The sequence below is a fragment of the Hyaena hyaena genome, unplaced genomic scaffold (genome assembly GCF_003009895.1).
Source record: "Hyaena hyaena isolate Hyena2069 unplaced genomic scaffold, ASM300989v1 scaffold_538, whole genome shotgun sequence".
NCBI lineage: Eukaryota > Metazoa > Chordata > Mammalia > Carnivora > Hyaenidae > Hyaena > Hyaena hyaena.
In genome coordinates, this window is record NW_024081172.1 from 514,618 (window position 1) to 652,131 (window position 137,514).

Below are 137,514 nucleotides of genomic sequence, written 5' to 3' on the forward strand. Positions count from 1 at the left end.
TGCGTTTTGAGTCAAGCACAGGTCTTTCTGGCACTAAAAACAAGTAGGAAATGAGAAAAAAATTAAAACCAGAAGACTTCAGGAAGGTGACAAATTGGAAAGCATTCTAGGAGATTCATAGGACTATTTTATGTGAAAGAAGCACTCTAAGAGCTTAAAGAGATTATGGCCAGTTTTATTAGAAGGATCTTAGGCTCAAAAGATTGGGGGTGAGGTAGGCAGAAAAGACGAATCTGTTTAAATGACAGTACCACATACCCAAAATAGTGGTATTTTCTGTGTCTGTGTCTCCTTGCTTCACTTCTCTCCCGTCCCAGTTTCCCCCCCTCCTCCTCTTTTATACTTTCCTCTTCCCTTCTCTCCCTCTTTCTTTTCTGCCCACCTCCCTCCCCCAGGTATGTAAATGTATTTGACTTAAACTCTTTGTGAATGAATGTTAGAGGATTTCTCCAAGTTCCCAGTTGGAAAAAGCCTTCTACACAACTTGAAAGGCTGATGTCCCTCTCAGGAAATGAATGAGTCGATAACCTCTGACACCAGTGACCAGTCCAGTGAACCCTACCTTAATTCCACTAATACTGGAGGCCCCCAATCAGGCAAGACTGAATCTCATAACCATACCATTCAATGTACTTCAGTTATGGTATTTCACACCTTTAATATATATATTTATATATTTATAGGTTTGAATTACATCAAGTTTAACCATACACAAAAAAATCAGAATCTTTCTACGTGTTGTTTTTTATTTTGTGATTACACTATTTTCTAATTAAAAATAAACTTAACAGATCAATATTGTTTACCATAAATGTGTGTGAGTGACAAAACCAAACTATACTGTTCTGTGAATTTTGTGATTACTTTCATATAAATAATAACACTTCCCTTCAATTTACATGAGTTCTTTTCAGATTATTTTCCTCTGTTACCAGATGTTGATTTTTAAAAGTAATTCTTTCGTTCAAAATATAATAAAACAGAACTTATTTTAAATTTTTTCTATTTCATGTTATGTGAAATGTTTCCTCTGAAATGCCATCATTAAAGTTACTTCATTATAGGTCAGTGCAATCAGTTGATTTCTACTATCAAAATAATGCCTAAAAATGTTTTGTTAGCAAATAATTTTTTTGAGAGCTTGGAGCTTTTGTTACTCTTGCAAAATCATTTGGATTTTTACACTTTTGCTTTCTTCCCCACCAACTGGAACATGGTTATTCTATCCAAAGTAAATAAAATGAGAAAATGAGAAAGCTTTGCCTCCTTTCCTGAGAAACAACAAAAGAAATAAACACGAAAAACCTTTCCAAATTGATCAATCTTGATTGATGCCTTTTGCCACAAACAGCTGAAAACATATTTACACATACCCATTTATTTGTTCTGTACTAATTAGTAAGAATTTATATTAGTTGTTTAATATGGGGACGGCGTGTAAATAGGTGCATTCTGTGAGTTTTCAAAGCTTTTAGGTTCAGAATCCCCCACATTTTAGTTTGTGTGAAACAGTATTAGAGTTAGAGGAGTGTGGGCATGTTTGGAGATCCGGGGAGGGGGGGGATTGCGGGTAAGGTGGGGGAGGGTCAACTCGGGTAGCTTTGCCGAAGGGAAGTGGTATCTGTACAGTTTCTCCGTAAACTGCTTGTTTAAGAAAATGGGGGGTGGGGTGGGGTGGGGGAAAGAGTGGTGGTACGTTGTAATGTTTCAAAGACGGGTTACATTTTGTATTTTAAAGGAAGTAAGGCGTTGCTAGTAATATTTACCGTAGTATTCGATGAGGGCGGTAATATTGGCGTCAGCATCTAGTAATCAACAATCGTTTGAATCAATTTGAAAGGTAAAGGGTAAGCATTTTGAAACTGGGGCAGGGCCAGAGCGGGGATGGTAGGAGCCTAATCCGTTATTACATTTTCGTTTATTCGACTCTTCTATCCATTGGTAGTGGACTTTTTAAATGTCAGGGTCTAATCAATATAATATGAATTTACCTTTTTTACCCCACTTGTCCTCTTTCTTCTCCCCTCCCCCCGCCCGTGCCCGCTTTTTTTTGCCCCCCCCCCCCTTCTCTGGCTCTGCCGCCGCCTGTGCTGGCGGCTCCTCTTCACCTCCCCTGCCTGGCGCTCCCCTCCCCCTCCCTGCCCTACGTCGTCTTGCTCTTGGGGAACAATCGCCACTGATTGAGGTTCACTCTATGTTAGGCTGGAAAACTGGGCTGTTATTTAGGAAGTCATTAATCACATCTCCTCCCCCGGAAAGAGATGGCGGAGAAACCTGTGAAGTACAATTCCCCCTTCAAAATGTTCCGAAATGATAAAACTAAACATAATTTGAGTACGTGAAAGTGCTAGCGATTTTTCCAGTAGGGTATTATTTTAAATCTGAAAAAAATTCGGGGCACGATCATGTAAATGTGTGCTTTTGTCTGATTGTAGGTGTATGTTACTATTATCTAAAGTTTCATGGAGATATAATTAGGTTTAATTAGATCCTTTGGAAATTATACATTTTCCTCTAAGAATTGAATTAAATACGAATTTTTTTTTTCCCCCGAGCAGGTTTACTACTATGGAGCAGCTGACTTCTTAGGGGGGGAAAAAGCGTAACATTGGTTGCTTTATTTAAACGGCTTTTTCCCCCTAAATGAGATTATTTAGACAGGCTTGTGTGTAAGGCACGCGTGTGCACATATATGACTGTGCCGTTTTTCTAAATTGACGATTCACAAGGACCCTCCATTGTGTCTAAGTTAAAGCACGAAATCAGCATTCTGATTTATCGCAAAGAAGCGTCCCAAATTGTCTTTAAGATAACATGTTTGAGTTTTTCATGTTCATTCATAAATTATTTTGATGTCAGCATAGATGAAATGGCGATTGGTTATCTCTTCCTCTTGCCAGCCCCTTAAGGATCCGAGGTGAAATTAGTAGCAAGAAAGCATGTAATTGACAAAGTCACGTGGCTCAGGGGGCCAGAAACTGGAGAGAGAAGAGGAAAAAAAAATCAAAAGAGGGAAAGCACATTAGACCATGCGAGCTAAATTTGTGATCGCACAAAATCAAGATGTTAGATTGATGCAGAAGATCACTCCGTTCCAAAGGGAAAGTTTTCATCTCACGAGTTTGGAGCAGAGGGCCCGAGGGGCAACATGGCCGAAGGTTAATTTTCTTTTCTATTGTTTTACTGTGATTTTCTCTCTTCCTTTCTCTCCCCCCTCCCTCTCCCACCCTTCTTTGCCCGTCCCCCCTTCCCCTTTTACCCCAATACTGGGCATTACCCCCACTCCCTATCGCGCAGTGGGGCTTTCTGCAACCTATTGTTATAGATCTCCAAAAATGTTTTGTACCGCCCACACTGATTCACAACTTGAAAAGCTTTCAGGGGGCTATTGTTTGAATTGTTTGAGTGTGATTAAGTGCAGTTTCAGTTAGTGAGCCCGAGAAAACTTTTATACACCTGCCCCCTCCCCCACTCCACCCCAACTTTAATTGAAAGTTATTGGGGGGAGGGGAATGCACATTGAAAATAACCCTGGATTCACTGCCGCTGCATGTGTATTAACTAGCTCTAACCATCTTCACGATTTCTCTTCCCTCCTCGTGCCCGCCTGAGAGAATAGTTACGCTGGAAATTTCTTTTTGTAAATGGGATCAGTGTTAAATCAGCAATGTGCAAGTAAAGTATTGCATGTTGTACTCTAGTATATGGCCGAAAAAAAAATGGAGTTAAATGAAAAAGTACACGTATGTACAGAAAAGTGGAAGTTGATGTGATCGATAGAATAGTGTGGCTCCCTCCTCCCCCGCTTCCCCTTTTAACCCTTTCATTTTAAATATTTTCTGTAGAAGAAAAGAATCCACCATTTATTGGAGTTTCTTTCTGTTTCCTTCCCCCACCCCCCACCCCAAGCAGTTTTCTTCTCTTTCAATGAACAGTTTGGGAATACAGACTAACTGACTTTTTTTGTCCTGTTCTACTCAGGCGGGGCAGGCAAAGGTGGTGGAGAAGGGCCCGGAAAGCTGCCCGAGCCGGCAGAGGAGGAATCCCAAGTTTTGCACGGAACTGGCCACTGTAAGTGGTTCAATGTGCGAATGGGATTTGGATTCATCTCCATGATAAACCGAGAGGGAAGCCCCTTGGATATTCCAGTCGATGTGTTTGTGCACCAAGTAAGCCACACTTTTTCCCCCCTCTTCTTTTACCATGTGCAGAATTTAGTGAATAGTTTTGTCACTGGACATACACTGTAAGACAAAATTTTCCTTACGTTCAGGAGTTAATCCTGTATGGGTATGGTCCCCTTACTGGGTTCTTTTCCTAAACAGAAAATGAAATCTTTGAAATTTCACTGCTTGGCTGCTGGTTGACTTTATTAGCCAAGTTCTCCTCTTCATTCGACAGCGAAATTGCTATAGTGTAGCTTCCGGTGTTATTGGTTACAATATACTTTGTTGCCTATGCCTAGTGAATGAATGGGGAAATGAATGAAGAAACAGGGATCATTTAAGTTACAAAACAAGAACAACAACAACAAACGTTTGCTATTGTTGGACACCCTTTAGACACCTTAGTCACACCGGCTTCTTCTGTTCTTATATTTCTGTCATCTGGTAGTTGTTTTTAGATTTAAATAAAAATAATTTGATTTCAAAGTAAAATAAGATAGACGACTATTGGTCTACCATGGATTTGATGAAATGCCCAAGAATAGGTTGTTTGTTAGCCGAACATTTTAGAAATGTGCTCCCTTTTAGGGCATAAGTCCAAGGATACTGTCTCTTTAAGAAACTGAACTCAAAAAAACATGTGGCCAGCTGTGGCTCTAGTTTGTGTGTCTAAAACGTGCTAGTCTGCCACTTTGAGTAAATTTCCACCATTGTTTATATTGTGTTGTAATTTTTTAAGATGCTTAAATACCCAACAGAATGTCATTGCTTACCATTTTTAAAATTTTACCCAGAAGCAAGTAAATTAATACCTCTTCCATTTTTACTTCACTCTATTGCTTAATTTCGTCGTAGTAAAAAAAAAAATATATGGTTTGCAGGTTTGATTATCACATTAAAAGAAGTTAATTCTCTGTAATGAATTCTTGGGAGTAAAAGGATTTAAAACCCAAGAGGTTTGTTTTGGCTTGACATTTAAGTTTTAAAAACTGAATGAATGGCTATCAATAGTACTGTTGACTGACAGATACATGCAGAAAAGACTTAGTATTCTTGCATGAAAATTCTATATTTTATTTGATATTGTGTTGCACCTTCTTGGTAATATTTACAAACTCCTTTACCCCCAAGGAATATCATTTTGAAATTAAGTATATAAACAATAGACACATATGAAACCATTCTGTTTTGATTTGTTGTCCTATAGTGGTTGGTAGCTTCCTGACCTTGCTGTGTGGTGTATGTTTTCCTTTCCTAAAGGCCTGGCCATCATTATTGGCTGTTTACATGTGGAAGGATCAGCATAATCTGTGAATTGAAACAAGGTTTAAATACTTAAATAGAAGTCTATAGACAGGCTACTGGATTTTATGCCTCCTACTTTATATTGTAAAATGAACCTACATTTTCAGCTTTTTTTCCTCCCTAGACTGAATGACTTAAAAACATTGACAAATTCATTTTCTCTCAGGCTCTGGCTTTCCCCACTTTGAACCTTCTTTAGGTTGTTAAATTGTTCTTTACGATCTCATAAATTTGTTTTATAGATGAATAAAAAAAATAACCCTTTTCTTTTTTGATCACACCTTGTTATAATTTAGTTTTCTATGTTTTCCTTTTAATACTTTAAAATATTAGACAATTTATTAACCAATATTAATGTTTAGAACCACAAGACATCCAAATTTACAATATTTAATGATTATATGTTGGTAAACATATGTATATCCACTGAATTATAAAATACCATATTGCTGGAAAAGTTTTATTTATAGATAGTAAACAGTTTTTAGAGTACAAATACAGATCATTAATATTAAATTGCTTTAATCCTCTGTAACAAGTCACACATTTACTTAAAAAAATATTAAGATGGTGAGATAAAATTTCTGAAAATATATATTGTATTCTTTAGAAGAATGTAGATACATTCTTGGGAAGAAGTATGTAAAAGCGTTGATAAAACTTAAGTATCAGCAGTTTTGTGATGTAAAGAAAGGGCAGTGATACTCCTTAAATTTGAAATTAGAAAGTGATACTTTAGGGAATTTTTTTGATGGCTACAGTATTCGTTTTTTGAAATAAGTCTCACTTTTTTCCTAGGGAAAATTAACTTTATGGCTTTATTTTTTCCTTCTTGATTTTGATGCATTGGTAGCAGTTTCTGTCTTATATTGGGACTTACGCAAATTGTATATAAATCATATTGAATAATTGTTTTGAACAAGGCAGGAATCCTATAGCTTTTAGCCAACCAATTGCAAATAACAGTTGGATGGTCATAAATGATCTGTGCAGGTATCTTGTAAGCATCATTTACACCATCAGGTTGCAATTCAGGACCATTTTACAAAAGTTTTTAAAATACTTTTTATTCTTTTATTGCCATTTTTACTGTATGAGAATTTTTGAAAGCATGCTACTTTCATGTATAAAACAAATTAGTTTTTTTCCTAATATGTCAATGTTAATATGTCAATGTACTATTTTATTATGAAAGAATAAGCATTGTAGATAATTAGGAACTTTAAATGTTCAACTGGACAACGTCATTATTTTAAATACATGCAGTAGGTTTTTTTTTTGAGTATTCAAAAGTACACGTATCATTGGATTTTAAGTATTATGAAACATTTTAAATAATATGTATTTGGGGAAATAAAAAATAATTTTAGTTTAACATAATATTTAAAAATTCATGCCAAGGCTCCCAAGATATTTTGTCTTGAAAAGATCTTAACTACATACATTTCAATAATAAATAAATATATAAAGTACATATATACTTTATAAATATATAAAGTACAGTTAAATAGGAATAGCACAAAAATCCTGACTACAAAGAACTGCATATCAAAAACAGTTCAGTTGCTATGAAATGAAAAGAAGGTATGCATGTGTATTATTCAGTTGCTGTGAAATGAAGAGAAGATATGCATGTGTATTTTTAAAATAGAGCTGTACATTCATAGTTACATAATTTTATTTAAAATATGTTGGCAAGAATACAGTCAAACTTTCTTTTAGTCTCTGTAATGTCACCAACTTCTCAAAAATAAACATGTGACTTAGGTAATGTACCTTTCCTGTCCTTAATTGTTGATAAATGTAGTGAGACTCTCCTCACAATCTGAAGATGGTGTGTGACTATTGGTGGTTTAAAGTGACAGTCTTCATTTGACTTCCTAATATTAACGTGTCATTTAAATGATCATATGATTATACATTGGTAATAATTTTATGTATTCTGACACATTAATATGGAAACTTGGTAGTGTTTAATATTTTTAAAAACATACAGGAATGTATAAATATCATATTTGTGAATTTTGTTATAGCTTATTGAGTTGTTCCTTAAAATATTTAATATTTAAAATTGGAAAATTATGCTGATTATTTTATTTCTAATTATAATATATTTGTAGGAATTTCTTACTTTAGGATCCAGTGCAAAACACTGAGATTTATCTCTCAATCGAAGTAAGACTATGCATACATGGTTAATACAGATTTGTAAGTATAGGTTACTACTAAGGAGATTCCATTAATGTACAGTTTTTGTGTAAGTGTTAATAATTAATAACTTCTATTAGTTTATTATTAACAGTTAAAAAATTGCATCCACGGTTAGATTATGGGATACCATGTTTAAATTACTTGGAAAGTTCTCTTGTAACTTTTTGAAATGTTACAAATTTTGATAGGACTTAAATATTTGATAATATTTTAGCTGAGTCACATGGTAATTAAAATTAGATCCTTTTGGAGAGGGAAAATGTTACCCAATAACTACTTGTTGATGTTTATTATCATTTAGGTTTTCCTTACGTAAGTGTTGATATTTATTTCCAAATAAATATTATCTCAATGAGATAAACTATTTTGTTCAGTGGAGGAATAGAATGCATTCTCCTACTTCCTTCTCTTCAGCTCACTTGCATAATAATATTTTCTTTGTATGTTAGGTTATATATTTGGAATTCTATGCCATCAATTATGGTATAAAGATTTTGAACATAAATATATTTGATTTATTTCACTACTTATGTAAGAATTTCTTCCCAAAGAGAGTAATTTCAAAATGACTGTAATTTAGCTACCATTACCTGATACGCTTAAATACTTATTAATAATTTGGTTTGAATTCTTAATTTACCTTTCAAGTATTGATGTTTTCATTTTATGCTCTTTATTTCTGGTTTATAGTTTGAACTTAATGGAAAACACAAGTGTCCATATTACGGCAGTTTTATATATTTTATGCTCCTTTTGTTAAATTGCTCAGAAAACAACTCAAAGTAATGGAAACAGAAGAAATAAGAATAATTGCTATAACAGATAAAGTTAAAGCATTTTTATTAGTAGATTAGGATATGAAAATATTTGGAGATGAATAGTTTTTAAATATATGAACATTTGAAATATTATACGCAATTCAATTGATGTAGCATTAGAGTTCATATCTCAGTGATTAATTAATTATACAGTTTATGAAAACAGATTTACTCCAGTTTGTTCATGTTCAAGGATTTTTTGTAGTATTTCATCACCCACTTATTAACCATCTTTATTTTTATCATAATGGCATGGAAACATTTTTCACATGCAGAATAGATGTGATTATTATTATTGGACTCTTGAAAATGTCAGTTTCAAAAATTGTTTAGACAGAAATATCTTGGAAATTAAAAAATATATGATCATATTACAGTTACAGCTTGTTAGTGAGTTATATAATTTCATATTTTGATTTTTTTTAATGTTTTATTTCTGAGAGATGGAGAGAGAGAGAGACAGTGGGAGCAGGGATAGGTCAGAATCTGAAACAGGCTCCAGGCTCTGAGCTAGCTGTCAGCACAGAGCCTGACTTGGAGCTCAAACCCACCAACCGTGAGATCATGATCTGAGCCGAAGTTGGACGCTTAACCGACTGAGCCACCCAGGCGCCCCTATAATTTCATATTTTGAAAATGGTTCCTAATGCTACCAGGTTTTCAAGATGAATTGCACATTTTCCAGTTTGGAAGAATCCCAAATGAAATAAAGCTATTTAATGCAAAAATCACATTTGAAGGATTTAAATCCAAATTTTATGACTTTTATTGTCTTTAAAGTTACTGGATACTTTCCTTCACATTTTCAAATGCTAGTCCATTTTCAACACCCTTCTTTTGTTTACTTCTAAAAAGACACTTTTATCCTAATTCAGTTTAAACATGAAGTATGAAACTGGGCACATTTACGACAATCTTCCTTCCTCATGTTAAATATTATTGATGAACATAGACTGTACTTCAATAAAAATGAATAAAGATCATTGTTGTAAGTCTTAAATATTTTCCTCTTATTTTTGATTCTTCTTTTTTAAAAGAATTCACAAAAACCGAAGGCAATAAATCAAAGAATTGTTTTTTAAACAAATATATAAGTGAGAAACGACTTACAAGTATTTGGCATGACAGCTTTAACCTACCTGTAACTGATCTTAGAGAGCTTAGGTTTTGTAAGAAGTTAAAAACTTCATTTTTTTTTGCCTGCATTCAACATGGTAGATAAAAAGTGAGTTTATTGTTGTAAATTTTGTTTTGGGGCAGCAAGGAACCCTTATTATTTACATTTGCCAGAATTCTTTCTGTTCAGAAATTACAGAGATATTGCAGATAGTTTTATCTTGAATGAGTAGTGTTTTGGTATTGTGATTAACCTGTAAGTTATTAGTTAAAAATATGGTGTGCTCTGTTTTTATTTCTAATCCAAGTATAACCTAAGCAAATAAAGTGAGGATATTTCTGAATAATTAAACTGGAAATGTATTACTTTAACGTGTAATATTCTTTTGACTTGATTTGGAACTATATATGAAATAAAATAGTTATTTTATCATTATCAATTTTTTATATCTTGAGATATTCTCACTGAATTTTAAGTAATAAGAAATTTAGCTTGTTCAATATATAGTTATTATAGGTTATGGCATTGTAACATAAACAGTCCATAAGAAGAAACATAAATGGTTTATGGTTTTCTCTAAAATGATTTGATTATAACATCTAATATTGAAAAGTTCACAGTAATATATTCTAGAAAATACATTGCAGATCAGTGAGATACACTTAGAAATTGTTTTTTAATTAATATTTCTATAAAAAGAGTAACAAAAGCATTTGTTATATTGCACTTGGATACATCAAAATAAGATTAATCTTATTTTCGATCTAGCAACAAATTGGAAAATTATCTGAAGATTACAGCTTCCTGACCAGTATCTAAATATTTGAGTATTTGGAAATGCTGTCTAACGTAAGACCCATTGATTTAGTTTTATCTTTCTCTCTGCAGTCAATGGCAAATTGGAGCAATTGATACCTAACTTTTCAGGATGTTGTGAAGAATAGAGATACTGTTATATAAATTCCCTAGCAAATGTGTTTAATAAATAAACTAAAATATAAACAAATCCCTGCCACAATAAAATCACAGGTTATTTTTGGTGGCATATATACATAGTAGAAAATTAAATTGGTACCTTCTTTTATGTGCTCTCTTTTTTTTTTTTAAGTTTATTAATGTTTATTTATTTTGATAGAGAGAAGGAGAGAGAGGGAGCAGGGGAGGGACAGAGAGAGAGACACAGAATTCAAAGCAGGCTCGAGTCTCTGAACTGTCAGTGCAGAGCTCGATGCAGGACTCGAACCCACAAACTGTTGAGGTCATGACCTGAGCCAGAGCAAGACATTCAACCGAGCCACCCAGGCGCCCCATGAGCTCTCTTTAAAATTAGGCACAATGTGTTGTATAATGGTAATAGTTTAATTTTCACTGCAGTGAACTATGAAATATTTTATTATAATATTATGGCATATAATATTGCATAATATTGTTGAAAATACCAGGATATAAATTGAGACATAGGAACGATTTGGTTATACAGATGGTTTTAATAGTGAGTTTTATCATGAGATTTTACCTGAGCATTTAGTTGTACATACCCAGTTGTATATTCTTCAGTGTAAGCTAAGGAAAAAAATAGTTTTAAATAGACTTTCTGTGATAATTTAATACCTTTTGCTCTAATGCTAATTATTTAATCGTTGTGAGGTACTATACAGTGGCATAGCTTCTAATCAAAAAGATCAATACTGAAATCCCAGTTTTTTATTTGTCTGTAGGGAAAATGAGTAACCTTGTCAGTGTCTCAGGGTCCTATAAAGGGAAAAAACAAAACTTTAGTATAGGGTTATTATGAGGATTAAATGTTATTACACATGTAAAGCATTAACACTGAGCCTGGCAGAGAGTAAAGGCTCAGTGATGTTTGTTGTACATAGTTAACATTACAAAGAAATAGTAGTGTGGTAGAGTAAGGGATAAAGCATCAGAAATGAAGGTTTAGATCTGTCTCTAGCACTTGGTGGTTTTCTTACTTCTGGCTAGTCAGTTCTTCTGAGCTTCACTGTTCCCATGGGTGAAATGTGTTAAAAATCTTTTTCTTCCCTATTTTTCAGGGTTAGGGTAAGGGATCATTGAGATATAGTATATAGGAAATTAATTTAATAATTATAACAATACCAGGTTTTATTTTTAATCTTTATTTTGAGCACTGCATTTTACTAATACTCTTTCCACATAAATCGTCAGAATTTTTAGAAGATAATAAACTCCTGTCATTTATATTATTTTTGCCTTGTCTGCTTTATTGAAGTATAATATATACAATAAAATTCACCAAATTTTAGTTGTGTTTTGACAAATTATGTAACCACCACCACAGTCATTTCATCACCCCAAAACTTGTGTCCATTTATAGTCACCCTTGAAGACAAGAGGTTCAGTTGTTCTATATGATCGTTGATATGTCACAGTAACTGGTTAACTCACATAGCTCTTTTTAGCTTTGTTACCTTAGACATAAGCTACAATTCAGTATTACCAATACAGTCCAAACTTATCTTAATTATGCACATTATCTTTTTACTAGTAGTTCTGTGTTTGTAAAAGTAAGATTAATTAGTATGCATTTCACTGATCTTCAGTCTTAATTTCATTTATCCTTATGGTACTTTTTCATGCAATATAAACTCATTGTTTACCTAAAGGGTATAATTAGGCTAATTGATACTCATATTTCTTCATATTTCTTCTCATAAGCTTAATGAATTTCTATCACAACTGAGTAAACATTTTTAGAGGTGTAAATTGACAAGATGGTTTATTGTATAGAAGTACTGAGTTGTAAGGAAATGGTTACTCTAGAAAAATTTCTGGTTCAATACCTATTCAACTATTTTGTTAATGATCACATAGTAGGCATAAAGCACTGTGGGATGATAGATTTAAGAGTTCTGTTCTCCAGGGGCACCTGAGTGGCTCAGACAGTTAAGCTTCCAACTCTTTTAATGTTGGAAAGAGAGAGAGAGAGGCAGCATGAGTAGGGGAGGGTCAGAGAGAGAGGGAGATACAGAATCCAAAGCAGGCTCCAGGCTCTGAGCTGGCTGTCAGCACAGAGCCCGACGCGGGGCTTGAACCCACAAACCATGAGATCATGACCTGAGTTGAAGTCAGACGCTTAACTGACTGACCCACCCAAGGCAAGCTTCCAACTTTTGATTTCAGCTCAGGTCATGATCTCAGTTTCACTAGTTCAAGCCCCATGTTGTGGCTCTGTGCCGATGGTGCAGATTTTACTTGGGATTCTCTCTCCTTCACTGCCGTTTCCATGCTCATGCTGGTTCTCTCTCTCAAAATGAATAAATAAACTTAAAAAAAAAAAAGAGTTCTGCTTTCCAGTTTGCTATATATTCTTTTTATCTTATTTTTAGGAAAATTTTAAAAAAGAATTCTCATTCTTTTTATAGAAGTATGCAAGTAGTTGATCATTTTTTTCCATTAACTATTTACTTTCTTTTTATAAATCTAGTTATGCAGTTGTATCCATTTAATTTGGTGGCAAACTGATAAAACAGTAAATGTTAGTTTTCAGATTTTGAGCTAAATACAGTGATTTTACATCAGTCTTAAAATACATAGTTTTCAGAATCATATGTACAAATTATCTTTACCAGTGCTTAGCATCATTTTATTGTGCTTTTAATAATACACTTAACTTTTATCTGCTGATCTAACCTTTTGTTATGAGTTTATTTTTTTTTAAAAAGTCCACCTGTATTTATTACTTTTTTAATCTTAAAGTTGTCCTTTATTTCAAAATCTTTTAATTTGCTAATTACCGTAAGATTTTTGTTCAGTTTTATTTGTGCTATATTATCTAAAGACTGTATGTAAAATTCAAATTAATTTTACTATGGCCATGATTTCTTCATGACCATTTATTTTTTTAAGCTTTGTAAACAGTTGTCTAGGCCATCACTGATAGTAGCTAGAATATTCCCAGATACGTTATGCCTAAATTCTATTATCTTAACATTTTCTTCATTCAGTTGAATTCTTTATTCTTAGTTCAGTCTGTAACAGAAGTCTGACCACACAGGTTATATCTATTGCTTTAAATACTTAGTGGATCAGTGATATATTGTGGAGCTTAGAATGAATTCTATCAACTGTTTTCTCCAAAGTGTGATTTTAGTAATACATCAGTTTGCTTATAGTATGGAAACACTGGTACTTGGAGACTAATTCCACCTTCAACAACTTCCTTAAATAGATTAAATGATATTAGAGATACATACATAACACAGTTCCATATAAGCCATACGTTTATGAAGATAAATGGATAAATTTTTTTCAACTTTAGCAACTGAGAAAAGCTTATCTTTTTAGGACTGGTTAAACTATGAGTCAGAAATGTAATCACAGTATTGAGCTCATTTATTTCATCCTCTAATTAAAATTTTTAGTTGAATACTAAATCTAAGGACAGTTGGACTTGCACATTTGCCCCTTTCACTGTTTCCTCCCCCATGCCATTGAAGAATTTTGAATGGTGAGGAATTTGCACCCTTTGGCTCAGGTTGCAGACCCACTTGATCAAGCCAGAGAAGCTGGGGTCAGAACTATTCATTGCTTATCTTTTCCTTGGGCCACTTGTAAATCCTGCCTTTCTGCTCTGTACAAAATCTCTTTCTATCAGACTTATAATAAAGACTGGAGGATAAAAATGGGCATAATAGTTGATGCTTGATTGTGACTCTTCGTGGGCTGATTTCACTAATTTAGAAGTTTTTCATTGCATTACAGCTTATTTGGTGTATATAATGCTATTTAAATACATGTTATTTCGTAAGATATTATAAAAGCATGCTGTTGGGTGTGAAAGTGTGATGATACAATATTCTGTCAGGTTGAGATTTTACGCCTTTGAAATGTATTGATTACCTTAAAGTAAGTTGAATTAGTTAATTTCAATCAGACCTATAAAAAAGTCCCAAAATCATTATTTTGTTTTCATGTGCCTGATTTCTGGCATTTATACTGACATTTAAAATTTCCCCGAATTAATTATAGTACAAGTTTATTAACTCTGTCAATAATAGTGTGAAGACTTTAAATACAGAGCCAGGTTTAAACAAACACAAAACACTTTGTTCTTATCTCAGCATCCCTTAAAAGTATACAGCTCTAGTTCAGGACCTCAGGACCACCCATCACCCTGGACATTGGATACTCCTATTTATTCAAGAAGCTTGTGAAGTATCTGTGTGCCAGTGGGGGATGGTTGTGTGTATCTGTGTAGGGAATCACAGTTAGGTGATTTTACCCGGACAAAAGCAGCAACATTGTTTATAAACTGTATTATGTCCCTGTAGAATTTTCTAGTTGTGGAAACTAAGTTACATTAAGTGCCTGTTATTTTCTGTAAGCTTTGGTTGCAGTTTTCACATTTTTAATGCTTTCAGAAGGTTAAAGTGGGCCCCCATTAAGATTAACCTCAGTCCATTACAGCTTTTTGGCTTGCAGGCCCCACCCATTGGCCTTGGATAGCTAATACCAAGCTTTTGTTTCTTCCTGTAGAAAGGAAAGGAAAGAAAACTGTTCTTTCTCTTTCATTGTGTAAGTCATGTGACTTCCCTTTTGGTTAGTTACAGATAGGATGAAAGTGAATCTCAAAATGAATAAGATATCAGTTTTACGTTTCTATGAAATATTTATCGAAATATTATTGAATTCATGTGTCTTATGCATTAAAATATTTGTTTTTGAACAGCTATACCTATTTACATTGACGCTGTTGTTTTTTCAGGAAGCCAAAAAGAGGACTAAATAGATTTTTATTTTTTTTTCTAAATAGATTTTTAAAATGATACTCATCATTTTACCTACATTGTGGTAGTTTCTTAGTATACTTATTTTTATGTTATCTTTTAGCATCATTTGGGGTTTCTGAATTGTAGCTTATTTCTCAGAACAAAGTGTAAAGAAAACAGGGGTGGTATTTGGGATGATTTATCAAGGAAAAATTGCTGGTAGGAAACGAAGAAAGAAACATGTTACAGGACTGGTTGTAAAAATCAGAAATGAATTGGATATATTTTCCCTTGTTCCTCTTCCGTTTAATCTCTCATTAATAATATGCAGTATAGCTGGCTGGGAGAAAATCCTATATAGTTCCTAGGCTATTAAAATCAATAGACAAATATTTTCCTATGAAGTTAGATAATGTGAGGATAAATGTTGATATTTAGTTCTAATTTGGTGATTTAGTCATGATGTTATGATTTTGTATGAAACATTATATATTTAAACTTTAAAGTTATTTTAGTTTGTCCTTAAGCTATCTTTTCAAATATTTAAATTATCTTTTAGTAAATAGTATAGCTGCCACTAATTAATAAGTAAAATATTAGAGACAATGGTAGTTTAAGAGTGTCTTATCAAAGATTTTTAAAATATAGCATTCTTTGGCACATATTTCCAAGCATGAAAATACTTTTAAAAGACTTTTGAGAAGAATACTATTTTAAAATCTAGGATGCATTTTTATTTGAAATATTTTATTTCCATAAAATGTTCCAGATTCTCGTTCCATAAAAAAGCCTTGTTTCTTACATTTTTATGGTGTTGTAGATCTTAAAGGATAATGATAACTTAATCCTTTGATTTTGTTATCAATCCAGGATGACTTGGTTAATTAGATTTCAAAATATGAAAAATTTGTTGAGATATATAGAAAAACTTCTTAAGTTTCTATTAATAACAGTAGGTTATCAGCTCTTTAATACCTGTGATCTGGTATGAAGTCTGTAATTAATGTGCTGGTCCATGCTTTATTGACATTAAAATTTATAGCAAGTGATTTATTTTGCATGTGCTTTGCAATTGAATATTTCAGTTTCTGTTTAATTAAGTCATGTAAACATTTATTGACATTTTATTTAATGTTTAAATTGTCACTACAGTTTTGCTTTGGGGAAAGGTTTAGGATACCTTTCAATTCTGTGATCTTCCTCATTTACATTTGTGTAGCAAGCTATTCATTAAACACCAAGGCTATTATTAAGTATTTAAATCTAGTGTTGATATTTATTGTTGAAATAATCCATTTAGTATCTTAGTGTCACTGTAAATTTAAATTAAAAAATAAACAAAAGCCTACTTTTAAAAAATTGCTACTGGTTTTGTGTGTGTGTGTGTGTGTATACTACATGCTTCTCCCCTCCCCAAACAAAATTAGGTATTAGAAGGTGAAAATTTGGGCGTTTTCACTTTATAACTTTCTGGGGTTTTTCTGCAATATTTTTTTAAAAAATGTGCAGAGAAAAGTAACTTTTAAAATGAATTTATATGGCTTTAAGTGACTTAATGTTTGTTCAAAATAAAGCTCATTTGTGAGAGTAATATCATTTGGGGTATTGTTACTTGTTTTCATGTGGGTTACTGTGACTATATGGTTTTGGATTTTCTTTCTTCAAAAATAGACTTCATAGGGCCAAGTAAATACGGGCATTTGTTTCAGCACATATTCTTTATCTTAGTATTTGGGTTATTTATTTTTGGAAAGACATTCTAATTTTTTTTAATTTTTTTAAATGTTTTATTTATTTCTGAGAAAGAGGCAGCGTGAGCAGAGGAGGGTCAGAGAGAGAGGGAGACACAGAATCTGAGGCAGGCTCTGGGCTCTGAGCTAGCTGTCAGCACAGAGCTCGACACGGGGCTTGAACCCACGAAACATGAGATCATGACCTGGGCTGAAGTCGGATGCTTAACCAACTGAGCCGCCCAGGCTCCCCGACATTCTAATTATTTTTTAATGTTAACAAATAATGTTTGGGAAATTGCCTTGGTAGGTATTGACCACTTTTCCATCCATTCCGCCTTCACTTTTAAAAGTACCTGATCACGATTAAACCATTAATCTGTCTAAAAGTAGTCCAGAATTTCCAGTGAGATTTAGTATTTGATATATATTTAATTACCCAAATTTACAAAATCGAAATGATTTTTGGAAAATCTCATGAAACAGGAATGTTTTCAGAGTGAGATTTTAATACAATAGAGTTCATTATTTTGACTTATTTCTTTTTTTAATTTAAGCTGTAAATTGAGAAAAGAAATTACTGAAATTATTAAAGCACTGTGTTGTTCCCAAATTATTCTCTGCCTTAATATCGTCATTTGATCTGCCAGTAGGAATTATGAAGGCCTTAAGTGGACTCTCTTTAGCCTCTTTCTTCCCTTGTTTTTCCCCCTCCCCCTCTTCTAGCCTCTTCGGGAAGGAAGCCTGAGGCCCTAGCTCTTAGAGATACCAGGAAAAAGCAATCACTCAGCACAAAGTGTCTGTCTTTAGCAGAAGTATCATCCCTTGGAGAGGAGAATGGTTGAGAAAAGGTTAATAATAGATAATAAGAGGTTTTCAAATTTATTCCAACTAAATTTGGTTTTGGTACAGCTGGATATTATTCTTGTTATTCAAAATGAAGTCTACTTTGTCTGTTTAGGCATTAGCAAAGTCTAACCTAGTCCTTCACTTTTCAATCTACTTAGCTTTGGTTAAATCTTTTATACCTTATACAAAGGCCATTGCCAGTGATTTTCCTAACTGAGGAGAAGGATGAGTTATAAACAATAACAATGGATGGTTAGGTAATATTAACATTTCTAAACAGTTAATGGTATCTGTGGTATTTTTGTAAATTTACAAAGAAAGTGTACATGAAATGTTTTACTCTAACTCACTTGTCATCTAAAGATAATATTTTTGTGTGTAACATGCTTTTGCCTAGAGGAAGACTTTTGAATCCACAAACTGAATCATAAAATAAACTAACAGTGAAAATAAATTGATATTGATAGATCTAGAAATGTAATTATTTCCTTAGAGAAATTGTTCACAAAACTCTTTTTTTTCCCCAAGAAAAGTAAAATATGCAGAGTCACTGGGGTAACACTATAAACTGAAAGATTGCAGAAGGGCCCAAGTTTCTTCCCTTGTACTATAGGTATTTCTGCTAGGATTTCTTCATCTTAGAGAGTAATCCCTTATGTAGCTCCACATGCATTTAAGTCTCTTCTACTTGATCCTGGTTTGAAAAACTTAAGCAGAATGGTCATGGAATCTCACAATTAACTTAATGAAGATTTTAGAAGTCATAATTTAGGCTAATGCCTGGCTGGCTCAGTCAGAGGAGCTTGCAACTCTGAATCTCGGGACCATGAGTTTGAGCCCCACATTGGGTGTAGACATTGCTTAAATAAATAAGTACTTAAAAAAACCTCATAATTGATATCAATAAACACTGAAGTAAATATTATGTAATACATAGATTTTAAGGAATGAACCAAAGATAGTTCAAATTTTTTAAATATTATGTACTTAAGGTGCAAATACAAAAATATAATAGCAAGTTATTTAAGGTAATATAAAAATGGTAAGTATAAGCAAACTTTTGATAGAATAACTTTAAGAATACAGTTAGAGGGGCGCCTGGGTGGCTTAGTCGGTTAAGCGTCCGACGTTCGCTTAGGTCATGATCTCACGGTTCGTGGGTTCGAGCCCCGCGTCGGGCTCTGTGCTGACTGCCAGCTCAGAGCCTGGNCGGGCTCTGTGCTGACTGCCAGCTCAGAGCCTGGAGCCTGTTTCAGTCTGTGATTCCCTCTCTCTCTGACCCTCGCCTGCTCATGCTGTCTCTCTCTCTCTCTCCTAGAAATAAATAAAACATTAAAAAAAAAAAAAGAATACAGTTAGAATGCAATCATATATTTCTTTCTACTGGTCCAACCCTTCTCCAGATAAACATTTATGTTTGTTTTGTTTTGTTTTTTAGCTGCTAGCTATTACTAATGAATTCCCACTTATGTATGCCTGGAGATAGACTACACTTTGCCACCATTTGATCCTGTGCCCTAGGCATCCAAAGCCACTGGTGCAACTCCCCTCAACCAATGCTTCTGTTCTGTCAACACAAGAGAGCCCTTGGGCTACAGCCAGTACTCTAGCAATGATAGTAATCATACATGACACAGAATGATAACAGTAGTTCTCATGTAACTTTTATAGAGTGCTTGCATGTGCCAGGTACTGTACTAAGCATTTATATCCCCATTAAATTTTGACTCTGAAAAAAGTTACTATTATTGTCTCGTTTTTACAGATGAAGGAGTGATCTTAGAATGGCTAATAGCCTAATTTCATGCCGTTGAACCAGCAGTAGGATTCCTAGAGCAGTGCTCTTAAATCTCTGGGTTCCAACAACATTTTGTGTCTGTTTAAATTTTATATTAATGTGCTTTTTTTGAGTATATTATTTTTTTTGAAAGATAGCAAACAGGAGAGGAGTAGAGAGAGGGAGACAGGAAATCAGCACAGAGCCCGATGTAGGGCTCAAAGTAAGGAACTGTGAGGTCATGACCTCAGCCAATATCATGAGTCAGGACGCCCAATAAAGTGAGCCACCCAAGCGTCCAGTTAATGTGCTTATCTATGCTAATTGCTAGAGATTCAATTGTGAGCAAAAAGCAGAGATTCTTTTCTGGTTGCTTAAAGAATAGTAGGGGAGACTACCCAAATGAAAATAAATGAAAATAAAATAAAAACCACTGTGAGTGCTATAACGAAACGGTTTGTGGGTTTTTAAGTCTTTAACTGTGAGGATCCTGACCTAACGTGGGGGTCAGGAAGGCTTCTTTGGGGCAGGAAATTTGTAATGAGGGATGAAGAATGAGTTGATGAAGAATAAGGAAAAGAATATTCTAATAGAGGAAGGGGGTTGTACACAGGCAGTAGGAAAAATGGAACTTTATGGAACATTATAAAGATCAGTAATGAGTGTCTTTAAGACGCTTGTAATTGTGTGGAGTGTGTGTGTTCATGCGTGTGTATGAGTGTGACCAACAGCTACAAGAGAGTGATAAATGTGAAGGTAAGAGCATTAAGGTAGGAACTGTCCATGCTTTTATCAGCAGGGAAGACTACAAAGGTAGAGACTATTTGAGATTGTCCTTGGAAATACCTAGAAACTTGCTAGGTTTTTTAAAGGCGTTTTTTAAAAACGCCTTGAGGGCGTTCCATATTGTAAATGTGCAAAGATGTGGAGAGGTGAAAGAGCTTCTTGGAAAGGCCATTGTGTAGCTGTGCTACCCACTGTGGCTATTTGATTAGTAGAAGGGGCAAGGAAGAAGTGGAAGATGAAAATGAAGCCCAGGCTGGGCCAGTGTGTGATCAGGCAGTTGTACTTCCCCCATCATAGCTGTTTGTGAATTTCTTTAAAGTACTCATTACCCCCAAAGCTTCATTGGCTGTTTGTTTTCTGAATACAGTTTACTTTATAGCCAGGCCTCCAAGCTCTTCATGATCTGATTGATTTTACTTATTCAATTTTTCTTGTCATACTTCTTACTTAAATTGTTTGATTTGCCAGTTAGAATCTGTCACTGTACACATACCCTACACTTCTTTCTCTTTTCCCCTTTGCACACAATACTATCTTTCCCCTAAATTCCTCCTTCTGTCCTGAGGCCTTTCCTTATTCTAAGGAATAAGTAATAAATAACTAAGTATTGCTTAGTTCCTTATAAACTCCAAAACTCTTTATAAATAATGGGTCACTTACATTGATTATCTTCTGTTATCTCCTACTAAATTGTGAATTCTAAGTGGAATTGTTTAGCCCAATTTTGTATTCCTTACAATACATAGGTGCATGCTTTTCATATAATTATTACTCAAAAAAATTCCTTGAATAATGAAAACACATTACCTTAGGGGCATTCCCCCCCCCCCATCTTCCATTGGATAAGAAGGTACAGTTTATAAAAGAAAGGGTATGGCTTATAGGAGCTAGCTGAGTTCATATTGTCCAAACGAGCAAATGCAAACTCACCTTGTTTAAAAGAAAACCTAATGTTCAATTGAGTGTCAATTCCATTTTTATGTCGCTCTTACATGTTTGTTCTACATTGAGTTACATATGGTAAATGCTGCACTGTGGGCCAGATCACTTGGATTTCTCCACTCCAGCCTTTAGCAGAAAAGATGGTGGCTTCTGTCTGTGCTATGTTTATTACCATAGTTCATTGCTATGTGTCACTGCTAAGTGTCTGCAGTTTCTTGGAGGGGAAGGGTTTATCTAATTCTCTTAAGTCCAGAGAGCACTGACATGGATGTTCATTAAATGTTTTAAGTGGCAATATCATTAGGGAGATGAAATGATATTAAATGTAAATCTTGAAGACCTTGGAGTGAGATAGACCTGGGTTTGAATCCCAGCTCCAGTGCTAACTAGCTGTTTGAATTTTGTCACATTACCTTACCTCGGATTTCCTATCTATAAAAATCAGGTAGCAATACTAATTTATAGGGTTGTGAGGATCTGAGTTAATGTATTTTAAGTGTCTACCCTCATGCCTGAAAGGGGAATAAGGGGCATCCTGACTGTTCTCTTTTTGTTGCTTTGTTTTTTAGCTTTTTGTTTGTTTGTTTTTTAACTTTTAAAATAGCATAGATATGCTACAGCTGATACAATGCAGAAAAGGATATCTGGTGTAAAGAGATGGCAGGGCCCAAACTTAGCAGATAAAGGAGACTATAACCACACATTATGAAACTTAATGGAGAAAAATATAGTTACCTATATCTTAGTTAATAACAGAAGTAAAAAGTATAATGAATACAAGTCAGTTGCTCAAGTGCAGGATGGGGCTAGTGTCTCTTGCTACCTTCTTGTGTGAAAAAGGTCTGTGGTTTTTGTTGTAGAAACTGTTGGTTGCATCAACTCCTTCCTTCCTTCTGATCAGAACCCCAAATCTTTTGATCATGTATTCATCTCTGTCTTTCTGTGTCCCTGGGAAAGATGACAAAGATGACTCCATCTCTAAGGTAAGGGGTAGCTCTTATCAGTCTAAGCACATGGCATTCTCCTCTGAACTATTTTAAGTCCATGGTTTATTCAGTCATTAGAGGACCAGTTATTTACTTTTTACTATTAAAAGACATACTGTTCTTTTATTTCTATGACTCTTACCTTCTCTCTGCCTCTACTCTTTTCCCTTGGGTGGAATTTGCACTGGTAACAATTCCTTTCATAGGTACTGAGTTCCATTCTGGAGGACATGCCTCACAACCTTTACTATCTCAGGCTTTCCACCACATTGGGATACTCAGATACGAGAATTTGGTGTCATTTCCTTTAAAAAATTTTTTTTTAACATTTATTTATTTTTGAGACAGAGAGACAGAGCATGAGTGGGGGAGGGGTGGAGAGAAAGGGAGACAGAATCCAAAGCAAGCTCCACGCTCTGGGCTGTCAGCACAGAGCCCAACGTGGGGATCAAACTCACAGACCATGAGATCATGACCTGAGCCAAAGTCGGACTCTTAACTGACTGGCCACCCAGGTGCCCTGGTACTTTTTAAAATAATCTTAAAATGCCACACAACTTCCTATCATCTGTATTTGAGATCTCAATCAGAGCAGAGTCTTGATAAGGCTGCTCTTGCGTTAGTACCTAGAAGAACATGCACCTGAACATTAGGCAAATCAGATAAAGAAGCTTTGGCATTTAAGGCAGGCATTTGATGATGACTTTATGTTAGGGTCTTCTACTGGTGAGCTTCTGCAAGTAGATCAGTTCTCAAAGGGAATCTAGTGGTAAGCAATCTAATTAAGACTTAGCTCCATCAGTTTATTCAACAAAAATTATTGAACACCTAGTATGTGAGCTACAGCAATGAGCAAAATACAATGAAAATACCTGCCCTCACACCAGCTCCCACTCTCCCATCTCTTTTCTATCTTCTATTTCCACTGTAAAAAATAGGAACACAAACTAACCACATTAGGTACAAAATACAGCATCTTCAGGTTTTTAAAAATCTCACAGTAATATTTGGACTCTGGAAATCAATTTCAGGAAAATTGGAACATAAGGAAAAAAGTAAAAGAAAGTGTTTTATTTGGGGAAAAAGAGAAAAAAATACCAATGAGATAACTCTGAGTGTGAATTTTAGAGCATTCTAAAAATTATGCTCTGGAGTATACATATAGTGGTATTTTTGAGGAGAAACAGAGGTTAATGAACCATAGGAGAATTTCTTAACTTTAGCACGTTGGGTCAGTTTGGACCTTCTGGGCCAGATAATTCTTTGCTGTGAGGGGCTATGCTTTGCTCTATAGGACAGGTAGCAATATCCTTGACCTCAACCCACTAGATGCCAGCAGTACACTTCCCCAGTAGTGACAACCAGAAATGTGTACAACATTACTGCATGTCCCCTGGAGGGCAAAATTGCCCCCTATTTAAGAGCCTCTAATTTAACGACTTTGGTAAGTGCTTTATCAAATATATAGTGCTTCATAATTAATATCTTATATTTTCTTAGACAGAAATATGGTACAGAATGATTTTAGAAAGCCTGGACATTTGGGATAAAAAATTACCACCAAGTTCATATTTAAGTAACATAATGGACTGAAAGCTAAATATGAAACATTTTAATCTTTTAAGTTTTAGAATGTTATATATGGCATTGTTCTGATTATAGATGAGTGCATGTTGAGTATAGGAAATTTAGAAAAAGAATATAAAGACGATAATAAAGTCACTCATTATCCCATCACCCAGAAAAAATTACTGATTATCTTTTAGTGTAGTTTTTAAAATCTTTTTCTCCTTTTTGTTACTTAAATTCTAGTTTTGAATCATTTAATTTTTTATGCTCTTTATCTAAAAGTTTTTTTAAAAATAGGGAAAATAATTTTTAGTTCCCTTTGTCAAATTTTTGACAGTTGTAAATTAGAAGAGTTTAAAACTAATAGGAAAAAATAGGGATTTACAAATTACTTTGGAAGTTGCAAAAGGAAAGTATAGAGAAACACATACACTATGCATTTGAGTGACAGATTCTAAGTAATATTTGTTGATGAAGTGTAAATTTTTGGAAATAAGAGTAAACCTAACAACTTACATTATTTCTTACTTTAATCCACTTGTAATTTCACAAATCTGAATAAGTGAGACATTTATTTTTTTTAAATTTAAATCCCTTGGGAAATTTTGTCATTTGGGAAAATTTAGGAAAAATAATAACAAAATTATATTAATAGGTTTTCTTTTCTTTTTTTTTTTCATTTTTAAAAATATTGATTTATTTTTGAGAGCAAGAGAAAGAGACAGAGGGCAAGCAGAGGAGGGGCAGAGAGAGACGGAGACACAGAATCTGAAGCCGGCTCCAGGCTCTGAGCTGTCAGGAAGGAGCCCAACATGGGGATTGAACTCACAAACCATGAGATCATGACCTGAGCTGAAATTGGATGCCTAACTGATTGAGCCATCCAGGCACCCCTGTTTTTATTTTCATGTGCAAAATATAGAAAGGATTGGTATGTGTTTTTATTTTGTTTAACAGTTTAGGTCATCATTAAATCTTCAGCTAGTTTTTCCATTTTATAGTCAAGTTAATAGTTTTTTTTCCTGATATGGAATTTAGTTCTGCTGACTATATTTAGAGATCATCTTTACTTCTAAAATACATTACTTAAAATTCTGTAATGTAGTTGCCTTAAATTTAATAAAATGCGATGAAATAATTGTTATTGTTATTTATAGATGTGTGCAAGTTTTGGTGAATCTGTACATATAAGCAGAGCATGGTAAGTGTCTTGTCTGTGTCATCAGCAGTTAAGCGAAGGTGAAGTTTTATTTCTTTCAAAAAGGAAGATGTTTGGCCACAGAGCAAGGAGGCAAAGCATTCTGGGCAGGAAAAATGATGCAGGTGTTAAATGGGAGAAACAGTCCTTTGAGTTTAAAATTTTTATATGGCAGGGAGTTCCCAGGAGCCCCTCTTAACTTTAAATTCCCAAATTGGTTTCAGAGCTGCACAAATATATGTATTCCTCTTTATGCATAGGTGATACGCTGACCTAAATTTAAGTGGCAAGTATGCTTCATGTTCTTTCATTATAGAAAATAAAAACCTTTCTTGAAGGAAAAATTTTCATTTAATACGAAAAACAGCTTTTATACCTCCTTTAAATGTTGTTTTCTCAAGAGTGATTGACTCATTATCTGCTCACCCACGTTTTCTAGTTGTCACCTATGTGTGTTCTCTACACACTGAGATTTCCCCTCTGTACTCAGACTACACTAACCTTTTCATATCACATCCACTTAAACTGTTGACCATCCTACGCATTTTATCAACACAACCGTGACAAACAGACATCCCTAATCTAATGTTATTCACTGTAGTCCTGCCATATATTAAAAGGTATAATTGTTGCTATCATTTTCTGTTATATATTCCATGCTATAAATTTTCTCTTGTCTCCTTGGGTGCTTAGCCCATTCTTAAGATAATGCTAATTAGAATTGAGGTTGGATACCACAAGAGGTTCTGAAACATCTTATTTTAGCTAGCAAAAATATAGCATCACAAAGGATGCAGACATATCCTTCCACACTATAAATTCACCTTAGCCTGTTTCCTTTGTGTTATTATTTCCTATCTTTTCTAAAACACTGCTGTTTTTAAGATCCTGTATTCATTTTGCTCTTCTTTCCACTGTGTATGTGTATATGTTTTTTGTTTTTTCTTTTTCGACTTCCACCCCCACTCTTCCTGGTGTAAAGAGCTTCTGTAGGAAATTGAAAATCGGTGTCTTTCTGCTTCAGAGTCTTTAACAAGTGGAGCTGGCTGTAAAGAGAAATTGACCAGGTTCCTGTGATCCTTGTCTGTTTCTCTGATTAATCAATTTTTCTTTACTGGAGTAGCTGCTTTTAACAAAAGAAAACTAGCTTGAAATTTCAATCGTTTGCCTATTGTCGCCTAGCTTATATCTGCTTTTCTTTCTCTATCACTTTGTTTTTATTGTAAACTTTTAATTCTTGGCTTTCAGTTACCTCATTTGTAATGGACAATGAAAAGCTAATTTCATGTAATTCATATAGCCTCAACTATTCCTACTAATTCCAACATTTGCACAATTTAATTTATAAAGCTGGTTCCTATTCAAAAGACAATAACTACACATCAGAATAGGTGCATTTCTTACATACTTCTTGTTGACTTTCCTACAAAAACCAAGGCCAAACAATTCCAAAGTACTTAAAAGGAAATCATGCTATCATAGAATGAAATACAGTGAATCCAGAAAAACCAGGGAGAGGGACTATATTGCTCTTTTAACAGGGATATTTCTTTAAGCATGTCAAGTACTATTATATTTAGAAACAGAATTAAAAGAATGTGTCTTTAAGCCATGGAGAAGTTTGAGCAGCCAAGGTAGCCTGAAAATAAGGTTATAAGATCTATAGAGGAAATTAACAAAGTAGACAAAATGTACTTGGAATATATCCCTTAGGTATTACCTAAAGGTGTTTGCACATAGCGATATTAGATAATAGGATAATCATAGGGAGGAGTTATTATGAATGGCCTTAGGTTCAGTGGTGAGATTGATGCTCCAAAACATATTTGGCAAGTAAGTTGTTTGATGGTATATTAGTTAAGTGTTCCTTGAACAGAAAAAAAAAGAGGCCTTCTTCAGTAAGTTTGGAACATTCTTGATTATACAAATATAGCCTGTTTCTTCATTTAAGATATAGTTTTTCAGTGCCTTATTATACAGTAGTGTGCTGTCTGTCTCATGGGACGTTGTTTCATGGGGACAAGCACTGAGAAGCTCTCGGCCGACGGCCAGCAATCTGTGTATTAATCCATATTAACATCTTTACTCTTTAGCTCATAATTTATTATTAGGTTAAAAGAGATTAAAGATCTTTTAAACATCTGCAAAACATTAGTAATATATTTTTATTTTACAAAAGCAAAGACAAATTATATTGAAGATGCCTAGAAAAGCAGGAGGTGAGTAGTGGTTCATCATCATATAAATTACCCCAATTACCCTGCAGGACAGTGTTGAGTGTAATTCTCTGGCAAATGTTGGTGTCCTAGAGTGGTGGTGGTTCCAAGCTTTTTTTTTTTTTTTTTTTTTAATTTTTAAAATTTCGGATCTGCTGTAGATCAGATACATTTGCATAGATATTTTCCTCAGGTTACATACTTGTGGTCCAGTAATGAATAGCTTATGGACAATACTGCTCTTTTGACAACACAAACACTGTTACTAGATTATCACCACTTCTACACTGCTCTTAACTTGAGAATGTGTCACCGCTTACTACTGCCTAAAATTTTTCCTACAAGTAGAGAAAACATTATTTAAAAGTGTAAGTGTTGTTTCTGTATCAGTGATTGTAATTTTAGTAATTTGTGGACCAGCAAGCATTTCAAAAAATGTGGATGATTTGGTAAATGTTTAGTGATTAGCTTTCCAAAAAATGATCTTGTGTGTGTTATGCATTTTACTGACATAAAGGATTTAGAAAACAATTTACAAATGATAATACATACACAATATTCTTTATTATAAATTCCATGCAGTCACTTGTGTCTCACAGAATGCTTTTATTGATTATTTTTAGGTCTCTTATGTCTGTAGCCAAAGTCTCATCGCAATTGATGAACAAGTGTAAGTTTTATGTAAATGTTCAATGAATAACAACACAGAAGTTAAACGACAAAGGCAAAGGTGTATGTCAAAACTATTATAAATGACTTCCTTGCTGAGTTGTAGTAGTTTTTGAACACTGTAAGAGAGCTCCTCAATTTTTATGATATTTACAATGAAAGAGCTATAGACCTGATACAGTTATATTTCATATGCATTTATTAACAGCTTCTTCATCAATTTCTTAAGGATCTAGACAGTCAACAAAATAAAAAATAAAGCCGTGGTTTGTAGCATTTGCCAATTTCCATGGTGTAATTACTTATGCCATGACTAGTTTCAAGCTATCAGTGTGATGTGAGTGAGTGTGAAGCTGGGAAGAAGTGCATAGTGACACACCGTTACACAGCAACGTAGCAATTCCACTGTACAGATTAAATAAATGTAAATAACCTCAGGGTAATATAAAATGTAGCAAAATATTTAGGAAGTAATGAGTTTTAAGTTTTTTATTATTTTCATATTATTGTATATTTTTATAATTTAATTTTTTTTAATGTTTATGTTTGAGACAGTGCAAGTAGGGAGGGGCAGATGTGGTGGGGGAGAGGATCTCAAGTGGGCTCCATGCTGGCAGCAGCCAGCCTGACACAGGGCTTGAACTCACAGTACGATCACAACCCGAGCAGAAGTCAGATGCTCAACCAACCGATCCACCCAGGTGCCCCTACAATGTATATTTTAATATTGGCTGTTTTTTTAACAGCTATCTCTTGGAATTCTTAAAAATTTAACAATCTGTTCTCTTGAGCTGGTATAATCCAGCCTCAGCACACTGCTGCATTGTCTGTTTTGCCATGGAAGGATATTTATTTGTAGTTACTAATCATCTATGTTATCTACCTGTCTGTTTAAAGAACAAACTTTTTTTTTTTTTTTTTTTTTGAGAGAGAAAGGAGAAAGAGGGGTAGAGGGAGGAGCAGAGGGACAGAGAGAGAGAATCCCAATAGGCTTGTGCTGTCAGTGCAGAACCCGACATAGAGCTCCATTTCTTGAACCATGAGATCATGACCTGAGCTGAAATCAAGAGTCAGATGCTTAACCGACTGAGCCATGCAGGTGCCCCAATGGGATGTCATCTCTGAATAAAAGAAAACCCCTAAGGAAGACAACTTACAAGCATAACCATTGTTCTTATTTTTTGCATTTCTGTAGTATAGTGTTTTTATAAAATGCCATTTGAGTTCCTACACATCTGTTTGGACACCACTGTCCTCTGAGTAGTATAGTAATATGCAGATAAAGCTAATTTTCATTTAGTGAATAAATACCAGTGATCACTCAGATACTTTTCTGTTTTGTGGAGATCGTAGGTTACTGTTAGTCTTGAGGACTTTATAATCTGAAGGGGTGTAGAATGGCACTCATGGATAAGAAAGACTTAACATTTTGTATAGGCCTTTTAAGTCTTCTACACTGCACTGGATGCTATATAAGAGATACTACTACCCTAGAACCATTATCTTTCCGTTGTTGAATAGGCTTGAGCTCTCCTTTGTGCACTACCACCTGCAATTTATGATGTGTTTACGTTTTTTTAAACACTCCTCTTCCCTCTCTTTTCCTTCCTCCCACTTTGATACAGAATCATGTTTCCTATTACCACAAACTTAGTGGCTTAAAACAACACATATTTATTAGCTCAGAGTCCACAGATCAGTAGTCCAGCACAGTGCAGATTAGATCTCTGCTCCGAATATCACAAGGCTGAAATCCAGGTGTCGGCCAGCTGTGTTCTCATCTCTCTTTCAGGACTCTAACTCATTCCCGGTGTTGGTACCAATCAGTTCCTTGTGGTTATAGGACTGATCTTCCATGTTTTTGTCAGATATCAGCCAGGTACAACTCCCAGCTCCCAGAGGTCGCATCCTTGCCTCCCATCTGTCTTCTAGTCAGCTGCGGTGGGTGAAATCTTTCTCCTGCTTTCAAATCCCTCTGACTTTCCCTTTTTTCACCACCTAGAGAAAAATGTCTTTTTTTTTAAATGTTTTATTTATTTCCGAGAGAGAGAGACAGACAGCATGAACAGGGGAGGGTTAGAGAGAGAGGGAGATACAGAATCTGAAAGAGGCTCCAGGCTCTGAGCTAGCTGTCATCACAGAGCCAGACGTGGACTCGAACCCACAAACCGTGAGATCATGACCTGAGCTGAAGTCAGACGCTTAACCACCTGAATTGCTGGACTCCTGATCTGTGGACTCTGAGCTAATAAATGTGTGTTGTTTTAAACCACTAAGTTTGTGTCCCCAGTATTCTCATTTTAAAATAAGTCCAAGTTGTAATTAGTAAAATAAAGAGACTGAACATTACCTAAATGTTGGCTAAGAAAATAAGTGTAAAGATATATAAACATTACCTAAAAATGAAATACCTAGTACAAATGTATAAAATATAAAGCCTTGTGCCAGAACAGTCTAATGTTTACTCAAGAAGAGGAAGTTTAATAAAGGTAGAGGGAAAAGCTTGAAACTCATTGTAAATAAAAAGTCTTTATTGAAAAACCTGGTTTATTAAAGAAATAGGCAAAACTTTATTGCATTCTTGATAATGCAAATATTGACATGAACAAAAATGTATGAAAATTGACCTCTGGTTGAATTATGGTATGGCCATACAATGGAACCATTCATCTAATACTTATTGAACATCTACTGTGTACCAGACATTTTGCTTAGCTCTAAATAGAATAATAACCATCAAATACTCACTTGAAGCGTAACTAATGACTTCATTATGGGAATAATAAGTGCTATAAAATTTAATATATTAAACTTGATACTAGTTTTGTTACTGATATGGATAGGAAAAATTGAAGAAACGAAAAGCATTTAAAGAAAATAAGTTTTGATTTGTTGTTTTTTTCTTAATCATGAGTATAAAGAGGTTGAACACCTTCCTTTCTTAGTTAATGCCCAGTATTTACCCTATAGTGATCTATAAAACATTGCTGAGTTAATATCACAGGGTGTTATATTTCTGTTAAGACTTTTTACATGTATTTACAAATTGTATTGATAAAATATTTATTTTTATTTTTTTACAAATAGTTTATTGTCAAATTGGTTTCCACATAACACCCAGTGTTCATCCCCACAAGTGCCCTCCTCCATGCCCACCCCCCCAATCCATCAGTCCTCAGTTTTTGTCAGCATTCAAGAGTCTCTCATGGTTTGCCTCTCTCCCTTTCCCCCACCATTTCCGCCCTTCTTCTCCCCCTTGTTCCTCCGTCAGGTTCCTCCTAATCCTCCTATACGTGCAAACATATGATATTTGTCCTTCTCTGCCTGACTTATTTCGCTCAGCATAACACCCTCAAGGTCCATCCATGTTGCTACACATGGCCAGATTTCATTGTTTCTCATTGCCATGTAGTATTCCATGGTATAGATAAACCACATCTTCTTGATCCATTCGTCCGTTGATGGACACTTAGGCTCTTTCCATGTTTTGGCTGTTGTGGAGAGTGCTGCTATGAACATTGGGGTACATGTGCTCCTATGCATCAGCACAAAATATTTTTAAATATGTTAAACTGCTATAGTTTATAATGGTGTAATGTGTAGCATGGAATATTTTTCTGATATTCAGGTTACATAATATGTTTTTTCTAAGTTATTCAGAGAACAACTCTTTGAATTAAAAAAATGAAGAAAAGAGGAAAATATCCTTTTACTCAGAAGTAAGAGCAAAATTACACAGTGTGGTTATTTTGGAGAGAGCAAAGTCCTGTTACTTAGGTCGAAGAAGGGGAGGGAGTAGGAAAGGCATATCACATTTAGCAAGTGTCTAATAAAGATCAGATACTGTATAGTGCAACTTTGTTATTCTATTTCAGTTAATATTTGTATTCATCTGAGTTAGATATTATTTTAAAATGAGAACATTGGGGAAACCTGGGTGGCTCAGTCATTGGATGTCCGACTTCAGCTCAGGTGATAATCGCACTGTTCATGAGTTCGAGCCCCACTTTGGGCTCTGTGCTGACAGCTCAGAGCCTGGAGCCTGCTTTGGATTCTGTGTCTCCCTCTCTCTCTGCTTCTCCCCTGCACTTGCTTTCTCTCTCTCTCTCTCTCTCTCTCTCACTCTCTCTCACCCACCCTCTTCCTCACCCGTTTTATTTTTAAAGCTTTAAAATATTCTCTTCCAGTTTAAATCCCTGATTTTATGTGTTTACTTAGCATTATGAAGACTACTTTTACTGTTGAGTAAGTAGCCATTGTTTAATTTGTTTATATCAGGATTTAAAAGGTAGGATATTAAATCTTATTTCTTGTGAGCATTAGCATAAGTAGCAATTCTGAAAGCAATAAACTGATCATTTTGTAAAGTGACTCTTTCTTGTAGGATTTTACAAAGAAGCTTTTGTCATTAAAAACTACACCAATGCTTGGGGCGCCTGGGTGGCTTAGTCGGTTAAGCGTCCGACTTTCGCTTAGGTCATGATCTCGCGGTTCGTGGGTTCGGGCCCCGCGTCAGGCTCTGTGCTGACTGCCAGCTCAGAGCCTGGAGCCTGTTTCAGTCTGTGACTCCCTCTCTCTCTGACCCTCCCCTGCTCACGCTGTCTCTCTCTCTCCTAGAAATAAATAAAACATTAAAAAAAAAAAATTAAAAAAAAAAAAACCTACACCAATGCTTAATAGAGCATTCTTTGTTTTTAATCTTATTCTTAGGTGAAGATTCATGACAAAATGTTTTTTTTTTTAATTTTTTTGGCTGTGAATTAACAAATCAGTTACTTAACTTGTTTGCTTAGTTCTGTTTTGTGCCAGGCATAGTATTAGTTACTTTGGATACAAAGTCATATTAAGTAATGGGCTCTGTCTTCAAGGACTTTGCAGTTCAGGATAGGAGAAAAAAATTAAATACAGAAGTATATCAAAGTGAGGTAGATGCTGTCAGGAAAGCTTGCACATTGGAATCAGAAAGGAGAATATGCTTGACTTGTCAAAGTGTTGAAAATATTTTATAGGAGGTGAGTATTAGCTGAGCCTAATGAGAGAAGAATATTTTGTCAGACACCTAGAGGAAGTGAATCTCAACAGAGGGAGCATTATACCCAAAGCCTGGCCTTTTTTAGGACACTTCAAATCATAGAGTATGACTGAAGAGGGGGAAAGGTGGAAGGTTTGGCCTTGAATTTGTTGATGCTGGGGAGCCATTGAAGGATTTTAATGGATTATAAGTCATTGAAGAATTTAAAGCAGGGAAATAACTTGAGCAGATTTTTACTCTAAATGGTTCCTACTGCAGTGTTATATTGAGGATAGATTTGAGAGAGGTAAGACAACAGCAGTTCTGGAGAGGTGAGGAGAGTCTTCACTAAGGTAATGATATTAGATATAAACTGGTAGATGAGAGATGTTAAGAAAAACATCAAAAATATTCAAAATTTGGTAAACTGTTAGTTGTGGAAGGTGAGAGGGGGGAAAGTATGTGAATTACTACTAGATTTCTGATGTGGGTGCTTGAGTGGTTTGGATAGAAACAAGGATGGAAGCTATAGTAGGAGAAAGACTGTTGAGTTTTGTTTTATGAGGGGGGAGCGTGAGGGCCCTGTGACCATCCAGTAGGGTGGATGTGAGTTTTAGAAGTCTGGATTATAGTTATAGATTTAGATACAAGTCATCAGATGTACATGGTTGTGAAAGAAAAGTTGGAGAGCATCATAAAGAAGGAAATAACGGAATGCCTGGGTGGCTCAGTGGGTTAAGCGTCCTACTTCAGCTTAGGTCATGATTTCACAGATCTCATCTCACGGTTCCTGGGTTCAAGCCCCACGTTGGGCTCTGTGCTGACAACTCAGAGCCTAGAGCCTGCTTTGGATTCTGTCTCTCCCTCTCTGTCTGCCCCACCCTTGCTTATGCTTTCACTCTCTCTGTCTTTCAAAAATGAATAAATGTTTAAATTTTTTTTAATTAAATTAAAAAAGAAATAAGGGGGTGCCTGGATGACTCAGTCGGTTAAGTGTCCAACTTCAGCTCAGGTCATGATCTCATGGTTTGTGGCTTCAAGTCCTGTGTTGGGCTCTGTGCTGACAGCTCAGAGCCTGGAACCTGCTTCAGATTCTGTGTCTCCTTTCTCTGCCCTTCCCCTGCTCACAGTCTGTCTCTGTCTCTCTTTCAAAAATAAATAAACATTAAAAAATATTTTAGAAAAAGGACGGAAATAAGAGTTGAAGAAAAAGATCCAGGAACAGAATTTGGGAAGTACTAGTAAATAAAAGGAATTAATAACAGTCTGCAGCCTTCTTTGTAGTGATAAAAAGATATAAATATTTGGATCCATGAAGAGCTCATCATTTTTTTATTATTGAGGTAGATTTAACAAACAATGTTATATTTCAGTTGTACAATTAAGTGATTTCAACAATTTTATACATTATTCAGTGCTCATCACAATGACTGTACTCTTAAGGAACTTATCTTTTTATGAAATTAAGGAGCAAATGTATATGTGCTTATGATAGAAAAATTACTTAACATGCAAGTGAAATGCATGAAACATAATATGAACTGTAAAAGTATATACTGAAACTAAAAACAGCTTGGAGTTAGATCATAAAAGAGTCTTTTTAGGTTTTGTTTTGCAGGACACTTGGGTGGCTCAGTCGGTTAAGCATCCAACTCTTGATCTCATTTCAGGTCATGATCTTGCTGTTTGTTGGTTTGAGACCTGTGTTGGGTTCTGGACTGGTAGCACCAAGCCTGCTTGAGATCCTGTCTCTCCCTTTCTCTGCCCCTCCCTCTCTCTCATTCTTTCTCAAAATAAATAAACCTTAAAAGAAGATATATGTTTTGAATAAGGTTAAAGTAAAAATGAAACCATTATAAGAACTAATAGTATTGTTAATAATAAACATGTAAAAAATGGCATCAGGAACACACCTGCATCAAACAAAATTGGATTTATTAACTTTTGGCACTGAGGGACATGGAACATGTGGAACCTTTAAGCATCTCAGGGAGAAGGCGTTAGAAAGGACTTACAGGATTTGGGTTTATGTTAAGTGATTTGGGGGAGGTCAAGAAAGTAGGGGTCTGTGCCGTCGAAAAGCAAGACTAATTCTGTGATTCAGTATCTTAATAATTCTTATCTAGGAGGCAGGAAGAACATGGTGGGGCTAAAACTGGAATTGGTAAGGAAGCAGATATATTAGCCAGAGAAAGGGAGTGTCTGACCATTTCTTGGTTTCGGCAGTGCTGTTTTTGTCTCTGTTCAGATAAAGTCAGAGTGGCCTTGTCTGATGTTAGGTGTTATCTGAAATTGTTTATCTTTCAAATAAAAGTTATGTTACAAGCATACTGATATAGCTCTGAGTGCCAAGTCAACTCCCAGCAACACAAGACCTGACTGATAGTGACAAACCAGCCCCTGGCTGTCAGGAGCTACTTTTGTCTTTCTTAGACTCCAGCAGCAGGGAGAGAATGCAGCAAAGGCTTCTTGGCAGAGAGAAATGTTGGCTGTTGTTAGGTAGTGATCTAGTAAGTTTGTAGTTGGGATAGAGTAAGGAAGGAATTAAGGGAGCTTTGGAAGGGCAGAAAGGTAAGGAGGGACAAACTGGAGAATGGTTTCTAAGTGATCAACTTTGCGTATAGTTTAGGGTAGATTCCTGACCCATATTATGGTATGATTAAATTAATGTTTGTGGACAATACAGTTGCCTTTTAAAATTATTAAGTATCTAAAAATGATTTTTTTAACTCTTATTTTTTTTAAATTGTAATTAGGCTCAGTGCCCAACATGGGGCTCAAACTCCTGAACATAAGATTAAAATTCATTTGTTTACCACCTGAGCCAGCCAACCACCTTTCTAAAATAATGCTTTTATTGTATTTTATTTTTAATGACTATTTATTTTGAGAGAGAGAAAGAGCTCACGCAGGGGAGGGGTAAAGGGAGAGGGAGAAAGAGAATCCCAAGTAGGCTCTTCACTGTCAGCATGGAGCCCAATGAGGGGCTCAAACCCATGAACCATAAGATCATGACCTGAGCTGAAACCACAGTCACATGTTTAACCGACTGAACTACTCAGGCACCCTGAAAAATGATTTTAATGAACATTTTAACTGACTGATAACTCAGAATAACTATTTTCCTTAAAAATATTTGTCCATATACTTTTTTTTTTACATTGTCACAATTACTTTTCTTTATATTCTGAACTTAAAAAATAATATTTTCTTAATATACCATCATACACTTTAGTCTGTGTTTTTACCTTGTTTGAAGAGGATCATTTCAATAGTTGTCTGTGAGGTTATCCATTTTCTCAGAAAGGGAAAAGCAGTAATATAAAGCAAATAACAGAATTTGGGCGGAAAAATTAACAAGCATCTATCACTGATGAAATGGAATAAAGGAAGAGAAGAATAAAAAATTTTGAATTCCTGAAACTGACAAATTTAAATTATATCTATATGCATAGTTTCTCAATTGGATCATGTATTATAATAAAATAACAAAAGTTGGTAACACTCACCAAAACTATTTCTACAAGATATCCTGAAGGTTGTAAAATATATCTGATTTTTTTGTTAGGTTGAAAGTTTTGACATTTGTTGACAGTGGTAGAAAATGATGAGGGGTGCCTGGCTGGCTCAGTCAGTAGAGCATGCAGCTCTTGGTCTTGATGGTGTAAGTTTGAGCCCCATGTTGAGTGTAGAGATTACTTAAAAAGAAAATCTTAAAAGAATTAAAAAATAAAGAAAATAATGAGGGTAGAATTTGCTAGTGGTAAGATGTTCATGTTCATATTGAAATCAGAATTTATAATCTGCATGTGGCTGGGCTCACATCCTATAAAAATTAGTCTGAATTAGAGAAGGCTGATACTTCTGGGTTTAAGATGCCTGGCATCCCCATTAGTGTTGGCCACTAGCCTTTCATCCTTAGTTTATTCTCTTGTGCCTATTTGATAAGGTTGTCTTCTTAAATGCTTTTGAAAAGTCTTATTTCTACACCATAATAAACTAAGAAGAGAAAGGCTCTATCATTGGAGAAGACTGATTGTTGAAAGAATTTTTTAAACCTTTTATACTATAAAATTTAAGTACTTTTATTATCCACTGAATTTGTTTTGACCATATACAGAATAATTTTAGGTATAATTTATAACATAAGTCAAATCATACTGTAGCAAAATATTAAAATTAATATATCTAATTCATAGCCTATAATTTTAAGAAGTGTTTCACGTTATAAAACTCCATAAGAAAAAACATTTAGAAATGCTTGAAGTTCATTGCAGTGACTTTAAACTAGCATATAATTGAAATCCCGAGAATATGTTTCATTCTTAAAGCATAAAGTACAGCTAAAACAGAGATGTAAAATTCATTTACATTTTATCATTTTATTTAGATTTTTCAATGTTAAATTTTAACAGAGAACATAATTAACAATGAACATAGACCCAAATAATTTAGATTTAGATGCTTTACTTTATCCATATTATTTGAGCATAATGGCTTAATAAACTATTAAAATACAGATAATAGTAAAGTTATTAATTTGATCTAAAATTTTTTTGACCCTCACCATTTATATTTAACTGCTTTTTTCTTCCAGACTTACCAGCTGTGTCATGTTACAACTGAATGTATAAAAAATTAATTTGTTCTTGCTTGTTCATTTCCTCTTAGAATCTAATGTCATTAATCATTACTGATGTTGACACTTAAAGTCAATTTTATATATAGATTACCTATTATTTATAAAAGTAATGATGGCTATTTATTTAATGAGTGAAATCTTTTATTCCAAATATATTTTAATTTTATGAAGTACAGTTTATTTATTACATATCAGAGTTTCAGACATTTAAGTAAAGTGAGTACATTATGTATAAATTAAATATGTATAGATCTTTTCATATTAACTATTTATATCATTAATCAGACTTAAATCACTTGTAGAAACGTGTTAGGAAATTTGAAGGCATAGTGCAAAGTAAGAAAATTATTTAAAATGCATAGACAAAAGGTTAATGTCCTTCCAGTATAAAGAAGTCTTGTGAAGTAGTAAGAAAAACAAGCATCTTTGTTGAACATGGGCAAAGGACAGGAACATAGAAATTCACAAAAGTATAAATATAGAAATTAAAGAAAAAGAAGTTTAAAGCAGTTTAAAGCAAATTGATATTAATACTATTTTAATGATAATACTTGATGTTGTGGAAGTTGCAGAGAAATAGTCTCATCTATCTCTGGCAGAAATATATACTGACACAAGTTTCTATAATATAATTTGGAAATACACGTCAAAACCTTGTAAATAGAGATGAATATACACAAAGATTTTTATCATAGCACTTTTTGTAAAAACAAAGAATTGGAAACAACTAAATGTTTATCATTAGGTATAAGTTAAATTATAAACATCCAGGGCGCCTGGGTGGCTCAGTTGGTTGAGCGTCCGACTTGGGCTCAGGTCATGATCTCACGGTTTGTGGGTTTGAGCCCCGCGTCGTCCTCTGTGCAACAGCTAGCTCAGAGTGGAGCCTGCTTAGGATTCTTTGTCTCCCTTTCTCTCTGACCCTCCCCTGCTCATGCTGTGTATGTGTGTCTCTTTCTCTCAGAAATAAATAAAACATTAAAAATTTTTTGAAACATAAATTATAAACATCCATGTCATGTAGCCAATTTCTTTAAAATGATGTTTTTAAACTTAGATTGTTAAACTGTATTCAGAAGTATCCTTGATTTCCTCAGAGATATTTTGAAGAACCCTGGGAGAGGCGGAGGCTGAGCACAACTCCATTCTGCTCAACCAGAGCAGCTTTGTATCTGCTTTTTAATACAAAAGTTTCAAATAAGAGTTTGCCTGGAGGAAAGGGTAGGAGGGGGATACATTTGGCTGCTAAAAACTTAGCCTTAAAGTGTTCAGTACAATGGCAAACAGTGCAACAGCAGTTATCTTAACAAATGAAAAATAGTAGAGTATAAAATAATGGGTATAGTTGGGTCTCAGTGTCTAAGAAAAATTGTATCTCTGTCATCTGTGCATATGAGAAAATGGAAGTTTATGATAATAATTGCAACAAAATTTTAAAAAAAAGCAAGTGATAGTTTTCAGGTGATTTTTACCCTTTGTTTTAACTTTATTTGAGAGAGAGAGTGTGCATGAGGAGCGGGGGAGAGGGGCAGAAGGAGAGAGAGAGAGAGAGAGAGAGAGAATCCTAAGCAGGTACTCCTCCTAAGTAGCCCTGCCCCCCCGCCCCCCAGCACTTAAGGCAGAGATGGACTCGGGGCTCTATCTCACGACCCTGGGATCTTGACCTGAGCCAAAATCAAGAGTCGACCATGCAAGGATTGAGCCATCCAGGTATCCCCCCGCCTTTTTTGACTTCCTGTATGTCTTTTTTTAATGTTTGTTTATTTTGAGAAAAAGAGTGTGAGCAAGGGAGAGGCAGAGAGAGAGGTAGGAAGAATCCCAAACAGGGTCTGCACTCTCAGCATAGAGCCTGACGTAAGGGCTCTATCCTACAAACCATGAAATCATAACCTGAGTGAAACCAAGAGCCAGACACTTAACCAGCTGAACCACCCCAGCGCCCCTTGCTTTCTTTTAAAACATATTTCCAACAAGTAGTTATTATTAGAAGTTAAGTTGTGATTCAGGATCCCAGGGTGGGGATTACCATGTACCCTGGGCCACCTTTACAACTCGGGGAGAAGAATGGAGGACAGAGGAGACGTGGGGTAGAGGCAGTTCACGTCTTCCTAGGAAATGTGCCTTCTGCTCAGAGGTCATCCTAGGCTGACAACCTAGGATATGGGGCAGAGGGACTTGTATATGCGCCGGTACCATTCACACGTGGACATCCCCCCCTTTAGCAATCATTGTCTTCTCACAGTGGTGGAATTCCAGATAGTTCTGCCAGCAGTCCCTGGTCTGGTTCTGGTTGGGGAAGTACCTGTCTATAAGGGGCAATCCAGGGGCACCTGAGTGACTCAGTCAGTTAAGCGTCCGACTTCAGCTCAGGTCATGATCTCATGGTTAGTGGGTTCCAGCCCCGCATCGGGCTCTGTGCTGACTGCCAGCTCAGAGCCTGGAGCCTGTTTCAGACTCTGTATCTCCCTCTCTCTCTGACCCTCCCTTGCTCACGCTGTCACTCTCTCTCAGAAATACATTTTAAAAAATTTAAGAAAATTAAAAAATAAATAAAAGGGGCAGTCCAGTACTTCTTGATTTTGGTCTTGATGTCTTCTGCCACGGTGCTGACTCCTGAAGACACCACTGAAACAGCTCACAGCTCAGTGTCTACCCTCTGTTTTGTTTATCTATATTTTATAAAATGGACAGGTGCTGTGTGTGATGAGGTAGGAAAAAAGCAATAGCCACTAATAAATATTTTTTTTAAGTTTATTTATTTAAAGAGAGAGAAAAAGTACAAGTGGGGAAGGAGCAGAGCGAAAGGGAGAAAGAGAATCCCAAACAGGATCCACACTGTCAGTGCAGACGCCAATGTGGGGCTTAATCTCACCAACCATGAGGTCATGACTTGAAGTCAGACACTTAACCAACTGACCCACCCAGGTGCCCCCATAAATACTTTTAAAATGCTATCACCTTTACATGCAAAGTCCCCTTTTAATGTTGGTGTGATCTAAGTATAAGATTTACTACATGCCAACTGCTGTTCTCAGCAGTTGACATACATGAGCTCATCTGAGTATTATAACAGCCCTACTTAGGTATTATAAGAGACCTTAAATAATGTGACCAAAGTCATGCTGCTGATTCACTCTACCTTGATGTATCACCTCTTGTTTTCAAAGAATTCCATCTTACTAAACTCCAGCTTGTATTACTAATTCCTTTTTAAAAATTTTTTTAACGTTTATTCATTTTTGAGAGACAGAGAGTGAATGGGGGAGGGGCAGAGAAGGAGGGAGACACAGAATCCGAAGCAGGCTCCAGGCTCTGAGCTGTCAACACAGAGCCCAATGCGGGGCTTGAACTCACGGGCTGCGAGATTATGAACTGAGCTGAACTCGGACACTCAACCGACTCAGCCACCCAGGCGCCGTCGTATTACTAATTCCTGTAAATTTCAGAAATAGTGTATAAGTGAGATGTAACAACACACATAGGTATATTGACATGTTTATATGTATTTTGCATTTTGTTGGTATTTTCAGTTTTTATTTTTTATCTCATCCTGTAAGTAGCCTTTGACTTATTGTTACTTCACTCATTGCCACCATCATATGCAGACAGGAAACAAGAGGATCTTCTAAGTCGATCAGATGCTCATCCTTACTAAAACACTTTAGAAACCTGTCTGTGGTAGCCCTGGTCCTGAGTTACTGTGTTTGTTTTTAAGCAAACTGAGCAACATACACATATGAATATGTATAGTGTCTACGTGCTGTGCTTCTGGAACACATACAAATCATTGCCCTTGAAACATAACACAAATTACAGGTTTTTATACCTGAAGATGTTATTTCTTTTGGTATTATTTCCTGGTCCAGACTTCCCGCTGTCAGCAAGATTTATGCTTGACTTATTTATGGTAGTAACTGATGTGTTGAGCCATCCACATGTTCTCTTATCTGTGACCCTGTGGGCCTTCACAGAGGTAGGTGGAAAAGCTAGGAGGAAACTGGGTGCATTTAGAGACCAATAATCCCTATATATGTGCTTTTTTCCAACAGCAGATTGTTCATTTACAAAAAATACTGGTTAGGTTTGATCAGTGTCAGAAAAGAAATTGTCAGGATTCTAAGGGAAAAGGGACATGTGAAAGAGAAAGGAAGAATTATTAGCAAGGGCAGTGAAATATGCTGAACAAATGGATGGAGAATACAGAAGAAAAGTATAGGGAAGTATGCTAATGCAAATACAGAAATTAAAACCCCATTACTGAAAGATGATGGTCTAATGACTTAACTAGGGAAATACTATTTTGATAGCCCTATGAATAAAATTAGTCCCTTTCCACATTTTTCTGGATATTAAAATAATCCAAATCCTTAGCCGGAAGACGATTTTCTTAGACAAGTTTTTAAATATTACAAAATCTATATGAAGCACATAAATCCATATGTAGTCATATATTAATGAAGCTTTTTCCTAAAACTACATGTGTTTCTTTTCTCTTTCGTTATTTTGTACAATTTGTAGTAATGTAAAAATTATTATTTGGTGTAGGTGGGACTTTGCCTTACATGTATCTAGTGATTTACCCAGTGAAAGAATTAGAGCTGAGTTGTAGAACTTGTTTCCTGCCTTGAAAGATCCCCTGGGGCTTTGTGACCCTTCTGTGATCATTGGAGCAGGCTGGGCACTTGAAGAGACTCTGATATTTTTTAGAGAAGGATTTGTTCATTCTTTGTCCAACCTTGCAATAGCCGTTAAGGTTTTCTCCCATGGCATATGATATCCTGCTCTCTGATACATAGATTGGAGGATGAAGGTGGCCATGGAGTTAATAAACATTTCAAAATAATGTGATATCTCATAGTCATTACTCTGTGCTAATGATTTTACATTAATATGACTGAACGGTATAGAGATGTAATCTATTTCCACACTTTCTTTGAAAAGTAACTCTCAGGGGCGCCTGGGTGGCTCAGTCGATTGAGCATCTGACTTCGGCTCAGGTCATGGGTTCATGGTCATCTTGGGGTTCATGGGTTCAAGCCCCACGTCGGGCTCCGTGCTGACAGGTCAGAGCCTGGAGCCTGCTTCAGCTTCTGTCTCCCTCTTTCTGTGCTTCTCCCCTGCTCACACCCTGTCTCTCTCTCAGGAATAAATAAAGATTTAAAAAATTAAACAAAAAGATAAGTACCTCTCAGTACCTCTCAGATCTTTATGATGTAACTCTAAGACTGTGTATCCAAAATGGTACTCACTAGCCTATATGGCTATTGAAATTTAAATTAATAAAAATTAAATAAAATATTTGGTTCTTCAGTTGCACTGGCAGTAATTTAAGTGCTCATTAGTTACATGTGGCTACTTAGTAGACACCATCGTAGATAATGCAAATGTAGAAAATTTCTGTTGGGCATAAAATTCAATTGATCTTCCTTCCCCTAGAGGAGATATGTATGTCTTTTGAGGAGGTCATTGATGTTGTTTCATCCCTGTCTTTTAAAATGTAAGTGTATTGAAGAGAAATAACTGTTTTTTTCAAGCTGGTCAGAAGTTCTTATAACTTTGACGGTATATTACAATGACTAGATTTGCAAGTTAGCTAACTTTACTATGAGGAAAGCTTCATTCAGGTTAATCAGTAATAGAGATTTTCTGTTAATCTGTAAAATACTTTAAAGTTGGGCTTCTGGGAAACAGAATGATGTAGGTAATGAAAAAGAACACTCACTTTCAATACAGGAAACACAATCTTGTCCCAGCTTTGCCACTAACTAGTTGTTAAGACTTAGGAAATATTCCCTATGTGACTTACTTATTTTGTAACTAGAAATATATCTTATAACTAGAAATACTTTTTTTTAAGTTAAGTATGTTCTGTGCCCAATGTGGACCTTGAATTAATGACCCCGAGATCAAGAGTTGCATGTTCTACTGACTAAATGATATGGATCTGGGTGCCCCTGGAAGTACCTTTTGACCCTCTTCATTCATTTTATCCATCCCTACCTCTGCCCTTGGGAACTGTTAGTCTGTTCTCTGTATCTGTGAGCTTAGGGTTTTGCTTGTTTTTAAGATTCCACAGATAAGTGAGATCACCATATTTGTCTTTTATTATCTAACTTATCTTACTTACCATAATTCCCTCAGGGTCCATCCATGTTGTTGCATATGGCAGGCTTTCATTCTTTTTTATGGCTCAGCAATACTCTGTGACATATATATAAATATCTATATCTATATGTCACATTTTCTTTATACATTCGTTAGTGAACACTTAGTTTGTTTCTGTATCATAGCTATTGTAAATAATGCTCTAGTAAACCTGAGAGTACGTATATATTTTCAGATTAGTGTTTTCATTTTTTTCTGATAACTACTCAGAAGTAGAATTTCTGGATCATATGGAAGATGTATTTAAAAATTTTTGAGGAACCTCTGTACTTTTCTCCATAGTGGTTGTACCTATTTACATTCTCCCTAACAGTGCATGTGCATTCCCTTTTTTCCACATTCTCGCCAACACTTGTTATCTCTTATCTTTTTGATACAGCCATTCTGACACGTGTGAGGTAATACCTCATTGTTGTGTTGATTTGCATTTCTCTGATGATTAGTGATGTTGAGCGTCTTTTCATGTATCTGTTAGCCATCTGTATGTCTTCTTGGAAAAATGTCTATTCAGATTCTCGGTCCATTTTTTAATCAGATTGTTTTTTGCAGTTGAGCTGTATGAATTCTTTGTATACTTTGAATACAAAGTATCAGACATATGATTTGCAGATACTTTCTCCCATTCAGTGGTTGTCATTTCATTTTGTTGAAATGGCTTTTTGTTTGTTGTTTATTTGTGGGTTTTTTGGCTGTGCAGAAGCTTTTTAGTTTGATGTAATCTCATTTGTTAATTTTTACTTTGGTGACCTTAAGACTTTGGGTATTTAATTATCCAGAGTTAATTTGGGATTTAATTTCTTCATCTCTAAATTGCACGTTTAAATAAAATATTTTTAAAAATCTCTTGGAATAGTAACTATGAGTACTTTGTTTTCTCAGATACAACTTTTATAAAAGATGTATGGTTTTGAATGGAAGAGATAATACAAAAAGAAAGAAGATATGATATCACTAAATTGCTACCCAGGAATATGAGAAGGATTCTGTTCGTCTTAAGTTGTAATAGCCTATCATAAAATATTGCATTCATCATGTTCATTCCTTCTGCATAAAAACCATGATTAGCTTTGGAAGCATGCAAACCTGAATTTAGATAACATTTCTCTGGTCACTAGTTGGGTGGCATCGAGTGAGTTACATAACCTGTCTGCCTCAGTTTCCTATTGGATGGATGAAATGATGTGTTATCATGATCTCTTAAGACCTTGCAGCCAATTCAGAAGGATAGACACGTTATTACAGTCATGGGTGTGAAAGTTTATTATAGATGTATGCCACATATTATAAAAATAGAAAAGGACATTATTTAACTGAGACCCAGCCATGGTAGAGAAGGTAGGGAGGAGAGTAGCAGAAGGGTGCTCCAGGGAGAGTGAGTAGTATGCACAGAGACCCCCTGGTATGTGAGGTCTACAGCTAAAGCAGAGAGAAAGAGTAGAAGAGTTTGGTAAGAATTAAGCCCGGGAATATATGGACAGAGGCTAGCAAATAAAGGATTCAGAGTTTAAACTTCATGGTGAGCACTGTGGGATCACACTGAAACTTTTAAGCCTGTATTTGTGAGAAGGGTAATATAAACATATGGGGAGAGAAGAAACAAATCTGTGCTTTCGAGTGTTCACTCCAGTGGGAAAGTGGAGAATGGATTACAAGCAAAGAGACCATAGGAAGCTATTTTTTCCAGTTTTAGTGAGAAATGATGAAGAATTATATCAGGAAAATGGAAGGAAGTGAGCAGATTCTATATGTGTTAAGGAAGTAATGTCAATATTAATAAATTGGTGACTGGTTGATGTGGGGTTGAGGAAGATGGAGGTTTCTTTCTTAAGTATCAGAATGGATAATGGTGACTTTTCATTGGGTAAGGAATACTTTAAGAAAAACTGACTAGTGAGATAATATACTGCATTTAAGAGGCCACACCCCTAAGCCAAATTGCCTGCTTTAAAATCCTGGCTTTCCCATTTACTAGCTTTGTGACCATGGATGTGTTACTTAGTCTCTTGTGTTTTAATTTCTTTTATTAGCTTCGTTAAAAAATTGCTATTGAGGTATAGCTGACATGCATTGTTATATTTCAAGTGTACAACATAGTGATTCAACAATTCTTTTTAAAAAATATTTATTTATTTATTTTGAGAGAGAGAGAAAATAAGAGTGGGGGAGGGGCAGAGAGAGAGGGAGGGAGAGAGAATCCAAGCAGGCTGCCCACTCCATGCAGAGCCCAATGCAGCACTCGATCCCACGACCCTGGGATCAATGACCTGAGCTGAAATCAAAAGTCCAACGCTTAACCAAATGAGCCACCCAGGTGCCCCCTATTTTGACAATTCTATACATTACTTTGTGCTCACCACAGCAAATATAGTCACCATATAACATTATTAAAATATTATTGACTGTATTCTCTGTGCTGCACTTTTCACCTCCGTGGCTTATTTATTGAATAACTAAAAGTTGGGATCTTTTATCCCCTTTACCTACTTCATTAGCTTCATTTACACCTGAGTTAATAGGTGTGAAATGCTTAGACTAACTTCTGGCATGTAAGCACTGTATGTTTTAGCTATTATTAATAGAAGATATGAGTTCACTTTTAGACATAATGGAGGAGAATCATATGAAAATATATAGTATGTAGGTAGATATATGAGACTAGAGCCCAGTAGAGAAGTCTGAGCTGGAGATACCGTAAGGAAAGTTATATAAGTAGTAGTTGAAACTAAGAGAATATAGGAAATATCCCAGGAAAACAGATACAGTAAAAACACCAAAAATGGGACTTTAGGGAACATTAATAATTTAAAAAATCAAGGAAGACGAGCTTATGGATATAACTGAGGGAGAGTGAGTAGAGTTATAAAGAAGAATATTAGGCCTTAGGGTCCCAGATGCCAAGAGCAGTGTGGGAGTGTTTAATGTCAAATGTTATAAAGCTGACAAATGTGATAAGATTGAAGAAGTCACTGGATTTGCACCAAAGAAAGTCAGAGAGTGACCTTAGAACATTTCTTTAGAGTTTGGTACAGAGGTCACTCTACCAAGGACTGAGGAATAAATGGATCAGGAGGCAATAGAAACGGTAAGTTTAGATCTCTCTCTGTCTTTCTCTATCTAAATCTTTTTTTTTTTTTAACATTTATTTATTTTTGAGAGACAGAGTGAGACAGAGCATGAGTGGAGGAGAGGCAGAGAGAGGAGGCACAGAATCTGAAGCAGCCTCTAGGCTCTGAGCAAATGTTCAGCACAGAGCCTGATGCGGGGCTCAAACCCATGAACAGTGAGATCATGACCTAAGCCGAAGTCAGAGGCTTAACCGACTAAGCCACCCAGGTGCTCCTGAATCTGTTTTTTAAGTTTAGTTTTATCAAAGTAATAGTTAAAAAAATCAAATAGTTCCTTAAGGGTTAGAAGGAAAAAAGGAAAAGCAAACCTGTTCCCCTTTCCTTCCTATTTCTGCTTTCTTTTTTATTTGAAAACCAAAATAAAATTGGCTAACTTTTTTCTTCTAATATTTACTGCTGCATTTCATAAACCACTAGGTATTTGCCCAAAGAACACAAAAATACTAATTCAAAGCGATACATGTACCCCGATGTTTATAGTAGCATTATCTACAACAGCCAAACTATGGAAAAGCCCAGTGTCCATCACCTAATGAATGTGTAAAGAAGATATGGAATATTACTGAGCCATAAAAAAGAATGAAATCATGCCATTTACAACAACATGGATGGAAGCAAGAGTATTATGATTAGTGAAATATATCAGAGAAAGACAGATACTATATGATTTCACACATGTAGAATTTAAGAAACAGAACAAAGGGGCAAAGGGAAAAAAGAGAGGCAAACCAAGAAACAGATTCTTAACTGTAGAGAACAAACAGATGATTATCAGAGGGGTGGTGGATGGTGGGGGATGGGTTAAATAGGTGATAGGGATTAAAGAGTACATCTATTGTGATGAGCACAGGGTGATGTCTGGAAGTGATAAATTACTATAGTATTCCCCTGAAACCAATATAACACTGTGTGTTAACTAACTGGAATTAAAATAAAAACTTGAGGGGGCCCTGGGTGGCTCAGTTAGGTGTCCTACTCTTGATTTTGGCTCAGGTCATGATCTCACAGTTCCTGGGATCAAGCTCCAAGTAGGGCTACTTGGATTTCTCTCTCTTCCTCTCTTTCTGCCCCTCCCTCACTCATTCCCTCTCTCTCTCTCTCTCTCTCTCTCTCTCTCTCTCTCTCTCAAAATAAATTTTACAAACTTTAAAAACTAAAACAAAATAAGATAAAGATTTATATCTTTTATACAACCTCTTTCCTTTCTTGTTTTAAGTTTAAATTTTTGTTCGTTGACATACAGTGCAATATTGGTTTCAGGAGTAGAATTCAGTGAGTCAGTCACTCAAATACAACACCCAGTGCTCACAAGTGCCCTCCTTAGTACCCATCACCCATCTAGCCCATCTCCCACCCTTCTCCCTCCATCAACCCATAGTTTGTTTTCTATCATTAAGAGTCTCTCGTAGTTTGTTTCCCTCTCTCTCTTCCCTTATTCTTAAAAAGAAAGTTCACAATTTTGGGTTAAATTAATATTTAGTACTTTATTGTAGCTACATAGATGTTTACAGAGGAATTACAGTATATTGTGATTTCTTTTCCTTTTTGTAAAAACAGCTTTAACAGTTGATAATTGCTTTTTATTTCTTTATTGTTTGCTTTATTTTCTATGTACATATCAGTAACCTGTCTCCAAAATTTCAGCAGAACTGGAAAGCTCCTCAGTAACTTCAAACATCCCAGAACATCTGCCAAATTCTTTCTCGCCCCCCCCTCCGCCCCCCCCCCCCACCTTGGTGCATCTCACCCAGAGCTTACCATGGTCATGGTCTAATGTAAACTTTGTTGTTCTATGCAGGCCTGGTGGAAGAGCTGTTGTATCCATGCTTTCCTTTAGAATTTCGAGGAGAAGCCAAAGTGGTTTCATGGATGCAGCATAATTTTTTTTAAATCTGTTTGAGGATGCTAATTGCAGTTTCTAATTTTGGGAATTTTCTTTGCTTCTTTACTATTTCTGGATCTCATGTGTTCGTCTTTCTTGGTTTTTCTCTCTGTTTTGATGGAAAATCTTCTTAAACTGCTTCTTAAGAAAAGGAATACTGGGGCGCCTGGGTGGCTCAGTCGGTTAAGCATCCAGCTTCGGCTCAGGTCATGATCTCAGGGTTCATGGGTTCAAGCCCCACATCGGGCTCTGGGCTGACAGCAAGCTCAGAGCCTGGAGCCTGTTTCAGATTCTGTATCTCCCTTTCTCTCTGACCCTCCCCTGCTCACGCTGTCTCTCTCAGAAATAAATAAAACATTAAAAAATTTTTTCAATAAGAAAAAGAAAAGGAGTACTAAGGAAATAAAGTTTTCAAGACTGTGAGATGGTTTGGCTAGATACAGAATTCATATAGAAATGCTTTTTCAGGGGCACCTCAGTGGCTTAGTCAGTTAGGTGTCCAACCTTGGCTCAGGTCATGATCTCTGATTGGCGGGTTTGAGCCCTATGTCAGGCTCTGTGCTGAAGACTTAGAGCCTGGAGCCTGCTTTGGAGTTTGTGTCTCCGTCTTTCTTTTTTCCCTGCCCCGCTCACACTCTGTCTCTCTCTCTCAAAATAAATAAATATTTTTTAAAAATTAAAAAAAAAGAAATACTTTTTAATCAGATTTGAAAATATTGTTTCCTGTTATCTTCCGGTGTTCACTGTTGCTGTTGAAAAGTTGGATTCTAGTTTGATTCCTACTTCTTTTTATAACAGCCCCCCTTTTTTCCCCTTTCTCCTTAGAAGCTTTTAGGTCCCCTCCTCCACCCCTCCAAACCTTCAGTTCTGAGGTTTTACAGTGATGTGCAACAGTTTTTAAAATAATTTTTTTAAGTTTTATTTATTTCTGAGAGAGAGAGCAAGGGAGGGTCAGAGAAAGAGGGAGATACAGAATCTGAAGCAGGCTCCAGGCCTGCGCTGTCAGCACAGAGCCTGACGCTGGGCTCAAACTCATGATCCGTGAGATCATGACCTGAGCCGAAGTCGGATGCTTAACCGACTGAGCCACCCAGGCGCCCTTAAAATAATTTTTTAAATGACTTGATCTTTTCAGTGTGAAAACTTGTGTCCTTCTCTTCTTGGATAAAGCCTCTTCTTTCTTAATTCTTTCTTTCTTAAACTCCTACTGGTGGATACTGTATTTTATTTTAAGCCTTTCACTCTTATTGTTGTCATTTTTGCCTTTGTGCTCTTTTTGGAACATGCAATCAATTCTCTAACACTCCTATTGAATTTTTCTAATAATACATTATTCAATTTTTAGGAGCTCTTTCTTCTTTTGGGGAGATTCCAAAGTGGTTTCATGGATGCAGCATATTCTTTTATCCATTTGAGGATGCTAATTGCAGTTTCTAATAATTTCTCCTCCCTACATCATCTTATTTCCTCAAGGCTCTTTTTTGTTTGCTTGTTTTGGCTCTTTTCTTCAACATTGAAATGTCCTGTGATTCTTGGCTGTCCAATTTTAAGAGTGGCTGAAGTATTTTGTTATGTGACAGTTTTACTAAATGCATTGATGCCACATAGCAGAGTTTGCCATCCAGCATAATTTTCCTTCCACTTAGCAACCTGTAAGATAACGATATTTTAAGATTTGGGTGTGGCCACAACTCACTTCTAGATTCTTTTTGTCTGTACCACCCTGGACATTTAGGTTCTGTTTTGGTGAAAGCAATCTGAAATTTTCAGTAGCGTACATAGGGAAAGTTTTATCTCTCTCAGACTACATGTACAATGTGGTCTGCAGTGCCTTCTGCTCATGCTCCTCATATCAGGACTCAGACAAATGGAGGCTCCCTTATGAAACCTGCTTGTAGAATTGTTGAGGTGGGAAAGGGGAATAGGGCAGATTGTACACTATCTCTAAAAGCCTCTACAAAAAAGTGTCCATGCCATTTATACTCACATTTTCGTTAGCCAAAGCAAATCATGTGGCCATGCTTAATTTATTTTTTTAATGTTTGTTTGCTTGTTTATTTATTTATTTCTTTTGAGAGAGAGAGAATGAGTGGGGGCAGGTCAGAGAGAGAGGGAGACACAGAATTTGAAGCAGGCTCCAGGCCCTGAACTGTCAGCACAGAGCTCGACATGGGGCTCGAACTCACAAACTGCGAGATCATGACCTCAGCCAGTCAGAAGCTTAAATGACTGAGCCACCCAGGCAGGCCATGCTTTATTTAAAATGCGAATGAAATGCAAGCCTACTTGCCTTGGAGGAGAGGGCAACCAGAGTATTTGTAGCATCTGTAATGGCAACCACGATGGCATTCCACTTTTGCATGTTCTAGGATTCCTTCATGCTCTTGCTATTTTAATGAATTTTGCAATATTTGTATCTTCCAAGAATGATATGTCTAAGTGCCCTTCCAGCTTCAACATTTATGGCTGTATGACCTAAAAACTGTCACTCACTCCTCACAACTTGTTGAAAATTACTATGTTCAATAAATATGGTGAAAATAAAAACAATATTTCATAAAAGATGGAAACTGGTTTTCTCAATAGCAGTTTCTTTTTTACAAAAATGTTCAATATTTTGACAGAATTCTAAGACATTTTTGTTTCTGTGTTGAAAAATTGGCAGTATTTAAAATGTATTTGCATCCTTGAATTATAAATGTCTAGTTGAGAAGTTTTACATGACCAAATACCTCAGTTATCTTAAATGGTATTCTTGGTTGAAAATGAACACGTATGTTTTTAAATATATCTTAAAATTTCTTTTTAAGTTATTTTATGTTGTCATTCAAAAAATTCTTCAAATATGTCAGAAATCTTCTGTCAGATAAAATTTCAGTTACCTTTAGAGGTGCCTGGGTGGCTCAGTTGGTTAAGTGTCCAACTCTTGACTTTGGCTCAGGTCATGATCTCACGGTTGTGAGATGGAGCCCCATGTTTGGGTTCTACACTTAGCATGGAAGCCACTTGGAATTCTCTCTCGCTCTCTCGCTCTCTCTCTCTATCCCCTCCATTCATGATCTCTCTCTAAAATAAAATAAAATAAAATAATTCAGTTGCATTTATTTTATTTTGTGCTTTATGTTCAAACCTAGTTTTAGTTTTATTGTTGACATTAACGTTGTAAGCCTAGTAACACTGTAAAAACCAAATTGCTAAATCTAAACGTTTTCTCTATACATACCTCTTTTCCCTCATATTCAATTTAGTAGGTTAATTTAATTTAACTTTTTACAGTTTATTTATTTTGAGAGAAGGAGCAAGTGGGGGAGTGGCAGAGAGAGAGGGAGAGAGAGAATCCTAAGCAGGCTCTGTGCTGCAGAGCCTGATGCAGGGCTAGAATTTTAGAACCATGAGATAATGACCTGAGCCAAACTCGGACACTACACTGACTGAGCCACCCACATACCTCTAGTAGGTTAATTTTAAATGATATAATTTTAGGGGCACCTGAGTGGCTCAGTTGGTTAAGCGTCTGACTTCAGCTCAGGTCATGATCTCACAGTTCTAGGATTCAGGCTACTCATTGGGCTCTGTGCTGGCAGCTTGGAGCCTAGAGCCTGCTTTGGATTCTGTATCTCCCTCTCCCTCTATCTCTCTCTCTGCCCCTCTCCTCATGCTCTCTCTCTCTCTCTCAAAAATAAATAGTTTTTAAAAATTTTTAAAAATGATATAATTTTATATTCCAGACCACTAAGTTGTTCGGTTTACACTAAAAATAAATTTTTATTTTCATTTCTTTTTATTTGAAAATGACATTGCCTGTTGTCAGTAATCATATAAATGCGTTGCTCAAAATTTCATTATTTGAAATACATGAATGTTTGAAATACTTTTAAAAGATTTATTTGTTTTGGGGGGGGGAGGGAGGGAAGGAGAGGCAGAAAGAGAGGAAGAGAGAGAATCCGAAGCAGGTTCCTCCACGCTGCCAGTGCAGAGCCTGTTGTGGGGCTTGAACTCACAGAACCATGAGATCATGACCTGACCCAAAACCAAGAGTCAGATGCTTGACTGACCTCGCCACCCAGGTGCCCCTGAAACATTTTTATTTTCAAAAAGAAGAACCACAACATGAAATAGTGTCATAATATTTGCTTGCTCTTGTATGATGATTTTATACGGAAGGTTTGGGCACTGTCCACATAGTAGAAACAAGTGAAGAATTCATTATTGTTAGCATAATGGAACTTGTTTTACCCTGAGTTTAATGACTCAGCACATTGTTAAAACTGTCCTAATTTTAGTCAAGAAATGGAAAGCTCTAGGGGCGCCTGGGTGGTTCAATCAGTTAAGTGTCTGACTTAGGCTCAGGTCATCGTCTTGTGATCTGTGAGTTTGAGCCCCATGTCAGGCTCTGTGCAGACAGCTCAGTCTGGAGCCTGTTTTGGATTCTGTATCTCCCTCTCTTTCTGCCCCTCACCTGCTCATGCTCTGTGTCTGTCTCTCTCTCAAAAAAATAAACATTGAAAAAAATTTTTTTAATTAAAAAAAGAAATGGAAAATTCTAGGTTTAAAGGTAGTTATTTTCATTTCACACACATACTGATAATTCAGTGAGGAATTCTCAAAGTATTATAACAAAGCATATTATGTGTTCACTTGTTATTAAAGAACTGACAATTATATTATGTACCTGGGTCTTGCCACATTTGTATATGTCACATGTGTTGTAGTAATTGCCCTTGTTTGACTTTTTTTTGTAAGTGGCTGTGAACAAGGCTGAATTTTAATGAAAGAACAATACAGAACTGTACTATTGTACAGTAAAAATTTCTGAAATCTGCACGTGTACACACAGACATACACACACACACACGGTAACATGTTAGGATTTCTGCTGACTTATTTTGTAGTATAATAGCAGTGTTTTATGTTAGATTTTAATGTACTTTAAAATATACTTAAAAGTAGAAATTCAGGGGGCGCCTGGTTGGCTTAGTCGGTTGAGCGTCCGACTTTCGCTTAGGTCATGATCTCGCAGTTTGTGGGTTCAAGCCCCGCGTCGGGCTCTGTGCTGACTGCCAGCTCAGAGTCTGGAGTCTGTTTCAGAGTCTGTGACTCCTCTCTCTGACCCTCCCCTGCTCACGCTGTCTCTCTCTCTCTCCTAGAAATAAATAAAACATTTTAAAAAGTTTTAAAAAAAAAGTAGAAATTCAGATAAATTTCAGAATCATTGAAGCATTTCTCTGAACTCCAGAGTTCTTTAAATTTGTTTTTAAAAAACTTAGTTTAAAAATCACTCTTTTGTCAGACTTCAGATGGGGGCAAGCAGCTTTAGTTGTGGAAAGCTGACTTTTTGGTGATTTTTTTTTTCATTGGATAAAACCAAAAAGATAAACTTGGAGTGTTGATTATAGGTGCAGAGTGAGAGGTTCTTAATTTTTTGTTCATCTCTAAAAGGAAAAGTGGGCACACTGTTCTCAAAGCCATATCAGCCCCAAGCAGAAGATAGAAATTGCCTGGGAGGAAAGGATCAAGTAAAACTCTTCAGAAAATATGCTCAAAGGGAGAGCAGAAGCAGTATCAATTGTTGCTTTAGTTTCATGATCCATGCTCTCATATGTTGTTCTCTAAATCACCTGTCTGCTGCCTTTCTAATTCAGGCATCAGCCCAGCAGTCCAGAGTATCAGTCTGAAATTAATTCCACAGATTCTCTTTGTAGATGAATATAAGAACATTGTTCACTTCTCTTAATTCCATTTATGTTTATTTATTACTTCTTATTCACCTCTCTCTGTCTCTCTTTCTGCCCCTCCACCATTCACTTTCTCCTCTGTTTCCAATTATGTAAGTAATATAAAATGTCTGCTTATAAGTCACTAGCATATTTAATTTTCTGAGATTTGTTGGTAATGTCCAATATAGTGTCACGTACACATTGGTCTTTACTAGATAGATACTTTATAAATAAAGACATCAATTTCAGTTTATTACTTTCTTAAAAAATTTAAATATGCCAAGATATCTCTTACCCACAATGTCTCTGTCAGAGATGTATTCTTAAAATATTTTTAAATGAAACATTTGAAACATGCAAAGAAGTTGATAGAATTTTCACATTGAACACCATTATATTCAATATCTAGATTGTATAATAGTTTTCCTATGCCTGTTTTTTCACATGACTTTACACCTTTTTTCTCTCTGTGGATCCATTAATCCATCTTTTTGATGCATTTGAAAAGAAGTTACAGATATCGGTGCACTCCTCCCTTAAATCCTTCAGCATGCATATCATTAACTGGAGTTCAATATCTTCTTTTGAGTTCCAATTGATAGATGATGCAATGCACAAATTGTAAGTGCACCTTTCAGTAACGTTGACAATGTCTCTACTTTTGTAATCGGAACCACTCTCAAGACCTTGAATATTATCACTCCAGTATGATCATGCATGTCCCTCCTCCGTCTACATACCTACCCTCACTCAACAACTAGTCTATTATTTTTCCAACCATAGGTTAGATTGGTGTGTTCTAGAAATTCAGACAAATTGAATACACAATCTGTACTCTTTTTGTATAAAGCTGCTTTCACTCAGTATTGTTGGAAGACACTTTTCCCCAGCTCTCTCAGATGTCTTGTGAGTGAGGCAATGGCTCTCCTTTGTTCTGGGCTACCTTTTCAAGGATGTTTATATAGCATACAGCCTTGGAACACAGAGATAGTGTTCCCTTCCAGAGTAAAGGGCAAGCATGCTTACTGCCCATTATGAAAAATTCAGCTTCCCTAAGGTCAGTGTTCCTCTCTTGTAATGCAACACACTGTGTAGGTTTCATTTGACCTTCTTCCTATCACCCTGTGGGAATAAGGGCTTGTAGAACCAGCACAAAAATGCTGATTACTTGTTACTGCCATTGCTCTGAATAATAAACGTCCTTTGTCTCTGAGTTTTTAGTACTCTGCTTTCTACCAAAGTCTGGAAATTCTAGCAAGCTAATATTTTTTAGCGTGCATTTGAGGTAAAAATCAAAGGCCCTTTACAGTTCTTGACAAGTACTGTGATGTATATACTAGTAATTAATTCCTTTTTGTTACTCAGTGGTATTCTACTTTATGAATATAGCACCATTTATCCATTTTATTACTGAAGGTTAACTATACTGAATTTAGTTTTTAGCTACAATGGATAAACCTGTTATAAATGTTTATGGTCAAGTATTTGAGTGGATGTGTGTTTTCATTTCTCTTGGCTAAATAACTAGGAGTGAAATACTGGGTCATAGGACAAGTATATATTTTAATTCTGTTAGAAATTGCAGAAATTGGACTTACTCCAAAGTATATCTTCTTTTTATATTCCTATTGGTAGTGCACGAGAGTTTTAGTTGCTCCAGAGGATACGGACTCTAAGTCAAATTTGTGATTTTTTTTCACAATTCTCTGATGCCAGCTGAGCATTCTACAATTCAACTCATTTCTGCCACTATCTTCCTAGAGTTATTATCAGATCCCACAGGCTTAGTGCAAGACTGCCCCCTGCACCCCACTTCAAACATCAGTTTTAAGCCCCACCTTGTCACCTGTGCTTCTGACCTAATGGCTGTAGATTAGAGGTTCCAACAACCTTCTCCATGAGTTTGAGTAATTTGCTAGAACTACACACAGAATACAGAGAAACATTTTGTTTACTAGATCACTGGCTTATCATAAAAGGGTATAACCCAGGAACAGCCAGATGGAAGAGATGTGTAAGACAAGGTATGTGGGAAGGGCACAGAACTCCCATGCCCTTCTAGGCATGTGATTCTGCCAGCGTCTCCACATGTTCACCAACTTGGAAGCCCTCCAAACCTTACCCTTTTGTTTTTTATGGAGGTTTCATTACAAAACCTACATTGACCATTGGGAATTAATCTCAATCTCTAGGAGCACCTGGATGGCTCAGTTGGTTAAATGTCTGGACTCCGCCTCACTTCATGATCTCACAGTTCATGAGTTCAAGGCCCATGTCGGGCTCTGTGCTGACAGCTTAGGGCCTGGAACCCGCTTCAGATTCTGTGTCTCCCTGTCTCTCTCAGAGCTGGGGTTGGGGTGGGGGTTGGGATCCATTATCAACATCCTCTGGTAGAGTGGTATATTTGTTACAATTGATGAATGTGCATTAATACATCATAATTACCCCCAGAGTACTTCGTTTATATTATAGTTCACTCTTGGTGTTCTATGGATTTGGCTAAATGCATAATGACCTCTATCCATTGTTATGGTATTACATGGACTATTTTCACTGCCCTGAAATTCCTATGTGCTCTACCTGTTTATCCCTCCTCACCCTCTACTCTACCCAATCCTTGGAAACCACTGATCTCTTTACTGTCTCTGTAGTTTTACCTTTTATACAAGGTCATACAGGGAATCATATAATAGATAGTATAACTAGAGGTAATATTATGAATGGTCTCAACCTACAGTCTAGGAGGGGTATTGAAGAATTTTGAGACAGGAGACTGACTAATAGGCAAAGATTTATTATGAGAGAATATATAGATATGGAAGATGCTATGGAGTAAGGAGGAGACTTCATGCTTAAAAAACAATGAAGAAATGATTACAGTTACCCAGATAGGAGATAATCAATAATTTGTCAATTATTATGAATCTGAATTGCCTTATATACTAAACTGGGGAAAGAGTAATGTAAGATAGAATTTTAAAAATTATTCTTTAAGAATACCTTGAAGAATAGCCAGAATTTAGTAGTCTTTTAGAGTAGAATTTTACTGTAGATTTGGAGAAACAATTCACTTATAAATGATACCTAACAAAAATTGTAATAATAGGTGAAATACACCCATATACTAGGAACTGTGAGGAAATAAGTGATAGAATTTATATTACAGCAACAAAACATGAACATACGATAGCTCTAGTTAAAACTGCTGTCTCTTTATTCTCTTAATTGCTATAGTTGACCTGTGTATGCTTCACTTCATCTGATTTGATAGTCTGCACTTTCTTGACCGGGGAATGAAAAAAGAAATGAAAGCAAAAGAACTATTTATAATTAGTGAGGAGAAAGTTTAGGGGGGAAAAGGGAAGATTTGAAAATATTAAATAAAGCTTTAAAAACAGTAATTTTTTTATTTTAAAGAGTGTAGGCAGTTGTGATTTTTTTCCCTTAAGTTCTGCATAACATCAGATAGCAATAAAGGTGCTGCCAAATTGCAGACTTCCACATGAGGGATTTTGAAACATCAGATGACTGGTTCAAAACCGTGTTTTCATGCATCCTGTTACTTTCAGCATGAATAGTCTCCTTTTACCTTGAATTTTGAGCTGTTGTTTTTATTTGTTCCATATGATTATTTGGCTGTATGTAATTATTTAGCTTCCTTTAGAGTCATGGACTTGGGAGGAGTAAAGACTTTCTGGTCCCATATTTCCCTAAGTGTGCTTGTCAACTGCAGTCATAAAGAAAGGGTTCTGAGATCAGTTCAGTCAGGAAATTGCTGGGTTAAATAAACACAGTCAAACAAATTTTTTATTTAGGTAGTGGACAGGAGGGATATGGAATCTCAGAGACTTTCATATATGCTAATGTGATTCATTTAGGGAGAAAAAAGATAGAGCATTTATTTGACCACAAAATCCTTTTTTCACGAGTCTTTCTTGGAGCCATTGTTCCTTAGAACACACGTGGGGAAACTCAAATCCCTTAAATTTACAGATAAACATAAAAGAGATGAAATGGCTCATTCAAACCTGTGTAGCTTGTTTACTTAAAGAAATGGACTTGACCCAAGGGTTCCCATCATATTTAGTTTTGCTTCCTTTTGCCTCTAAATTCATAAAAGTCTTTGAAAACTACATGATATTTCGAATTAGACCCATAAAATACACACAAAAGCATTTGAAGACCTAAAACTAATGATTTAATTATTTTTAGTATATTTTGAACTGGCACATTGACTTTGATGAAAAGAGATTGAAAAAGCCAATTAATATTTGTAACCAAGTTTACACTTTTGCAGTCAGGAAACTTTTTCTGCCGCACAAAAATCAACCATATTTCAAATTATAAAAATCTATTTCCTTTATAAGAAACAGAAAAAAGTACAAAAATTTATGCAGAACAAGCTTTCCCACTTTCAAAAAAAGAACTGAAGAAAAGGACTGTTTATGATTTGCTCTGTTGTTCCAAACCCCCTCTCTGCATAAATAAACATGTATCTTTTAAAAACTTCTTTATGTATGGGACACCTGGGTGGTTTTGTCGGTTAAGCGTCAACTTCAGCTCAGGTCATGATCTCACGGTTTGTGGGTTCGAGCCCCATGTTGGGCTTTGTGCTGACAGCCAGCTCAGAGCCTGGAGCCTGTTTCAGATTCTGTATCTCCCTCTCTCTCTCTGACCCTCCCCTGCTCACCCTGTCTCTCAGAAATAAATTTTAAAAATGTTAAAAAATTAAAAAAAAAAACTTCTTTATGTAGATGGCACTATGATAGATGTGCTGTTTTTTGCCTTTAATATTTTTACTCAAGAATATTGCATATTTTTTCACATTAATACATGTAGATCTTTTAAAATATTCTTTGTTGGAGTGCCTGAGGTGACTCAGTCGGTTAAGCATCCAACTTCAGCTCAGTTCATGACCTCGTGGTTCGTGGGTTCGAGCCCCACGTCGGGCTCTGTGCTGACAGCTCAGAGTCTGGAGCCTGTTTTGGATTCTGTGGCTTCCTCTCTCTCTGACCCTCCTCTGCTCATGCTGTCTCTCTCTCTCAGAAATACATAAAACATTTTAAAAAATTAAAAAAAAAAATTTATTTGTTGTTTTAGTTGAAGTATAGTTGACACATAGCGTTACATTAGCTTCAGGTGCACAACACAGTGATTCAACAAGTTTATATGTTATGCTATGCTCACTACAACCGTAGCTTACCGTCTCTCACCATACAATACTATTACAATATTATTGACTATATTCCTGATGACCTTTATCCTTGTGATTGATTCTTTTGTAACTGGAAACCTGTTCCTCCCACTGCCCTTCACCCATTTCCCCCCAGCCATCAGTTTGTTCTATGTATTTATGAATCTGTTTCTGCTTTGTTTTGTTTTTTAGACTATGCATGTAAGTGAAATTATACAGTTTTGTCTTTTTTGTCTAACTTACTCCACTTAGGATAATACTCTCTAGGTCCATCCATGTTGCAAATGGCAAGACATAGAGATTTTCTTTTAATGGCTCAATAATATTATATAGCTATTCTCTAATCTGTATAATTGGTTTCCCATTGATGGACATTAGGGTAGTTGTAATTTTTTTTAACAGATAGTGCTGCAGTGAATTTTGATATAGGTCTTCGTTTTCTTTTGTTTTGAAACTTTGTGTGTGAGTATGTCTGTAGGAGAGTCCTTGAAGTGGAATTGCTGGGTCAAAGAATATGCACATTAAAATTTTTGTAAGTATTGCCAAATTGCCTTAAAAAATGGTCTTAGTTTATCTCCCATTGCCAGCATTGCAACACGGAACCTTAAAATGGTGTAACTCTTATTGAACTTAAAAAAAGACTTCATACTTTGTAATGGATAATAGTGAACATCTTGCTGTATGAATTTGAAAATCATAGAGAAAATTTATATAACATTGATAATCATGATCTCTCTTTTTCTCTATCTCTCTCCCCTGCTCTTTACAGAGCAAATTATTCATGGAAGGATTTAGAAGCCTAAAAGAAGGAGAACCAGTGGAATTCACATTTAAAAAATCTTCCAAAGGCCTTGAATCAATACGGGTAACTGGACCTGGTGGGAGCCCCTGTTTAGGAAGCGAAAGAAGACCCAAAGGGAAGACACTACAAAAAAGAAAACCAAAGGGAGATAGGTAATCATTTTACTATGTTAGTTTATGAGTTTATTGAAAAAAATTCTGAAAAATTATTTGCACTTTTTATGTTATTGGGCTTTATATATTCTAACCAAAATAAGTAAAATGCCATTATTATATAGTTGAGTAAACTTTGTCAGGAATATAGGCTACCTTGCAACTTGAACTCTCTGCACTATTTCCACCAGACTGTTCTGAGATCACAAAGGAGTCGAGGTTCCCAGCAAATAGTGTTGTCCCTCTGTACGTTGTAATACCTCACCTGTTTTTCAAATGAAAATACATTTGTTGTTTTGTGTTTTTAAGAGATAACACCTGTGTAAAGAGGTCAAGAAAAAAATCACTTGAAATCCTAACTAGAGGTAGGAATAATAATACATATGTAGTCTTTTTGAAACTTGCATTTTTTCTTTTTCTTTTTTTTAAAAATTTTAATGTGTTTTGTTTTGTTTTTTTTTTAAATTTCTGAGAGAGGGAGACAGCATGAGCAGGGGAGGGTCAGAGAGAGAGGGAGACACAGAATCTGAAAGAGGCTCCAGGCTCTGAGCTAGCTGTCAGCAAAGAGCCTGACACAGGGCTCAAACGCACAAACCATGAGATCATGACCTGAGCCGAAGTCAGACACTTAACCGACTGAGCCACCCAGGTGCCCCAGAAACTTGCATTTTTCTAATCAGTTAAAAGTATATCATGGAGCATTTCATATCAGTCATAAACACCTGTATAAATTCCCACTGTGTGAATGTACCAGAATTTATTTCTTTTTAATGTTTGTTTATTTTTGAGAGAGAGAGAGACAGAATGTGAGTGGGGGAGGGGCAGAAAGAGAAGGAGACACAGAATCCGAAGCAGGCTCCAGGCTCTGAGCTGTCAGCACAGAGCCTGATGCAGGGCTCCAACCCACAAACTGTGAGATCATAACCTGAGCCAAAGTCAGACTCTTAATCGACTGAGTCACCCAGTCACCCCAGAATTTATTTTTTGAATGTACCGGGATTTATATGCATCCAGCTTCAGGTTAGGTTATGATCTCACAGCTTGTGAGTTTGAACCCCACATCATGCTCTGTGCTAACTGCTCAGAGCCTAGAGTCTGTTTCCGATTCTCTGTCCCTTTCTCTCTCTGCCTTTCTCCTGCCTGAACTCTGTCTTTGTCTCTCAAAAGTAAACAAACATTCAAAAAAAAAAATGAAAAGAAATTAATGTACCAGAATTTGAACAAGGCTAAATTGATTTATAAAATTTAAGCTGTTTTGAATTGTTTGACGTCACCAATAGCACCACAGTGGGAATCCTTATATGTACGTTTTTGAAAAATTGTCTGATTATATCCTTAGGATAAATACCTACTAGTAAAAAATCTGGATCAAAAATAATGCATTTAAAAACTTTTGATATTTAGGGGTGCCTGGGTGCCTTAGTTAGTTGAATGTCTCTTGATTTTAGCTCAGGTCATGATCTCATGGTTTGTGAGAAAGAGTCCCAAGTTGGACTCTGCTGACAGCAGGGAACCTGTTTGGGATTCTCTCTTTCCCTCTCTTGCAAACGTGCTCTCTCTCTCTCTCTCTTTTTCTTTCTCTCTCTTTTTCTCTCCTTCCCCCACTCATGTGGGCTCTCTCTCAAAATAAATAAATAAATATTAAAAAAAATTTTTTTTAATGTTTTATTTATTTCTAGGAGAGAGAGAGACAGCGTGAGCAGGGGAGGGTCAGAGAGAGAGGGAGTCACAGACTCTGAAACAGGCTCCAGGCTCTGAGCTGGCAGTCAGCACAGAGCCCGACGCGGGGCTCAAACCCACGAACCTCGAGATCATGACCTAAGCGAAAGTCGGACGCTTAACCAACTAAGCCACCCAGGCGCCGCAATAAATAAATATTTTTTAAAAATTTTAGGTCTGTTTCCAGATTGCTCTCCAGAAATGATTAGGGCCAACATACAACCCCTTCAAAAATGAGACTGCTCAGGGTGTCTGGGTGGCTCAGTCAGTTATGTATCTGACTCTTGATTTCAGATCATGGTTTGTGGGATGGAGCCCTGTGTCAGGCTCTGGACTGACAGTGTAGAGCCTGCTTGGGATTCTTTCTCTCCCCCTTTCTCTGCCCCTTCCCCATGCTCATGCTCGCGCTGTCTCTCTCTCTCTCTCTCTCCCAAAATAAACAAACACTAAAAAATGAGACTACTCATTGGGTGCTGTCATTTTATTTTAAGATTTTTTTTATGTTTTTAAGTAATCTCTACACACAATTTGGGGCTTAAACTCCCAACCCTGAGATAAAGAGTCACATACTCTACCAACTGAGCCAGCCAGGTGCCTCTGAATGATGTCATTTAAAAAATCTTTTCCAATTGTTTAGCTTAAGAGATACAGCTCATTTTTTTCTTTGCATCCATTGATTAGATTAGAGGTTAAATATATTTTTATTTTTTCATGTTTTCTTCTATGAATTATATGTTTCTTGTCCTTTGCTCATGTTTCTATTAAGGTATTCATTTGCTCTTATTGATTCACAAGTTCTCTTTTTAGGAAAGAACTCAGTTTTCTTCTTTCCTACTATGAAAAACCCAGTTCTTCCCTAACTGTGTTTTTCTCTTGTGTGTCTCCTTTACTTTTTACACAGCACTCCATTTCTGACACCAAGCATGTGGAGATTTTACCCCCACACCAAGCAATTCTCCACAACACCAGCTGGGTATCCTACAACTTAACTCAATTCTGAGACACCTACCAAGAGATAGAGTCAGATCCCACAGGTTAAGGGCTAAGTCTCACAAGACAGTATCCCTCCACACACTTCAGATGTCATTTGCAAGAAGTGGATCCCGAGGTTACCCATAACTTCTGTTTGATTGGCTATAAATCAGAGGTTCCCACGACTCCCTCCTTAGGTTTGATTAATTTGCCAGAGTGGCTCACAGAACTGAGGGAAACACTTACATTTACCAGTTTATTAAAGGATATGATAAAGGATACAGATAAACAGCCAGATGAAGAGATGCATAGGGTGAGGTCCGAGAGGTCCCATGTTCAGGGGCTTCTGTCCAGCTGGAGTTGGGGTGCATCATCCTCCCGTTGTGAACGTGTTAGTCCATCTGGAAGCTCTTTGAACTCTTCACTACTGAGATTTTATGGAGACCTCCTCACATAGGCATGATTAATCTTTAACTTCATTTTCAGCCTTTCTCCCTTCTTAAGAGAATGGAGAGCAGGGCTGAAAACACCAAGCTTCTAATCATGGTTTGGTCTTTCTGGTGACCAGCTCTCATCCAGAAGCCACCCAGAGTTGCGTCATTAGAATAAAATACACCCCTGTCGCCCAAGGAAATTATAAGAGTTTCAAGAGCCCTATGTCAGGAATAGGGGTCAAAGACCCCTATTAAAATAAGAGATGATCCTGTGTTAGAACAAGAGATGATTCTAGTGGTCTTCTCACTTAAGAAATGATAAAAGTTTTAGGAGCTCCCTCTTAGGAACAAGGGGCAGAGACCAATATGTATTTTCAATTTTCTCACAGTCTCTTTGTGTATTTAGGACGTTAACCTTTTTTTCCAAACAGATAAATATCTTTTCAGCTTGTGAAATATTATTTAGTGACTTAATAGTGAAATATGATTATAGTGACTTAAAAATGCTTTTAAAGTTTTAAATTTGTATACAGACAAGTCTGTCACTGGGTCCTTGATGCTATCCGACTTGATTGCTGTTTGTCTTTCCAAGTTACAAAATTAATAATATACTATATCTATCTATAGTTACTTTTTTCTATTTATATTTTCTTATATAACTTTCATTAATTTATTTTTTACATTTAAGTATTTCATCTCTTTGTGTATAATTTGTTTTTGAAGAGTACTGTTAGAATCTAGCTTTCCTTTTCTCTCCTAATTTCTAGCTAGTTATCTCTGTAGCACTTACTATTGTCTATCCATATTTTTAACCTGGTTTGAAAAGCTGTCAGTAACAGAATAAACTCAGTTTTCATACATTTTTAGGAGCTCATTTTGTATATATAAAAAAAGTCCATGAAAGTGTGTATAGTGGTACACTTACCTGTTAAAGTGGTTTGTTTCTACTCTTAGAGAGTATATACATACATACATACAAGTCAAGCAAAGTAAAATAAAACAAGCCCCTTTATTTTTCCAAGTCTTCTTTAAATTTATTTTTATTTTTTAAATGTTTATTTATTTTTGAGAGAGGGACAGAGACAGAACACAAGCAGAGAGCGAGGGAGACACAGAATCCAGAGCAGACACAAAACCCTGAACTGTCATTAACAGAGCCTGATGCGGGGCTCGAACCCATAAACCATGAGATCATGACCTGAGCTGAAGTTAGATGCTTAACTGACTGAGCCACCCAGGCACCCCTTTCCATGTCTTCTAGGTAAAAAGTTTAACCATAGTTCTGGAATGTTTTACACATGTGTTAGATTGGACTCTGGAAGAAAGGGAGAGTGGTGGAGGCCAAGACTAGAGAAGGAATATAGCAGGCGATTCCTTCCTGTAAGACTGTCAACCATTGTAAAGTGGTTGAAGGAAAACTTTAAGTTGAAAAGTAACATGAACTGATTTATCTCCTTAAAAGTGTCATTCTGGCAATTGGGATGACAGTGCAAAGTGGAAGGGCAAGGATGAAAGCCGTGAAATCACCAAGAAGGCAGTTCCATTTATGCAGAAAAGAGATAATGGTGGTTCAGACTGGGATGGTAGCAGTAGAGTTGGGGACAAAAATCCTGACATTGTGAACATACAGACAACAGGATTCACTATTGGATCAGAGGTGGACCGTGAGACAAAGTAAAATATTCGGGATGACTCCAAGATTTGTTTGGCCTAAGCAACCAGAAAGATGGAGGGACTGTTTATTCACCAAGAAGGAGAAGACTAAGGAAGGAAAAGGAAATAAGAAGTATGATCTCAGATATATTTAGTTGGAGGTTTACAATAGACATCCAAATGGAAATAATTACTTAAGGAGGTAGATGCATGAGTCTGGCATTCCAGGGCTAGAGATGGCAATATTCATTAAGTCAATGATATTTGCAGCCTTAAGACTGAGTGAGATCACCATCAGAGTGAGCCCTGGGGCACTCCAGCATTTAGGGATCAGGAAGTATAGAAGGAATGGCAAAGGGTACTAAGAAGGAGGGAAATAGGAAAATCAAGAGAGGGTTTTGTCTCAGAAGTCAAGGAAAGAAGTATTTCAGAAAATCCAGTATGTGAAATGGTGCTAACATGAAATGATTTAAGATGACCACCCAGACATTTTCTTTTTGTGGTTAATCAACAATTTGTGGTGAGATACTTTGAGACTATATAAATATCCCATTCTTTTATCAAACGTTCCATTTTTCATTAGTTTATTATCTCAATATGGAGCATGAATTTCTGTTTTTTTAAATAAATGATGTATTTTAATGCTCAGATTTCCCAGATTCTATCACTAGGAGCCCCTTCCTTCTGGTTTCTGTGTTCTTTTGACAACATCCTATCATTTATTTATTTATTTTGAGAGAGAGAGAAATCATGAGTTCAGGAGGGACAGAGAGAGAGGGAGAGAGAGAGAGAATCCCAAGCAAGCTACACACTGTGAGTGCAAAGCCTGATACAAGGCTTGTATTTAGGAACTATGAGAACATGACAGGAGCTGAAGTCAGACACTTAACCGAAAGGGCCACACAGGTGCCCCCAGTTAATTTCTATTTTAAAAACTAAGCATTGGGCACCTGGGTGGCTCAATCAGTTAAGCGTACGACTTCGGCTCAGATCATGATCTCACAGTTAGTGGGTTCAAGCCCCGCGTAGGGCTCTGTGCTGACACGTAGCTCAGAGCCTGGAGCCTGCTTCAGATTCTATGTGTGCCTCTCCCCGGCTCATACACTGTCTCTCTCTGTCTCACTCTCAAAAAAAAAAAAAAAAAAGAAGTAAGCATTGGTATTTTTCTGGGTATTTGGTTTGAGAGTTGTTTATTTTATTTTTAAGATTGTGATGTAGTAAAACTGACTTTTTTCTTTTGATGTATAGTTCTGTGAATTTTCACACATCTATTCATGTAGTTACCATCATAATCCAAATTCAGAACCTTTCCTCACCCCTAGAATTTCCCTCTGTCTTTACGTAACTCTGTCGTCACGCCTCCTGCACCTAAAACTCTTGGCAACCACTGATCTATTCTCTGTACTATAATTTTGTCTTTTCATGAATAGAAGTTGGAATCTTACCCCCCCCCAGTTTTATTGTGATATAATTGACATATAACATTGTATTTGCTTAAGGTGTTCAGTATAATGATTTCATATATGTAAAAATTGGGAAGTTTAAATTAATACCTATCACTTCACATAGTTAGCATTTTTTTCTTGTGGTAAGATTTTCATGAACCTTAGGGGACATGAAACCCTAGAACTTATTTGTCTTACAACTGGAAGTTTGTACCTTTTGATCACCTTAACTTACTTCCCCCAGCTCCCAACCCTCACCTCTGGCAACCACCAATCTCTGTTTCTGTATGGTGTCTTAGTATTTATCTTTTATCTGAGTTATTTCACCTAGCCTATGCTTTCAAGACCATCCAAGTTGTCCTAAATGACTGTATTTCCTTCTTTTTATGATTGATTAATATTTGTGTATGTGTATCTCACAGTTTCATTATCTATTCATCAGTAGACTTTTAGCTTGTTTCTGTGCCTCAGCTATTTATTGTAAATAATGCCACAGAGTACATGATGGGGGACAGGTATCTCTTCGAGATAATGATTTTGTTTCCTTTGGATATATACCCTGAAGTGGAATTACTGGATCATATGGTAGTTCTAGTTTTAATTTTTTGAGAAACCTTCATATTGTTTTCCATTTTGGCTGAAATGATTTACATTCCCACGAACAGTGAGTGGGACAGTTGGGTACAGAGAACCAGGAGGGAGGAGATAGCAATATAAACTTCCCAAATACTTAAAAAGCTGTTCAAAAGGAACTGTGATAAATACAGAACAACGCAATGCGAGTGAAAATAAGGAGCAGCAGTGAGAAGAGTCGGCTATAGATGTGGTCTCCCTTCCCTTCTTTCAGCAGTACACAAGGGTCGCCTTTTCTCTAGATCCTCACCAACACATGTTATTTCTTGTCTTTTTATAATAGCTATTCTAACAGATGTGAGGTGATATCTTACTGTGCTTTTGATTTGAATTTGATGTTTAGTGATATTGAGTACCTTTTCATGTACATGTTGGCCATCTGTATGTTTTCTTTGGAAAAATAACTATTCAGTTCCTCTGCCCATTTTTAGTCAGGTTATTTGTTTACTAATGAGTTGTAAGAGTTCTTTATATATTTTGAATATTAACCTTTCATCAGATATATGATTTGCAAACATTTTCTCCCATTCTATAGGTTGTGTTTTCATTTTGTTAATGGTTTCTTTCGCTGTCTAGAAGTGTTTTAGTTTGATTTAGTTTCATTTGTTTATTTTGCTTTTTTGGTCAAATTCAAAAAATCATTGCCAAGACTGATGTCAGGAAGCTTACACCATAGGTTTTCTTTGAGGAGTTTTGTGCTTTCACATTTTCCATTCAAGTATTGAATCCGTTTTGAGTTGGTTTTTACGTATGGTGTGAGATAGTCATCCAGTTTCATTTTTTTTGCATGTCACTGCCCAGTTTTCCCAACGCCATTTACTGAAGAGACTGTCCTTTCCCATTGTATATTCTTAGCTCTTTTGTCATAATTGGCTGTGTATGTGTGGGTTGATTTCTGATCTCTCTGTTCTTCTTCATTGATCTATGTGTCCGTTTTTATGCCAGTACCTATTGTTTGATTACTATTCTTTGTTAACACAGTTTGAAATCAGAGAGTGTGATGCCACCAGCGTTGTTATTCCTTCAAGTTGCTTTGGCTACTCAGTGGCTTTTGTGGTTTCATTCAAATTTAGGATAGTATATACTATTCCAGTGAAAAATGCTATTGGAATTTGATAGGGATTCGATTGAATCTGTAGATCACTTTGAGTGGTATGAATATTTTAACAATATTAATTCTTCCAGTCCATGAGCACAGAATATCTTTTTATTTATTTGTGTTTTCCTCAAATTTTCCTTTAATGTCTTGTAGTTTCAGTGTATAGATCTTTCACCTTCCTAGTTAAGGTAATTCATTATTACTTCCTAAATATTTTATTCTTTTTGATGCAATGTAAGTGAGACTGTTTCCTTAATTTCTCTTTCTGATAGTTCTCTGTTAGTGTATAGGAACCCAACTGATTTTTGTATATTGATTTTGTATTTGCAGTTTTACTGAATTATTAATGCTAACTATGTTTTGGTAGGGTCTTTTTAGGCTGATATGTATATATACATATAAATATATGTATCATGTCATCTGCAAATGGAGACACTTGTTCCTTTCCAATTTGAAAATCTTTTAATTATTTTTTTCTTGAATAGCTGCTTTGGCTAGGGCTTCTGGTACTATGTTACATAAAAGTGGCAAGAATGGGCATCCTTGTCTTATTTCTGATCTCAAAGGAAAAGCGTTCAGCTTTTCACCATTCTGTAATTAATGCTAAGCTGTGGGCTTGTCACTTATGGCCCTTATTATGTTGATGTGTGTTTCCTCTATACCCACTTTACTGAAAGTTCACATTATGAAAGAATGCTGAATTATGTCAAATGTTTTTTCTGCATTTATTTAGATGGTCATATGATGTCCTCCATTTTGTTAATGTTATATATTTATTGATTTGTGGATTTTAGACTATCCTTGTAATTCTGGAATAAAACCCACTTGACAGTGAATATGATCCTTTTAATGTATTGTTGAATTTAGTTTTTTAATATTTTGTTGAGGACTTTGCATTTATGTTCATCAAGGATATTGACCTATAAATTCCTTACAGTATTCTTTTCTGTTTTCTATATCAGAGTAATGCTGGCCTGATAAAATGAGTTTGGAAGTATTTCCTTCTCGTCTATATTTTTGAAGTGTTTGAGATGGATTGGTATTGAGTCCCAATTTAATTGTTTGGTACAGTTACCAGTGAAGCTATGTAATCTTGGACTTAATTTTGTTAGGAGATTTTTGATTACTCTTTAGTAGTGATTCGTGTGCTCAGATTTTATATTTCTTCATAATTCAGTCTTGGAAGCTTATGTGTTTCTAGGAATTTATCCATTTCTTCTAGGTTGTCCAATTTGTTGGTGTATAGTTGTTCATAGTAGTCTATTTTGAGCCTTTATATTTCTGTGGTATCAGTTATAATGTCTCCTCTTTAATTTCTAATTTCATTTATTTGAGCCCTCTCTCTTTTTTTTGTGTTAAGTCTAGCTAAAGGTTTTTCTATTTTATCTTTCCAAAGAACTGGTTCTTAGTGTCACCGATCTTTCTATTGTCTTTTTGGTTTCTATTTTGTTGCTTTACACTCTGATCTAAGAAACTGCCCCAATTTTTTTTCAGACTGATTGTACTCTTTTGAACTCCCACCAATAATAATATGAATAATATGAGTTCCAACTACTGTACATCTTTGTCAGCATTTAATATTATCATAATTTAAAAATTTTTTAACCATTCTAAAATATGTGTAGAGATATCTTATCATGGTTTTAACTTTCATTTCCCTAATGACTACTGATACTGACATTTTAAAATGTTTTTGTGTCATATGAAGTGACTGTTCATTCTTTTTGCCCATTTTTACTGGATTGTTTGGTTTTGTTGTTGCATTTTGAGAGCCTTTTGTAAATTGTGGATACTAGTCCTTTGTCAGATATAGAACTCACAAATTTTTTTTCCTGATTTTGTGGCTTATTTTTCCAATGTCTCAAATATCTGTTACAGAGCTAAAGTTTTACATTTTGATAAAGTCAGTTACAATCTTTAATATTACCTCATTTATTTGATATTATGTTTAAGAAATTATTGCATAATGATAGGTCACAAAGATTTTTTTCCCATGTTTTCTTCTTATAGTTTTATAGTTTAATGTTTTATATTTACATATCAATCTATTTAGAATTAATTTTTGCATGGAGTTGAGGTGTAGATCCAGGATCATTTTTTGTGTATGAATAATATGAATTGTTCAAACACTGTCTTTTCAAAACATAGCTTTTTTGTCTTGGAATGTTTTTAAATTACAAAGTTTAATCTAATTCCTGTCCTTCCAGGTTGAAAAAGTACAACTCTATAAAGTTTTTATTGCATGGAATTAATATATTTAACAAATTAAAAATTTGGTTCCATCACTCAAAAGAAAGTATTTGTTCAATTTTAATATTTATATATATGGTAGAACCATATTTGTGAAGATTTATGTCTTTGTGACAAGAAATATAAAATAATTTTTAGGATTCTATCTTAATTTTACATAAACTATTTATGAAAGAAAGTGGGATTTTTTTTTATTCTGTCTTAAAATTCTACTAAATTTAGCAGTTACCAGTGCCCACTCAGTAGCAGTGTTATTTTGTCTTATTTCAAGTCCTCCGCATTTGAATAATGTTTTCTGACGTTTCAAATGAAATAATTTCGGATTTATTTTTGCTGTTTATTTTTTAGTGTACATTATCAAAAGAGTAGAGATTTAATGACCCCTAAAAAAGATCTCTTTATAATAAAATTGAGGTTGTTAATATAAAACTTAAAAATTCCATTTTTCTTCTCAAAATCTGGCCTATACTTTATTTTTTATTAAACTACAATTTACTTTGAAGTAAAAGAAGTAACTTCTAACGGAATGAAGTTTTGGGGGAAGGTACTAGAATGATTATTTTATTTATCACTGTTTGTGTTTAGTATTTATATGGAATAATCATGTCAAACTATAATATAGAATCAAATATTTCATGCAATAAAATATTAGTTTATATTAACAAATGATTAGTATATTAGTAAATTACATATATTAGTAAAAATGATGTATACTGAAACAGATGGTCTAGAAATCTTTTTATAAAGGTTAAATGATTTTAACCATTAATAATTAAGGAATAAAAATACATTTACATTTTAAAAGCATTTGAACTACATACATACATGGTAGATATATATATTGGATGTACACATAGAGCTTCATTTTTTATTCTTTATGGGTTTTTTTTAACCTTCTTTTTCATTCTAAGTTTTTTCTAGGGTAATGACTATTTTCTTTGTTCTCCTTAACCTTCCACATCTTTGACCCAGGCACACAGTCCAAGAAGTGTTGTTCATAATAATGCAGTTCTTTTCAACAATGTTGACCTGAGATTTTTAAAATAGCAGAAAAGAGTACCAATATGCTATTGCTTTCATTCCATTTCAAGCAGTATTTCATTTGCATCACTGCATTGACATTGATTAAGCTTTTTTATTTTCTGCATGAGTTGAAGTTTTAATATATTTTATTTAGAAATAAGCTTAATTGTTATCATGTTCAGTATTACTGCTTTTGTCACGGAAGTGTGGGAAATTCCTTTCATTTGATCATATTAAAAAGACTTGTTAATTTATCATTTTTAAGATGTTCTTCATGTAGAGTTAAAACTGATTATGAAATTTGACATTCCTTATAGTCCACTATTAGAATGGCACATTATGTTGCATTTACCATTTTGGTCAGAAAGACCAAGTGAATATAAACAGAACAAACTCATTATATATGTCTAATTTATTCTCAGCTTGGAAGAGCTAACTTCCTTTAAAAAAATAATAAAAGTGAAAATGTAGGATAGTCAAGTTATTTTTACAGGGCCAGGATATTTTGGTTTTAAATTCATTTAATTTGCAAAAAGGCTTTGAAAGCCATAAGATTTTTTTTTTTTTTTGGTCTACTTAGGCTTTTCTCATTGAAGGACTGTATATTTTCATTTGTTTATTAAAAAGAAAAAATAGTTACTACCCTCATTTACCTTCAGAGCAAGTGAGCTCAAAACTAACCCTTTTCTACCTTCCTCCAACCACATCAGCAGTATAGTGTTTTCCTCTCGTTATCTTTTTGGTATAACTTACAGTTTTCCAGGTACTTTATAGGTAGGAATTATATAGTACTATGTTTTTATTCATTTTGAAATCAACATACCTAGCATCCCTGAAAATAATAAATCTGCTTAAGTTTATGATGCCATTTTATTAAGGATATCTGTTTTGCATTATAAGTTCTTCAGTGATTTTTTTTTTCATATTTATTATATCCCAGAACCTGCTCACAAAAGAAAAAGGAAAATGCTCTTTACATGCTGGAGATGTTTGAAAACTATAAATCAACAAATTCCAATAAATAACTGTTTCACCCTGATACTTGTGTGATTAGATTTAGGAATTTGCTGTTTAGTAGGTTCCTATTGTGGAAGAGAAATCTCTCAGGCATGAATTGATAGTCCAGATCCTTTGAGGTCTGTCTGTTCTGACCTATGACCCCTATTCTTACAAGGTCAACATCTGAGGGCAGGAGATTAAGGCAGTTTAAAGACTGGAATGGTAAATGGAATGGAAAAATTAGCCAGCACATTTTGGGTGCAAAACATCAAAGTCATCAAATAGTTTGCTTATTTTAAACCTGGCTTATGGGCGTAACAAGCTAATTTTACTGATTTTTGTTGGAATCAGAAAAATTTAATACCCATAATTGGAGATTCTATGTATATAACAAATTTTAACTGTATAGTACAAATTAAGTTCACCATGCTTAACCTCAAAGTATCAGAAAATGCACAAAATGTCAGTTTCAGTACATTTTAGTCCTATGTCTGCCAGTTTGGATACTTAATTGAATTTAAATCGGAATTATGTTTACTTTAGTTTTTACCATGAAGTAATTTTAGTTTATCAACAATGATGAATAAAATGTATGTGCACCTATATTGGCTGATAATTTGAAAGTGACCGAGGATGTAGTTGTGATTTATACTATCAACTTTTAAGAAAAATCTATTTTTAAAAGGTAAAGGTAAAAAATAGAAGAAAGTAAATTGATTATGCAGAGACAATTTCTCCTTTGTCTTTCTTAGATTTTGCTCTTTTTTATTTTACTTTTACCTCTTAGAAGGTTCCTTTAATTGTATGTGTTTCATTGTAATCTCAAAATATAGACTTTAAATTTTAGTTCCTATGTTTTGGTCTCTTGTAAGCAATTTTCCACCACCCTTTATTTCACATTTTTTTGTATCCTAGACAGCTGTGGATTTGTATCTTCTGCTTCCTACTAATGACTGGCAAGGGTTGGAGCTGAATAACTGAACTGTTGCATCGAAGTTGCCATCAGTAAAACCAATGGAATACCCGAGTTTCCTTAATTCTTAAGCATTTTTTATTCTACCCCAAATTTTCCTTATTATAGACTTAATTTTAGGTTGGTTTCCCAAGTCCTTTCTTCTTGTAATCATTTTGCCAGAGATCTCTTAATGAGGCAATTATAGTTGTTTCCTTCATTCACATTATCTTAGCAGATGCTCTCCCTGCTGTGACCTCTGTTCGGACTGGGCAGACAATGTGCCATTCTCATCACCCTGCGCAAGACATTGTGTGAGGCTGAGCTTCATTTGGCGCTGCATAGGTCTCCCAAGATGTCTGATGAGACTGGTCAGAATCCAAGTGGCAAATAATCACAATTTTAGGTTGATTTTTTGGATTGCTGTTTTATTTTAAGCAAATGAATAGTAAAATGGTATAGGAAAAGGTATTCCAGAAGCAACTTTAATAATGTTTCAAGTAGGAATTGTGGGTTTAACAAGTAACATTATACAGCTTTCTTCCTTTAGACTATGGTCTTGGTGAAGTGACATAAAATATTCATAGGATGGTCTCAATACAAAGAATTATAAGAATTGCCTAATAAATCAAAATTTGGAGATCTTTTCAAAAATGGAAACTAATTTAGCCTTTAATACTACGTATATTTTTAATTAACATATGACGTTGTTCAGAGTATCACTTTTAAACTTATAAAACATAACTCTTCATGTTAAATCAGCTCTGGCGTCCACCCTGTTTCTATGTGAACCCAATAAGGACTAATTAAGATGAAGACCAATCAACAAAAAAAATCTCTGTCCTTTACACTGATAAATAAATCCCTCCACTGAAGTACTAGTGCTAAGCCTCAAGCCTAAGTAACAATCCAGAGAAGTACAAAATTGTAGCAACCTTGAGATAGCTTTTCTTTATTCTCCATTAATAAGGAAGTATAAGTCAAATTTTGTTCTGATAAGTTTGAAGAGCCTATGTGTAAGTTTGAATAAATTTTCAAATTTATACCGGAATTTTAATTTTTTGAAATTCGGTTGAAATAAATATCAAGAGTTATGACTTGAATTGTATTCATATTCTAATGAGATTTTCTTTTGTTGGTGTAAATAGGATTACCTTATTTATATAATAATTTATAATACATACATTTTAATTTGCTAGCACTTATCAGCAAAAAGTAGTAATTTAGTAAATCAGTTTCTAATTTAGAAAAATCAGTTTCATAATAAGTTTTTATATAAAGTAATACTTTTAATACATACATTTTCACATGATGAAGGACTGTTTTTAAAGTGTAAATGCCTTTGGATATAAACAGAATATATATTAAATTTAGAAAATTTTTTGTAAAGGGAAAATACTCTCGTGACCATCTCTTAAAAGAAAATCTTGATTCAAATAAGAGCCCAGAATTTTGGCCTCTAAAATTTTTCGTTAAATTTAGTCTTGTCTGTTGTATGATTATTTTAAATATGAGTTAATAAGGAACAAAATTAACTGTTTTCCTTCCTTTTGGGAAAGAGTTATTTGTTGACTCTTAGTGGCTATAGAAAATGTTCAGAATCCCTAGAAATGTGAAAAAATTTACTTAGACCCCTTCTATGAAGGTTAAAAATATTATCTATAATTTTTATAATTATTTCTAAAACTCTCAGTTTTGCAAAAATCACATACTAAGGACAACTGAATTTCATAGCTCTATTCATTGATTGGGAAAGCAGGATATGGTCATAGTTAGAGGAGTTCTATTGCCAAATGCCAAATTTGAACCTGGGCTCTTTAAATTTGAACGTGGCCCTGCCTCCTCATTAGCCATTCTGCATGGTCACAAATAAAAGCTTATATGGATAGCAGTTCTTTAACAGGACCATTGTACAAAACTGCTATTAAGTCACTTCCTGCTTCTTCCTACTTGGCTGACTCAAGACTATGTTTTGAGTCATTTGCTTTTAGTTCCCTCAGTTTGAGTAGCCCTTTTAGAGTCTCTTGGGTTTATTATTGAAAGTACTGGAGGTACTACCAACACAATAAGAAAAGAAAACAAAACTGAAAATCTAAGGATTGAAAAAGAAGAAGTGAAATGGTTTGTTATATACAGCAGTAGGATTTTATATCCATAGTTATCTACTGATAAATTAGTGGAATAGTTGGGATAAATGAATAGTTGGAATAAACAAATTTGACAATATTGCTAGTTATAAGTTCAGCACAAGAAAATTGAACGAAGAAAAACTGTCAAGAATGCAAAAGCAATTCCATACCCCAGGAACTCACTATAATTTCAGAAAAAGGTTTACTTTTCAATGGAACATTAACCGTAATATACCGTACATAGGAATAAATCTAACAAAACTGTGGAAGACTTCTATGAAGAAAATGATAAATGTAATCTGAGAGATATAAAAGGAGACCCATATAAATGGAGAAAGGTATTTTATTAATAAATGGCAAGGCTTGGGGCGCCTGGGTAGCTCAGTTGGTTAAGCGTCCGACTTCAGCTCAAGTCATGATCTCACGGTTCATGGGTTCGAGCCCTGCGTTGGGCTCTGTGCTGACAGCTAGCTCAGAGCTTGGAGCCTGTTTCAGATTCTGTATCTCTCTCTCTCTCTCCTGCTCATGCTGTCTCTCTCTCAGAAATAAAACATTAAAAAAATAAAGTAAATGGCAAGTCTTAATATTTTAGAGAAGGTAATTCACCATAAATTAATCTACAAATTCAATGTAATTCCATTCAGAATTCCAGTAAACTTGATTCTAAAACTTATTTGGAAGTTTATAGGGCCAATATAATCACACAGTTTTGTATATGAGAACTAAAGTGTGAGGGCTCTTTCTACCAGATATCAGTATTTGTTACATAACTAGGTAACTGTATCTAATTAAGTAAAGGAATAGCCCAGTGAAAGACAAAGAGACTTTTGATAATATGGCAGAGATAGCATTTCAGATCTTGGAAAATAATAAAGGTATTATAAATGGTCCTAGGACTGTATAAGTCCATAGATAAAAAGTAAAAGTGGACCCCTCATACCATGTTTAAAGACCTCAAAGTATAAAGCAAAACTTTACAACTTTATTAGAAGTAAATATAGGAAAATATAATTATGACCTTGGATTTGGGCAAAAAAAATTATACAGAAAGTACAGACCATCACAGAGAAGATTAAGTTAACTGCTTCCAAATTTAAAACTTGTACCTGGCAAAGGTTTCATTCAGGAAGATAGAACTCATCAGGAAAAGAAGCTGAGCATAGAACACCAGAGAGAAGCTGGACCCACTGGGCAGATCTATGTCTATTAACTGTGTCCAACCCAGTGACTCTCTAAGAATAGTGGCTTCTGCTTCATTTCAGCCTTCCACATCTTGTACAAGTTTCTCTTTTTGGCTAACTCTAACCCAGAACCATCTAGAGAAAGAGATTTTGGGAAACACTGTTACCAGCCATGACCAAACTGACATACAACAGTCCAGCATCAACAATATAAACAAAGTTAGAAAATAGATATAGAGCGGGGAAAGATAGTTGCAATGGATGTAGTTGATAAGGAATTAATATCCAAAATATATAAAAGACTACAAATAAAAAAGAAGTAAAAACCTCAATAGGAAATGAGCAAATAAACAATAACTTATGAAAGAGTAAAATATTCAGTAGGCCGATTAAAAAATATGCTTAGCATTACTAATTTAAATGGGATACCTCTTTACTTCCGCTCAATTAGCAGAAATTTCAAAGTCTGATAGTATTATGAAGAATGTTATATAGTACTGGTCAGGACTCTTATTTGATACGCCACTTTAATTTTTTTAAATTTTTCTTTATTTTGGAGAGAAAGAGCACAAGCAGGGAAACAGCAGAGAGAGGGAGACACAGAATCCAAAGGAGGCTCCAGGCTCTGAGCTGTTAGCACAGAGCCCGACATGGGGCTTGAACCCACAGTTCATGACCTGAGTCAAAGTTAGACACTTAATTGACCTAACCACACGAGTTCCCCAGCTAATAACAACACTTTAGAGAGCAAACTGGCAATACCTGGTGGAATTGAAATTGTTTATATCCTTTGATTCCACTTCAAGGTGGATTTCCAGAACAATATTTTTCAGATTGTGATTTGGGGCCTGCTAGTAGTTTTGGTATTAATTTGGTGGGTTATACCAGCATTATTATTTTTTAATGAAATATTATAGATTAAAAATTATCAGAGTGCAATGCATGTAGTAAAGGTAATTGTTTCATAAACTTTTGGGTCACACTGTGCACGTTTCTGTGTGAGTATTGAATCATAATGCAGAATGTTTTCTCGCTGTGGGTCATGGTCACATGCACACAAAGAGAATTTAACAAAAATGCTTATTGCGGCATCATTTGTAATAGCCAAAAAAAATTGAAAACAATCTAAATGTTAACAAGAGAATGGTTAAATTCTAGAATATTAGGTGGTACTGAGTTAAAATGAACAAATTTGAATTACCTTTATCAATCTGGATAACTTTCTTTTTATAAAGCCTATACTGTTGAATAATAAAGCAAGTTGCAGGGCGCCTGGGTGGCTTAGTCGGTTAAGCGTCCGACTTTCGCTTAAGTCATGATCTCGCGGTTCGTGGGTTCGAGCCCCGCGTCGGGCTCTGTGCTGACTGCCAGCCATCTCGGAGCCTGGAGCCTGTTTCAGAGTCTGTGTCTCCCTATCTCTCTGACCCTCCCCTGCTCGCTCTGTCTCTCTCTCTCTGTCTCTCTCTGTCTCTCTCTCTTTCTCTCCTAGAATAAATAAAAATATTAAAAAAAAAAAAGCAAGTTGCAGAGTGATTTATGCAATATTTCATCTTTACTGATTTTTTAAAACTATCAGGTGAGGGGCACCTGGGTGGCTCAGTCAATTGAGCATCTGACTTCGGGATCAGGTCAATGTCTCACGGCTTGTCAGTTAGTCCCGCATCAGGCTCTTTGCTGACAGCTCAGAGGCTGGAGCCTGCTTTGGATTCTGTGTCTCCCTCTCTCTCTGACCCTCCCCTGCTTGCTCTCTCTCTCTTTCTCTCTCTGTCTCTCAAAAATGAATTTTAAAGAAAAATTTAAAAACTATCAAGTGATATTATGTATTACCTAGGGATCTTATACGTATGGTAAAAACAAAAACATGATAAACCCTTGTTCATAATAGTGCTTACTTTGGGGAGGCAGAGAAGAGAATAGGATTGGAGGAATATATAAGCTATGTTGAACCATTTTTTCCAAGTTATTTTTGTGTCCTTCAGTAAAATTCCATACCTTCCTTTTGATGTTTATTCTTCAGCATTATAATTTTTGGTGCTAATGAATTTTTTTCCTTTAGTTTTAATTAGCTCTTGCTGGTGTAGAGAAAAGTTATAGGAATGGGGGATAGACTGCTTTAACTCTACTAAAATACTTATACTTATTATTTCATTTTCTTCTCTTAGAGAATGGACTACAATTTCCTAGACAGTGTTGAATAGTGCTGATGTCAGAAAGCATCCTGTCTTCTAATTTAATGAAAATGGCTTTAACATTTCAAATTTAATCTGTTTGTTGTTGCTTTTAGTAAATAATCGTTAGTAATTGCTTCCGTTTTCTTCTCTTTTGCTCAGAGTTATTGCAGGTGACTGCTGGACTGTATCAAAAGTGTTCAGCATCTATTGACATAATTTGTATTTTTAACTTTATTTTATTGATAAAATGAATTACATCTGTAGGTGTTATAAAGTTGAACCATTCCCATATGCCTGGGGGTGGGGCAAAACCCTTCATAATCATGGTATGCTCTAATGTATCTAGTTTCATAATTTTATTGGCCATCCCATACTTGGACTCTTTAATGTGTTTTCTTCTTCATGTTTTATTAGCAAAATTATTCCAATTTTATGTATTAGGGAGATTTCTGTCTCTATGTTGTGGAATAAGTTAATAAACATAACAATTAAAATAATGAGCTCCAAAGTGGAAAGTCTACACTCCAAGGACAGATAAGACAATAGATCAATTTCTTCATACATGGAAAAAATATCACAACTTGTTTTTATATTTATTTACTTTAATTTTTTGTCTTATAATGTATACTAGTGCATATCTAATTTATAAATACAAATAAACATATTAGAATGAGTGTTCAAAGATATTTTACTGAGAAGTATGCATGGTCAGAATAATTTGGAACCCACAGCTTTGCAAGGTGATAATAGAACTAGACTACAGACCATCTACGCCCTTTGCCTTTTGTACAGTTCCAGAGCCTTATCTCATCTATTAGGTTTTTCTGCTTTCTGTTGACTCATATTTGATATATTTTATTGGAAAATTACTTACTTCATTAGGTTTCTCGTTTGTTGCCATAGAGTTGCAATAAGATTCTTCTTCCATATATGCAAGTGAATTTTAATAGTCTCTAGCATTTTACATTTTTATTTTCTCTTTCTTCCTATTTACACTTCTCATAGATTAGCCTTTTCAAATAATTAGCTTTTGTCATATTTTTTTTTCTGCTGCTTTTGTTGTTCTCTTTTTAACTTTCAGATCTTACCTGTATAAAGTCTTCTATCTTTCTTAATTTGCTTCTATTTTTCTATTTTCTGAAGTTGAGTACTTAGCCTATTTTCAGTCTCTGTTTTTATGAATAATGGCTTTAGACCTTTTCCTTTAAGAAAAACTTAACCATGTTGTTGTTCTACCGGTTTTGGTATGAATTTCTAATTATTTTCATTATTTTCTAGATATTTTAAACTTTCAGTTTAAATTTTCACGTTGCTTCAAGGGTTATTGTTTTCATCTGGCTGGAGATAATAGTGATCACTAATCTTTCAGGTGTAAGTAATATGAACCAACTCATAATGGCTTAAGGCAATTATTCTCCAGCGTGATCCCTGGAGCAGTGTCAGCATCACAGGGAATCTTGTTCAGAATACAGATTCTTAGGCCTCATCCAGACTTATCCTAGGATAGGGATCCCAACAATCTGCTTTTTGTTTTGTTTTGTTTTGTTTTGTTTTGTTTTGTTTTGAACAAACCCACCAGATAATTTTGTTGTACTCTGAAGTTTGAGAACCACTGGCTTAAGCAGGAAAAACAGAAAGTTATTGACTCACAAATTTATACTTCCAGGAATTAGAATAGTTACATATATATCTAGATTTTAGTGCTCAATCTAAGTGCCAAGGGGGATAGAATTACAAGCATTTCTAACAAAGGTTTAGGATTGATTTTATTGATCTAGACTAGAATGGAACTCTTTGATTTGCTAGACTTGAGTCATTTGCCCACCCCTTGAGCTGAGGAGTGAGGTGAGCCCTATCCAAATGACAAGGATTAAAAGTAGGTGAAAGAAGACTTTTGAAAGAAAATCAAGGTGTTATTATGAAAAAGAGAGATTGGATGAGGTCAGGCAAATACAACTTTCATTCATAAAACAGTGCTATGCCAAAGTAGCCAGTATGCAAACTCTGCTTTCCAGCAACATAAAAAATTTGTGACATAATGTAAATCAAAACTGTTCCTTCACTGAGAAAGTCTTGCTACAAAAACAATGTCACCTGTACTAAATATTCATTTTATTATCTTCCATTACTTTATGTATGTTTCTTCTTTTTTTTACAAGTTTATTTTGAGAGAATGAGAGAGAGCACGAGTAGGGGAGGGACAGAGAGTGAGGATCCAAAACAGGCTCTGTGGTGACAGCAGAGAGCCCAATCTGGGCCCACAAACTATAGAAATGATCCCTGAAAGTATAGTCCTGGAGCTCAGACCCACAAACCGTGAGATCATAAAGAGCCAAAGTCAGACGCTTAACTGCTTGAGCTACCCAGGCACCCCTACATGTTTCTTCCTTACCTACTTCCTTTTCTCCTTCTCAAACTCCTGTTATTCATCTGTTTGTGCTTCGAAATTGATCTTTGTTTCCTCTTTCTATCAACAGTTCCTATCTCCTGCTTTGCTTTTTGTAGTAAGATTGTTCTTAAGCTTCCAAAATACTGAGTTCTCAAGTAGGGCTATCTCCTGTCACTGTTTTTTCTATTCAGGTTTAAAATTTGAAATCCTGTTTTTAGTTCCAGAGAGCTTTTTTGTTTCCTGTTCTCATCTAATTGGTTGAAGTTAAAATTCTCTTTAGAGAATATCAGTGAGAGCCACATTTTCTAAAAGTGCATCTTTCTTCCTTAGGTTGCATTGTCCCCTATGAGTTACTGTTTTTTCTTGTTTTTTTTTTTCCCCCTCTCCAGTCATGGTTATTCTTCACTTAACAAGAATACAGACCTGGCTTTTAGTGTTTCTTGGGCAGAGGCAAATCTCTCAACTGTGGAAGGTATAGTTTCTGCTCTTCTGAGCTGGCAGTAAACAAACTTATCAAACCATGACCCTTCTGCTAAAGGAGATAGGAGGATGGAGGGGTGGATGGCCAAGGAAAGAATCTTTCCATATCTTCCTCTGTTCACTGAAGAATATATTCCATTTACCAAAGGAACAAAACAACGAAAGCACTTAAGAGTAAAGCTCAATAAGAGATATACATTACCTAAATGGAAAAAATGAAAGCTATACATTGTTGATATATAAGAAAAGTTGAGTAAATCTAAACACACATATAAAGTCTGTCCTGGTGTATGTTATCTGTGCATGTGTGTGTGTGTTTATGTATGTATGTATGTTTTTGAAAATGGGATTTCTTTCTTTTATTTTTATGATCTTTTTAAAATAGGATTGATTTTATATAATTTTGTAACTATCCACCTTACTAACTTCTTTTGTTAATTTTAATAATTTTTAACGCATTTATGGTTTCCAAGGTATAAAATATTTTCAGCTACAAATAATAATTTTACTGCATCTATAATAATTTTAGGCATATCCAGTTGTTGTGTTTTTTTTTCATTTGGTGAGTTCTTTCATTTTCCTTCTGCCTTTGTTTCTTACCCATCTGGTGATCTTATAAATATTGATCTATATGGTTTTTTCTGGTTTATTTCTTTTAACTCCTAAATCTATCTGAAATTTAATTTATAATAACATGAAGATTTATTATGAATTTTCTCATACTCTGTCTCTTGTTTGAGCTCTTTCCATTGATTTGTGAAATCTCTTTTCTTATATGATTTCTTCTGTACAATACTTCTGGTATGTATGTTTCAGGATTCTCTAATTTTGCATAGTTTGTCCTGCTTTTTCTTCCATCAGTTGTTTTTTTTTTTATATATTTGCAATACATTTTAGTACCTTTATTACCTTTTTAAAATATTTTTGTAGCTACTCTCACTCATTTTTCTGGATAAATTTAAAAATCACTTTGTCAGGTCTTCCCATCAGTACCAAAAGAATTCCATTGGTATTTTGATAGAAATACAAGTTATTTTATTCATGGCATTCCTGTGGTACATGAATCCTAGTTTTATAGTTGATAAATCTGAGTACAGTACTGTAAGTAGAAATTTATGAAGCTATAAATCTAATCATATTTGTAAGTTATTACTTCACATAATAACTTATGTGAAGTTATATAGTTTGATCTATTTTTTCATGCTCTTAAGAGGTGAATTAATGTAGTCATTGCAAATTATTTTAACAGCAACAGTTTTTTAGTATCTCTTCTTGTTAATGAATTTATCTCTGATATTTAATATCTTGTAATTGGGTAATAAGCAAAATTTAGATCTATGATATATTAGAAAGGTATTGTCAAGGACGGGAAAAGTGATGCTACAGGTATATGTATTTTGAATAGTCTAAATGTTAGACTCTTAAGATTAGTAATAGAAAAAGCAAATAAATAATCTCATCTCAGACTGAGAAAAATTATAGGAATACCTGAAGGAACTGTTTGTCTATTCTGTGTATATTTTATATAGGTGGGCCTATTTAATTAAATTCTCCAAAACTCTAAACCTGCTTTTTAAAAATTATATTTTCTTTTAAACATAAAAAACTGTCATGTTTGCATACACTTAGACAAGGCTAAAAAAATTACCCATTTTTTTGGCTCAGGAAAGAAGTGTCTGATGTTCTGTAGTTCATGATCAGGCTGCTTTTGAAAGCCCAATTGGTGGAATGCTGAGCAAAAAGCTGGCCAGAACACGGAACTGTACACCTCATTATGTTTCTCTCCAAATGAGCAATATATGATGTGCAATCTTAAATCACTTTTAAAAATATATTATATGTGTGTATTATTTTCATTCTGTTTTCTGAAATGGCATTTTTTATAGTTAGTAATTTTAATTGACATTAAATGATGTATTTTATATTGTCGGGCCAATTATAAGCCTCTTTAATTTTAATTTTTTTTCTTGTTTAAGTCACATCACCAAAATACCTGAGAAATGTTGATTTTGGTGCTTTGTTTTATTAGGAAATTAAAGGCATACTATAATACATTTAAGACTGTTTTACAAATGATGCTGTAAAAGGTATATGAGGCTCATTGAGGCTAAGTAAATATATCTAAGAGAACCTAGCATAGTTGTATTGGAAAATTGCTCAAAGAGTAAATCTTAAAAGGTCTTAGCACTAGAAAAATGTTCTTAACTATGTATGGTGATGAATGTGAACTAGACTTGTAGGGATCATTTTGCAGTATATACAAATATTGAATCATTTTATATGCTTGAAGCTAGTATTATGTATGTCAATTATACCTCAATTTAAAAAAAGAAAAAAGTGCATTTATTAACAAAAGAAATAGGCATCCAGGAGACACCAAGTTATAATTGAATTGTTAAGGAATGTTGTGTTCCAGCTTTGTTCCCTTCTCCCAAAGGACTTTTTTAAAGTTTCAAAGAAGTGTTCCTATTAAAAACAAAAAACAAATAAAAAAAAGACCAGTAGCCATGAGAGCTATGATCTGAGGTTTTTCTTGACATGTGAAATCCATGAGGACAGGATCTGTACTTTCTTATTTATCATTGGATATCTAGCTCCAAGCACCTAGTGTGGTATATAATGAGTTCTCAGTAAATGCTTCTTGAATGAAGTAGCTGTGACCTTGGACAATTAACTTTCCCTGTGCCTCAGTTTTCTCATCTGTACAATCATTGATTCCACCAACTTTTATTGCTTACCCATTGTGTGCCACTGTTCCAGGCAATGAGCATACAGCAGAAAATGAGATCTATAAGGATTTTGACATTCTGGAGCAAACATTTTAGAATATGAGGCAGATAGACAAACATATACAACTAAATGCATAATGTAAAGTCAGGTAGCAGTAACTGCTGTGAAGAAAAATACAGCAGGGTGAGGTGCCAGAGGTTAACAACAGGACCACTTAGTTCAAGTGGTCAGGAAATGCCTGCGGAGATGCCATCTGAGCAGAGACCTGAATGAAGATATAGAACAAGCCTTTTATAGCTCTGGGGAAAGAGATTTCTATTCAGAAGGATGGACCTATGCAAAGACTCTGAGGCAGTAATGAATTTAACCTGTTTGGAGGGGCCGTAGGCTGGCAGGTATGGAATTAAGCAACTAATGGGAGAAGTGCAAAATGAGGGCTGAGAAATTGGCAGGGGCTGGATTATATATGGCTATGGAGGCCATGATGTTTATGAAGTTTGAGAAACAGACTTTGGTGAGGCAAGAGTGGAAGCAGAAAGACCAGTTTGGAGGCTGTTACAATAATGCAGACAGGTGAGAGGTGATGATGGCTTGGACAGGGATGTGAACTTGGAAAGAAGTTGTTGATTCCAGACATAATTTGAATGAGCCCACAATAACTTCTGTTTGACTGGCTTCATAGCCTGAGGGAAGAAAAGGATTAGGGTAACTCCTAATTTCTGGTGTGAGCAGTTGGGTACAGTTTATTGGTGAGGATGGAGGCAGGCAGAGTTGGAGAGTTAGGAGCACTGTTTTGGACATAGTACTTTCGAGCAGCCTCTAGAGCAGGGATGTCAAACAGATATTTGTTTTGGGTGATTCTTTCTGAAGTTCAAAGTAACTGTAGGGACTAGTAATCTAAATGTGGGAGCTACAAATGTACTGATGAAATTAAAAGCCATGGGGATAGATGAGAACACTTTGAGGACAGAAAAATTTAGAAGATTAGAAGGTACAGCTAGGAAAGAGTAGGCCAAAGGGAGGAAAATGAGGAGAGTGATTCCCTGAAAGCCTTTTCTAAAAGATAGAGTGATTAACTGTTGATTACACTGCTGAGGAGACCAGATAAAAAAGCAGTCATTTGGTTTGGCAGGATGAAGTGGGGACTTTAATAAAGGGGTATTTCTACTGCTTATAGATAAGAGTAAGTTTAGATTATTACTTCCTTATCTAGCAAGAAAAGTCACTTTAATATTCATTTTTATTTATATCCTATACAATCTTTTATTCTTAATTGGGGGGAGAAGGAGAGATTGAAATCAAAACAAAGTATTATCATTTAAAAGGTCAACTGGATTAGATGGCTTTTCCCGATCCTTCATCTTTCAGATTTTTGGTGTTAATATTTAAATTTTCTCAAATCATGTATGTAGTATCCATAATACTTCGTTTAAAAAATAGTAGCTCAGGGTGACTGGGTGGTTCAGTCAGCTGGGCTTCTGACTTTGGCTCAGGTCATGATCTCACGGTTCCTGAGTTCGAACCCTGCATCAGGCTGTTTGCTGACAGCTCAGAGCCTGAAGCCTGCTTCGGATTCTGTGTGTGTGTATCTCTCTCTCTGCTTCTCCCCTCCGTCAAAAATAAACAAAACATTTGAAACATTTTAAAAATAGTGGCTCTGTTTTACGTGCTCACAATAACCAGCCATCTTAAGTTAGCATGTATTCCTATTTAGCACGTATTCTATTTATAAACACATTCCTTTCTCTAACACCATAGTTTATATGCAGCTAGCTGATTACAAATGTATATTCTTTTTACATAAAGGATGACATTCTATAACATTCTTTTGTCCCTTGCTTCTTTTTCAGTTTGTTTTTTAAACAAACTTTTCAAGGCAGTACATGAAAATTATATAAAACCTAAAGATATAAACAGGATAAAAAAGGGAAAAGGTCATACTCTTATCAGAGTACCAACATGAAAACTTTAATATGTAATTTTCTGGATCTGTTTTCTATCTGTATGTGTGTGTTTGCCAAAATGTACAGTTCTTTTATTTAAAAAGACATTTTTTAGTTGGTATAATAGCTGTTAAATATTTTTAGTATTACTTCTGCCTTTGATTCTTTTCTATCATTTTTAGTATTATTTCTGCTTTTGATTCTTTTCTATCAAACAATAATACATAGAATACTGGAAGGCCTAGGAACCTCCTCCAAATGTGTAGGCTATGCTTCAAAAAATTTTTGCTTCTTAACTTTATAAATTATTATTAGTAGTAGTGTCCATCATTGTTACTTACATGCTTACCAACCTGTATATTCACTACCCTTCCATCTCTGATCTTCATTCTGCAATCATTTTCTTTTTTTCCAGTATATATCTTCTCAAATTTTCTATAAAAAACATGTTTGTGGTAAATTCTATTGTTTTTGTCTGAATAAATTTTGATTCTACTCTTGTTCCAAAATGCTCGTTTCACAGGATATGCATTTCTAGTTAACAGATATTTTCTCTAAGTATTTCAAAGTATTATTATGATCCTTGTTTCCAGTCTAAGATCCTTGGTTGCAGTTTAAGATGTCTGCCATCAGTTTAATACTTTTTTTTTGCAAGTGATCTTTTGTCTAGCTCCTTGTAAAATCTTTTTGTCAGTTTTTATTTATCCTTCTTGGTATATATAATAATCCTTTTCTATATGTATGTTCAAGTCTTTTATCCCTTCTGGAAAATTTTCAGCTATCATGTCTTCAAATAATGTCTCTTTTATTTTCTCTATTCTCTCTCTCTGTTTCTCTCTGTCTTTCTCCCTCTCTCCCTTTCTCTCTCGTCACACACACACACACACACACACATATGATGTATGTTAGACATTCTATTACTGATATTTCTTAACCTTTCTTTCACATTTTTAACTTTATCAGTCTATGCTATTTCATGTAATTTCTTTAGATTTATTTCCCAGCTTACTAATCCTACCATTAGCTGTATCTAAGTTGCTGTTTAGTAATTCCACTGAGCTTTAAATCTCAACAATATCATTTTAATATCTAATAGTTACATGGAATTTCATATTTTCAAACGTGCCTGAGTATTTTGCCGGTCTCTTGTTGGTTATTCATTTTTGTGACGTCATCTTTTATTTCTGTAAAAATTTTGTCTCTATTTTATAGTTTGTTTTTGACAATTCAAATAAAGATTTTGGAAATGTGAATCCATAGTTTGTTATTTCTGCTGACCCTCACCTCATGGTAGTTTATTTCTTAATGTTTATATGTATTTGATTATAATCTATGGAAATAGTGCTGGCATAAATTAAGAAAACTTTCCTTTTTTTAAAAATTGTGTTGCCTCTGCCTTGAAGTAGGGGTTTCCATAGCACTAATATCAAGGATCCCTGTAACTAACATCAAGTATCCCTGACGTGGTGTGGAAGTGAGTTTAGATGTTGCTGCCACCTTGACTCAGTTTAGTCACTTGTTACAGTACTAGTATTATCACTCACCATTAGGACACCCCTGTCTCTCCTGTTTCTTCTTACTCACCACTCCTTCCTTTAATTTTGCCTCTAGGTTTATTTGAGGGGCTAATGCTCTTATTTTCTGCAAGCCCAGCAATGCACGGAAATGTATGTTTTAGGTACCTGGTGTTCTTCAGATACCTGATTGGTCATACTGTTGGAATCAGAAGTTCTTACTGTTCCTTTCAACTGTTTCTGGTCAGCTTTTTAAGTTATTGAGTTTTAGTTTCAATTATTTATTTTTTCTAATTCTAAGTATTTAATTAATTTTTTAAAAAATCTGCTTGGTGATGCCTTAGAGTCTTTTGCCCTGACCATATTTTCAAACCCTTCTTGCTATTCCTTTAAATCATTGGTTCTCAACCAGCGTGGTACCATCACAGAGAAGGTGTTTGGAAATTTGTGAGGGAGATTTTGGTCATTTCCCCTACAAATGATTATCACTGTTAGGAAAGGATAGTTATTGTTGTGTAGGAATGCTAGATAATTTCAGTGTATGAGGCAGTATCACAAAACTCACACATTGTCCTGTCTGCAGTGTAACTTTTTAATATTCGTGGCAGCACTCATTTTGGTGAGAAACTTGTTTAGAAATATCTAAGCATCAAACTAAATTCTACTTTACATTTAAGTACAAATACTTTTTGGTCTGTTCTAATATATATTAATTTTTTTTCCAAAAATTGTTTGCCAATCAAAAAATCATGTCACTGATAACTATGCTACTGTTAGTACTTAAGTGTCCAATACAGCACATCAGTATCAGTGTGCATTTGTAGCTGGCATATTGTAAATATGTTGCAGAGCAGATTTGAGACTTCTTTTAGCAGATTTACATTCAAATATTGTCAAGGTACCATATACACATGAGTAAGAGCTGTTTTAAAATATTTCATGTTACTAAAAATATTTCATATTGCCATTTTACAAATTTTTATTTTATAATGAAGTAATTTTTATGTAATGAAATGCACATCTGAAATGTATATTTTGATGACTTTTGATAAAACATACATCCATATAACAAATACAACCATCAATATATAGAATATTTTTTATCACTCCATAAAGTACCCTATTTCTCTACCAGTTAGTCTGTGCTTTCTACATGTAACTACTCTTGATTTCTGTCCCCATTGCTTATTTCTGCCTGAACTTAACAAACATGAAATTAATAATGCAGTTTACAGTTTTATGTCTAGTTTGTTTTATTAAACATTTGATCATGAGATTAATGTCGTGTATATTATTAGGTCATTTTCATTTTAATTAGAGTGTAGTTTTTTATATGAATTTTCCACAATTTATATAATCATTTACCTGTTGATAGACATTTGGCTCATTAACTGTGTGTTGTTATGACTTAAGGGGCCATAAACATTCTTATAAAAGTCTTTATGGACATGTATTTTTATTTCTCTTGAGTCATTACATAAAAATGGAATTGCTGAATCATAGAGTAGTTTTTGAAATTTTATGAGAAATAACCAGTTGTTTTAAAACAGAAATGTTTATGAGTTCAAGTTGTTCCACATCCTTCTCAGTATTTAAAATGTCAGTGTTTTTAATCTTCCTACTGATTGTAGCAAGTAGTATTTCATTTTGGCTTTAATTTTCATTCATGTATTAATAAATGAACATTTTTTCATGTACTCTAAGCCATTTGTATTTCTCCTTTTGTTCGTTTGTGTTTTAAATTGAGTAGCTGTTTTATAACTAAATTATGAGACTTCTTTATTCAAGATATAATTTCATTGACAGATAACACTGAAAATATTTTCTCTGAGCTTTATCTTTTTCATCTTTATACCAGTCTTTTGATGAGCAAAAGCTTTTTCATTTTAATATAGCCTAATTTGTCAGTTTTTAATGGTTCTTGGTTAATATATTCTGAGAAATGTTTGCCTACCTCAAGTTATGAAGATATATCATTTTTTAAAAGTTCTATAGTTTTACCTTTTATTTTTACAACTCTGCTTGTGAATTAATTTATTTTGGTATGTGGTATTAAGTAGAGGATGAAATTTATTTTTCCTCCATAAGTTTATCTAATTTTTCCAGTGCCTTTTTGATGAAGTCTTTCTTTGTTTCATTTACTTGCCTTGGCATCTTTGTTGAAAATCAGTTTGCCATATGAGGTGGCATGTTTATGGATTCTTTCTCTTAGATTTAACTAACTTGTCTCTCATAACACCAATACCACAGTCTTCTTTATTGTATTTCAGCTGGTGATGTTGCATTATAGGGGACATTTGGCAATATCTGGATACATCTTTGGTTGTTACAACTGAGGAAAAGTTGCTATCCGGAATCTAATGAGTAGAGACTAGATATATTGCTAAAAATTTTATACTGTATGTGGCAGCCTCCACAAGAATTATCCAGCCTAGGGCGCCTGGGTGGCTCAGTTGGCTAAACGTCTGACTTCAGCTCAGGTCATGATCTCATGGTTCATAAGTTCGAGCCCCATGTCAGGCTCTGTACTGACAACTCAGAGCCTGGAGCCTGCTTTGGATTCTGTGCCTCCTTCTCTCTCTGCCCCTCCCCTACTCACATTCTGTCTCTCTCTCTCTCAAAAATAAATAAACATTTTAAAATATTTTAAAAAAAGAAAAAAGAATTATCCAGCCTAAAATGTCATAGTGTTGAGATTGAAAAACTCTACTGTAGCTTTACATTAAGTCTTGAAATCGTGTAATATCAGTCCTCCAACTTTATCTTTTTCAGAATTGTCCTGCATATTCAAAGTCCATTGTATTTTTATATAAATTACAAACAAACTTGTCCACTGGAAATCTGATTGGGATTGCATTCAATCTATAAAGTAACTTGGTGAGAATAACCTCTTAACAATTTTGAGTCCTCTTATTCATTAACTATTTAGGTTTTCTTTTTCTCAGCAATATTTTGACATTTTTAGTATAAAAAGTCTTCCGTATCTTTTAAAAATTTATTCTTGAGCACTTTATGTATTTGGATGCTATTATATATAATCTTTTTTTTTTTAATCTTGAGAGAGAGTTTGCACCTGATCATGTGAAAGTGGGAGGAGGGCAGAGGGAAAGGGGCAGCTAGAGAGGGAGAGAGAGAATCTTAAGCAGGCTCGCATGAAGCCCATCTCAGGGCTGCGGGGCTCCATCTCACAACTGTGAGATCATGACCTGAGCTGAAATCAAGAGTTGGATACTTAACCCACTGAACCACCCAGGCATCCCTGTATATAATCTTTTAAAGTTTGTTTACTGTTTGCTGCTACTATGTAAAATAGAGTTGATTTCTTGACTACTATGTTTACCTGGTAATTCTATTATCTTTTGTAGATACTTTATGATTTTACATGTTAACAATCATGTTTGCAAGTATAGACAGTTTTCTTTCCTCTTTTCCAGCTTTATGCCTTTTATCTATTTATTTATTGCTTTGGCCTGCTGCACTGGCTAGGGACCTTAGTAACATATTATTTAGAAATGGTAAGTAAGAGTGGATATCCTTGACTTCACAGTCTGTAGGGGAGGGTATTCAGTATTTCACTATTTTTATGATGGTAGTCCTTTGTCAGGTTAAGGAAGTTTTTTTCTGTTTCTAATTTTTGAGAGTTTTTAATCATGAATGAGTATTCGATTTTCTCAAATGCTTTTCTCTGGAGGTACTGAAAAGACCAGATGTTTTTATCTCCTTTTATCCTATTAATATGGTGAATTAATTGACTTTTGTAGTGATAATAGCAACCATTAGGTATTTCTGGGATAAACTCCAATTGGTCATAATTCATAATTCTTTTTTTATATCACTGGAATCTTTTTGCTAATATTTTGCTAATGATTTGTGTGTTCATGTTCATGAAGGATACTGGTGCATAGTTTTATTTTCTTATATTTGTCAAATTTTGGTATTAGATTGTTTAGATCTTGTTAATAATTTCTGTCTTCATACTGACAAAGGTTTTGTAAGATTGTATCATTTGTTTAACTTTTTTTTCTTTAAATGTTGGATAGAATTCACCAGCTTGAAGCCTTCAATGATTTTTTCTGTTACAAATTCAGTTTCTTTAATAGATGAAAGGTATTATAGACTCTCCAGGGAAACAGAACTGATGTAATGTATGCTAAAATTTAGGGGCGCCTGGGTGACTTCATTGGTTAAGCTCTTGATTTTGGCTCAGGTCATGGTGTCATGGTTTGTGAGATTGAGTCTGGTTCTGCGCAGACATCAAGGAGCATGCTTGGGATTCTTTCTGTCTCTCTGCCCCTCCCCCACTCACCTTCACGTGTGCACACATTCTGTTTCTCTCTCTCACTGTATATATATATATTCTCTCTATATATAGCATATTATGATACATATAGCACATATTATGTACAGTGTAGTATATTGTGTTATAGTATGTACACTATATATGTGCTACATATAGTAATATGCAATTGGCTTATGCTACTGTGGTGATGGCAAGTTCAGATTTGCAGGACAGGCCAACAGGCTGGAGACTTAGGAAAGAGTTGATGTTGTGACTCAAATCCCAAGGCAGTCTGCAGGCAGAGTTTTTTTCCTCAGGGACCTCAGTCTTTTTCCCGTAAGACCTTCAACTGTAACATTAACCATCTTAGAAGGCAATTCAGGGGTGCCTAGATGGCTCACTCGGTAAAGCATCGCACTCTTGATTTTGGCTTAGGTCATGATCTAACTAACGGTTTGTGGGTTCAAGCCCTGCGTGGTGCTCTGCGCTGACAGTGTGGAGCCTGCTTGGGATTCTCTCTCTCTTTCTCTCTGCCCCTCCCTCACTCATTTTCTATCTCTTCCTCTCAAAGTAAGTAAACATTTAAAAAAATAAAAAAGGAGGCGATTCAGATTTTGTTTTCTTACGTTGTGTTTTTTCTTTTTTTTTTAAGATTTTTTTTTAATGTTTATTCCTGAGAGAGAGAGAGACAGCGTGAGCAGGGGAGGGTCAGAGAGAGAGGGAAACACAGACTGCGAAATTGGCCCCAGGCTCTGAGCTGTCAGTCAGCACAGAGCCCGACGCGGGGCTCGAACCCACGAACCGCGAGATCATGAAAGCGAAAGTCGGACGCTTAACCGACTAAGCCACCCAGGTGCCCCTCTTACGTTGTGTTTTTTCAAAGAATGGTCCTGTTTCTCTAAGTTGTGAAATGATTTTGGCATAAAATTATTTAATATTACTTTATATCCTTTTAATATCTTTAAGACATATAGTAATATTCATTCTTTCATTCCTGATATTGGTAATTTGTTTCTTGATCAATCTTAGTAGAAGGTCATTAATTTATCTTTTTAAATTAACTTCTGTCTTTGCTGTTTCTGTATTATTTGTTTTCTGTTTCATTGATTTCTACTCAATTATTTAATTCATATTACTTACTTTGGGTTTATTTTGCTCTTTTTCTAGCTTCTTACGGTAAAAATTTGGGCCATTGATTTTTTTTAAACTTTTCAAATTTAAACATTTAAAGCCTTAAACTTTCCTCTGGGCAGTGCTTTAACTGCATTGCATAAATTTTAACTTTTTTTGTTTTCAATTTCATTACGCTTATGATTTCTAATTTGATCTGTGTTATTTTTAAATGTGTAATATAATTTCTAAAATATTTTGGATTTTCTGTATGTCTTATTTCTAAATTTAGTTACATTGCAATCAGAAAAGATATTTTATAGAATTTCAATATTTGAAATCCATGGAGACTTCTTTTATGTCCATTATTCTATTCTGGACAATGTTCACTGTGCACTTGAAAACAATGCATGTTCTGTATATATTGAATGCACTCGTCTGTAGTCTTTCAGTAATAGTGTTGCTGAAATCTTCTGTGTTTACTGATATGTGTATCTACTTGTTTTATCAATTACTGAGAAAGGGATGTTAAAATCCAACTGTAATTGTGGGTTTCTCCCTTTCCTTTGAGTTCCAACAGTATTTGCTTCCTGTTTTGAAAGTGTTGGTTAACAGATAAGTTGCATTCACAGTGGGAATATTCTGCTTCCTGATGGATTGACCCTCCGTGTGTACAAAATTTCCCACTTCTCCTCCTGTAATATATCTCATCTTGAAATACCTTTTGTCTGATACTGATATAGCCCCCACAGCTTTCTTATGATTATTGTGTGCAGGGAGTACTTATGTTTCCTTGTAATTCCAACGTATTTATGACTGTATATATAGTGTCTCCTTTAGTCAGCATATAATTAGATCTTTTTTTTATCAGACCTGACAATCTACTTTTTAATTGGAGAACTGAGTCTATTTGTATTTAATTATTGATATATTTAGATACAAAGCCTACCACTTTGCTATTTGTTTTTTTATTTTTTTCATTCTCCCCCTCTATTCTTTGTTTTTTGCTTTCTTATTGGTTAATGATGTTTCATGTTTCATGTAAGAACCTAACAAAAGTATAATTTCATTCACCCCAGTGTCATCTTTTGTAGCTATTGCATTGTATATTTACTTCAACATAACTTACAGATCCCACAAGTAAGTGTTGTTAAGTTTTCTTTAAATTGATATTTTTCTTAGAAGTACTTAAGAGTGAAAAGTAACATTTTATGTTTATGTACATATCGTCTATTTCTAGTCCTCATTACTTCTTTTTGTAGATGAAAGTTCCCATGTGATTACATTTCTCTTGAGCCTGAGGAACAAATTTTTTATAGCATTTCTTTTTTTGGAAGTCTGCTGGCCACAGTTGCCCTCAGATATCTTTATTTCATTGTCATTTTTGGAAGGTAGCTATGAGATCACCACTGTACCACTAATGTGCTATCTTACCCACATTTTTGATGGATATTTCTGATAGGTTCAGCATTTTCAGTTGAAAGGGTTTTTTTTTTCTTTCTCTTTTACTGCTTTGAAGATGTTGTTCATTTATCACCTGGCCTCCATTATTTCTGAGAACACATTAAATGTCATTAATTTCTTTGTTCCATGGTATATATTTTTACCCCATTGTCTTTTCTCCTTCTGAGACTAATTAACTTATAACACACCATTTCCTATCACCCCACATCTCACAGAGGCTCTTTTCATACTTTTTAGTCCTTTATTTTCTCTGTAATCAGTTTGAATTATTTCTTTTGTAATCTGTCTTTAAATTTGTGGACTCTTTTTCTGCAGTTTCCATGATGCTGTTATCTAATCAGTACAATTTTCATTTTAGATATAGCTTTCTGTTCTAGAATTTTCAGTTAGCTTATTTTTTTAGTGTTTAGTTTTTCCCGCTCAGATTCCCCATTTTTCATTCATCATGTCCTTCTCCTTTATGTAGTTGAACATATTTATCATAGCTATTTAGAACTCTTCTCTTTCTAACATTTGGGCCTTTTCAGGGTCTTTTCTGTTGAAGAATACTTCTTTCCTTGAATGTGGGTTGGTTTTTCCTGTTTCTTTACATGCATACTATGTTTTTTTTATTGTATGCAGAATGTTGGGACTGATAAGTTGTAGGGACTCTGGGTTATTATCTTTTTTACAATGCATTAAATGGTATGCTGGCAGGCAGTTGAATTACTGGTAGATTTTTGTTCTGCCAGCCTCATTTTTATTCTGGGTTAGTATAAATCCATTTTGATTTAGGGTTCAGCCCTTTTCTAGGGAATGGTCCTTAATTTCTAAGGCATGAACTTACTAGGATCTCAACTGAATGTCCAAAGTGCTGGATTTATAGTTCAGCATGGCCTCTCCACTCTGGGTGGGTAGAGCTCTGTATCTGTCAGGTGACCTTGGGTAGGCACCAAATAACAGCTCTGTCTCCTATGCTTTGTGGTCTCACTCTGTGTATGGCAATAAGAGGTGCTTTCTTACATAGCTCTCTTCTCCCCAGTAGTCTGTCCCATGAATTTCACCTGCTTCATAAACCATGAGCTCAGATCTATATCTGTTGGGCTCACCGACACCACTATGCTGTGTGTAGGTTTCATCTCCTTGACCCTTTGTCCTGAAAGCCTACACAGGCAGAAAGTAGGTCACACATGGCACTTACTTTAAACGTTTTCCTTCTGTAAAACATCACAGTTTCCCACTGTCTGTTGTCCCTTCCACTGCCTGTTGCCTCATACAGTTTTTCCAGTTTTATAGTTGCTTACTGAAGAACAAGTCTAGTAACAGTAAGTCTGTCATGGTCAGAAGCATACTAAACCTATGTATTCTTAATTTTTTTTATATAACACAGAGATAAAATATCTGTATTGAAAAATTACAGGCGCACCTGGGTAACTCAGTCAGTTAAACTTCTGACTCTTGGTTTCACCTCAGGTCATGATCTTACAGTCATGAGATTGAGCCCCATGTGGGGCTCCGCACTGAGCATGGAGCTTGCTTAGGATTCTGTCTCACACACTCTCTCTCTGGAAATAAGTGAATAAATATTTTTTAAAAAGAGAAAAATTACATGTAGAAATTATTTATTCATGGGTTATAAGTTGTTTTTTCAGCCTTTCTGTAATACTGTTTCCAGAAACAATTACTTCATAATGTCTTATACTATATTTTGTTTTTCAGTCCGTCAACTATTTTTCTCATCACCTACTAAAAGATACGGTCTCCAAAGTTTTTTGTTTGTTTGTTTTGAGAGAGAGTATGAGCAGTTGAGGGGCAGAGAGAGAGGTGAGACAGAATCCCAAGCAGGTTCCATGCTATCAGTGCAGACAGGGAACAATCTCATCAACTGTGAGACCTGAGCTGAAACTGAGTTGATGCTCAGCTGACTGAGCCACCCAAGCACCCCTCCATGGTCTTTTTTTTATGTGCTTAATACTCCATTTATATCTCATCCTGTGGTGGAAATAGGTACATGGTGTGTATTCTACTGTACTTCTTCACTACCATCTACCATGTTACAGCATGGGGAATTAATAAGACCCCACACTTATAAGTGAGGTCTAGATCATTTGAAGAATGTTGTATTTTCTCATTTTTATATGGTCAGTGTTTTTAAATTTGTTTTGGTATGTTATGCTACTTTAATAACAGTGCTTTTCCTTTTTTTTTATTGTATATTGGTACACTCACACTCATTTTTATTCTAGTTATTTCCCTGTACCTCTCTTTTTAAATTTTTCTGTATTTGTATGGAATGGCTTCTCTTAAATCCAAATTTATTTACTATAGACAAGTACAAGCACTATCTTCCAGTGTGACTTTGGCTTCTGCATTTTTTGTTAGAATATGTATTACTTTACTATAAATTACTTTTTTTAATCTATAGAGTTAAGGAATATATACTATATATGCGTACATGATGTGTATAGGTAGATTATATTATTTTACATTTCTTTCAGATAGGAGTAGGACATTAAAATTTATTATAGAATGTAGACATTGGCCTGATAATGTTAAGAACCATTGCTTTAAAAATATCAAATCTTATTTATTTTACAGTCTGAATCTGCTCAACCCAATTTCTGAAGTCTTTGGGTCTGATTCTATGACTCTACTGTCTGTAGTTCATAGTGCCCTATTTTGTCTTTATAAATTTTTTTTATGTTTATTTATTTTTGAGAGACAGAGCACAAGCAGGAAAGGGTCAGAGAGAGGGGGAGAAAAAGAATCTGAAGCAGGCTCCAGGCTCAGAGCACAAGCAGGAAAGGGTCAGAGAGAGGGGGAGACAAAGAACCTGAAGCAGGCTCCAGGCTCAGACAGAGCACAAGCAGGAAAGGGTCAGAGAGAGGGGGAGACAAAGAATCTGAAGCAAGCTCCAGGCTCCACGCTGTCAGCACAGAACCCGACACGGGGCTTGAACCCATGAACTGTGAGATCATGACCTGAGTCAAAGTTGGACACCCAACTGACTGAGCCACCCAGGTGCCCCTCTTTTGTCTTTTACAGTTTTTTCTTAGCCAGTCATATTTCATGGACTTTTGTCTATAAGAATCCTTTCGCTCCTGGCTTAAAAGGTGCATTTTATGTTTTTTTTTTTAACCAATCCTATTTCTTGGACTTATAACAATTCTTTCACTCCTGGCTTGAAAGGTGCATTTTTTAAGAGATTTTTTTTGTTTGCATTCTCATGTTCCTGGAAGCACTGTTACAGCTGAGAACCATTTTATAGTAAATTTTCCGTGTATGCTGTATGCCGTCTTGAGCTATAACACCATATACAGTCTGGATTATAATTACCAGTTCTCAAGGGAGATTTGTTTTCTCTTACTCTCAACACCATGTTGGGAGTAGAAAAGTTTCCATGCCATCCCCTTCATCTGGCCAACTTTATTTTCATCTATCTTTACACTGTGAGCACAATTTTGGGGGGGTCCCAACTCTGTGGGACAAGATCTCCAGTAAGACTTCCAATGTCCAAACAGGTCCTGGACTTTGTTTCCTGACCCCTGTGCTCCCTCTGACCACTCCCCCACAAGGTCAAAGCTTAAGGTTGGTAGTGTTCTCTGGTGCCTCCAGGGTGAGAGTCTATTTCAGTGCTCCACTTACTGCCCTAGTTTCCTGTTTTCACTTCATTTTTCATTTCTAAGCATTCCTTAGTTTTTATCTGATTAGTAATGCATTTCAAAAGATGTTTTAAAAATATTTTATTTAGTATTTTCAGTTGTTTTCAATGGTATGGTCAGTATTTTTATATTCTACTTTGAAAGGCATATTATTCATTGATTTTTTTTCTTTTGTATGATTGATTTTTTTTATTTTTTGTTTTTGCTAATGTATTTAAAACTGTTTGTCAGTTTTCTTTCTATATTTGTGAATTTCCTGTTTGTGTCTTTTGAATGCTTTTCTATTGGACTCTGGTGATTTTCAAAAGAATATGACATGTACAGCTTTGAAAAGGGCTTTCTGAGGAAGTGAATCCTCTCAGAAGACTTATTTCCTAAGACCACACATGTTGGACCTTAAGGAAGTGAAGTTTGATACTGACACTGCAGTTCAGTTACATTCCTTAATTCTTTTGTATTTGTTGTATGTTTTACCTGAGGCTTCTTACTACCTCTGCTTGCTAAACCCATCAACCTATTTTAATACATCTTATTTGATCACTGTCAGCCACTTTCTCCAATACCAAACTGAATCTTTTTTTGTTTTTTTAAAAACTGTATTTATTTAGTCTTGAGAGAGAGAGTGAGCACATGAGCTGGGGAGGGGCAGAGAGGGAGAGACAGAATCCCAAGCAGGCTCCACACTGTCAGGGCAAAGCCGACACAGGGCTCAGACTCACAACTGTGAGATCACGACCTGAGGTAAAATCAGAAGTCAGAAGCTCAACCAACTGAGCCAACCAGGTGCCCTGCATCTTCTTTTTTAACTAAGGTAGTGCCTCTTTTCTTGCCTTCCTACTACCCCTCTGACTATTCCTTCTTAGATGCCTAACTGGTTCTTCCACCTGAACATTATTCAAATAAAAGCATTTCTGAAGATTTTGTCTGCGTTCCTCTCTCACTTTTCAAAGTGTGCTGGCCAACCTTCATCCCCTGGCTTTACAAGTGTCTGTCCTTTCAGTCATGCCTCCCAGGTGTGTGACTTCAAGTTCCAGACTAATGTCCCCAAAGATGTGCATCAGCATATGGTATACTTTTAGTTCCCCCCATCAACTACTTTGAAAATTCCTTGAATAGTGATCACTTACACTTAGCCAAAAAGTACAAAAGACTTTTCAGAAGATGACTAGATGAAGGGAAATTGAGCTAACTTTGGTGATTTTTGCCCAGGAGGTGTGGCTTCTGCCATAGGGTTACGTGAGAGCTCAGTGGGTGCCTTGTACTCTGTAATATTGCCCAGAGTCCATTACAGTAATGTTCAGTACAAAAAGTATGGTGAGAATTCATACTTTTATTTCTTTTTGACATTAATCACAAAACACCTCTCTCACTTTACTCTTTTGGTACTAAATACTCTACTCTTCACCCTTAGGTTACAACAGCATATAATAGTTCCCCTTTTCATTGCGATTATTCTTCTGTTACACATTAAAAAAAATAATACAGCATGGGGTGCCTGGATGTCTCAGTTAACTGAGCATCTGACTCTTGACTTTGGCTCAGGTCATGATCGCAAGGCCATGGGTATGAGCACTGTGTCGGGCTCTGCCCTGAACATGGAGCCTGCTTAAGATTCTCTCTCCCTCTCTTACTGCCCCTCTCCCCTGCTTGGGTACCCTCTCTCTAAAAATAAAAAAGTAATACAGGGTGATTGATTTTATAAATTTTTGTTTTTTCATTTATATTAATTGAGGTGACACTAATATGGTCATCACTGGTTGGCCAAGTATCCATCAGGCCAAGTGAACTGACCAATGTTTGGCATGGCATAAAGACAGGAAACCCGGGATCTATCTCCAAGTGGGTAAGAAGTTGAGGAAACTGTTCATAGGTTTAAGGGAGTAAACTTTATGTTTCCATTTTACTTTTGAAGGACAAAAAGACAGTGAAGATTTTATTTTTATATTTTTGTTTATTTGTTTTGAGAGAAAATGTGCACAAGCGCCTGTGAGTGGGGAAGGGGCTGAGAGAGAAGGAGAGAAAGGATTCCAAGCAGGCTCCGTGCTGTCAGGGCAGAGCCTGATGTGGGAGCTCCATCCCATCAACCGTGAGAACATGACCTGAGCTGCAATCAGGAGTTGAACTTAACTGACTGAGCCACCCAGCTGCTCCAAGACAGTGAAGATTTTAATAATTTCCCTTTAAAAATGTATATTTTATTTAATTTTGAAAGAGAGAATTTGTGCACACATGCCAGTGAGGGGTAGAAAGTGGGCAACAGAGAATTCTAAGTAGGCTCTATGCAGTCACCACAGAGCCTGATGTAGGGCTCGAACCCATAAACCATGAGATCATGACCTGAACTGAAGTCTGATGTTTAATTGACTGAGGCACCCAGGCGCCCCTACCTTTTGCCTTTTTTGAGCCAATGAAGTAATGTCAGTAATCACTCTAAATGCAGTGGTAAGTGATGGAACTTATAGGAAAATCCATCAATATTGGAAGAGATATGGAAACAAGGGTCAAAATGGCCTGGAAGAGATGAGTTGAATTTGAGATTATAGGAAGACATCAACGTGGGAATAATTTGTGAATGGTCAGGATTAAGAAAATAACTTGTTAAGGGAAATGGATCAGATTTTCAAAGGAGAGATGATAGACAAGCTTGGTGAATCCAGGAAGTCACTGAGAATAAGATAGGAAAATAATGTCAAAAAGCTAGGGAGGAAAAAAACAATAAAATAGAGTATATAGAATATAGGAGTAGTGAGAAAATTCTCCATACATGAAACTGTATGATAACACAGATTAACATATTTATATAATTTTCTTTATTTATAAAGTTTTCTGATAGAGTTTATTAAAACAGTTATTCTTGGATTTGATTTTTAGGGACTCCAAAGTATAAAGCAGAAAAATACTGAACTTTCCTCTTTTTTTTAGAAAAATACTGAATATTTTTAACAGTGACATCTGCACTGTTAAAGAAAAGATGAGTGGCATCTGCAACAAAGTAAATGAATTTACTAGTATTTCATCAAAATGCAAGAGTAGGAGATGCTAAAGAAAATCCCAGTGAAACAAGGAGTGTTAAATATAACTATTTATAGAGTATGTGTAAATATACAAAATATCATTATTAGGCTATTTGCTTTATTCTCTTTACTGTCTTTGAAAAGCAAAAAGCACTTTAAGCTTTTCCTGTTACTTATATTTTCTCTTCTTCCTCCACCCTCTAATTCATGAGAACTTCAGCTCTTTTACCATTAATTATCAAATCATGAGTGGGGTGAAAGTGCTTTGGATATAGAATATCCAAGATTAGGGAAAGAGATTGTACCTACTATTTATATAGAGCTTTGTAGTTTGCAAAGCATCTTAAAATACTTATCTCATTCAAGACCAGAAGCAATCACGTGAAGTAAGTGGGAATTATTATCATCTTTAAAAAAGGATTCCTGGATGATGAAACTTATTTACGGATGAGGAAACTCAGAGAGATTAAGTGATTTATCATGGATCACTGCAGTTATAGGCTGAAATCTTGGGCTCTCCATTATTGTGGTCATAAGCAATGTATGTATCAACTTCAAAACTCAATTTTTTCACCTATAAGATGACAGGTTTTAAAATAGTAGAGCATAAAATATATTTAATATTCTGCTCAGTAAGCTTGGTTTCCATTTTATTTTCCAAGCTACCCAGCTTGCTTCCCTAAACATATTTTCTACTTACTCACTTCTGTATTCTTATTCATGCTGCATATATTCTGGAATGTTTTTCTTTCATCTGTATGAACCTCACTCATTTTAAATAAATTTTACCTAGCTTGTTGTAGTCAGGCCAACTTCTTTATAAAACCATTCCTGTTCTCAAATACTGTGATTATATCTTCTCTTGAAAAGATATAACACTTTTCTTACACCATTTATTAAATTCTACATGTTATTAGCCACCAGTACACCAGGAAGAGTAGTCATTACCATTTACCATCTGAGTCCAAGGAACCCTTTTAAAAACACATTTTGAAGTCATTTTACAAATAATTAACAGATACAAAAATAAAGGATGTTTATTTTCAACATCAGGAATGTTGTGAAAAACAGAAGTATTGAAAATTATAAGAATGTAAATGTAACAAAAAATCCTTTATTTCATATTTTTGTGGTGTGAAGATACATCCAAAATGGGCAATATCCTTTAAATGCAAATAATTGCTAATGGAAGCCTGGAACACACTCATTTTATAAATATTGATCCAGATATCAGGTGTATTTCTAAGAGATTCCAGCTTTATATTACCTCTAGTTCTTGCACTTTTATCCTCAAAATGCAGTGCTTTGAAAACTTCCACAGCACCTAGTTTTGTTGAAGAGAGGATGGTCGGTTTTTTCTTCAGTCTGTAATAATAGCAAAATATCTTCATTTAAGATATTGATTAGAATGGTCAGTTCAATCATTTTCATTTCTATGCTATTTATCTCCTTTCAGTCAGTGCCTTCAGCATTTGCCCACTTATGAACCATATCAAGTAAATTTCTTAGTACGAACTTGATAAAAGGTGAAGGAATACCGTTCTATGTCTTTTAACAAAAATTTCTGGTCAAAAAAATTTTGCATGATGACATCCTCCTCCCTGTAGAATGACTAACTGGATAACCAATTTCATTGTTGTCCATAGAAATATACCGTTCACTCAGCTATTCTTCAATTTGAGAAAATATATTTAGGGTATTAGCTTGTATAATGACTCATAATCTGAGATTTAGTTAATTTCACCATCATTATTCGTCTGTAGTACTACTGTCTGTTCCTTTTATATTTGTGTTCTTACTCATCTAACAGTTGTAAAACACCTGTCATTTTCTTCTCTTTGCCATTACAGACAGAAAATGAAAAATTCTGAATTCTCAACGGTGTTCAGGGAAAGGTTAAAAAGAAAAAGACCACAAAAATTCTGTCTTCTGAGTTTGGGCAATGCAGTAAGAAAGCTGAAGGATGATGAAATAGTGATGATTTATTTCACTATTTTATCATCCTTCTGGATGACTCCATTATTTAAAGAAATTTTTCAGTGAAAGCTTTACATTCAAAATGTTATTTCCCAGTTATCAGATAATTGTTTAATTGTACAATTAATAGAATATTATGGAAGCAGTGCAGAATCAGTTAAACTGATTAAGCTTTGTGCGAACAGTTTTGAACTCTAGGATTGCACGAGGCAGTCAATAGATGATATATATAAAATCTTGATTTCACATGAACATGTCGTTTAATTCATACTAGGATTAAATGAGAGAAGATTGGGGCTATTGACTCTAGGTTTTGGAAATCCTTTCTCCCTTTTTTTTTCATTATTTGAATTCCTTCTGGTCTCAGTTGCCTCTCCTCCCAGCTTGGACCAGCTCATTTCAGTGATGCTTTTATGAGCAAACTAAGTCCCCATCATCCCATCTTTTCGCAGCATCCACTTTGCCAGTAGCAACTCTAGATAAATTTGGGTCTCTTCTGACTCCCATTGCCTGTTTACTACTAGGCTGGTGAGTATTTCTTGGAGAAAGTTATAAAACCAGGCTGAGTTGCTCATTACAAGGGTAGAGAAGATACCAAGATCATTGTTCAGATTGGAAGAGAATCCAGAGAATTCAAATCCTAACACCGTCTTGCAAGGAAGATGGAAAGTTAGTACTAGAGCTAAGAAGAAGAGACAATGATTCCTGACGTGTAGTGAGTTGAAACATCAGCAAACTGAGGGCAAAATGATATAAAATAGGAGATAAGAGAAAAAGCATTAAGGTGGCATGAAGGCCTGTGTGGGAATCTTTTTTCTCCCCACCTGCCAGCTTTATTATGGTCTAGTTAACAGATAAAATTGTAAAATATTTACAGTGTACATCATGATGATTTGATATATGTATATATTGTGGAAATATTCCACCTATTTAGTTAACTAACACATTCATCCCTTCAAATATTTATCTTTTTCTTTTTTTAGCAAGAGCATTTAAGTTCTACTCTCTTAGGAAATTTCAGTTATACAACACAGTGTTATCAACTATAGTCACAATGTTATACATGAGGTCCTCAGACCTTATTCATCTTCTAGCTAAAAATTTGTACATTTTTACCACATTTCCCCCACTTCTCCCTACCCCCAGCCTCAGCAACCACTTTCCTATTCTCTGTTTCTATGAGTTTGACTTTTTTTTTAGATTCCACGTATGTGAGATGATACACTATTTGTCTTTCTGTGTCTTACTTTACTCAGCATAATGCCTTCAAGAATCACCCATGTAGGGGCGCCTGGGTGGCTTAGTCGGTTAAGCGTCCGACTTTCGCTTAGGTCATGATCTCGCGGTTCGTGGATTCGAGCCCCGCGTCGGGCTCTGTGCTGACTGCCAGCTCAGAGCCTGGAGCCTGTTTCAGTCTGTGTCTCCCTCTCTCTCTGACCCTCCCCTGCTCACTCTCTCTCTCTATCTCTCTACTAGAAATAAATAAAACATTTAAAAAAAAAAAAAAAAGAATCACCCATGTAGTCACAAATGGTAAGATTTCATGCTTTTTTATGGCTGAATAATATTCCATTATGTGTATATATACCACATTTTCTTTATCCATTCATCAGTGGACTTTTAGTTCATTCCTGTGTCTTGGCTATTGTGAATAATGCTTCAGTGGACATGGGGTGCAGATATCTCTTTGAGACATGATTTCATTTCCATTGGGTATATACCCAGAAGTGGAATTACTGGATCCTAGGGTAGTTCTATTTTTTAAATTTTTTTGAGGAACCTCCATACTGCTTTCCACAGTGGTTGCAACAATTTCCATTGCCCCCAGCAGTGCACAAGGATTTCCTTTTCTCCACATTCTTGTTAATACTTGCTTTATCCCTTATATTTTTGGTACAGCCCTTCTAATGGGTGTGAGGTGATATCTCATTGTGGCTTTGATTTGCATTTCCCTGATAATTAGCAGTGATGAGCACCTTTTCAGGTACCTCTTTCCCATTTATGTCTTCTTTGGGAAAATTTAAATTTTTGTGTATTTTTTTAGTGAAGTTGGAATTCCCAGAATTATGAAAAAGCAAAATGTTTCAAGGTATAGGGAAAATAAGATCACTTAAAAAAACACAAAAACTAATATTGGGTTCAATAACTCTAAGGACTAAAGTTGTGCATTTATTTTCTCTCTTTTCTAGATCTTAGGTGCTTAATGAGTACGGTCAAAATGATTTCATAATGATCTTTGCATCTCAACCAGTGGTTTCTGTGGTTGTCTATTTACTGTATAAGAATTAAAAGATAATTTTCAGAAATGGTAATATCATGACTCTGATACAGATACAAAATGAGCAAGGGTTAAAGATTTTGTTTAATTCAATTAAATGAGGAAAACTGGCGATTGTAATAACCTGTTCAGAGGAGAATCCAAAGAATAGAACAGTGATGGGAGGCTCAAACTCACCCTTTGCGGGGCTTGAGATCATGACCTGAGAGATCATGACCTGAGACAAAGCCAGATGCTTAACCCAGTGATCCACCCAGGCACCCTGGCAGCCATTTCTTTTATAACCATGGCTGTGTGTTCACAGGTCACAGCCTTTAAATGTTCAGTAGGGTAACAAGATTCCTCAAGGGATCAGTGACCAGAGAAAAGATCTTAGATGCCCTAGAAGCTTGACCATCAAGCTTTAGTAATATAAACAGCTGGGTAACATGAAGAGCCATGGCTCCTCGAGGAAAAAAGAAGTCACCATGAGGCCAAGAATACCTTACATGACTTTACCTTAAGCTTTAATTTTCAGGATGAGACTTCTATAGAGAGGAGATAATATCACCGTTGTTGGAGGTTATCTAAACATAGTAACAATTTTCCTTATTCAGTTTTTACCTACCTACCTACATGGTGAACAGTTTAAGAACTGCTGGTTCTTTGCAAAAGGCAATAAGTAGATACTTAGTCACAGGAAGACCAATTGGGCTAGAGGGAAAGTGGACAGAGGGCATCTACTTCTCATCTATACCTCATCATTTTCCTCAGCACTAGCTGGTGCTGGGAAAGGAGATCATTAGAAGCCTTTCATTGGTGATTTCAGCAGAATAGTTTTAACTCTTAATTCCCAAGTAGCTATAAAGATAGAGATGGGTTAGCAAAGTCTTTTGCCTCCTGCACACGAATTAATCCTGAGGGTACATTTTGGATAGATCACACCAAGCAGTGTGCTCTAGAACAGGACCTCTGTAAATATGTTTAATGCTACCCATATAAACATTGTTAAAATGGAAAGTTTACACATAGTTCTTACTAATTCAGTAACATAGCAGTAATTCATTGTTACTGTTAATTTAGTAACACAGCAATTGGAAGGTAGTTAAACTCTGTATCTCATAGAAATTCAGATACGTAGATATTTGCACCAAAAATACAAACAAACAAACATCGATACTTGCACCAAAGGTAATTCAGTCATGGTAACTTCAAAGCTTTCAGTAATCTATTTGGCTAAATAATAAAAACTCATTTGGCTAAAACTAACAGAGCATCTTCCAACCTAGCCCTCTTGTTGCCTCCAGCTTGCAAGCAACCAGCATAAATCTGAAACTATTATCTAACCTTCTCCTGTGCAGTTCATCATTCATGTCACTGAAATTGATTCTTGACCTCTGTACATCTTTCTTTCCTTTAAAATTTCTCATGCTGTACCTTTTATGTTTTAAGAGAGAAGTGTGATAAAATATGAGCTAGTCATTTTTATGTTGTAGTCTTTGTGTATATACCTTAAGGTATTTTTATTGTGTATATGGATTCTTTTGTATATTGTTCTGATGTTTACATCCATTTCTCTAGATAACAAAGTACTGCTTCACATATCAAGTAATCATGATGAAACTACTCTTTTAAAATTGCTTGTGCTTCTGGCAACAAGTTTAATAGTAAAAAAAAAATTCAATGTACACATAAAGAGAAAGGTATCACTTCAGAATGACTTGTAAAATAATGTCAGCATAAAAAGAAGGCTGGTTTACAGAGCAAAAGGAAGAAATCATGTGATGTACAAGAACAAAACATATATAAAAGTTGACACCAAAGCAGTAGTGGAATTGTATTTCTTCAGGCTGACCCCATGCTTATTTACAGCAGATGTCACACCTCTGACACTAGTGATGTGAAATGGCCTAGTGAAAAGCAAGCAGCCCTAGAGGTTTTAAATTTTCAGGAAGACTGCTATAATAGATAAATGAACCAACATTTTCAGATTGCATATTATAACCTGATTCTCCATTCTAAGCAGACACCCAAATTTACGGTTTTATTTTTAAAAAATTTTTTAATGTTTTTAATTTATTTCTGAGAGAGAGAGAGAGCGTGAGCAGGGGAGGGTCAGAGAGAGAGGGAAACACAGAATCCAAAACGGGCTCCAGGCTCTGAGCTGGCTGTCAGCACAGAGCCCGATGTGGGGCTCGAACCCATGAACCGTGAGATCATGACCTGAGCCGAAGTCGGACGCTTGACCGACTGAGCCACCCAGGTGCCCCAAACACACAAATTTAGCCATTTCTAGTTAAATACTGAATGTCTTACCTTTCCTTTATATTTGATACCAACAGTAACCTAAAAATACTGTATACCTAAAGGTCAGTGTGACCAAATATGGTAAATAGACCTTGATTCCAACAAGGATGAATTTAATCTACAGTTTGGATAGTTAGCAACACTGCCACTACAGAAATGCTTGTGGTGTGTGCATATGTGTGAGTGTGTGAGTGTGTGTGTGTGTCTGTGTGTATGTGAGAGAGAGAGAGAAGGATTGTGTGTGAGACACAGAGAGAGAGATGTCCTGAGCGGGACAATCCTCCTTACTTCTGTTGGATCATAAAAGCAGTGCTGGCAGAATATCCACTGCATGTGAGGATTGGGTCCTGTTTCATAACAAACTGCTTTCACTCCCAAGAAATTGGCAAGCATCAAGTTATCTGTGTTTAAGTACATTTTTCTCCTTGTTTTTTCAACTTATCATTAGCCAGAACAGATTACCTGTCTGGAGTGTTGTTTGTTACCTACAAGAGAGATAGTGTTTGTATTTCAAATACAGATTTAACATCTGACCTAGAATTCATTATTATGCTCCTTCTCAAGCTGTGGTACAAAGTAGCAGACTCTGAACAAATGATTATTGTTCTGTGAGATTGCCACAAAATCTACCAAGTACCTCTACACATAATGGAATGAAATACCAAAATGTCTGGCTTATAATTATAGCTGATTCAAGTGCCTTTACAAAAAGGCTTCCTTTGTGTCTATTTCTCCTATGATTTTCTTCCCGTTCCATGTCCTCCTCTCTTTTAAAACTGCTACGTGTTCCATCCCTACTTTGCTTGAAACCCTGTGCTGCTATTCATCACATACCTGCCCCCCACATTTTCCATCTTATCGTTTTGTTTTCATAAGATGATGAAAGGTTTGCAAATAGAGCTATTACTATATTTTAGCTGGTTTTCAAGGTACTTTTGTGCATTTTTGGCTGGCATTATGATATAGATGACAGACCATGGCATTAATCATAGAGTGTCCCCAAACTAATAAACATATGCCAGCCAGTCCAAAAAACAGTCAGAAGACATCAAACAGTATAAAATATGTAAATATATAAATCTTAACCATTCAGCTATTAACATGCATTCCACTACTATCAAGTACAAAGTTGTGCTTCTTTTTTTTTTCTATGTTGAAAGTGATTTCCTCCAAAATGCTAAAGGTATGTTTTTATTTTCTTCTTGTTTCCAGTGTTAGTCTTGAGACCTCTAAAGACCATCTAATTTTCATTACTGTTGATGTAATTTTCTTGCTAGAAATTTTTATAAACTTATTCCTAGTACTCTATGATATAATTAGATATTTCCATTTTTTGGGGGTTTTTTTTTAGTTTTTCTATTCCCCTGGGAAATTTGTCTCCTTTTCATTCTGGAAACCTATATCCATTAGTATAGATTTTCTTTTTAATATTATTTTTCTAATTTTCTCTCTGCACATAGTAGATATTCTTAAGTGCTTTTTTGTTTTTCATTTCAATTATGAAAATTATTACATGGGTACTACAAACAGTTGAATTCACTAAACTAGGCAAAGTATCTAGATAATTTCCCATCGTAGAACCAGATGATAAAAGAGGTTAGAGCAGTAGTCGGTAAGTAAAAAATACCCTCTGACCTCAGTGCAAACCCCACATCAGCTTAGTTAAATGTTCTGGAAACTGAGGTTTGGAAGAGGCCTAGAGTATTTCTTTCCACCACCAGTTTTTTTATTTTAAGTTTATTTATTTTTTGTAGTAATCTCTATACCCAATGTGGGCCTCAAACTCACAACCCTGAGATCAAGAGTCATATGCTCTTCCAACTGAGCCAGCTGGGAGGCGGAGGGGGGCCCTCCACTGCCAGCAGTTTCAGAGTTTTGAATTCCCATTAGTTCTGTGCCACAGCAGACTGACTCTTCCTCTCTCTAGAAGTAGGCAGTGCAGAGCCATCCAGACACCTGCCGTTTACTGTGCACCAGAAAGAACTGAAAGGCAACTACACTGACTGACTTCTGCTTTTTAAAAATAATATTGAAAACCTTCCCTTAGGGTGGACTAACTAAGCCAGTTTTCTTTCAACCATCTATCACCTGGGAAAGTTTCAGAGTGTACCAAGGCCATGGCCTCCCCTGTCAGATATTCTCATTTAATTGGTCTGGAGTAGTGCCTAAGCATAACTATTTTTTAAAAACTTCCAAGATGGTTCTAGGACTGCTGGTATACAAGGTCACTGTCGGATGATGAGCAGTAATAATGAAGGTCAAATTACAAAATGGAGATCAAACTTTTTAATTGCTCTTTTTCTAATTACACAAATAATATATACATTCTTTCTTGTTTAAAAAAGAAACTATGAAAATTAGAGTGAAATTGAAAGTCCCCCTTCACGTTACTTCTCTTCTCCTCAGATGTAACCCCTGTAAATTTACAGTTTATCCTTTCAGTGGTTTTTTTCATGCATTTAAAAAAAATGCATACAGTTACGTACGCATTTATGCATATACAATAGTTTTGAAACGTAAGTAGAATTATACTATATTTGTGTGTCATCTTGCAGTTTGCTATTTTTACTTAATTTATCTTGGAGCTCTTTCCATGTGAATACATATAGATCTACCTCAGTTAAAAAATACTCTTTACTTCATTTCTTTTAATAACTGTGGTGTTTCTCAGTGTATGTGGGCTCTAATTTCTTTTTTATTTTCGCATATTTGTAGCTGAGTGGTAGAGAGCATTGACCTTAGCAGACTACCAGGTTTTGACTATAAGCATTTATAATTGTTATTATTATATTATTATTTAATTTTTCTATTTTTTACCTATATAGGCAGCATACAGGTTTTTTTAAAATAAATAAACATTTAAAAGAAGAATTTCTAAAAGAATACATTTCTTTTTTCTTTAATGTCTATTTTTGAGAGAGCACAGTGGGAGAGGGGCCAGGAGAGGGGGACAGGATCTGAAGTGGTCCCTGCTCTGGCAGGGTGACAGCAGCAAACCTGATGAGGGGCTCAAACTCACAAACTGCGAAATCATGACCTGACCCGAAGTCAGGCACTCAAATGACTGAGCCCCCCAGATGCCCCTAGAATATATTTCTAATACAGTAGAATATTTTTGTAAGCAAATTTTTAGAATTAGCACTGGTTGGTTGAGAGGGTATGTGCATTAACATTTTGAAATATACTGTCAAATTGCCCTCCAAAAGAGGCTTTCTCAATTACATTCACTACAACCAATAGAATCTCATTGCAGTATTTATTTCAAGGCCTAAACAAATCGTTCACATCTCAGTATGACTTCATGGGATAACTAAAATGTCAGGGTCCTTATTTTGACTGGAATTTTATTGAGTTGGCTTGATAGCTCCAATTATAACATGTCATCCTAAAGTTCTGACTTAACAGTCTTAAACATGTGATTAAGGAAAATGGAAAAATTATTTACTGCTTTCTTAAACAAAAATTTTCAACCTATAAAGTACAAGAGGAATAGAAATAAAACTGGGCATTAGCATTAAAGAGTCTGGACTAGATTAGCTCCAACCTTCATTGTATAGATGGGACCATTCAAAGAGAGATGTTCATATCTCCCTATCATAGTGATAGAGCAGTAACCTAAAATCTCAAGAAATAATCTACTTCAATTCTGAGAGAGAGAGACAGCATGAACAGGGGAGGGTCAGAGAGAGAGGGAGATACAGAATCTAAAACAGGCTCCAGGCTCTGAGCTGGCTGTCAGCACAGAGCCCGACTGAGCCACCCAGGACTCCATTTTTAGACTTACACATAGTAAACTTTACATCAGTATTATTTGGTATAATTTTTTATATAATGATAATGCAAGTGAAGTTTTACTATTTTTAATTAAAATTTCCTTCTTTGTAAACCCATCTTAGTTTTTCATCTACACAGTGTAGATGTAGTACCTCCTAGGGTTTGCGGTAGGATTAAATTATATAATACATTAGAAACCTTTTGCACAGTGTCTCTGGAACATAGTAAGCTTTTAATGAATTGCAATTATTGTTTCTATTCTTATTTTAATTCTGTTAACAGTATGTTCAATCCTACTTTGTATAGATCGTTTTATTTTTAGCACAAGGTAAGGTAATTTAGGGGGATATTGGCTTCTGTATTTCAAAAGATACAAATAAATCTTTTTCTGGTGTTAAAAATCATAAATCACCACTAACCATTATTTTTAAAAATCTCAATGTTTTTACCCACTGTACTTTAGAAAAATATATAAAAATTAACCTTACTAAAATGTTTTATGCTTAATTGGCTTGCAGGCTTAAGATCTAGATATAAGAGGAATGAAATACAAGAAACAGATTCAGTAAAGAATAACTGCTTTAATAGAGGTCAGAAAATGTGTGCACTATTGAAAGGTCTTTCTGACTCTGTGATTCATCAAAGTTTTCTAATTCCCCTCTTGGTATGTTGGGGCAGATCCTGTGAAGTGAATAAACTATACCCAGGTATAAATTAAGTTGTGTGGATGCTTATATAAAAACAAAATGGGGCCTTCTGGAAGAATCTGTGTCTCTTACCCTCAGGAGATACAGGGTGGGCAGATTGCTTCCATCAAAAGCTACATTCTAAATCTGTTCCTTTTCTTTAGCTTTCTTGAGTTCTTTGATGGCATTTCTCCCATCCCTCCCTCCTACCATCAGACTGGCATTGAGCACTCCCACGTGTTGGCTTGATTGGTACACAATTGGATTAGGTATCAAGTATTCAGTCGTATTAATGTAGAAAACTGTAGACTTGAATGTCATTTTTGGATTTTAGTTGGACTGTATTAGAATAAACGGTGATAAGCAATCTCTTCAAAAAGTCAATTATACTTTCTCCAAATTAGCGCTGGAATTCTTTCCAATCTGTTACTTTTCTGGTCTCCCCATTTGGAAACTTTATTGATCATTTTTCACATCTTTCTTTTCCTGGGATTTTTGTCCTCCTGTCTGCTTTCACTCCTCCTTCCTGCTTTATACCTTGGACCTTTTTTTTCCACTCTACTCTCTCTCCTTGATACCACGGTATTTAATGTTGTTTCAGTATTAGTTTGTTTTTGAGAAGCTTACATATCACTGTATCCTTATCTTTAATGCCCCTTTAAACCTCCTGAAATGTAGATTTATTTTTCCATATAAATTATGTTAGTGTTAGTTAGTTAGTTACTTAGTTAATTTAGAGGGAGAGAGCAGTGAAGGGGCAGAGAGAGAGAGAGAGAGAGGGAGAGAGAGAATCCCAAGCAGGCTCTGTGCTGTCAGCACAGAGCTCGATGCTGGGTTCCATCTCACAAACCATGAGATCATTACCTGAACCAAAATCAAGAGTCAGATGCTTAACCAACTAAGCCACCCAGACACCCCTCCATCTAAAGCCTTATTAAGTTAACACTTTGAAATACTTAGAAGTGCCTAAGTTATATTTTTCAAATTATACTTTTAGGTAAAGCTGGCTCTCTGTGTGTGGTGTCACCCCTCTCCCTAACTTTTTATCACTTTTGGGATTCAGGGGGAACATATGATTGATAAATTATTTCGTCTAAGTCATTGAGGTATCATTTAAAAGTTAACGTCTGTATTCTAATATACTAGTTTTCAGTTGGACTCAGTTCTAACCATTGTTACTATTATCATTTGAAAATATAATTTGGTTATTCTGTGGTTAGACCCCCAAGATGAGAATTTCTCTAAGGGTTATAGCATATCTAAATTCTGATTTCAGAATCAGAGGTTTTTGGGTTTTTTTTAATTTTTTTTTTTTTTTAATTTCTAGGAGAGAGAGAGACAGCGTGAGCAGGGGAGGGTCAGAGAGAGAGGGAGTCACAGACTGAAACAGGCTCCAAGCTCCGAACTGGCAGTCAGCACAGAGCCCGACGCGGGGCTCGAACCCACGAACTGCGAGATCATGACCTAAGCGAAAGTCGGACGCTTAACCGACTAAGCCACCCAGGCGCCCCCAGAATCAGAGTTTTAATTTTTATTTTGGACTCCTCAGTACTTTGCATATGTTTTGATTAACTTATTAACTAATGTAGTTTTTTGAGCTTAGTTTATTAAGATCCACTTAATTACTTATTTCATAATGTAATAAAATAGTTCTAAAGCCCTAAAGGATTTACTTTCACTTATTTTGCCATTTTAGGTGCTTCTATCCTACTGTATCTATTGTTGGCATTCTCGTTTCATTTAAAAATTTTAATCTTGGGGCGCCTGGGTGGCTCAGTCAGTTAAGCGTCCGACTTCAGCTCAGGTCATGATCTCACGGTTCGTGGGTTCGAGCCCCACATTGGGCTCTGTGCTGACAGCTAGCTCAGAGCCTGGAGCCTGCTTTAGATTCTGTGTCTCGCCCTCTCTCTGACCCTCCCCTGCTCATGCTGTCTCTATCTCGCTCTCAAAAATAAATAAAATATTTTTTAAAAATTTTAATCTTATTTTGATAGTCTTTTAAAAAACTGGCTCCAGTTTGATTGTTATTTTCCATCTTAAAAAGCATCTTAAGTAAAAGTAATATTTGTAGAATGTGCTAGCTCATTAGAATTAAAGTATTTATAATTTTATAAGAACTTGATAAAGTTTTAAGATTAATCTCAACATTTTTATTTTACTCTATGTTTAATATGTGAGAAAATATCCTTTTTGCCATTGGTTCATCATTTTATAAAATACCCATGAATGATTTTACTTTTTATGGTTGGCTATCAGAATGTATAATGAAGTATGTTATAGTTTTCTTCATATATAGTCTTTTGCTTGTGAGTCTAGGTCTTTTATGTTAAGCATGTAGCCCTACAAGGGTACACATGCCATTTTTATGCTCACATTAAATGTAAAATTCATTCAGACTAACAAAAGCAAGCTGATTTGGAGAGGTGTGGACAGTGAACAAAAGAGACAAGTACCAGGTAGAGCTTGTATGGTGAGTGTGGTGTGGTATCATTTGTGTGCTGAAAGGTAGCTGAACATTTCCATTTTGGTGTCAGTCCCTTGGGAAGGATGGGGGTTTCATAATGGGGTGTGATCTGCCCTCTTACTAAGAGTGATTGACACTGAATGATTAAATAGAAGAGGAGAATAAATACCACTCCTCCCCTTTTAAGACTAAGCACATATACACTGAATGCACATCTTTTCAGTGTAGAAGACAGTCTGGCCTAATGATAGCACGTATCTGAAAAGCTAGGAGAGTGAATTAACTGAGCAGATCAAAATGCAAGGAAACCCAAATTATATAGTATCCTTAAAAACAACTTTTAAAAGCTGAATGTAATGGTAAATGCACATACAGAATACAATGGAAGACCCCATTTGTAAAAGTGGAATCCTGACATCAGCCTCTTGGTAAATGCGTGGGCAGAATGGTTCCCTGAATTGAATAACATAGTGCATACCACAGTGACTGATGAAATTGATGTGTCTGCAGGAGAGCGTGTTCTATTACTGAAGGCTTTAACCTATTTTCTCCTCCTCCACAACTAGCTCCTGAGTGGATGTTATCCTCAAGGAAGTGTATTTAATTCAAAAGAAGATATCTTATAGAAGGGCAGATTTAATTTAAGAATTCATAGAATTCATATCCATTCAAAGGATATGTTAGTTAAATTCATAGAATTTATCCATAGAAAAGAGAACTGTGGGCAAACATTATAAGTAATATGGTTATATTTTTCAAAGATACCATTTTTGAATGTGTTATTTGGAAGACCAGAATTTCAGTCATTCGTTGGTAATTATTATGATTCTTTAATTTTGCATTATCTCTTAGAACACATGGGTGAAACAATATTGAAGCTGGATTGTAATATTTTTATTAACTTATTATATTAAGGTATGTAATTGCACCAGAAATAATCAGAAAAAGTAGTTTCTTGGTTCTTCCCTTAAATTTTTGAAAATATGATGCATTCCTTCTACCTTGGATAAATACTTGTTAATCATTGCAAAGAATGAAAGCCCATCTTGTGAATCCATTATTCTAAAATCTGTAAGGTAATATTGGTAACTGAAGAAACAGGCCATAGTTATCCTAGTATTTGCCAAGTATAAAAACCAAACAAACAAAAAACACTCTCCATAACTTGTTCCAAAAAATAGAATACTAGTGCTCAGTAGGTTAGTAGTACTTAGTTTGTCTTTGAAGTATATAGTAGTATAAGTTGTTAAGCTTGCTATTTTTTTCGTTCACCCCCCACAAATGTAACTAATTATGATTATTTTATTGTCAGTATAGTCTTAAGTTGATGCTCACAGTTACCACTTACTTGCTATCTTTTTAAAAAATGTTGTGACCTTTTGTTTGTGCTTAATAAGAATTATGGAGTCATAAGTGTATTTAAAAATAAACTTAAAATAGCTCTTAAAACATTTTATTTGGAGACAAAACAAGCAAATTCTATACTCAACAAGTAGATTAAAAACCTTTATAAATATACAGTATTATGCATGGCCCCAATGTACATTCAAATGTTAATTAAGGATAGATTTATGTTCATGTCAGTTTAGAAGAATTTACCCTAAAGGAAAACAAATTTCGTACAGAAGGAAAAGAAAATAGATTGTCCCCATAATTGAACTAGCATCGACCTTTATTAACAATCTAAATGTTTAGAAGCTTTCTTCTGTAGCTTCTTCTGATTCAGATAGTTACTGTATTGCTCTAATATTACCTCATAATTTGCTAGATATCTGTCACTCACCATAGACATCTGACTTCTTTATATCAGATTTCACTGCATTACTTAGTATGTACAAAGGAAAAAATTCTTCCAGTTCAACTGGTTTCCACCGTCAACATAATTTACACCCAAAGAAATGTTAAACTAATAAAATTTAATTTGGTCTGTAATTTTCTCAGTTGCTGAGTGTATTGCCAGTGCACATTATGTCAACAGCTTTATTTTGTAATGGACTTCTTTTTAAAGCTAGCTGGTCATTTTTTTGTTGACCATTGGCTGCCCTCTAGTGGACTACAACTGTTCTTTTAAAATGACCTCTCATATCTAAAAAAAAAAGTCATTTCTATAAGCAAGTGACTAGTCTTTCATGCATTAGTACTCTTGTTTTTCATTGACTATTATGTGTCAATAAAAACACACAATTAGCTTTATAACTTTGATAGAACATTTTGCCAAAGACCATCTTGAGAGCAATCGGCATTAAAAATAGGCATCACATACTCATTAAGAGGGTGCGTTACAAAGAGGCTAACTAATCTCATTGATAGTGTATTTGGGCATTTTTAAAAATTTATAATGTATTTTATGTCCCATGTTCCCTCCTTCTAAGACTTTTTTCTTGTTCTCGTTGCAGATGCTACAACTGTGGCGGCCTTGATCATCATGCTAAGGAATGTAGTCTACCTCCTCAGCCAAAGAAGTGCCATTACTGTCAGAGCATCGCGCACATGGTGGCAAACTGCCCACATAAGACTGTTGCGCAGCCGCCTGCCAGTTCTCAGGGAAGACAGGAAGCAGAATCACAGCCATGCACTTCGACTTTTCCTCGAGAGCTGGGGGGAGGGCATGGCTGCACGTCACCGCCGTTTCCTCAGGAGGCGAGGTTCGAGATCTCAGAATGGCCGGGCAGGTCACCTCAAGAAACTTCCCTGGCGAAGTCCTCTGCAGTGCCGGAAGAACCAAGCAAAAAGGGGCCTTCCGTTCAAAAAAGGAAAAAGACCTAACCCTCCTTCTTAAATGTTACAGATTTCTTTCCCCAGTTGGGAAGTCTACCTCATGCAAGTATAGGGGACAGTATTTCACAGCAGCAGCTGATTTGGGATTTTTAACTACTGTCGAGGAACTGTGAATTTTTTTAAACAGACAAATCACTAAGCAAATTACATTTGAGCAGGGTGTCATGTTTTATGTGATTCAAAGAATGAAATACTATGTATATCTATATGTGCATGTGTGAGAGGGAGAGAGCCTGAGTCTGTGTGTGTGTAGGAGGATTTTATATAGGAATGCAGACATATATATAAAGCGGGTTTGTCTTTATATATGTGTGTATAGAAATACAAGCACACACCCTCCCTCACAGAATTGGACATCCCCAAGAATTGAAAACCCATATGAAGCATTTTAGATGGTTTCAGAGATCATCCCTGGAGATTTTTCTTCAAGTACCACTCCCTTTATGTTACATGAAAATAAACACATGACTGTTACCTTTTGTGTGAACCAAAGGTTACTTCAGATCTCAGAGCTGCCAATCATATGGTACTAAAGGTTTTAAGTCATCAGTCCTCCCAAGTTGGGATTGCCTCCCTTTCCTGACGTCTGTAGAGGGTTTCCCTTACCCCAGCCCCCTTTGAAGGCAGTACCTTAACTCCATATGCCTCCGACTGCCATAAGCTCTTTTGAATCTGGGATCCATAACTCCAGAAAAGACAATGAATGTGTAATTACTGTGCCGATATTTCAGTGTTTTTAATTCACATGTTTTGATTGTAAATTAGATGCCTACTAAGAAAAATTAAGGGGGAGGGCAATGTACAAATGTAGTGACTTGATTGTTTTCCGTGGTATTTTGATACCAGCTCATTATCAGCTTTCACATGTTGTGAAGTTTTTGAGGGATTGTGGCAACAGCAGCTTCCCTTGGCAGAGTCAGTCCGCACCATCACTTCGAGCAGGGGGGCCTCCTCGTTTACTACTGAAGACCTTGGAGGAAAACTCCAGTCATGCGGTGTGGTTTTTTGTTTTGTTTTGTTTTTGTTTTTGTTTTTTTTTGGTTTTTGGTTTTTGGGTTGTTTTTTTTTTTTTTTTTTTTTTTTTTTTTTTTTTTTTTGTTTTTTTTTTTTTTGTTTTTTTTTTTTTTTTTTTTTTTTTTTTTGGTGGCTGTTTCTATTCCCCCTAGAGTGTTATCTAACTTGTCTCTAAAACCAAACAGCACAGGTAAGAAAAAATGCTAGGTTTGAGAATGGAAAAGTAAGTGGATGTTCACAGTTGCCCCTATGGTTGTCCTGGAGCAGCATGTGGTGACAGTCAACTAGAGTGGCGCGCCTGGGGCAGGGGGCGGAGCCTCTCCCAGGAGAGCTGCGAGGATCTCACATGCTGGCATTGATTTTATGGAGGTTCCCGCCACTGCTCATGCTGAAGTCCCCTGCACGGCGGGTTCAGGGCTGACATTCAGGAACGGGGATAGAGACGCTTCTCAGGTTGGTCCCCAGTTAGGTTAATAATAAACTGGCTGGGGACCAGTCCTAGTATCGGTCCCTTTAGGTTTCAGTCATTAAAAAATAAAGAAAATGTTGGTGTCCTCCTCGTTCTAGATGTTATGGGTAACTTTCTGAAACATCTCCAAGAAGGTACCAATTCGTTATACTGCTTTAACATGGGCAATAAACAACGTTTCGTGTGAGACTGTTGGTGTAAGCTCAGATAATCAAAAAAAGAGAATAGCATGAGTCCAGTGAGACCTGTTCTGCTGAGCGGCTCTGCCCCCTCCCCAACCTGTCCTGCCCTGGGGGACACAGGCAGTTCCTGCTGCTTCAGCACGCCAGCATTAGGAGAAAATGCAGCAGGCTGGGCTGACGGCCTGTTATAGCTCAGCTTGAATTCAGCTTGAATTCCGAGACAGTGTTTGTGAGACTCTCCATGGTAAATATATCCATGTGCTGTGATGCAAAGCTTACCTTTGACGATATTGAATGTGGTATATAGCTGTAGAGAAGTACTTCCTTGCCTTACGTGAGGATTGTAAGCTTATTTAAATTATGTAGACAAATCAAAGTGGCATTGCTTAATTTTTAGCAGGCATAATAAGCAGGTTTAACAGGAAAAATGCAAAACATGATAAGTCACTTTGAAAATTCAAACCAAAGTTCCTTGACCTTATAGAAATAGGAAATTATGGACTTGAGAATTGGACATTCCCTGTTTACATATAAAAAGTTCAGAGCTGAGATCAAAGTAAAAAAAAAAGGGGGGGGAGGTTATAACTGGACCTTATGGGTGCAATTTAAAAACATTTTAAGCATCTTACCAGACTGAACTAAGAGCACATACCAAACCTGTCTTATGGTTAAAAGCTGGGGTTTATTTTTTATACAAAAATATTATCACTATTACATAACATACTCAGGACAAAGAACTTTGCTCAGGGAACATACCATATAATGTTGTTTCTTTACAGAATGGTCTACAGTCCTGCTTACTCAAAACAAACCAAATAACTTAGACATTTATATAAGTATTATGTACTGATGCTAGTAATAACTACCTCTGAGTTTGACATAGGTCAGAATTTCCGAATATCAGATATCAGCTTTCCTATTTTTATTTCCCGTGCTCTAATGCAGAATTCCAAACTCCTTGCATATTGAGTATCTATCACTGATGTGAGCACAGTGTCCATTCACATGGGTGAAATATTCTGTTTACAGCAAAAGGCTACCTCATAGTTGATGCATAGCACACCTTTATGCTGCTCCAGCCTTTCAGTGGCTGATAATTCTCTGGTACAGAACCTTTTAATCTATATTATAGATAGCAATTCACAACTACATGTTTCCGACAAACACTTGTGAATAATGAAGCATCTCATTTAGTTATTAGCAAAGTCTCCGAGCATTTCCTTAAAGTTACCATGTATTTAGTTTGAAGACTTATGGGCACCCTTCCACTTAAGCAAAACACAAAAAACACAGAAACAATCTTGGACACAGCTGCTTTGCCCCAGAAGTCGGGACAGAAAGGGGTAGCAGGAGGAGAGGTTGGTGTATGAGCATATTCATGCTGGGCAAAAGTATAAAGGGTGCCAATCTCCATTTTTGTGTCTGTGCTGCCCTAAGGCCAAGCTTATTTCAGCATTACTGCCCTAGGCACGTAACAAACCAGCACTGGCTTGCCAAGGAGTGAATATAGAATAAACGTGCAATGCCATTTCTAGCTACTGAGGAGAAGGGTCTGTGTGAAGCATCAGTTTACAGGGGTTACTAATAGGTTGGGTAGGAGGACTGTGAATTAGTTGCCCCTTGACCTCACCCCCATGTCAACACAGTTGTAATTCCTAAGAAAGATGCACTTACCAGTCTCTTAGCCCTGGGAGCTATTCATTGCTACATGACAGATGATAGTAGAAACCTTTTTATACTGCATTTCTAGTCTTTACTGGAAGACTTTGGATGTATTTTTACAACTGAAAATTTTTTAAAGTTTTTTTTTTTTACCTGCTTATAACTTGGAAACTTGGCGTGCAACATAGGGAAAAAGATCAGGGAACATCAGAGTATTTAACATCGTTCCATCTACAAACATTGGATGTTTTAATGCCAATATTTTGAAATATTCTGGCTCAGTTTTGTTTTGCACCAGTGAGGCCCCAAGTTACTGCTAGTTGTATTTAGTTTGTGAATAGAAGCCCATAAGTGTTAATAGACTTTGTAACATTCACTGTAAGATGAATTATACAGGACATGGGAAATCTCATTAAGTCTTAAAGTTAATTTAAATTAATTTATCTGTTTTCTCTAAGAAATGTTTATCATAAAATATATATGTGTATTTCCCCTTTGGTTATACAATTTGGGAAAGTGTGTACAAGTGCAACTGCACTGACTTTAATTTTCTAGATGTCTTAATGAGATTTGTTTTAGAGAAGAACAACTCGTGAAGAGCATCAAGTTCTGTCTTAACATAGTCGTCAGCAGCCTCTTTTAAGATGTGGTGGTTGTGTGATCTGTGTCATAGTTGTTCAGTTAGAATGTGAGAGGTTGACCTATGAATCGTTCTTAAATTTCGTATTTGGAACAAAGCTGCGAAGTTATGGTAAAGTACTGTACTGTGAGAAACTATTACAATATTTAATACATCTGTGGCTTAACACTTGTGAGTGTTACCAGCTTGAAAACGATGGTGTTGACTACCTCTTGAATTACTTAGTGTCTGTCAACCACTGGCACCCACCACCAAGCTGGCTTAAATTAGTATGTGTTGCTTTTTGGTATTAACAGTTCTAACCATCCTAGAGACCAAAGTGAACACTGATTTCTGTATGTCTTTAATATGGTGTTTAACTAGTGTTTTTAAATTATCCTGTGTAGTATTTAGATTACCTCGTTGTCCATTTTGGCTTATGTTGTTTACAAGTGAAAATTAAAAAAAAAAAAAAACCAACACTTGAACTGTATGTGTTTAAAGGACAAAAAAAAGAGTAGATGTTTGGAATGGCATTTCACTCGTGTCATCTTGATGGACTGTTTGCCTTTCTGAAGACCATGGATTTTATATTCTTATCATGCCTGATGTCTTATTCTGTCAATTATGGATATTTTAAGGTTTAAAAAATTACTTGATTAAAAAATAAAACATATAACATTGGCATTTATTATGAGTTTTGGAGATTTTTCATGATTTGTATGATCATTCAATTAAAATAATGGATAGAAGGCCAGTTGAGGGGTGTTAATACCAACCTGAGCATAGATAGTTTTAACTTATCTTCAGATATTGGTGATTATCAAAATGGAACTTAGGACAATACAGGTGCTGAATAAATTCAGTCTAAACAAATGAAGGTAGGTAGGTCCTGTCATCATAAGGAATCCTCCTGTGTTAGCAGACATGGGTTATGCAGGCTCGTGAGTCAAGATACGTGCATCATGTGGTCATGAAAAGTGGCCTAAAAACAAAAATGTTCAAACCCTTGGAAAAACCATTTTAGATTTTTTTTCCTAATAGCTTTAAAGTATTTGAAGAGGACAATCAAAGCCAGGTTATACCAGTACCAAGTATCTAAAATGTGAATGCAGGTTTATCAAACTATGTATATAGTATTGGCACATTATGAAAACAATTTGATAAAACTGTTGTGTTCTATAAACTGACCCAGTCTGACAATTAAACTCATTTTCATTTCCATTCTACACCTGGATGCTTCACTTTTTCTTTCTTTGTGTGTGTGTGTGTGGGGGGGGGGGGAGCAGATTCTACCATGACTCTACCGTGACTTCTGTTTTGTTTTTGTTTCTATAGTAATTAAACACATATTTTACCATCTGAACCATTTTTAAATATCCAGTTCAGCAGTGTTATTTCACCTTGTGCAGCAGTGATTTTAGTATGTGAGGGTCTCTGTCATGAATATTCATGAAAGAGTGATTGCATAAAAATTTCATTGATAATTATTTACTTTCATGGGTAATTATTATTAACAAGAGAATCTTTGTTATAAAATTTGTACTTTACCGTAAAGAATATGGAGAACCTTGAAGAATAATTAAAGTAGTACATAATCCCATCACCTGGAAATAAGCATTAATATTTTTTCTTAATATTCTTCTAATTTCTTTCCAATAAAAAATTTAGAGATAGATTCTTAAAATTAGGTAATAAATGATTGGGAACTTTATACTTTTAATCATTAATGTATAACTTTACACATTAACATCATTAAATGTGTCATGTCAAAAATTGTTTAAAAACAATGTTTCAGATAATTGCATGTTCAGTTTGAGGACATGAGAACCAGGTGGAGGGGCCTGGTTTGGATAGTGAAGGAAGAGAGTCCAATACAGAAGAGACGGCATGAACAGAAGACTGGAGTCAAGATGCAGTTCATGTTCAGTCAGCCAGTAAAGAGATGAATATGGTGGGACAAATTATATGAATGTATTAGAGCTCAACCAAAGCAGCCAGGACCCTTAGAGGTCACCAACTTTGGAAGAAAGGAAAAGAATAGGAGGTGAGCACCCCATTTACCCTCTGCTTTGACCCTACGGGCACTTCCCAGCTACCTGAGGTGCCACGGAATGATAAAGCCCCCAAAGGAAGTGGAGGTCTTTCTGAGCTGAGAATACAAATTCAGTAGTGTCAAAACAACAGAAAATTGGGAGAGACAAATCCCAGAGAGGAGGGATCACAGAGAAGGAACCGTTATGTAGATTCCTTTCAAGTCATTGAGTAAAAAGACTCCTCCGAAAACCACAGCTGAGATCAAGGCCACAACTAGGATGAGGCCAGAGGTGCCCGGAGTGTAAAATTTAAAGAGGTGCTCATGATTGGGATGGTACCTAGCCCTAAGCACCTCCCTTTTCTCACCCTAGTCCAGCCCCTGACTAGGAGGCTAACAGAGTTAAAGGTGTTCTCCTCACCAACTACCTAGTGCTAGAGAACTAGAGATTGAACTTCAAGCCACAGAGATAAATGGGCTTTGGTAAACACCTGGCTTGGTGTCTGGATTTCAGAAGGTTTAACCCCTAGGAATAATGCAGTTCCTACACTAGGGAAAGTGCAAAAATAAGTAGACCAGCCCTAACGAAGCCTAAAATTAACTCTGGATGGGACCAAGATGACAGTTGGTACACTACTTACCTACCAAAAGAAAACAACCCTCCTTGGAAGAAGATGGCATTCAGAGTCTCTACAAATTTTCATCTACAATGTCTAGCATTCAGTTAAAAAGTATGAAGCATGCAAATAAACAGGACCATTTGGCTAGAAACAAAGGAAAATAACACATCAAAACACACAGGTAATTTGGCTACTGCAAGTATACAAGGACTTTAGAAATAACTGGTAAATAAATAGAGAAGATATAAAAAGTCAAACATATTTTAGCACCAAAAATTATAGTAACTGAAACTAAGAATTGGACAGATGGGTGTAACAACAAATTAAAAGCAACAGGACAAATGAGTGAAGACAAGTCTATAGAAAGTATCCAGATTGATGGACAGAAACATTTTAATGGGGCAATATAAGTGAAACCCAATTACAGTGCTTTTTAAAAAATATAGCAACATGGTTGATACCCTTTCTCGTAAATGGAAATGAAGAGGTGAATAAATGTAATGCAGCAACTAGGAAAGCTAAGAGTTAAGAATTTTTCAAGATAGGGATGCCTGGCTCAGTCAGTTGAGCATCCCAGTTCGGCTTAGGCTGTGATCTCATGGTTCATGAGCTGGAGCCCCACACTGGGCTCTCTACTGTCAGCATGGAGCCTCCTTCAGATCCCCTGCCCCCCGCCCCCTTCTGTGCTTGCTCTGTCTTTCTCAAAAATAAAAATAAACATCTAACAAAAAAAAAAAAAACATTTTTCAAGATAAAAAATTGACTTTCTCGTTTCTGTTTTATTTTATCATGGGGAAAGTCAAAATATAGCAGAAGTACTGTGGAAAATCTGTAAATGTTGACAAAAGTATTACAAAGTTTCTTCCTTGACAAAATTATTGCAATGTTACTACAGCCTTGCCTCCCAACTTTTTGCTAAAGTGGTAGCTAGAGGCCCCGTTGGACTTCTGCTCTTTGTTTTTATCCTTCAAGGTGGATATCTTTCCCACCTCACTGTGGGTTTGAAACCTAGCAAATCTGACAATAAAACAGAGAGGCAGAAAGACAAGATAGACTGATTCTAATACAGTCTAAAGCAGCTCTTTGCTTTACTCTCTTAATAGTATCTTCTCATGACCTTGTCATTTACCCTTAAGGATACCGAATGCACATTTGGAGGCAGAGGGAAACCAGTGTAGAGAGAGATGGAAGCTTCTAGAAGACAACCTAAGAATGGAACTACTTTCATAAAACAACATGGGGGACAGGACTTCTCACCACTTCTTTTGGTTGCCATTTTGGAGGGCTCTAGACTTTGCAGGGGAAGGGCACATAGATAATTTTGGTATGATAATAGAGCTCTCTAGACCATCATTGAGAAGCTTTGGCTTCAGGTGATCTGAGGATTTATAAATGCTTAGAAATACACGCGCACTATGCTGGCACACCCACGTGCTGATCTGGAGAAGGCTGGTTCACTACATTCATCTTCTCCAGGAAGTTCCTGGGGAAAAGAATATAGTGCTTCACTGATAGATAGGAGACTGACAAGTAAAATATAGGGAGTCCAGTATGCTTCCATAATTAATATTTCTTTTCTGTTTTGTAATAAAGAACAAATATAGGGCCCATTCAGAATAATAGAAAGTCCCAGAATCAATCTTGGGCTTTCCTTATGTATACACAGAATTCTACCTACCCCAGTTTTTGCATCTTATATAAGCTTTTCGTAAGAATGTTTATATGAAGCTTTTGCTTGGTAGGCTACTAAATTTAAAAAGTTCATATTACAGTCCATCATTTTGTGATAGATTCTGCTCCTGTTTTCTTGTTATTTTCATGAAATTGATTTTTTTTCCTCTCGAAAGCTATGGGTTCTCTTGTCTGCTTTACTTACTAGAAACCATCGAATTTAAAAGAACACTTTTTTTTTACTGCTACTCAAATATAATTTCTGTCATCCTCAATTTAGAAATCAGCATATGTTAACCTTTATAATCTTCCCCCTCCAACACACCACACACACACACACACACACACACACACACACACACACACACACACACATACACACACACACACACTTTCTGAAGTGGTTTTAGGTCTCTGGAAAATGGTCAATACATCTGAGGCTGTGTGTTTCTTAAAACAAAATATTCACTTTAAAAGTTTCTTATCTAGGATACATGTGTGTACTTTGTTTCTAAAATTAACAATGTGTTTTGGGGCCCCTGGGGGGCTCAGTTGGCTGAGTGTCCAACTCTTGATTTCAGCTCAAGTCATGATCCCAGGTTCGTACCAACTCCAGCCTTGGGGATTTTGTTAACACCCCAGGTGGCATGGTTACTTTTGCTCTTTTGTCAAGAAAACTGGACTCTCCCTTAAGTGTTAAGGTAGCCGCAATGCTGGGAAGCCAGTACAAGGAAAGACAGCTTAAGAATCAAACCATATTTACATTTGAATCAGTTCGAATAGATGTATTATTGGTAAGTGGTCTTTTCTAATGACTGTTTCATGTTTTCTTCTAGAAGTGTGCCCTCACTACTAACATGTCAGATAGGTCAAGTCCTTTTTATCCCTTGTTTTGCTTAGATTACCATGTCACATATTCAGGCCATTGCAGTGATCTCTACATTGGCTCTTCAAATTCTCTTATTTCTTCATGAAATTAATTTTGTACAAATAACTTTCATCAGCTAGCCCAGATATAAGTTTAGCTAGTCCTGTAGTAAAGTTGCTTCTGTCACTCACCCAAAGCAATCCATTTAAAACAACAATGATAGAATCTAATTATGATCATAATAAACTTTCTCAAGGTAGAAACTTTGGAAAATACAAAGGAGGGGCTGAAATGTGAGGAACTGTTGTTGAAGCATTCTGGAGGTGTCTCATGATCCACTCTGTTCCCCTAGGTTGGCACTTTCTTTTTGTTTATAAATACCGTACAATGTTTATAAACTGATGAGACACACCAGATGGCCGGGGAAATTTTAACTCAGAACAAAGCGGTTGGAAGAGACCCCAGAATATCATTTGGCCCAATATTCTGTCTTCATCCAGAATCACACCAGATTATCCCAGGTAGTTTATTTCTAAAACCTACCCAAGATTCCACACGTTCCATTAGCCCCCCACCACAATGTCTAATGTTCCAACACAAACCCAACCCCACCCCAAAAACAAAACAAAACAAGCAGTAATAAACTGTAGGCCACTATCTAATTACTTAAGAAATCTCATTTGAAAACTCAGTGTTAACAACCTGTAGTGTGGGGCGCCTGGGTGGCTCAGTCAATTAAGCGTTTGACTCTTGATTTCCGCTCACGTCATGATCTTGCCATTGGTGAGATCCAGCCCTGCATTAGCCCCTGTGTTGACAGCTCAGAGTCGGCTTGGGATTCTCTCTGTCCCTCTCCCTCTCCACCCCTCCTTCAGTCGCTCACTCTTTCTCAAAATAAATAAACAAGCATTTTTAAAAACCTACAATGAATCTTCTCCTTCTCCTTCTTCTCCTCTTTCCCCTCCCCAACCCCTCCACTTCCTCTCCTCCTCCTTCTTTTCTGAGACACACACAGAGAGAGAGAGAGAGAGAGAGAGAGAGAAAGTGTGAGCAGGGGAGAAGGGCAGAAGGAGAGAGAGAAAGAATCTCAAACAGGCTCCATGCTGAGTGTGGACTTGAGGCTCTTGATCCCACAACCATGGGATCATGACCTAAGTCAAAATCAAGAGTCTGATGCTCAACTGATTGAGCCACCCATGTGCCCCATATAGTGCTTCTTTTTAATTAAAAATTATTTTTAATGGAGCACTGTCCCAACTAGGGACAGTAAAAGATGTCCCTAGGATGTAAAAGATAACCCACATAACTCAGCACAATCTAAACAGCATGTCCTAATGTAGTCCATGGTACAATGGGTGTGTGAAGTGTAAAGGATGAAAGTCTAACTTTAAGAAATCATGGAACTGTAGTTTAAGGATTCTGTGATTAAAGACCAAGTATGATGCATGTCAGTTGCTACACACGGCCACCAGAGGACACTCTTAACTAGCTTTCTGAAAGAGTTTTACATTGCTTCATAGGAATTACTGAATTTCTCAATATTTCATATGATTGATAAACTTACCTAGGAGAATTTCCCCCAGGAAAAATATGCAATTATAAGTGATGAATTTATGGGCTCTTATGCAGAAGACAAAGGCTGTCAGTATAGAGTTCATGATAACGAAGTTATATTGATACTGGTAACTTGTCTAGGACAAAAATTTTTCAGCATTTCTAGGTCGTTTTGTCATGAGAAATTTCAAAACTGTAGACACCCAACTGCATAAACATACATGCTATATTACTAACCCATAAGTTCCTCATCCACCTTCCAAGCAATAAGAAATATAAGACCTCTAAAATTTTTAGTTGGGATTTTATTCCTTACTTAGAACTTGGATGCTGTTCTCAGACATCTTAACAGGTATGGTCCCCCACTATGTGAGAAGAAATTTATCTTGTTAAAATGCTCACACAATCACTATCAGGTGTTCTGGGTTTTGGATTTGAATATGTGCACCTAGAAGCAAGGAAAAATTAGATACGAGTTCCAAGAGAATTTCCAGGTATACTTTAGTGAAGAGATATTTCTTTCATCTTCAGCTTTCATGTATGTGTAACTGGTTAATATAATAGCTTTCATTTGTATAGTGCTCTATTGTTTCCACAGTGCTTTGTATTGGGTTCTCACAAAAGCATTCTAAGGTAAAGATTGCAGATATAAATATTCCTATATTACAAAGGAGTAAATGTTCAGGTCACATGATCAGGCTTGGCGCTAGAAGAGTCACCTCAGGATTCAAAGCATTCTCTCATTCTGCACATCAGAACCAGGCAGTAAGCTTCCTTGTGGCTCTGTTATTATTCAGGAAGCTACAGGGAGCCAAAGAAAGTGACTAAGGGAGATTAAAGGATCAAAATCACACAACAACAGTAGTCAAAGTGTACAAACCTCCAGTCATAAATATGTCCTGAGGGTGTAATGTACAACATGGTGACTGTGGTTAATGATATGTGTTGTATGTTTGTAAGTTGCTAAGAGGATTCATTTTTTTAAGTGTATTTATTTATTTATTTTGAGAGAGAGGGAGAGGGGGTCAGGGACAGAAAGGGAAAGGGAGAGAATCCCAAGCAGGCTCTGCACTGTCAGTTTAGACCCTGATGTGGGGCTCAAACCCACGAACCATGAGATCATGACCTGAACCAAGGTCGGACCCTTAACCAACTGAGCCATCCAGGCAGTCTTAATAGGGTCAATCTTAAAAGGTCTCATTACAAGAAAATAAATGTGTGGCTGTGTATGATTATGGTTGTTAACTAGACTTACTGTGGTGATCATTTCACAATATATACATATATGAAATCATCATGTTGTACACCTGAAAGTAATATAATGTTAGATGTCAATTATATCTCAGTAAAAAAGATTAATTTTTAGAAAATTTTTAAATATTTTTGTTTATTTTAGAGAGAGAGACAGAGTGCGAGCAGGGGAGGGGCAGAGCTAGAGGGAGACACAGAATCCAAAGCAGGTTCCAGGCTCTGAGCTGTCAGCACAGAGCCTGATGCAGGGCTCAAACCCATGAACCATGAGATCATGACCTGAGCCAAAGTCAGGTGCTCAAGTGACCGAGCCACCCAGATGCCCCAAGAATAAATATTTTAAAAATAAACATTGACAGGTCCACCTGGGTGACTCAGTTGGTTAAGCAACCAACTTCAGCTCAGAGCATGATCTCGCAGTTTGTGAGTTCGAGCCCCACATGGGACTCTGTGTTGACAGTTTGGAGACTGGAGTCTGCTTCAGATTCTGTGTCTTCCTCTCCCTATCTGCCCCTCCCCTGCTCACACACACACACACTCTCTCTCAAAAATAAATAAACACTAAAAAAAATGTTGACATACACAGAAAAGAAAAAACAAAAACAAAAACGGCACACCACCCAGACTGCCTACATTTGCTTTGGTCTGAATGTCTCCATCGATGCCACCCCCATCTGCATTCATTCCTCAAACCTCAAACTAGCACCACTACTGCTCCCTTACATTTCCTAAAGCAAAAAGCAAGACCAGGAAAGCGTTTGCCTACAATATCTGGACCAGCCCACAGCTGAACCCAAATCACCTATGACGCCTGGACCTTCCTCCAAACTGTAGCTTCTCCCATTTACTACCCACCAAGTCATCTGCAGAGCTTTTGAGAACACCCAGGTGAATTACATCAGAATCTCTGATGCCAATGTGCAGCAGGTTAACCACTATTCGGGTGTATTGAGTCAGTACCTAAGAGTTCCTGGAGTATTTAAACTGGTTCCCTAAGTGACTTTTTAAATAAAACCTTGAAAACTATTGGCCCAGAGGGGAAAAAAAGGTTGCGTTTTACTGGAAGCCATTGGGTTGTGACTGAGAATACTCGGATCTCAGTTTTTCTTGGGCTCAATTTTCCTAGCCATAGTCTCCTTACCTGCTAATAAAGGAGTTGGGCTAGTTAAGGGGACTTCTAAGCATGGCCATATTAATGGCAGCACCCACACCATCAGAGAGCTTACTAGAAATGCAGCCTTCTGGGCCCTTCCCTAGATACACTAAATCAAACACTGGTTTGATCGGTGGGCCCTTTACAGAGACTCTGGGTGACTCTGGTGCCCACTCAAGTTTGAGAACTTCTGGACTACTTGAATTTTACATACTCTCTGTGCTCTGAAATTCTACAGTTGGATCCCCTTTGGAGGAAAATCTCCATCACCACCATTTGAGAAGGGCTAAAGAAGGGGTTTTTCAGCCAGCTGCCTGCTTTGATAAGAACCTTCACTCCTTTCAATGGTATAAAAGAAAACATTAAATGCTTGCTGAAGAAAAGGCTCAACACAGCTGTGGGTACTGATAATGCCACCGTGACTTCAAACCGACACTGCCTCTGTGAATGACAGGGACAGGACGAGACTTCCCTGGACAGGAAGGACACCCGGACGGTCAGGCTGCTGCTGACACTTTGCCTAACCCCCCAAATCATCCCAACCAGGAAAAAAAAAAAAGTCCTGACTCAGCTGGATGATGCGGGACACATGTGGCAAGGAGATACCACATCAGCCTTTAAGGAGGACACACACTTGGAATTACGGAGTCAGGGCTAGACGAGCCCTCACCTGGTTTAACCTCATTCCACAGATGAAACTGAGATCCGGATGGTGACGCGACCTTTCCAATGTCCTAGCAATCAAATTGTCCTTACCAATCAAACAGCATCAGGAATAAATTCTCCTGAGCATTTGAGTACTCTTCCTTCTCTCACTCTCTCTGGGGTCTAGATAAACTTCTTTCCATTCTTCCTATTGTCAAAACGTGCCCAGGGGGTGTTCACACATACCCATCCCACCTGCTCACAGTTCTTCAATGGTCACCATGGGGAGACAAGCAAGGTTATTCGTTCAAAAATAATGTGTTAAGTAGGAGCATCGGGGTGGCTCAGTCAGTTAAGCGTCTCATTTAGCTCAGGTCGTGATCACACGGTTCTTGAGTTGGAGCGCCGCATTGGGTTCCGTGCTGACAGCACATGAGCCTGCTTGAGATTCTCTCTCTCCTTCTCTCCCTGCCTCTCTCCTACTCATGCTTTCTCTCTCTCTCTCTTTCAAAAGTAATAAAATAAATAAACTTAAAAAAATAATATGTCAAGTGTTGACCACAACTCAACATATACTTCCTTCTCTGGGAGTAGAACCTCATGGAGAACATCATTTAACCTAATACTGGGGTTTTCCACCTGCAAGCCACCATAGAGAGGTGCCTACAGCCTTCTTCCCCTGCCTGCTGCTTCCTGGGCCACTTGCTCAAGTCTGGATGGGCTCTTCTCTTGCCCCGGCCAAACGTGTCCCACGAGACTGTAGCCTGTGAACTCTGGACTCTTGGGCATTCAGTTATTTCTGCTGTAAGCAGAGGGGGCCGTGGTAACAGTTCTCTGCCCTGCCTGCCCCTCACATCCTCCTGGCACTGACCCCCAGCTCTTTACAAGGACTGTGGTTGCCAAGATTTCAGAAACCTTAAGGATTTGACTTGACAACCAAAGGACAGAAGGAAAACAGAGGAGAATATTTACCGAGTACCAGCTACGTGCTGGGGAAAGTTGTACTGTACACATGAGGACACAGCAGACCTAAAAGTTTAACAACTTGTCTAAAATCACATGGTCAGAGACACTGTTCAGAACTGCATCTGACTGACCTCAAATCCATGTCCAACCAGAAAGGGCATCACTCAGGCCAGTGCTTTCGAGCTCCTTTGAGCTAAGAGGTAGGTTGAGGTGAACAACGGAGATAAGAAATCTGTTTGGCATAACTTGCAACTAAGACCCACATTTTCATATAAAGGATACATTTTTTCCCTTAGGATGGATTATTTTGAAGGTCAATATCGGTTTTAAATTTTTCTAAAAAATATGCCTCTTGAATAATACATGTACAAACAACGTAAAGTATTATAATTATGGTCACCAACAAAACATATCGGTACTCATAAGGAGAAGCATTAAAAGAGATCAGATTAGAACAGCAAAAATAGTGAAAAGCACGTTGAAAAAGTTTAGCCAAGGGCCCAAGATAACAGAATCCATTTTCAGAGGAATATTCAGAGCAGATGAGTATCTGGTAATTCCGTTTTATGTGCAGTGTGGCTGGCCCTTTGGAGATTTGAGCCTGAGGCCCGTCCCCTGCCTGAGCTCCTTCAAAGGGACTATGTTCACCCCAGTCAGTCTCTGCAAAAATGGCGCATTTATTTGTAACTACCAACAGGCGTGAGTCGGTCTGTGGGTGGATAGCAAGAAGTAAATGGCTATAATCATTTTCGCCCCAAGGCTGCCTTCCTTCTAAGAGCTGTTTTATAGTTGTGGCACTTCCATTTATCAGATGTGAGGTAGTGTAGCTTGGTCAAATCACATTTTGTTCTGTTGGCCTGTCACGCAAGGAGTCACGCGAGCCACACGTTTCTTCTCTGGAGAAGGCTCTGGGAGCTGACCCCGCGATGCGGAGTCCTACAGTGTCACACGCGGCTGAGACAGGCAAATAGGGGAAGAAGCATGGAAAGCCTCAGCTAAAAGCTGAAGGGGGAGAATTTGCGAATGACGGGGGGAAGGAGGAGGCCAGGACAGCTTCCACATCCGTGGGGATACCTTCGTCCCTAGTAGACGGCAAGGAAAGATTAAGGTAGTGTCAAATCTGAGATCCAGGCGGGCAGCGACCAGGAGGATGCTGGTCTCGGCAATGTTGGCACAGAGAATATGGCCCCAGAGTGGACTGGGAACAAGGCCTCGTAGCAGAGGATGGGGTCCTTGGGAAGACGTTACTTGTCCGAGTTGTCAGGTGGAACGAGGAACGTGCCCAGGACAAGCACATGTCCTTGGCTCCTGCCTGCTCGTGTGTAAGCCGTGTGACCTCGGACCAGTCACTGGTCCTCTCTGCACTTTCTTCTCACTTAAAATGGGACAGTTAATGCCCTGTCACCTGTCACAGCAGCACTGCTGAGGGGTCAGATACTGAGTGGCTAAGGGAAAGGGCTTTGGCAAATTCAGCAACAATCTGAAGGGACTTGGAGAATCTGAATGAATGTCCCTGTCACGGCCACCGTACAGCACATGACCAGCCACCCGCAGCAAAAGTGGGAAGTGGGGAAGGACTGGCTGGGCAGAGGGTGCCACGTCTCAACGGGGGGCGGCAGTTCATCCCCAGGCCACTGCCCAAGCAGGAATGGCGGTCATTTCGGGCAGATGGACCAGTGTGTGATGAGCTCAGAGAAGAGGGGTGCAGAGTTCCCGCCCTGGCTGGTGTGCAGGGGAGGGAAGATGGGACCTGGAAGGGCTTGATGGCCCCACTAGGAATGCAAGCTTTTCTCTGCAGAGATGGAGGCTCCATGAGAAAGTGCTCGTTTCGGTTTGCAAATCTTCAGGTTACTCTGATGGTTAACACAAAGATTGACTGGCAAAGGCAAGGCTACAGGCTGAGAGAGACATTGGGGCTCTAATGCAGGAGCCAGGGGTCAGCCACAGAGGACAGGTGTGGAGGTGCTCAGAGGATAGTGATGCTTGTTAATTTATTTAAACATAATACTAGGGGCGCCTGGGTGGCTCAGTTGGTTAGGCGTCCGACTTCAGCTCAGGTCATGATCTCAAGGTTGGTAGTTTGAGCCCCGCCTCAGGCTCTGTGCTGACAGCTCAGAGCCTGGTGCCTGCTTTGGATTCTGTGTCTCTGCCCCTTCCCCCCTCATACTTTGTCTCTCTCTTTCAAAAAATCAACATTAAAAAATTAAAAATAATAATAAAAACCTAAATTCATGTTATTATAAACATTTTTTCTTGAAAAATAGCTATTTTACAAAACAAAGCAAAACAAGCAAGAACAGCATTGTTTTACACTTTTGCAAACCTCTTAAAAGGCTGACTTCATGGAACATAGAGCTGGATTTTCACACCTGCTCTTGCATCATTTTGGTGGAAGTATATGAAGACAATCTGGCCTCACAGAGGAGTATTTTAATATCCTTTCGAGATACTTGTCGATATTCTTGATACTACAATGAAACTCAAAAGTGATAGTTTCTTTTTTGAATATTTATTTTTGAGAGAAAGAGCACAAGTGAGGGGGGTACAAGGAAAGGGGGATGGATAAAGGATCTGAGGTGGGCTCTGCACCAACAGCTTCGGTGCTGACAGCAGCGAGCCCAATGCAGAGCTTGAATTCACGAACTGTGAGACCATGACCTGAGCCAAGGTCAGATGTTCAATCGACTGAGCCACACAGGCACCCCAACAAGTGACAGTTTCTTAAAGGTTAGTTGTAATACCAAATCTGAAACTGTATCAACGACCCCTTTCTACTGTTACAGTGGTTGAGCTTGCACTTGGAACAGATCTTATATCTACATATTTTGCAACGTCATGCATTGGCCACTTAGACAATATTGGCTCAAGGGTGCCTGGGTGGCTTAGTTGGTTAAGCTCCCGACTTCGACTCATGTCAGGAGATCGCAGTTTCTGAGTTAGAGCCTGCATCAGGCCCTCTACTGTCAACATGGAGCCCACTTTGGATTCTCTGTCTCCCTCTGTCTCTCTGCCCAGCCCCCTTGCTCTCTCTCTCTTTTTCAAAAATAAATGAACATTAAGGAAAAAAAGGAAATACTGGCTTAGTGAGTTATACAGGTTTCTAAATGTTAATATATCTTTTCAAAATAGAAAATAAAAAATCCCATTCATCACACACACACCTCATTAGAAAAATCTTTCTGTACTGGGAAGCTGTCAAGCTCACAGTGCTAGCTTCGATTCAGAAATCTGTATCTCCAGCGCAGACCCCTCCACTGAGTTCCACACTGACTCACTCGGCTACCTACCTGACATCTCTCTGCTATCTCAATGGCTCGTCAAACTCAGCATGACAAAAGTATACTTAGTCTTTCTCTCAAACCTGGTCCTGTGCCATGTCCCTAGACAGAGAATCACCAGTAGAAACTGGAGGCATGGACCTTTGAGATGCCCTCTCTCTCACCACATCTGCTCCCACAAGTCCATACTTACTCCTGTCAGCTTTACCTTCTGATGCACAGTAGCCACATCTGTCCACAATAATCCCCTAAGTAAACACAGATGGAAACTCTTAGGTCCCGCATCACAGACTTAGACCAGCGTCAAACTTAGCAAGAAGTATGGGGCCCAGCACCTGACTTTAGGTTTAGGTGAAATGGTTTATTGAGCAACAGAATTAATTCCTTTTATGGCAGTATTAAGATGCCCCTCCCATTTGGGTCTGATCTTGGGGCTGATCAGGACAAGTTTGTTGGGTGCCAAGGACCTGCTACTAAGGGCCAAGAGATGGGCTCTCAAATTCCCATTCCAATTTCTAGGACAGATGAGGGAAGAAAATGTAGGTTCCTTCAAGAATAGGAAGACTGGTGGGGCGCCTGGGTGGCTTAGTCGGTTAAGCGTCTGACTTTCGCTTAGGTCATGATCTCGCGGTTCGTGGGTTCGAGCCCCGCGTCGGGCTCTGTGCTGACTGCCAGCTCAGAGCCTGGAGCCTGTTTCAGTCTGTGACTCCCTCTCTCTCTGACCCTCCCCTGCTCACGCTGTCTCTCTCTCTCTCTCTCTCTCTCCTAGAGAAATAAATAAAACATTAAAAAAAATTAAAAAAAGAATAGGAAGACTGGTGAGGCGTGTGGGTGGCTCAGTCAGTTATGTGTACAACTTCGGCTCAGGTCATGATCTCACGGGTTGTGGGTTCGAGCCCCATGTCGGTCTCTGTGCTGACAGCTCAGAGCCTGAAGCCTGCTTCGGATTCTGTGTCTCCCTCTCTCTCTGACCCTCCCCCATTGACACTTTGTTCCTGTATCTCAAAAATAAACATTAAAAAAATAACTGGAAAAAAAAAAAAAAACAGAATAAGAGAACTGGTCCCTCTTGCCCGCCACAGAATAGATCCAGGGGCGATTTTCTACCTCCTTCATGTGACTCCTTCTGTTGTTAAACCTTGTGAAACTAGAAGAGAATGTTCAAATAAAGGGGAGTAAAATGCTGAGATCTATATATCCCCATAGCGAAACTCTGAAGGCTTCTCAATTGCTGCATCTAATCAACAACACTGTCACACTGCCTCTGTTCGTGGCCAAAGG

The 137,514-nt window shown here is 36.2% G+C and overlaps 1 protein-coding gene and 1 pseudogene across 1 annotated transcript; one reads left to right on the top strand and one right to left on the bottom strand.

Moving 5' to 3' along the window:
- Window positions 1-3,148: 3,148 nt before the first annotated feature.
- Window positions 3,149-118,400, top strand: LIN28B (lin-28 homolog B). Its single transcript, XM_039255694.1, has 4 exons — window positions 3,149-3,158; window positions 3,982-4,169; window positions 60,595-60,779; window positions 117,865-118,400. Exons 1-4 carry the CDS (start codon window positions 3,149-3,151, stop codon window positions 118,232-118,234), a joined length of 753 nt encoding a protein of 250 aa, XP_039111625.1. The 3' UTR covers window positions 118,235-118,400.
- LOC120247670 lies at window positions 39,841-40,377 on the bottom strand (annotated as a pseudogene).
- Window positions 118,401-137,514: the final 19,114 nt, after the last annotated feature.

Coding starts and splice junctions, on each gene's coding strand:
- LIN28B (XM_039255694.1), top strand. Junction 4,170..60,594: donor TCGATGTGTTTGTGCACCAA/GTAAGCCACACT, acceptor TGCTCTTTACAG/AGCAAATTATTCATGGAAGG. Junction 60,780..117,864: donor AGAAAACCAAAGGGAGATAG/GTAATCATTTTA, acceptor TTCTCGTTGCAG/ATGCTACAACTGTGGCGGCC.